This window comes from Nymphaea colorata, chromosome 6 (assembly GCF_008831285.2).
Source record: "Nymphaea colorata isolate Beijing-Zhang1983 chromosome 6, ASM883128v2, whole genome shotgun sequence".
Classification (NCBI taxonomy): domain Eukaryota; kingdom Viridiplantae; phylum Streptophyta; class Magnoliopsida; order Nymphaeales; family Nymphaeaceae; genus Nymphaea; species Nymphaea colorata.
Genome location: NC_045143.1, coordinates 13,366,361 through 13,472,150, shown reverse-complemented (window position 1 = coordinate 13,472,150; position 105,790 = coordinate 13,366,361). Strand labels below are relative to the sequence as shown.

The 105,790-nt window shown below is 38.4% G+C and overlaps 2 protein-coding genes across 7 annotated transcripts; both read left to right on the top strand.

Moving 5' to 3' along the window:
• The first annotated feature begins 19,412 nt into the window (after positions 1-19,412).
• LOC116255804 (cytochrome c-type biogenesis protein CcmE homolog, mitochondrial) lies at positions 19,413-21,200 on the top strand. The gene is made up of 2 exons (XM_031631833.2): positions 19,413-19,630; positions 20,053-21,200. Exon 2 carries the CDS (start codon positions 20,061-20,063, stop codon positions 20,853-20,855), a length of 795 nt encoding a protein of 264 aa, XP_031487693.1. The 5' UTR covers positions 19,413-19,630; positions 20,053-20,060; the 3' UTR covers positions 20,856-21,200.
• A 2,059-nt stretch (positions 21,201-23,259) lies between these two features.
• Positions 23,260-63,662, top strand: LOC116255802 (uncharacterized). Of its 6 annotated transcripts, none has more exons than XR_004172966.2 (15): positions 23,260-23,487; positions 24,386-24,519; positions 25,140-25,244; positions 25,321-25,464; positions 25,611-25,727; positions 27,954-28,058; positions 28,301-28,363; positions 28,450-28,576; positions 37,086-37,168; positions 37,257-37,473; positions 47,500-47,627; positions 56,505-56,582; positions 58,377-58,497; positions 59,130-59,257; positions 59,853-59,944. XR_004172966.2 is itself a non-coding variant. In XM_050078219.1 (15 exons), the coding sequence occupies exons 1-14, from the start codon at positions 23,334-23,336 to the stop codon at positions 59,921-59,923; spliced, it is 1,647 nt and encodes a 548-aa protein (XP_049934176.1). In that variant the 5' UTR covers positions 23,260-23,333; the 3' UTR covers positions 59,924-59,943; positions 63,188-63,662. The 6 variants fall into 6 exon arrangements, 5 of the variants coding, with proteins under 5 accessions (XP_049934176.1, XP_031487686.1, XP_031487690.1 ...); XM_050078219.1 differs by lacking the exon at positions 59,130-59,257 and adding an exon at positions 63,188-63,662 and having other exon boundaries at positions 59,853-59,943; XM_031631826.2 differs by lacking the exons at positions 59,130-59,257; positions 59,853-59,944 and adding an exon at positions 63,188-63,662.
• The last annotated feature ends 42,128 nt before the right edge of the window (positions 63,663-105,790 follow it).

The window sequence follows — 105,790 nt, the reverse complement described above, 5'->3', positions numbered from 1 at the left end:
ACACTTAGAAGGCATCTAGTTTCCAAGTGCAGCATGACTAGAAACATCTTGTTCTAATGTTCTTGGAACCAGCTGCATCTATTCCTATCGGAACAAATGCTTGGTTGTCAACAATCAACATCAAAAGTCATACTAAGGCCTGTCGAACCCTAAAAAGACTAGTCGGGCTAGTCGGTTTGAATTGATCCAAGTCAGTTTACTCATAATATTAACAATTACATATATTAGAGGCCTATGTAAGCCTATATTGCTAGTTTTTGTGATCAGTTTGTGGATATGCTTCATGTATCAAGTATTCAGCTCAAGTCATAGAAAATTGTAAGGGGAAATGAAGAGTACAAAACTTTGCTATTCAAAATTTTTAGAAGTGGAAAGGCAATGCAGGATGCAAACTCAAGTAGAAATAAAGCAATTGTTTCAAAGTTATGCTCCAAAGATGAAACAGCTGTTAATATAGTTTCTTCCATAGGTGCAATAGTAACTCTTGATTCAAATGTCAGTCTCATTTTTAGTTGTTGCTAGAATCTTCCTAGAGACAAGTAAGTTCCTTTTGCCAATGTGAAAAATTCTCTTATTTATGAAAATTTATCTTTTATTTACCCTTAATTGTATGATGCTTCTTTGTTTAATAGTTTAACTAAGAATTTGCATATTCAACCATGATTTGGCACATATATTTCCTTGGTTTCCATACATATGGCTTGATTTTTCTATTTCTTTTTCTCATAGCAATTTTGCTGATTTCAATTGATGGTATTTTATTTGCAGTAAACACATTATATTTGGGAAGCTCTTGCAAGGAAAGGATATTGTTTTGAGGAAAATTGATGCGGCTACAATTCATGGACTATCATTAATAGTTAATTATGGTGAATCATAAGAAGATACCGAAGATGTTGTTGCAACAAATCCTCATTCACATTTTGTTGCTTCCTCTAGATGCTTGAGAGAGATGGTATCTCAAGTAAAATCAAGATTGGTTTATATTTGTAGCAAGTTGGTATTAAACTTGCAAATTAATTATGTAAGATATTGGTTGGACAATATAAATTAATTTCTATTAATAATTTCTCTTATATATATATATATATATGTATGTATATATATAATGCTGCAATTGAAAAGCTCATGCAGATGATAATGCTTCGGACCACATTAGTGGCTGGTTTCAAATATAGCTATTTTTTGAAACAGCTACTTTTGTAGCTAATAAAATATGCAACCGTGCTAAAAAATCTTTTGGCAACAGCCACTCTTGTTGCCAATAAAATATGTAGTTGTGCCCAAAAACTTTTTGGCAACCGCTCAGCCATTGCCCAATGATTTTTGGGCAGAAGACCTATGGCAAGGGTTGCCCTTAGCAATTGCTAGGGTATAGGTCGTTGCCAATAACTATGTTTGTTGTAGTGCTATAATGTGTTGAGAAGTGCTAGGTGAACAAGAGTTCAAGTCTCTTTCTTTACGAAAGCATTGTACTCATCTCTCATATAGCAATCAACCAGTTAGAGTCCTGCATAGCCTGTTTTCATGGGTTGGGTTCATTGTCTTGTTGAGCATGTAAGAGACACACCTATGATAAAGGATGCACAATAACTGTTAAGGTTAAGACTCCGAGCATGTTATCATATGATGAACACATGAAGGAGGAGCTTAGGTATGAGTAGGAGGGTTTTTAGCCATGGTGCATGGTGTTTAGTTCTAACCAGCTCTTGACAGCTGACGGAGCTGATTTGGACAATTATAAGGAGAACTTGATTTTCTTTATTAGTAGAAGGAATGAATGTAGCTGTCATTCTTTTCTTGAAATGGAAACCAAGCCTCATCATACACATCATCCCTGGAGACAAATACTCATCCATTTTCAAGGGACATATAATAGTACACTATTGGTTGTGCGAAATAGCCAAGAAAGACACAATGTTGGGACTTAGAAGCAAGTTTATTTTAATGATGTGCTCTCAGACAAAGAAAGCAAAGGCATCCAACGATTTTTCATAATTATATAATTTGGCTTTGGTTTGATCATGTTTTACTGACAGAAAGGAGTCAATAAAGAGCAATGATAGACTAATGACCAGAACAAGAAGGGAAAGGTACTAGCTAGGTTGACCTAGTAAAAGGTTCAAACAATTGACAAAGAATTAACGAAACTGCCAATTGAACCGATCAAAAAAGTTGATCTACTGAAGGCCTAGACAAAGGGATTGATGTAAACATTGGATATATTAAGGGAAACCTGCACGGTTTTTAATAAATTGACAAGGTCATTCAAGTGCAGATAGGCATTGGAAGTCTCGATCTAATTTTGGTATCTTGCCCATATGTTAGATGAGACCCATGTTGAATGTGATGTTTGAGGTCTTTTATATCTGACATTGGACTTTTCATGGTCTGCATTTGTGTGTGCCAGAATTTCATGCTTCATTTAGTAAAACTTTGGAAGCTCGTTAAATGAACTGTCACTGGAGTTGATCAAATCTTCCTTTATATATTTACCTTCATATTATACTTCATCTTGCTTGCTCTTGAAACTATATATTCTCTCTATACTTAACTGAAATTGATAAAATTATCGCATCTACAGCAACTTCTAATAACCTTAGTGGCTGTAAGAGAGTCTTTAATTTAGGGAATCATTCAAACGTGAGAATTAGTGAGTGCATAACACTAGACCATGGTGAAGCATATGCAAGATGATCACATTCGCGTGTACAGAATTTGTCTTTTTAATGCAGCTTACTTATCTATATCCTATAGATTGATGAACCAAAAACATGAGGAGGAGGAAAAAGTATACAGCAATTATGGGGTCTTTTTTGTAAAATATCATGTCTGTCTATGTGTTTCCTAAAGAATGGTGTTGTATAGCAAAATACTAAAATCATTAATGTTGTTTTGCAGTGGAATTTTGATATTACTACTTAGTTATTATTGTTTGTGATGATGATAGATCCCCATCTTAAGGGTGAAAATATCTTTTTAAATATAACTTTTCAGTTTTTTTTTTTTTTTAACTTTTGTATCATTCAAGGCCTGGTTCGTGAAACCATTTTTCAGGTTTGGGGGAAACACATTTATGTCACTAATGAAGGAATTTGTGGGGCAATCTAAGGGGTCATTTGGCAAATGGATTACTTTGTCTTTGTTCAATGAATTTCACAAAGATTGAAACAAATTCATAAACACTTAAATTTATTGTTTCATGAATCTGCCCCAATTTTTGGGTAGATGCATGATGGATCATTCATACACTCTCTCGTTTTATATATATATATATATATATATATATATATATATATATATATATATATATATATATATATATATATATATATATATATATATATATAGTTGAGATGTGAGAAGAGGTTGTGGGCCGAGATTGACGAACTACTAAAGTCTACGCATAAAGAGGGAAAATATTTGTCCAAATAAGCTTTTCCTTAGACAACCACCCTAGATAACTGAGTAGCGCATGCAAAAAAACAAGAAAAATTTTGAAAGTATGTTATACACGTGTATTTGAATGTAGCAGTTACAGTTGTTGTTGAGGAACGGTTTATTTGTATCTGTATCAAAATGCTTATCCCTATTTACCAATGTTGGCAATGGTGTATACTGACGATAAAAATGTTGCATACAATCATTGGAGTTGTAATACCTCGACCTTGGCCAAGAAACACCAAAAAGTCTTTCGGTTTCTGGAATACCAGAACTATCCTTCCTGTGCGATTCATTTACTGTCAACCTTTGGGTAAGAATCTGTATGGTTAGAAAACGATCGTGATAAGTAAACCTAAGTCATAGATTCACTTGGATTCATGTATTAAATCATGTTGTTTGATCGCGGAACAAGAGATATATAATCCAACTTAGGAAAAACATATTGCCGGAAGAAAGATCATTGATCTTTGTAGCTTAACTTCTAGGCTGTTGGCTTCCAAAGAAGGACAAACAAGGAAAGAAGCATTAGTCAAAAGCCGGGCCTAAGTCCAAATATATATCAAGCAACTCATGAATTTCCTATCAATGTCGTTGAAGCATAGAGAAAGAGGCATTACAGGACTTGGAGGAGTGAGGTGGATGATGAACTGTATTCCCCGTTTGATGGCCATGAAATAAAATCCACAAACTAAAATCGATGGATAAAAATCCACATATAAAACAAAAAATCCAAGAAATAAAATTTCTCCCCTGATTTTTTAACCTGATAGGCAGGAAAGAAAATCTCTGAAAATAAGATCCACAGTTTGATGGATCTCGGAGGCGCTCGTCGATGAGGCACAGCGAATAAAGGAAGATGCTTCCATGCCTTAAGGGGAAAACACGAACGGTTGAAAAGAATTTGATAAAGTATGCTAACAACAATGGGATTGGCCAATAAAAGCTTCATTTATTGATGAACATGCCAATACAAAAGGGCTCCAGATCACAACCTTGAAGAAAAATTATACAAAGAGACAGTTTTACATGATTGGTGCTGCGTCTTTAAGGTTGATTTATTTTCCTTCTTCCTCCATGAGACCCTCCTCCATCTTCTGTCTACGATTTGTGCCTAGTGCAAGAAGGCGAAGAAAGAGAGGAGAGAGGCTGCTGCCAGTGATCCCATGACAGGTGCAACAGCCATTGATCCGCTCGTGGGCGATGGGGCGGGGGCCTCGGCTGCAAGTGCCGAGCTAGCAGTAGTCACAGCGACGATGAGCAAGGCATAAGAGATTTTCCTGATGGTGTTCATGGTGAGAGATGGGAAAATCTTTGCCTTGATGCGCTGTGACTGGTGACTGAGGGATCGATGACACTTGCAATTCTCCGGCAGGGCCTGAGGCTGCAACGGGGGGTGGAAGGGGTTTTATAAGGGAGGGAGGTGAGAAAGATGCGGGCTGATCTCCAGGGGATGATGAACAGAAAGGTGGACCATACGCACGTAACAGAAGCTACAGAACCAGTCAAGAGATCCTATTAAGGTGCGGACTCATGCTACGTGTTAAATATAGTTACAAGTATTGGTATTTTCTAATTTTAAACATTGCTAATTGTGGGGGGCTTGGCAAAGGTTCACTGGAATATTGTTGGAACAAAAACATTACGGGTCTTCCAAATTCTTGCATTTTTGTCATGGATTTGACATGAAACAAGCCAGCTAGAAGTGTGCTTCCTTGTTCATTTGCTTCTATGTGCGTTCATATGAAATATTGCACATGGCCAGGAAATTCGTGCAGGTGGTTGGCTCATATCTACTGTAAGCCGGCACCATCCTCTTTATATCAAATCAACACCAGAGTTTGCTTGCTTTAAATGGCTAGCTGTGTACTGGTAATCATGCCAACTGCCATCTCGTCATTATAATGATTATATATATCTATATATATATATATATATATATATATATATATATATATGAGAAATCAATAAAAACCAATGAAGCCATGGATGAAAACCAGGTGCTAAAAAATTATTTTAAGTAAAAATTATCTTAATATATTATAAAAACTATTTTAATATAAAATATGCTTTGAATGAAGGTTTTTTTTATTAAAAAATATTGACTTTCTATTATCAAAATGTTGATGCTGTAAGAGTCATTCATTTTTGCTTATTATTTTAACACCATTAGAACATAAAAGACTATAAAGTTAATACATATTTTGCATCTACCAATCCATAAAATCATATGGGTAAGGTTAGACTAAAAAAACACTTTAAATATTATATTTAAAGGGTTTGATTTTTTATTTCTAGTCTAAAAAAACACTTTAAATATTATATTTAAAGAGTTTGATTTTTATTTCTGACCTATCGGTCTGGTTTCCACTCAGTATATATATATATATATATAATTTGGGTAAGAGCTAAAAACCAAACTTCTTAAAATTGTGTTAAAAACTGCTTTAAACAAAATGTAAACCTTTTATATATTTATAAAGATTAACTTAATATAACTCATGCTTTATTTCAACACATCTTTGGAAAAAAAAAGATCCTTGTAATATTAACATTTTGATGTTGTGGGAGATATTCATGTTTTTAATTGTTAAAAAACATTTTTTAAGTAAGAAAATAATCAACTTATATGTTTCTCACCAAATCACTTTGAAAATCATATTTGTAAGGTTAGACTGCAAAGAAAATATTTTAATAATTAATTTTTAATGAGTCTGATTTTTATCTTTTCCAATAGGACGCACCAGTGATACGGGTTAACGTTTATTACTTTTATGTTCAGAATTAATTTAAAAGGTTTATGCTACTTTTGTAATTAAAAAATTTTAAATACAAACCTATCCGAAAGATATGGCACGATTTTGCAAACTAATTTCACAACAATATCAAAGAAATAAACCACTACAATGTTTAAAAAACGTTAAAGCATTAAAAAAAATAAAACATAAAAAGAAAGTGATTGTGCTTGATGTCTGCTGATGCGTGATATTAGGCATGAGCATCAGATGCGTGCTTATCACTGATTAAGTTTGGACATTGGGCCCGGCCTTACCGGCCTTACCCAATAAAGAGTGGGGTTTCGGCTGGCTCGACACTCGAAACCCAAGCTCGGGTTCGATACATAATACCTAAAACTTGTGGGCTTGTAAATTAAAAATATATATTTTTAATATAAAATAATATATAAATATAATTAATCATAATAAAAGATTATAATTATATATATAAATCAATAAAATATATATTAAAAAAATTATCGAACCAAGCGGGGCATAGTCGGTCCACTTGAGCCGGTCCGATTACTTATTGAGCTGGCCCGATGTCTTTTCTTTGCGCCTGAGCTTGGGCCCGAGTCTCAAGCCGGGTATCCGGTATTTGACCCGATGCTGTGATGCACATCATCCCAATTCCCCATGATGGATGCGCTCATGGGGAGATGGGCTAGATGCGCACGCATCGTTGGGTTTAGGTTTTCTTTCTCATTCATCTGCTCATATTTGGAATTAGAGCAAGTGGTTCTCACACTTTTCTATCATGCATCTAATTTCATTGTTGCTGCCTCTATCTTGAGAGAGGTCTGAACAGTATTTTAACTTATGATGATGAGTAAGCTGCTTATGTGTAATGTGTTTTTTCTCTCACACTTGTCTCAGATTCTCAATCACTTTGATTGGAAAACCTGAAGTGACACATTTTTTCCCTTGTAAACTTAGGTGGTCATACTCCTTGTTCTTATCAAGCAGAGAATGATCAGGTCTCCAAGAGAGGTCCACCAGATCTTGGTTGGGATCCAATCTTCCAGGTTGTTGGCTTTGAGCCAATGTAAGTACTCAACCCAAATAATTTCCTAAGTATATCTAGTGGCCATGGAACTAAATTGTCATCAAGATGCTGGTTGCTTTTTTTCTAGTTTTCCAATCCTTATGGTTCATATGAATTAAGTCCACAGATAGAGCCAAAGGATGCTGGTGGGTTAAAGGTTTTGCTTAACATGAAAAAATTAATTAAACTGTATCGGTTATAGTATAAAGTCAACAATTAATTAAAGGTTTACATGTCATAGTTTTTTTTTTCATTTGGAAACAAATCGGAAATATGGATTCGATGGGGTAAAACCTGGTTGTTTGATTTTTGAAAAAAATAATCTAGAACACACATTGCCGCTGGTTGGTTTTTATCCTTTTTCTTCCTTCGCTTTCTTCCTTTTCTGAGAGGGTTGCTAATTCTTTGAAGAGCAGACCTTTTGCTAATATATGTAAGTCTCAGCACCATGTCGGGTCATCGGCAGGTACCTAGTCCTCAGCCCAACTCAAGCCCAGGCCTGGAAAAAAGGGCACCGGACCGGCCCGATGATTTATCAGGCTGTCTTAGATGGTCCCGATAAAATTTTTTAATATTTATTTTATTAATTTTTATATCCAATTATAATATTTTATTATGACTAATTTTATATATATATATATATATTATTTTATATTAAAAATATATTTTTTAGTTTAATCTGGTCGGGCCCCGGCTCGGGCCAGGCTCGGGCTCAAGTTTTAATTCTTGGGCCGATCCCAAGCCCAGGTTTTGGTTATCGGGTCGGCCCAAGCCCGACTCATTATCGAGCCAAGCCGGCCCTATGCCCAAGCTTAATCATATGTGATGAACTAGACATCCCCTTTTGGTTAAAGATAGCAGGCACTAAAGTCAATCCCACTAACTTATGAACAGTAGGAAGACAAGAGGCAGGGTGTGCCATGAACAATCCTGGGACTAGATTGCCTCTAGGAATAAACTAGTTGTTACTATCAATAATAATGATACGCGCAGTGCAGTTTTGAGAAACTAAATGTTAATTGGGGAACTCTTGGTATCGAGAATTTTCAGTCTTAGGTATCGAAAACGAAGATTAGTAGCCCAATGTCACTCCCACCACATTCTTCTCATCAATTGTATGCTAAGTACCTCTCTCCCAATAAGTTTGTTGGTTTATAAAGCTTTGTTTGATCTTATCATGCTTTGGAACATGTTATTTGCAAATAAAATCATGATCGCACATAGGTTCACATCACAACTTGATTTTGTCTCCAAATTACATGACTAAAAAATGTGCTACCGAATCTGTTTGTGCCACCAGATTATTTTTGCTATAGCTGTCTTCTAGTCAAAGGCACCAAAAAAAAAAAAGAGAACACCATTTAGTCGGTGTGCATTGGTCTGATTAAATAGCATCCTTTGGGTAAAATCATGATCTTTAGCCCATAAAGTTGTGATACAACAGAAATACTCATGCCCTTGATCTTCCTTGTTACACATTCAAGGATGGATGTGATTCAAGAATTGCCATTTCTTAAAGAAACTTCGAAAATTGCATCCATCAAATTGTGTTGGCTATCCAATGACTTAACTAGATGGTTTTAGATAGGCAACAAACGAGCACAATAAGCTTGGAAAGCACTGTCATTTAGGATAAGCATATCCTTATTCCAAATCCCATATTTGAGTTATGTATTGTTTATTGTGTTCGAGCTTTTCAACAAGTAGCAACTTATATTTGGTTCACATGTGGATCTTACATGGAAGGAGGTTGTTATTTTTAAGTATCACTAATATTTTGTCTTTTAGGCTTTTTAATGTATCACTGTAAACACATTGGGGCAGTCGAAACGGTTCAAGAACCGTTGCTACAAAAAAGAAAAAAAATAGTTTTGCCAATTCGCCACTCCAACGAGTTGAAACAAGGGACCTGTTGGAAATAAAAAATATATATTTAAATTTTTCATTAAAAGTTGTGTAAAATGCCCAACAATGGCACGTATGTATGTCAAAATATTCAATTTGAATCGCATATCCGATCAAAGAAATCGGATATGGAAAAAAAATTAATATCCGATTAAGAACTCCGATCAGATTCAGATTTAATAGATGGCATCCGATCGGATTCAGATATACATAAATATCCAATTGGATTCGGATATGAATTCGGATCGAATTCATTTTTAGACAAATATTCTGTATCTAATGCTATTAAATTTTGAAAATTGGCAAAATCCGGTTCAAAATTTGGATTCGGATATAAATATAAAAATCAGATTTGAATTGGATTCAGATTCTAAAATTAAATTTTGGATTCGGATATGACTTTTCTTTATTCGAATCCGAATATGTAAATATCCGAAAAAGCATATATGACCCGCTGACATCCCTAATGGCACGTCGAGACAAATAGAAATACTAATTTTACTTTTTGTTTGCCTATTATTGTACTAGGATGTTAGTTCTTGCTCTGGGTGGCACTTTGCATTGTAAAAACTTATTCTTGTTCTCTTTGTATCTCTTCTCTCTAGCTTTCTTATCTACCTTTAAGTTGTTCTTTCTTCTCTTCAGGAGAGACTACAAGGTGAATGAATAGTGAAGGACAAGAAGGAGAAGTAGAGACAGGCGGACCAAGAAGAAGAGGACATGGCATGGGGCATGGTTCAATGGGTCATAACGAGAAAGTGGCGAACCTGACCCAATCAGGACCTAAGACTGGATAACCTGGTCAGAACCTCATGGCTCAATGGGCTATTATAACTCAAAAGAGTGGAACCTAACCCAGTCAGGATCTAAGACTGGATAACCTAGGTTAGGGCCAAGCAAATCAACTTCATGGCTCCATAGGTTATATCCCAAAAGAGTTTAGCATAATCCGGTCTGAGATCTATTCTGGACTCAGTATGAGAGATAGAAGAGAAAAACAATGAGAGAGAGAGAGAGAGAGAGGAGTGCCGATAAAATGGGAATATATAACAAAATTTGGGGACAAGAGGTCCCCTAAATACAAAAACAATCCGCAAAGAACAAAATTATGCAAAAAACACAAGCAGGAGGAACAAATAAACAATACAATGCACAGAAAAATAGGAGAGAAGAGGAAAGACGAAACGACACAGTCACCCAACCGCAGTCAGGCGGCGGTGCTTTAACCGAATGGCGAACTAGATATCCCCTTGCACAAGACGAGCCACAGAATCTGGTGAAGAGAATGTGCCCCTGAAGACCATGTTGTTGCGCTCCACCCAAATGCGCCACCAAGCTGAAATGAGCCACGGCCTCCAGACATGACCCCAGGAAGCAGTCAGGTGGGGGGAATGACAAAAGAGGAAGAAAAGACGAATGGATGGTGGGTTTGGAAGATTACTAACAAGGGAAGGCCAAGTAGAAGCAAGGACACTAGAGAAAAAAGGGCAAGAAGTAAAAAGGTGGAGCCGAGACTCAGTCGCAACAAGACATAGGGGACACTGGTTAGCCAAACTGATGTCAAGGCGCTGTAGGTGATCAAAAGTGTTGATATGGCCAGTCAGAAGAAGCCAAACAAAAGCAATGGCTCGAGGAGAAGGGCCAGGAGACCAAAGAGACCGGGGGGGGGAGTGACGCGACAGAGGGACCAAAGGAGGCCAGGTAGCAAGAAGAAAAAGTGAACTCACAGGTAGGTGAAAGGGGCCAGGATGGAGACGTGAACGATGAGAGGTCAGCAAGGCGGAGGAAAAGAGGAAGGACAGAAAGCATGTCGGACCAAAAGTGAGAATGGGAGATGTGAGATATAGAACTATGCCAGACGCTAGGGAAAGGCAGGTCGAATTTTGAACTAATGAATTAGGTGATGGGAGAATGTTCAGTAGCTAACCGCCACCACCAAGAACACAGGGAAGACTCGCAAGCCCGACTAAGGTTGGTAACCCCAGCACCCCCAAGAAGACGCGGAAAGGCAACCACATCTCAATGCGCAAGGCGATCTGAAGGTCGATCACCATCCCAAACAAACTTACGAATAAGCTTATCAAACCTACGCAAGACAGCCATAGGAGGCCGAAAGACAGACAAAGCATGGAGAGGAACTGACGCAAGACAGTGCTTAGCCAAAGTAATCCGACCTGGAAGAGAAAGCAGCTTTCCCTGCCAACACTGAAGGCGATCCGTAAGCTTCTGCTCCACCCCATCCTCAAAAGAAGGAGCAGGAGGCGACAACGTAATCTGAAGCCCCAGATAGTCCATGGGCAGGCAAGTAGCCTTACACCCAAAGCAAGCTTCCGCGAGAAGTACCGTGGCCGGATCCGCGTGAATGAAGGAGAGTTGACACTTGACGGAATTGATAGAAAGACCTGAGATGAGCTCAAAGACCCGAAGGATGAGCCACGTTCTCACAACCTGCTGGCGAGAAGCACTGCCGAACAGGAGAAAATCATCAGCATACTGAAGGGTGGAGAAGGACGGTAAGTGGGGAAGCGAATGGGGTGTGAGGAAGCCAACGACCGTTGCGTGATGGAAAAGCGCAGAAAAGCTCTCAGCAACCAAGTTGAAAAGCAAGGGCGATAACGGGCAACCTTAACGGAGGCCACGCTCGAGACAGAAGAAATCACCACACTTCCCATTGAAGGAAACCGCAAGCTGGGCCCCAGTGACCAGCGACATGATCCACTGCCTAAACGAAGGACTAAACGCAAGACGGGTGAGGAGGTCAGAAAGGAACTCCCAACTAACCGAGTCAAAAGCCTTAGAGATGTCCAACTTCAGGATGAATGAAGGTAGCCGTAGACAGTAAAGGGAGTGAACAACCTCATTGGCTAGGACAACCGCATCCTGCAGACGCCGACCCTTGACGAAAGCAACCTGGAAGAGGTTAATGACTGAAGACATGACAGGCGCAAGCCGCATAGAGAGCAACTTAGCAATAATCTTGTACGGCGTGCCAAGGATGGAGATCGGGCGAAAGTGGGTGACGTCCATAGGGTTAGGGCGCTTAGGCACCAGGACACAGGTAGCCTGATTGAATTCATTGAGGAAAACAGAATTGGAGGCGAACTCATCACAAAACGCAAACACATCCGCGCTACAAACCTCCCAAAAAGTACGAAAAAATTCGACTGGGAAACCATCAATGCCGGGTGCCTTGCCCGAGCCAAGGGCCCAGACCGCGTTCTTGATCTCTTGGTGTTGGAAGGGCCGCTCAAGAGCGATCGCACAAGAGACAGAGAGAGAGAAGATGTGAAAATCCGGCAGCGTGGCACGGAAGCAAAGAGGTTTAGAGTAGAAATCCTTGAAATGAGCGCTCAGGGCTGGGAGGATGTCATCACCAAGAAAAATCCTGCCCCCGATACCCATGAACTGGAGCAACGTCTGACGGCGCCTCTGAGAGGCGGCCAAGTGAAAGAATCTAGAGTTCTGGTCCCCATGCGCGAGCCAACCCAGCCTAGAGCGTTGCTGCCAATGGATAGACTCCCTAATCCGCCACTCTTGGGCAAGACACTGCAGACAAAGGAGACGGGAAGACTGATCCGCAGAAATATTATCAGAGGCTTGAAGGGACATGATCTCCTCATCCCAAACGGCCACTTCCAAAAATTTGCTGCTCCAGAAAATGCGCTTCCAGGCGAGCGCCTCCCTCCTGATGAAGTGCAACTTCCGTGAGAGCCTGAAAGCAACCCACCTACCATTGACTGTACGAGCCCACCAATTAGGGACGGTAGCTACAAAGGATTCATCACGGAGCCACCAAATCTCAAAACGAAACCTGGCGTGCCTGATAGCAGCCCTACCCCGAAGAAGGGAAAAGAGCAGTGGAGCATGATCAGACAGGTGCCTCGGGCCAAGAACCAAGGAGGATGAAGGAAAAGCAGAGAACAACTCAGGCGAGAGGAAGATATGGTCCAACCTACGAAGGATCGGAGGGTTCCTATTATTAGACCAAGTAAACGTACCGTTAGTCGAAGGCACGTCAAAAAGACCAAACTCATCAACGAAAGATCGAAAAGCAGACATAGACAGGCCAGAAGTGACAGGGGAGGAAGAGTCAGCAGGGCTAAGCAAACAGTTGAAGTCTCCTGCCAGAAACCAAGGGGAAGCTGCAAGCTGGCGAACCTGATGCAGCTCAGTCCACAGCTGCCCACGCAAAGCCCCAACACAAGGGCCATAAACCGCAGTAACCAAGACCGGACCATTAGGCCAAAATCCGCTGAGAGAAGCAGAGATAGAGTACCTTCCGACATGCACAACAGCCCCCGTAAGGGGTGGAGACCAAACCAGCAGGATGCCGCCCGCTGCTCCACAAGCTGGAAGGAACCCAAAAGACGGTTGGCGCAACAAAGTACGAACACAAGCGTGAGAGATGACAGACATCTTGGTCTCAACCGCAATAAGCACCGAAGGCCCATGCTGACGGATCCAAGAAGAGAGATACCTACGCCGATAACGGGCACTGAGGCCCCGCACATTCCAACATGCAACTCTCATGGGGAAACCACGTGAAGCGACGAACGTCTGGCCGCCCTGGCGGCACCAGGAGGGAGGACGGAGGCTGCGGAAGCCCCAATCCTACGCAACTCCCGCCGCAACCTGGCCAGGCTGGAGCGGGAGACCGGTGCCACAGCGGCAGCAAAAGAGGAACGCAACAAATCAAGTTGCTCAGGCGGAAGAGAGACCTTAAGAGCGTCAAGCGCATCTGAGAGGGAGATGCCCAACTCAGCATCCAACAAGGGGGCAACAGGTGGCAACCTATCGGGCAGGGAGTGACGACCCACAGGACTCGTGGTGGGGCCAGACAACTGAACAGGGGAGGACGATGGGGTAGAGGTGAACTCAGACTCAGACCGCAGGGCAGGGGAAAAAGAGCCAACATAAGGGATGCGGGAGAGGGCAGGGCTAACTGGTGGGAGAGGCAGGTAGGTGAGGTTTAGAGGCGAGCAGCGACTGAGTCTAGGGAGCAGAAAATGTAGGGAAGGCCAGTAAGAACTAAAGCTACTGTCAAAAGAAACAGAAAAAACCCAAGGCAGATAGGCAAAGGAGGAGGTCCTGGGTGTAAGAGGGGGCATAGGGGGGCCAGTAACCAAGGTAAAGAGCAACGTACAGGCAACGGAGGGAGAACGACTGACTGGGGGTGCCAAGACTCCAGAGGCCAAGACAACGCAGGCCGCAGTCGGACGAGAGCGAGCAACAACAACAGCCTCAAGGGGAAGACCCTCTGCCGACGGGCGGGCAACTGAAAGAGACGGTGCGGACGACCAGACGTCGCCAAGGTCAGACTGAGCAGCGACCAGCAACGGGTCGGGGCAGCCCGAGGTGGACTCGCGTGGAGCCCCAGCTCGCAAAGCAGGAAAAGGAAAGGGCGAGCAGGGTACCTCAGAGGAGCGTGGCAGAGAGCAGGCTAGACTCCTTCGCTGAGGAGAGGCTGGCGCCCGCGGTGAGGGAAGCAAGGGCGGAAGCTGAGAAGGCGGCAGCTCTACCACCGAAGAGCACTGGTGCGGCGGATCACCTGGCCTGAAAACCTGCGGAACCTGTACCGAAAAAGGAGGACCCCGCGTTCCAGGACAAGTAGGCCCAGGTCAAGGAAGTCTGATAGAGCCAAAGAACATAGAGCTCTCGCCCAAAGAAAGTGACCGCTGAACAACTTGAGGAGGAACCTGGACCTAGAAGGAAGCAGTGACAGCTGCAAAACCATGCCGTCGAGCAAAAAGGCGACGATCATTCTGACGAGCAGGAAAGCGACATCGAGAACACGTGACGGCCTGGCGGCCGTTCAAGGAAGCACACCTCTGACACCACCACTGGCCCCATCTGACGATGATAGAAGCAGCAGACCGGAGAAGGTGACGAAGCCTGGAAGCACACCGAGAAGAGGGGACACACCACGGTGAGGGGGCTGGCCTACCAACGGAGACCACCTTGGGGAGCCTCGGCCGCAAGGAATAGTCGCCCATCTGCAGAAGGAGAAAACAACAACGCGCTGGTAGGAGGAAGGCCTGGAGGAGCCCGCGAGCATCTTTCAGCTGAAGTGTGCCGGCGAAAACGCAATTGAAGATAGTAGACTGCCAACTGAAAGACAATGCCTGCGCTTGACGAACCCCCTCAGGCGAGCAAAGAAAACTGGAGAGACCGAGAGAGGAGTGAAGGAAATGAGGGAGACTGGAGAGACCGAGAGAGGGAGAAGAGGATGTCAGAAATGAGAGAGTAAGTGGGTGGAAAAGTTTTCTTGATAGCCGTAAATGAGGGGAATCCACGGCAATTCATAAAGATGAGCTCAGCAATAACCTCACTTTCCCTCCAAAAATGGAAAAGAATAAAAAATGGGTTATGATGGTTTTCTTACTGGTGGGTTTGAGATTGTGTAGTCTTTGCCCGCTTTTTAAGGAAAAAAACTCTATTAAAAATCCTAAAGAAGAACTCAAGCTCTACTTGGCCTATATTTTTTAAAAGATTGACTGCTTCCCACCAATAAGAATGTCAATTATATTCAAATCTGATATGCCTTTTACTGTATCCAATTTTTTGTAGATATACATGAAAAAAGTTTCATACAGTATTTGAATCTGACTTCTAAATTTAAATTCTGAATCTAATCTGCATCCGGGTTTTATATTTGAAATCTGATTGGCTGATAAACATGAAAAAGAAAGAACTAATAAATTCAGAATTTAGATTTGCAATTCAATATTATTTCAAGTCCAGTAGTGGCCCAGGATGAATACGAGGTCTAGGTCTGGTCCAAGTAGAAGTTATTAATTGTTAATATTTTATCATTACTTCCTTGTCTCTCCGTGTCCAAATTCACACCGTGTGAATGCAAAATTTCCCTATTCGAAATATCTCTTGGATCAACAAAAGGAAATTGGGAAAAAAAAAAGTGATAATTTAAAAGAGTGATCAGGACCAGCAACTGTTGAAGAGCTATGGTAGCAGCTTAGAGCAGTTGACAAATTTTTGGAACACAGTTTGTAATTTAAACCGTCATCATTGTATATGAAACGCATTCTTTCTTTGTTTCATCTCATATCATTGAGACATACCCATGGCTGCAGCTAAAACCCATAACTCCTATTGCTATGTGCTCTTATCTTGCTTTTTTCAACATGTTCAGTCAAAGGAGGAGGAAACGGAACCTCGGTCTAAATCACAAGGTGGTAGACATCGGTCGCTTTACAGAATTTGGGAAAAGGCAATGGTGGCCACGGCAGGAAGAGGAGCAGCTGATGGATTCTGAGATCAAGTGTGCTTGGAAAGCCTTGCGCAAATTACGGATGTGCTTATAAATGCACCTGCTCGGATAAAGCTGGATGCAGTCCCTTCATCTTTTCGTGAGTGAATAAAATTGATCATCTCATACATGAAGAATCAAATAGATACGAAGTTCTTCGTGAGTAGAGAGATGACAGGTAATCATTTTAGCTTGGCAAGGAAGAAGGAGGCCGGTGAAGGAGGAAGGAGAGGCGACGGAAAGTGTAGATAAATCGATTTGCCATGCACCACCAATGCTATCTCCATTTATCGAATCACGCCATTGATGGATCATAAACATATTGTGGCATAAACAGGAACGTTGGTATCTGGAGCTTTCACTAGTAGAACCAGCAAAGCATCAAAGTGATGAAACTCACCATTTTACGCGTATGGATATAGCTCTACAGGATTCCCATGAAAGAAATAAGCAAAGGGATTGGAAAATTTTATGAATCCACAACTGGAAAATGGCCCTATAATAAATGCATATTCCAGCATTTGAACGTTATCATAACACTTAGTTCTTTTAAGTTGTTTCTAAAGAGCAGCATCTTTTCACAGCCATAATGTTATTGTAGGTTAGAATGGGTTCGTCAGGAAAATCAACAAAACTACCATGTCACATGGGCGCTTCTAAATGGCTGCCACACCTGTGTTCATGCTGGAGCTGGTCTTGGTGCTTCTCTACATAGCACATCTGGTTCGGTCAGTCGAACTGGACCAAAACTAACCATTTTAAATGTCAACATAACTAAACTATCTCTAATACAAAAAGCTTTTATACGTAAATATAGATAAAATAAGGTTACTAAACAGTCAAAAACTATGTAACAAATTATTTATATACATATATACACATACATAGATACAACCCCACTGTCCCCACACCTAAAGTTTGTCGAAAAATTACCACATCTGCACCCACAACCCGCATCCATGTGACATAGCTAAACTGAACTTCTCAAAATCTCAAGCCTCGAGTTTTTCCCTTTTCTTTGGTCCATTACCATGTTCTTTGGTCCATTACCATGATAATATAATCAGATCTATACACTTTCTTCTTGACTCTGCTAAATCTCATTGGCTTTAGGTACCCTAAAAATTGTAACTAAACAACAGAAAAAGATAACCCTTTCGGTAGCAAACCAAGAAAATCTTTCTTCTTGGTTTTCTACTTATCAAGTTTCCATAAATCTTATTTGGTATTTTCTTGAAAAGTGCAGTGTTTGATAAACCTTGAAAATTTATAAAATAAATTTGACTTCCCTTGTTTTTTCCATTTGGATGTATCGCTGAAATTTTGAAAACTCCCTCTGGCTCTCGGCGCGCGTGTGTGTGTAACCATTATCTCAATGAAATCTTTACTGAAAAGGTTGTTTCATATTTTCAGGTATTGCATTGACTGGTGAACGACTTTGTCCCCAGCAACTTACAAACACGAAGGCTCTATGATCTTTCAATTGCATGGGGACAAAAAAGGATTGAGATTAATGAAAAAATGTATGGCTTGGAAGAATAAAGAGTTCTATATATTTATGAACAAACAAAGGGAGCTAAGATGCATCAGAGATTCAGAATCAGTAACATGTTGCACATAGAAAAAGCCAAGATGAGCATGTATTCGTACATAAATTCAAGCTGTCCGGAGTCAACTAGTTCTTTCACAATTTCCTGCACCATGGGGCTCTGGTTTCTCCACCATCGCTGAAAAAATGCCTGCGTTGCTCAAAAGGGTCAGTTTTAAGCAATGCATGCCTGCCCGGCCTCGAACGCGTATCCGCTTTAATGTTTAGCTAAACACCTAAACAGAAGCTGAAGCAATAAAAGTATCCCAAACGAACGAGGGTGAAAAGGAGACAAATGCAGGGAAGTTCCATTGCTTGCTCTACATATATGAACTTCTGATTCTTTATCAGCTAATAAAGCAGAGATAACTGAGTCCAGGACGTTCTGTACGCATGCTCCCTGCACCCCGTAGGGCAGAAACAAAACCAGAAATGCCAAACACCGAATTAATCAAGAGAAAGAGAGAGACGTGGACAAAGGCAGAGAGTGAGAGAGACAGTGGCGACCTCCTTCGTCCTTCCTGCAGCCCTGCTCTCTCCCGTCTCACTCTTTCATTCTCTGTCTCCCGTTCTTTGTCTCTCGTCCCTCCCTCGCACTCTCTTCTTGTAGCCTGCGTTTTTTCCTTCCAAAACTGGGTTTCGTGGGTTGGATCCGGGTAAAAGTAAACTAAATTTAAATCCACATACTACATCCGCCAAACTAAAAAATATTAATCTTTTCAAATTTTTTTTTTGGCCACAGCCCAAGCAGGGGTCCCTGATGAGCATGAAGCAGACGGTCGAATCCAACCAGACAATGACAATTAAGTTGGCTGAGCTTGAACTACCAACAAAAACTTTAGACCACCTCTGCCTAACCTATACTTAAGCCATATTTTTTACTACTTTTGAACCTCTGTCTACTTCGGTTCACCCAAACACAACAAAACATTTGGAAAGAAACTAGTATCATATAAAATCTCTAAGGCCATACTCTTATGCCTCTATGAGTTATTTCAAGGTTTTGGATGGACCCCTTAACCGGTAAGCTCAATTAAGTCGGGGGAGCTCCATAATATTTTTTTAATATATATTTAATTAATTTTTATATAAAATTATAATATTTTATTACAATTAATTGTATTTATATAATATTTTATATCAAAAATATATATATTTTAATTTAATCAGACCGAACTCCAGCCCCAAATTTAAGTGTGAATTAGTATCGAACTCGAGTTTAAGTGTCGGACTTACCCGAGAGACCGACCTCTTCTTATGGGTTATGGGGCTAGCCCAATGCTCAGAACTAAGTAAATACTTAAACATTTACATAGTAAAACGAAATAAGAGCCCTAAAACGAAATAAGAGTCCACCGTGAGCGCCCGCGCCGCCTCCGAAAGTAGGCTTCTTTTCATACAATTTTTTAGAGAAACTCTAACGCGATTAAAGTCGCGTCTCAAACATCTCTCCCCTGTCTGCTGTCCTTGAGCCATCGCAGGAGGCGGCGGTTAAGGTAGGGAGGCTCTGCAGCCTCGCGACATTTCCAAATAGGTGGGCGGTGGCGCCAAGGACGCCTTCCTTGGTGTGCTAATCTGCCGGGAAGAAGCGTTCCTCCTCATTGCAGGTAGATGTGTAGAAGCCCCAAAAATTTCTGGACTAGATCGGTTTTCCTTTTCGTTTCCCTTTCCCTATGCGCGGTTTTTATTAAGATTAGGGTTTAGTTTTGCTTTCCCCCGCTTTGCCGATTTTGTGTGTCAATTCCTTCCGGAATTTAGAAAAGAATTCTGATTTTGGCGAATTTCTTTAAGCATCTCCATCAATCTTGTTTAGTGGTCGATGCTTAAATTTTGACCCATGCTGGTTGTAGTAGATTAGTTAGCAGTTTCGGGTTCTAGAAAGCATCTTTTGTTGCTGGAAGCCTTCATCGAAGTCATTAAAGCTGTTGGATAGTCGATCCTTGAAAATTTTGTTCTCGTTTTCCTTTTTCCCTTTTGATAAATTCCCATTGCTCTGGTGGTTTCCTTATGTGATCCATATTGGAATTAGGTACGGTTATGGCTTCTAAGGCTTCTTTTCGCTTCGCTTCTCGGTTATTCAGTCGGTCGCGTTTCCGTCTTCCGCCTCATCATCAAATCGAAACGGCAGTATTGGATTGGTCTCGTCCGTGGACAGCGGCTCCCTTGTTTGATTCTTTCCATTTGTCCAGGAATTCTGCATGTTCGAGAAATGGCGCTCGGTTCCTGGCCACCCTTCGTCGCCAACCAGCTCGTCCCCGGACGGTGGACATCGGGGCCAGAGCTAGGCAGCTCCAGAACCGCCGGTTGTGGACCTATGCTCTTACTTTCAGCGGCATTGCTGGATTTGTCATAATAGTCCTCAACAATTTCCAAGATCAGATGATGTTTTATTTGACTCCCACAGATGCTTTGGATAGATTTTCTCTGAATCCTTCGAAGAACAAGTTCAGGCTTGGGGGTTTGGTGCTGGAAGGGAGTGTGGTTCAACCGGCAGAATCGCCTGAAATGCAATTTGTGATTACCGATCTCGTGACGGATATTTTGGTTAGGTATCAAGGCTCACTACCTGATCTTTTCAGAGAGGGTCACTCAGCTGTTGTTGAGGGCTTCATCCGCCCTTTTGATGCAGAGAATAGAGAGGTGGTGCCGTCGAACAAGCCTGCATTAGAGAAAGCAAGAAAAGGCGATTGTTACTTTGATGCTATAGAGGTTCTAGCCAAACATGATGAGAAGTACATGCCAAAGGAAGTGGCTGCTGCAATTGAAAGAAACAAGGCTGCATTGGAGGCAGCTCATTCTGGATTATCAGATGCTCAACAAAAAGCAATATAATTTAACTACTGAGCTGTGTCGCTCTGACATTTTTGGTCCCATTGTATCCACGTTTCCTTTTTGTATTATTCTTAAATAATTGGAGTTTTACGCAAGTGATTCCACAAAGTAAATCGGATTTAGAAGCTCAAGCAGCATTTGAAGCTGCCTTTGAGTTTTTTACCTTTTTGTATTGAGATGACTTTTGCCTCTACAAGTCGACTTTCTGAACTTTTCTTGTTTCATGAGCACCATACTCTTCTGATTTTGTGTATTATATTAAAAAACCATGCTGAATTATTGGTTGGATGCTAAATGAAGCCAGTGAATAATGAATTTACTTAAAGGATGTGAATTGTAGGATTCTACCTTGTGTGTGGGTTCTAATATTGTGAACCCACTTATCTGCATGCTTGATGCAAGCAAACCAAGACATTTTTTATTGCTTAAATTATTTATATTCTTTGTAATGTGTGATTTTCTGTCTTGTTTTATCTCATGCTGTTAGAGAGAGAGAGAGAGAGAGAGAGGGGGGGTGTGTGTGTGTGAGAGAGAGAGAGAGAGAGAGGGTGGGGGTGTGTGTGTGTGTGAGAGAGAGAGAGAGAGAGAAAGAGAGATCCTATTTGTGGATTATGTAAACATATGAAAAGTGAGAGCACATTCGAATATACCTTTTTCTATGTTGGAAAGCTAATACATGTTGAACAAGAAGACCTCTAACTAATGTTAAATCTATTAAATATTTGAGTTGAACAATATGGTTAAAAGTATTCAGGTTGATTTCATTGATTGAACAAGAAGAGAGTGTTTATGTACCTTTCAAATGCTTATGTGATTGCTAACATTTTTTACAAGAGAATTCTAGATGATTTTTATGTAAAGACATAAAACTAAGTTTTAACATGTTACGATGGTAAAACCTTTTGAAGAAAACCTCTAACTAATGTTAAATTTATTAAAAAATCTATTAAATATTTGAGTTATGATAGATAAACCAATTATAGAAATCCACATAACTAAAGATTAAAAAACTATTTAAAAAAAACCCATAAATAGTAGAAGCAATCTGACCATCTCATCGTCAAGTTCACTGATGCTTTGAATTGTGTGAATTGCAAGAAGGTCCTCTTGCAGTTATATGCCCAACGATTTTCTCATCTAAGGTTATGCCCAACGATTTTCTCATCTAAGGTTACAGGTTGAACGCCCTAATCGGAGCCTCATCATAGAAGCAAACCCATAAATCTATATTTCTTCTTCCTCTCCTTCATCAACAGTGGTGGTTGCTACTGCATTGACACTCGGTTGGAGGTGCCACTGGTGAACGCGCTGCGCAGACAAAAAGCTGATCAAGGATGTCGTTCCGCTGCAAAGAACCCAACAACATCATCCTTGAAAACCACATTTTGAGAATTCAGCATTTTGGCTTTCATTAACTTTTGACCCCTCCATCAAATTAGGAAGCACTTCACCAGACCTTGCAGACATCCCTAACAAGATATAGAAAAAATCATTTTAATGGTTTCCTGGCCTGAATGGGTGCCTCTGTTATATTCTAGTGAGGCAATATGATTTTTTGCACGACGCCCTCTTGTAACAGCCTGGAAATGACATGACTTCCTATCACCTTCAATCAGCCACTTTGCTCTGGACTTGGTACGCCGTACTTCCTCTTCTTTTCCTCTTCTTCAATCAAGGAAGCAGTCAATTCTTCCCGCAGCACCTTTTCATACTTGACGAAAGAAGTATCTCCTGCTTCCATTTTGAGAATCATCTAAATTCTAGTAGAGGCATCCAGACCATGCATCTTATGTCCAAATTAGAGGTGATCCTTCCTCATAAACAAGATTGCTCGGCCTGAAAGTTGGTGCAACCAAAAATATTTCCCTCATGGCCAATATCCAAGGCTTCATTCAATACACAAGGGTATTTACGACTATCCATGTGTCACTTAATGTTTTCTATCACCCTTCAATGGGCTATACACCATTGTCGAGCTCGAGCTTGACTCAAACTTAAGTTGAGCTCCATAGAATTGGCTTGAGCTTGACTCGACAATACAATGTTGAGCTCAAGCCTGACTTGTTTAACTTCTTTTACTAGTTTTTGTTAAACCTATCTCGTTTGCTTTAACTCATTAACTCATTTCACTACTCGTTTAACTATTTTCTCAATATATTTCAACATTCGTTTTGTAGTCGAGCCAAGTGGAATCTCAAGTGGAATCTGACAAGTTGAGTTCTTACAACTCAAACTCGGCTTATTCTACAACCCTAATTTCATGTTTGAGATGGTGATTTATTTGTTAATTACTTTCTCGACTGAGCAGTAACGAGTAAATTCTCAAACACTGAGCGCTTTTGGTAATACATCCTAATGTCGCGCAGCTTTCTGTAACTTTTCATTAGTTTATAACCGGGGGATACGTATCGAAAGCGTCCCGCCCGCCGTGGGAGGGACCCGATCCCTGTAGTGGTGGTTTCTGGGGGATGGTCGACCATGGAGTTCAATGGTCGACCCTCTAGCATTGAATCTGCTGTGCATTTCATGATGCCGGCTTTTGCTGGGAGGAGGAACCGCTGTCGAGTAAGCAGCAGGCGCTGGGTTCTGATCCCTCCGGCTTCTAATTTGTCGGCATCGTTCGTTCTACACAGTGAGCCTCTTCTTGCATTTTTTTTTTCCTGTATTCTTTTTCCTTCACGTTCGCTTGGAAACCGTGCGAACCTTCACCCTCTCCCCGTGAGCAAGTTAACAATGCGGATGTTTTCGACGTTTCTGCGACGGTGGGTGTTGTGTGAGGTCTGCGACTAGCGAATACCATGCTGGGCATTTACGATCCTTTTGATCCTAATTCAGTTTGTCTTCATTTTCTCTAGCATTATTTCCTGTGCGATTGGACAAATATTTCTTGCTTGGTGTGAGTTGGATCGTCTTTAAAGTGTGCTTGGATCCAGCTAGTTCTGGAAATCCAGCAGGATGTTTTGAATCAATTTCCATTTTCTTTTTATGCTATTTTCTTTCTTCTTCTTCCAGCACATTACTGAATACAAATTCGAGGCTTCATGTATCCTACATATCCTACATACTGTACATGAATTGAGGATCCACTAATTCACAAAAACTGGAGAAGAAATTCCAATATATATGAAACAATGACTAAGAACTCCTGAAAATAGTTAATGTAAATAACACTCTTTCTCTTAGGGTCGCTTCTTGAAAATGATTTAGTGTTTATTAATGGATTTTGTTGTTTTTAATCCTTCTCCATCATTTTTTCCGATTGGAGAGAGTAGCTTTTCCTTGCAGTGGTATATTTGCTATTTAATTAATCCTTGGACACCAGTCAGAAATAAAACGAATTGCAAATGCTTCAGGTACCCATTTGCATATATGATTATTAGGCATGTAAATGTTCCCGTTGATCTTGTTTTTGTGGGGGGAAGGGCCAAGATCTCTCTTTCTCTTGCTCACTTGAATTTGTAATTAAGGTTTCATGTTTTTAGTCTTCTATGTTTCTAAATGTTAGGCTCTTTGCTGGTGATTTAACACAGAGAAAATTATGATATGCAAGATTCCATGTGGATGTAAAGTGATGGTTCACAGGCCAAGATATTGCTTGCTAGTAACGGCAACAAGTAAGAATCACGGACTAACACAAAAGGACCTTGATGGTCAAACTGTCGCTGTGAGTACCTATTTATCATCTTAATTTCACCTGTTTTTCATGCTTTGCGAATGGTTGTAACTTGTAAGAATCAATGAATTTTTTTTTTGCCAGTTTGTTTTTTTCCCTGGTTTTCCCCCTAAATTTCTGGATTTTGCTTATATATATATATATATATGTATAAACAATACCACCTAAATTCAAGTCAACATGGTAACATGTTTATGATTATTAATTTAGTATAAATCATGTTTTAATTCAAGTTATTTTCATTAAACATATTGATCTTTCTATTACCAAAATTTTTAGTGTTCTATACACCATTGATTTTTTGAAACCAAAAAATGATTGACTTGATTTGAGTTTCATATTGGATGACTGTTAGAACTGATTATGAGAGAAGCTCCAATCTACGGCCCAAAAACAGTGTATGTTAGTGACAGTGTTAAATATGCATTATGCAGTTAAATTGTTCAAACCTATGACCTAAGTAATATGTCTGATTGTTAATGATAATACTGAAAGGATGATTTTTGACTCAACTTTTCATCACGTCATCTTTTTTACATCTCTCAATTTTACTAAACGGATAAATTGTGTTGACTTTTTTTTTTTTTTTTTCATTTCATGTCCATTTGCAGATACTGGGGCTAGGTGCTTCTGGAAAGGCAGCTGCTGAACTTGCACTTGCAAGAGGAGCATCTGTCCTTGCTATTGATAGAAATGAGAATCTGCTTCCACTGGAAGTATGGCTATTAGCTGTTTGAAATTTTGAAATTTTGGGTTCCAAATTTTCTTATTAATGCTAGAAGTTACTTTCAGGTTGATCCTTTGTTTCAAAAATATACACGCTTGCGAACAGTTCTTGCACCTTCCGGTGCAGACTTCCTGAAGGATGCCGATAGAGTGGTGGTCTCACCTGGGGTTCCTCTTGAGACCTATGGCTTAGCAGGATTGCTAGAATCTGTATGACTTCCCATGTTCCAAAGCTGCTGTATATATTTTTATCCCTTTCTTTTTTTCCATTCTAATGACTTATGACTGTCAATAATGAATTCATTGCCATTGTCAATACTGCTCACTTGCATACCATTGTCAATACTGCATTTCAGGGAAAGGAAGTAATGTCTGAACTGGACTTTGCAGCTGAGGTTTTGCACAAAGAAACTGCAGTTTTAGCGATTTCTGGAACTAATGGAAAATCAACAGTGACTAGCTATGCTAGTCAGGTATGTGAATGCTCGCCCTTTCTTGTTATTGAGTGTGTTTAAGTTTCTTAGTTGTTCTACAGGCCTTATTGGTTGCCTTGAATTCTTTGTCCTCCTCTATGATCCTTATAAGCTATGTCGGTAAGAGTGGAGCCTAGATATTTAGTAGCACCTATAGCCTAGGCATGTCTTGACATTTTAAGCTATATGAAAGAAAAAGAAACCGAATGATTGCGGTGCTAAATATTATATTCAACAAGCAAATTGAACCATTCCCATGTAAACATGGTCCATCAATCAATCAATAATGAATAACATAATCATATTTGATGATGACAAAATATTTCTAAGATCAATGTTTGTCATTGTTTTCATAGAGCTGGAGCATACAAAATATATTAATGTCCTCAAAATGCTCATTAGTTGTCAACTATAAAAAGAGAAGGAACTTAAATTTTCAACATATTGGTCAGATGTTCCCTTGTTTTTTCTTCATGATGATGGTGCACTTTATTAAAATGTTGGTCCACCATCTTTCTAGCTGCTAGTTTTCTATCTTCATCCTCATTCAGAGTCTGGAATAACCTGGTCAATGTCATCTAAAGTGGCATCAATTTGTTCACCTATCCGAAGCAGTGGAGGAGGACATGATTACAAGAAGTTGCTAAAGAGGATACTAACAACCTCCTACATGCAATTTGGAAATTTGTCAATCCACCAGAAATTATACGTTTACATGATGAATTCAATGTGTTTACAAATGCTTATTGGGGAGGTGAATCCCAATAATCGACACCCTACTACTCATTTTTTGTGTATTCCTAAGTTCATTTCTAATTTCGTGGAGATGCAAGAAGCAATAGAAGGTCTCTTTGTCATTTACAAAAGCAGAATATCAAGCTATGGCCTCAACTGTTATGCAGATTATCCGGTTAAGGGATCTAGTCGATGATATAGGAGTCAATCTTGAAGGCCCTCCCAAGCTATGCTGTGATAACAGAAGTGCTCTTTATATTGCCAGTTTATTGTACATTCCATGAGATGAGAAAGCACGTTGACATGGATTGTCGTTTTGTGCAGGAAAAAAATTCTAAAGGAAACAATTGAGTTACGTTATGTTCCATTAGAATATCAACCAGCTGATTTCTTCACCAAAGGGCTTGGATCTGCTTTTTCTACTTTTCTTCTTAGCAAAATTTTGGTGACTTCACCCTAAGTTTGAGGGGGTTGTTAGGAATTAGTTTTTTATCATCTTTTTTATGTCTTCATTTTTCTTCTTTTTTGTACTTTCTCATTTTATTTTTGTACTTTTTATTGCTGAGAGTTGTCAGTTGAGAGAGTTGTTGGACTCTCTAACCGCTGGATTTCTAGATGCTGAAGATTCTGGTGGCTCCTCATTTTGTATATTTAAGGTCCTAAACGGTCCTCTCCTATGTATGCTTCTTTGAAGCCTCCTGTTGAGTGTGTGAATGACAATTTTTTGTGCCTTAGACCTCAAGCTCCTGTTGATTTAGTATGAAAAGAGCTCTCTTGACAGAGTGTTTTGTGTATGAGATATAAATTTGTATCTATATCTGGTTTTCTTGCAATGTCATGCTTCTTAACCTTAGTTGGCGTCTGTTCACTTCTTTTGAGTGTGCCAAGGGCAGACATGCATAGAGTCAGTTTTATCTTTTGAGATAAGTTCTCAATATGGTTGGCCTTATTTGAGCAAATCTTGGTTATGGATGGGTAAATCAGTGAAGTTGGTTTTATGCCTAAACTGAATGAAATTGGTCTTTTGGAGTCAACAGGGGAAAACCTATCTGTGTTTGTGGAGGAGTTAGGGCCTCAGCTTTAGAACTTTTATTTCTAATCACCAAGCCCTAAAATCTTTACTAGTACTTATCAATAATTAGCAGCACCAACTTAGGAATATAGTGGAAAGTGGAAACATCTAGGTGGACAGTTGATCCCATGCTGTGTTCTCCATGAGTTCTACTAACACAGTGTAGACACAGTCAGTAGGAGCCATTTGATTCTCCTCTATGGTTAACGACGGTCCTGAGTATGATAGATTTCTGATTTCAGGAGGAGTAAGAGAGAACTATGATTGAAATCTGGTATAGTCTAATTTCAGTCCCAGTGTATACATGGAAACAGTTGCTCGGAGACTTGTTTCTGTAAACAGAACGTATATTCATAGAATAACTTATTTCTCTTGATCATCCTCAACTTCAAACTCACTTGGGTTTATCTTGAAGACAGCTACTTCAGCATTCTGGCATCAAGGCTTTTGTTGGAGGAAATTTTGGAAATCCACTTTCAAAGGCTGCTTTACAGTGTATGGGATCTGGTGAATCCCAATTCCAGGTAAGTTGAATTATCTTCACACTCACTTTTATCCTTACACATAAGGCCTTAGTTTTTCAGATTTTTGGTATATAACAATTATCTCCAGAATATTGGTAAGAAGCTTAATGACTTGTAGACATTGACCATAGTTGACCTGGTAACCATTCTTTGGATGTGGTATAATCTATAATGATAAATGAAACCACTATTTAATTATTTCTTTTATAATTTTAGCCTTACATAATTACCCCGATACTTAGGTTGCAGTTGTGGAGGTGAGCAGCTATCAGTTGGAGATTCCGAATAAGTACTTGCATCCCTCTGTATGTGATGACCGAATCTGAAGCAAGTTTCTTTCCCTTTCTTATCGTGATTTTATCATTCAGCTTACCTTTTCTGTGGAATCCAGGTGGCAGTCATATTAAATCTCACTCCTGATCACTTAGAGAGACACAAGACTATGTGGAATTATGCCTATACAAAATGCCGATTATTCTGTCATATGACTGATTGCGATCTTGCTGTTCTTCCAGCTGGTATGAAGATACCTATAGATCAACGTAATACATGGTTTTGCAGTTAATTTCTGTTGGTCTGTGTGATTCATACAAGATTTGGTTAATTTCTGTTGGTCTGTGTGATTCATACAAGATTTGGTTTTCATTTTGTTTTATTATTGTAAATTGATAATTTACCTATATGTTGTCCATGTCTGGTCATGCAATAAGATGGAATAGACCTGCTAATATTCTCAAGGTGCCTGCTGCAGTATGTGAGAAGCTATTCCCTCCTAGAACAAAAGGATCAAAACCCTCCATGCCCCATGAAGGGTTTACACTTTACAGGCTGTACTTTTCCGGTTAGCCGTTAGATCAGACACCCATATTCCAGGGCCATACAAACCTATTACATGAAATGCACCAAACTCAAAGCAAGCCATCCCAGACAAAAATAAATGAAGCCCAAAGTTCTTGCCTTCTTGGGCAAATCCAAAGAAGGTTTTCCGGTACATTCATTACAAAATATTTCTAGATCCCAATACACCAAGTGCCAGGTAATTTTCAAGAAACACAAGCTAGATGTCTGAAGAAATAAATCTTATGGGCTAAAAATAGATGAAGAGGAAAAGGGATGTGAGGTCAAAGGTAAACAAGAAACTGTATCAGTCGAAACATGTTGTACATGACTACATGTGATAGAAGTACAAACAATATGACAAAAGATGAAAATTCAGGCCTTTGGTGAAAGACTTAAAGCTTGATTACACAAGAAACTGAGTTGACAAAAGCTAAGATGATACCAATCATGAGACTCAATATGTGTACATGATTATAAAAAAAATTTGTGATCCCTTGGCATTGTTAAACTCATCTCATATATGTTCACCAAGATCTTGAAGCATGAGATTTATGCATGACAGTAATGAACTTTAAAAAAATTTGAAACAACAATTCTCCTGCAAGGCTACAACTCTAGAATTTGCAGCATTATCCATAATAACTGTAAAAAATTTGCAGACCTAACTTCTTGTACAACATTATCAAAAATATTGCACAAAATATCAACAGTCTTAGGTACATTAGATATATCAAGTGATTTTAAGAATATAGTACCTTTAGGGCAATGAACTAGAAAGTTCAGAAGTATTCTTAAGTCTTAACCTTGTATTGGTCCGTCATCTTCCATAATGCTGCCGCCTGTTTCATTCTAGCTCAATTTCAATTTTTCACAATATTTTATTACTTTTTTTGCTATTGCATCAGGAATTTTGCCTCTTAGCTGATGATATGAAGACATTTTAAATCCAGACTCTATAGAAGTATCACATTTTCCATAGCCTGGAAATGAAATGAATTAGTTGCATTGAAGGGAATACATGCATTGTAAAAACCATCTCCCAACTTCTATATATGCTTGTTCTATCATATCTTTTGAGGCTATAGCAGCACAGATGTTGCGCTGAGCACTTGGAGCAATATATGAAGGAAAAAAAACTTTTGATAAATCCAATACTATACTTGCACTACTACTCTACCACGATGACCATGCCTACTAGTTGGCACACTTCTTCTCTTCCTGCTAGAAATTTTACTCTTCATGCAGGATGCCTTTCCCTTTGGCTCTCGAGCTAGCCACATTTAATCTTAGGCCAGCATCAACATCCTCACCCTCTTTAATGCATTCATCTCCATCCTCGACTTCCTATGGTTCGCCATAGCCCCTATCTACCTCATTTATTTATTTTTGAATCCTCTTTTTCTATAAAACCTTAAGCATATCCAAACATTGCCGAGCTCAGCCTGACCCGGCCTGGCTTAATTGTCATATGGGCCCGGTGGGCCCAATTGGATAATTGCTGGACCTGTTTGCCTAGCCCATTACTAATCGAGCCTATGAGCCGAGCCGGGCCTGGGCTTTATTGGGTGTGAGGCCATACCCACTGCCTAGTACTTGGCCCGTTAATGTTTTTTTATTTATTTTATTTATTTTTTTACAAACCAAACTAGGCCAATTTATTGTTTATTCAATCCATGCCCCTTATATGACAGCTCTCCAAGGGCGGCCATTCTCACACCATCAGTAAAGGACTAAAGACTTTAGTATAAAGTTGCCAGCCCTGATTCATTGAACAATGTGTTAATGTTTTCACTTTTATAAAAACGGTCTAAAGAAAGACTAAAGAAGAAAGACTAAAGAAAGGCTCACCTTTTATCCTGTACTGAAAAATAATGAGAGTGTCAACCAAAAAATTGTTATAGAAAGTGGGCTGCTGTTTAAGAATTGAACAATGAAAAATGAAAAAAAAAAAAAATTATTTGGCCCAATAGGCATCATTGTTGCGAATGTAGTTCCTGGACCCAGCCTGTTAACTTCTTGGACTTGGGCCAGGCTCTGCCCAACAAATATCGGCCCGTTGGGCCCGCTGTTATGCTTGGGTCTGGCCTATTTGGGCCAGATACTCCACTGGTCCGTGTGGTACTTGGACACACAAATGGTTGCAATAGCTTATATGGACTACCATTGCATGAAGCCACATTATCGTGTGTCTTTGTAAAATAGTGCTGCATTCTATTAATCCTTCTAGAAAATATATTGTCACAATAGTTGAATTTTTAATCCATCATTCTCATTTGCCTTTCACCCGAATGAACCCAACGCATAGCTAGTATTTTTCCAATGGCTTGGCACTAGGTCATTGGCATCTGTTGTCTGATGCTATACACTATCTGTTGCTGGAAGCAAGACGAAAGAGAGGAGAAGAGGTTGAGAGAGAGAGAGAGTTCTATTCATTGTCTCAATAGTCTGCCTATTCTCACGTTAAATGAGAATTAGGGTAAGACAACAAATGACAAGATTAGTCTACTACTAGAACATTTATTTGTAAAGAGTTGTTCCTAAAACTCTTAAATATTAAAAAAACCACCTAACACAAATATTATTCAACACTCCCCTCAAGCTGGAGCATAGATGTAAGATGTTAATCATGCTCAACTTGTCACACCATCTAGAAAACTCTGAAATAGGCAAGGCTTTAGTGAAGATATCAACGACTTGATTTTCAGAGGCTTCATCTATAGTGGAGATCATTCCCTCTTGAACCATATCACGAATGTAATGACAATCTACTTCAATGTGTTTTGCCCTCTCATGAAATACAAGATTATTGACAATACAGGTGGCAGCCCTGTTATTTTGTGGTTTTTCCATGAATTGGCTTAATTTGCTCATAGCAAAGCTAATATCTGGTCGAGTTATTGTCACATAAAGAAGCTTACCAATCAACGAACTGTAGGCTTGTGAAGCTATCTCTTCCGAGGTCATCATCATATAGATGTACTCTTGGGTTCATAGGAAGAGTTGTAGGTTTAGCTCCTAGCATCCATGTGTCTTGTAAAAGATCAAGAACATACTTCCTTTGTGGTAACACCACACCTTCCTTACTACGAGCAACTTCAATGCCAAGGAAGAACCGCAGCTGGCCAAGATCTTTGGTAACAAAGTGTTTTTGTAGAAATTTCTTTGTCTGAGCTACCTCCTGTTCACATTCACCTATCAAAACAATGTCATCAACATACACCACTAGCACAACTATACCTCTCGATCATTTCTTGATAAACAACGAATGGTCTAGTTGAGACCTCTTAAAGACACATTCTAGCACAACTTCTGAGAATTTGTGAAACCAAGCACGAGGACTTTGTTTCAAGCCATATATTTCTTTTCTCAACCTGCACACCTTACTACACTCCCCCTGACGTTCAAAGCCAGGAGGCTGGTGCATTTAAACCGTCTCATCAAGTTCCCCATACAAGAAAGCATTTTTGACATCCAACTAATATAAGGGTCAATCATAATGTACAACAATTGACACAATAAGACGTATGGTGCCCATCTTGGCCACAGGAGAAAAAGTCTCAAAGAAATCGACACCAAAAGTTTGAGTATAACCTTTTGCGACAAGACGAGCTTTGTATCGTTCCACTGAACCATTAGATAAATACTTTATGGTAAAAACCCATTTGGAGCCCACGACATCACACCTAGAAGGGGATCAACCAATTCCCATGTCCCACGTTGCAGTAGTGTCTCCATCTCATCCTGCATAGCTTGTCGCCATTTGGGTCAAGTAATGCTTGGAGGTAACTAGAAGGAATTGAATGCACTGACAAGGATGACACAAGCTGCTGTTAGTAGAAGCAAATCGAGATATAAGATGCAGAGTACACTGTCGTTTGCCTTTGTGCAAGGCAATCAGTAAGTCCAACGATATTCTAGAAGCATCCTGTGGAGGAGGAGCAGTGAGGTCAGGTATACTTACATCCTGAGAAGCAACTAGTTGGCAGTCATGAGTAGAACTGTAGAAGCACGTCGACGGGTGTATACCCGTGGGGGATCATGAAATCTGTTGACACTAGGGGGTGAATCGGTAGCACACAGAATATACTGCAAGGGAACTGGTGGTATAGGTAAAGGAATAGACATCAACTTGTCTGATAGTGATGGAGTAGACTTGAAATAAGGACATGACTAAAAAATGTAACATCTGCACTGATGTACTGCTTATGAGTATGAGAGTCAAAACAGATATAACCATTTTGGTGTTTTGGATAACCAATGAAAATACATTTAATCGATTGTACACCAAGTTTGTCCCTATTAGTACCAAGGATGTGAACAAAACAAGTACACCCAAAGACTTTGGGTGGAAGGGAAAACAAGGGTCTATCTGGATAGATCACTTGAGTAGGAATTTGATTGCCAATGGACGAGGACGAAAAACGGTTAATTAGGTAACATGAAGTGAGTATGACATCACCCCAAAACTGGGTTGGAACACAACTATGTATCATGAGAGTACGAGCCATATCTAGTAGCTGACGATGTTTACGTTCAACAATACCGTTTTGTTGAGAAGTGTGGGGACAAGTAAATTGAAGGCAAATTCCATATTTGGTATAAAATTGCAACAATGTATTGGATTTGAACTCACAAGCATTATCAGTGCGAATGTTTTTGACAATGGAACCAAACTGAGTCTTTATTTCAATAATGAAATTTTAAAGAATACAAATAACTTCAAACCTCTCTTTTAACAAGAACACCCAACTAAGACGAGAAAAATCGTCAACAGTAACAAGGTAATACCTAAACTTGGCCCCGCTTACAACCCGGCTCGGCCCCCAAAAATCAACACGAATGAGATCAAAAACTGCATGACTCGACGGACTAATACTGAAAGAAAAATTACTTCTAGTGTGTTTGCCCAATTGACAGGCCTCACACTGGAATCACTCATATAAGTAAATATTAGGGAGGACACCACAAAGCTTGGATAATGAAGGATGGCCGAGTCGGAGATGCCACTGATACGGGGTAGGCTTAGATGGAGCCATAAATGCCACACCCTCTATTGGTTTCGACCAAAGGTAAACTCCTTTGCGCTCATGGCCACCACCAATCGTCTTCCCATTTTGCAAGTCCTGAAAAATACATGAACCAGGATCAAATATGGCTCTACATTGCAAATCCTTTGTCAACTGAGTAACAGACAAAAGGTTAGTAGGAAATTCTGGAGTGTATAAAACATTGGAAAGAGATATAGAATTCGAGAGTTTCACATCCCAAACTCTTATAATAGGAGAAAGTTTCCCATTGGCAAGTCTAACATGTTGAGGTTGTGCAAAACGATGCAATAAGGTAAATGAGTGAGGCTGACTGTAGAAATGTTTCGAAGCCTCAAAATCAATAATCCACACAATACCTGGTTCATGGGAAGTACTACCAACAGACAAAGAAGAATCGACCACAACCGAGGATGCAGTAACAGGCGTCGAGGCAGGGAGAGATCGCTGAGCCATAAGCTGATCATACTCTACCTTGCTCATAATCACCGTGGAGCTATCAGTAGTCGTCAAGGAACTATCAGGAGTCTCTCCAAGTGATGTAGTAGCTCAAGCAAACCCTACAGGAATTTGAGAAGTGAATCTCCTTCTACCACCTGAGGTACTGAATCCTCTTCCATGGAAACTAGGAGCTGGATGACCATGTTTGTCTCAACATCTATCTTCTAAATGTCCTAATTTGTCACAGTATGTACACTGAAATCTCCCTCTCCCCCCTACACCACGACCTGAGCCTCTTCGCGTTGTACCATGTCTACGTCCTCCAGACACGGCTAAGGCAGCAGCAAGAGACTCACTTTGGGGCTGAGAGAGAGATATAGCCAATCTACTCAGTCTATTATATGCCTTAGCAAGATCTGGAATTTTTGCGCTAGTAAGCATTTGAACTTTAGCTACCTCATATTTAGGGGACAAACCAGCCAAGAACTTTGTCACCATTGTCTACTCAAAATGAGTCTTGTAACGTGCCGACATGGAGGTCGAAGAGCCTTCAATTGTTCATACGCTGCTTTAACTGAAGCAAAGTATTGAGATAATTCCAAGTCACCTTGCTGTAGTTTGAGTAACTCCTTCTCAACTTGTAAAATTTTTGAATCTGTTTCAAAAAAGTCCACATGTGTTTAGCAATTGTATAGTAAGTATAGTAAGTAAGAGTAGGACCGACATCAGACTACACACTGTTCATAATCCACGACATAACAATACTATTATCTTCTTTCCATGTGGTATACTTTCCTGTTTTAACATTTGGTTCATCTTCTTTAATGATATGGTCTTTCTAATGTCCTACTACAGACATCATGAACATACGCGACTAAATTTTATAGTTGTGACCATCTAATTTCACAGTCGAACCATAGAAGAATGGATTCCCAACAACTTTGTATTCAGTATGAGACTCGATCTTAGGGCTGTCTGTCATATTAGATTGCTGTTCCAGATCCATCTTGAGACACAAACAACTGAACCACACAATCTGACTATAATATGCAGCAGTAAGTAGAATATGCAGCAGCCTTGAGCAGCAAGTAGAACACGTAACAGTAAGCAGAATATGTAGTAGTAGTGAGCAGTAAGTAGAACACGTAGCAGTAGTCAAAGCAGTAAACAATAGATAAGAAGCTTTCTGCTGAAAATAAAATTTCACTTTATAATGTAGAAAACTGGTTCACGGCAGACAAGAAGCAGGTCATCGTAGGTATCTTTTCCATGCCTTGTTTAACTCCACATGTATCAGTCCTAACATCCACGCCACGCCACAACTTTAAGACTGATAATATATTCCACAGACATGATAAAAAATCACTTTTAACACTTACTGCTGTTCCCACGCTTAGCAGAAGTTACCAACGACAAGGAGGAAGACTCTGCTGTTTCCACGCTTAGCAGAAGTTACTAGCGACAGTGAAGAATACTTTGTTGTTCCCACGTTTATCAGATTTTGCAACCACGTCCACTTCAACGAGGCATCGACCTAGGGTTTTCATCTTTTGTTAAGAAAACCCTAGATTGAGCCCCAATACGCATGATCCACAAGTTTGACCCACAAAATCCCCAACGATAACAGAAGAAGAGGAAGAAGATGGGTAAGATGGCGAGGGAGAGAAATAGGTGTCAGTCCCAAGAAGGGTTGGGCTCTGATACCATGTTGCTGGAAGCAAGATGAGAGAGAGGAGAAGAGGTTGAGAGCGAGAGAGAGACAGAGAGAGAAAGTTCTATTCGTTGTCTCAATAGTCTGCCCTATTCTCACGTTAAATGAGAATTAGGGTAAGATAACAAATTACAAGATTAGTCTACTACTAGAACATTTATTTGTAAAGAGTTGTTCCTGAAACTCTTAAATATTCAAAAAACCACCTAACACAAATATTATTCAACACTATCGATGTCAGATTTGGCTTTAATAGTGATGACAACAGTTGACTGCATACCTTCTGTTTTAGCATGTTTTGAGATCATGCTAAAGTTCAAATTTACTTAAAGGAGTTTTTGATAAACTTTACTCTTAGCATGATTCTGTTTTCTTCTTAAAGTCATGCTTATTATATCATGAATTATATTTGTTCGAAGAAATTTAAGCCTAATTTGAGAAGAAATATCCTTGATATATAAGGAACTTTTGTATACAAAGAATACTGGAGAAACAAAGTGAGAAAATAATGTGGCTTGTGAATTCCTTTTAATATTTTTCAAGTACTCATTTCGCTTAATTTGAATCATAATTGTCAGTCTTGGCAATATTTTCAATAATATAAAAGTTGATTACTTCTGAATTGTAGAAAGATGTATAAAAGAAGGTTTCAGTGAAATTTCTTTGGTTGAAACGTATAATAACAAGGAGAAAACATTTGTAGAATATGAGGAACAAGCAAATAACATGAACATAAGCCGGATGATGGACTGGGGAGGCCTATGACAGAAAGGAAACTCTGAAGCTATCATGACAGTATCATGATATTTTGGAACTGTTATAGTATCTTATGAATAGTTTATCTTTCAATGACAGTATCAAAAAATTATTGTTCTCTAACTTTTCTCCTTTCATTGTCCAAATCAACATATATAGCCTTCTAAATTACATTTAGAGGTACCTTTCCCAATGTTTCACACATTATTTGCTCTTATTGATTTCTTTAAATAGATAATCAACTATTAGTGGAGGCTTTTCGTCATGGGCTAAACCATTGCACTCTTACTTGGATAGGAGACCTTCCTGGTCTCAAGGCAAGTTAATAATATCTGTGCTTGTAGTTTTTAGTTGAAAGTTTCCGGAGTTCTTAATTGTCATTGTATTATTTTCAAGCTAATGCAGATGGTGATGGATAAGAAGGTTGCCTATATAGAACTTCCAACCACAGGCCTAAGTGCAGAACTGAAATTGGACTCCCTTAATACAGTGGGTAACCATAACTTCCAGAATGCAGCAGTCGCTACATTCTGTGTACTTGGACTGAATATGGGAATTGAAGTAAATTCAATAAATGAAGCTATTGGGAAATTATCCCCTCTTCCCCATCGGATGCAAATAGGTGAATATCTATTCCTTCTTCCTGCCTTCTTTTTTCGTGTTTGTGTGAATAGGCTCTTTGCAAATCCAAGAGTGTGCTAATGTGTTATTCATGAAGAAACTGAGGAGAATGATATATACTTTATCATCAGTGAAAGAAACTTTGGTTAATGTGAGTCTCCTTAATTGATCTTCAGATATGTTTCTTAAGATATATTTGAAAATTCTCATTTTAGAGCTCATCCATGGAAATTGCTAATTAATTAGCTAGTTACTGAAGTTGCTTGTTTTTTCCTTTGATGGTTGGAGGCCCTACGTATGCATCACTCTGGTTTATGTCATAATGTTTTAGCTCATTGTCTCTTCCACTGGTGAAATAGATCAGGTTACATGCAAGCATTAGCTGATGCAAGCAAGCCAATACATGTGCCACTAGGCCCATTTCAAACTTGCCCCTAGATGTTCAATAGAGCCATCCAACTGTTAAGATTTATGTAATTTCAGGTTATCTTTCTAGTTTTTTTCTAAATTTTTTATTTTTCTTTTTCTGTAATTTTTCCTTTTACTTTTTTCTTTTGTATTTGCTCTATTCTTTTTGAGCTGAGTCATTCTTAGCTGAGAGAGTCATTGGAACTTGGAATCTAGCCATTGGATGTTTAGTTCCTCCCTCTTTCTATTTAATGGACCTTGTGGCCCCCTTGTATGTCAAGCTTCTTGTAATCTATTTGTTATCACATTAATAATAATTTTTTTGGTGCCTTAGCACACTGTTTTTCCTTGTGAGTGCTCTCTTCTGTTAAATGTAGATTTGTATCTATATATGCAATGAATTGTCCCTTATGTCATTTGTGGGAAAGATCAAGAGCTTGATGTCTATATTTTGTTTCCTATATGGTATCAGAGCTTGGCTCTATACGGTCTGTTCTTATCGCAAGTTGTGGATTTTTCCTTGGAAAATTGAGTTCCCTACTACTGTAAATCTCTGGCTGTTTACCAACTGTTTGCTGACATACCTTTGAGGATCTTCATCAGTTCTATGGGTGCTGTAGCTTGTGTGGATTGTCTGCTTAGCAAGTTACAATCCCTCTTTCCAGTGTTTTATGTTTCTTCCTAGAACCGGAGTTTATTTTTTCAAATTGGAAAACAAGGAATATCTTTCTCTCCAACCATTCCTCAAACATTCTTATATGAATTATGTGACTTGGGCTTCTACTATGAAGCACCACATGGGAGGTGAAGGTCTTTTGGGGTTTTATAGATGGTTCGGAAAATCGAGCCAAAATTTCTGTCTTATCATGCCTATTGATGGTAAAGTTAAAGAACTAGATGGCACAAAAAAAGAGAGTTCTCGGTAAATAGCCTAAGATCATGGGGTTCATTTCTTTAAGTTCGCTAGTTTCCTTGTGTTTTTTATGTTTTTCTAGTGGACTGAAATTGTAAAGTGGCTGCTCCCTTCCCTTGACCTAATCATATATTGCATATGATCAAGAATAATGAAGATTAACATGTTTTCTCTCTCTTCAATACTCTCTCACAACATAGAACCGATCCTAGGGTTTTGCTGGTCCTAGGGTTTCACGCCATATTCTTCCCCTCTCCATCTTCTTCCTTTCCCTCCAGCCAAGGGTTTTACTCCTAGGACTTATGCTGCTTGCTTAGAGGAAGACTAGAATGCTTGTTTGAAAGGGCTAATCATGTTTATCATGTAGAGACATGATTAGCACCCTGATGTGGCCGTCGAACCTATCAGAGTTGCTGGATCAGATCAGGTGATCCTAGAGCAGATCAGATCAGTTGTCATCAACCATATGAAGTCGTTGGATTAGGTGTCGTCATTTCAACTTTGTCTGTTGCTTCCATCCTTGTTAGCCACGGCCCACCAGCAAGCTCTTCTCGATCCTAGGTGGTGGAAGGCAATTGAAGAAGAAATGGAGGCACTGGTTTCTAGAAGAACTAGCTGTTTATTCTGGATGGAACGTATATCAGCTTGATGTTAAAAATGTCTTTCTCTATGAGAACTGTTGACGGGTTTTGTTGTTCGGGTCCGGATCCGTACCCGATCCGGTTTGTCCTAATTAGGACTACTTTTACCTTTGTAAACCCTAATCTTTGTGTTAATGAAGTGTTGAAGAGAGAGAGTGTCTGGAGGCTAGTGGGCACCAGACCTCCTCACCCGTGGTTTTTCTTCCCTCGAGTTGAGGGTTTTCCACGTTACATCTGTGTGCTTTCTTCTACTCTCGTGCACATTTTGTTTCTACATGGTATCAGAGCCGTCGGACTTGGAGAAAACAAAATCTGTTTTTTCTATGGTTGTGAAGTTCCAACCCTGACTGCCGCCGCCGCTACCACCGTCGCCGTCGCTACCACCACCGCCGCCGCTGCCCTTGCTGCGCCGCCGCTGTCGCCGCACCGTGACCGTGACCACCGCCGCTGTCGCCGCACCGTGGCCGCGTGACTGCCTCCGTCACTGCCCCGCCGTGGCTGTGACCGCTGCTGTGTCGCTGGTGTCGTGACTGCCGACGCCAACGTCTCTGCTAACGCCTCTGCCGACGCCGACGTCCGACCACCGACGCCGACGTCCGACGCTGTCGCCTCTTCTCGGCGCGCGCTGCCAAGCGCCGCCCTCTGCTTCCGCCGCGTCCTGCTGCTTCCGTTGCTCCCACCGCTTCCGCTGTTGATCCCCGACTGCGTCATCTCACCTCTTCTCTAGGTTACTGCTGCTGTGTGTGTTCTTTGGCAGCCACTTCTACCTGGTGATCATGGCTGACTCGTCTTCTTCTTCAGTCAACACTACTCTACCTGATGTTGTGTCTGCGCGGACTGATCATGTACCGGTTCAGGTTACCACCATTCAACTTACCAAGGAGAACTATTCCCGATGGTCTGCTGCGATTACCATGGGGATTGCTGGGCGAGGACGCATTGCCTATGTGAATGGGAGAAAGGTTGAACCTGCTGCAGATGGTCTGGCTTGGGATACATGGTTTCTTGAAGACAACCAGGTCAAAACCTGGATTGTCAATTCAGTGTCCCCGGATATCCAACCCCTCATTCTTCGTAAGAAGACTGCAAGGGATATGTGGATTATTTTGGAGCAGATATATGGCCAAAAGAAAAGGAAAGTTCGTGTGTATCAACTTATGAAGGATGTGTATTCCCTGCGACAAGGTGCTCTCTCGGTTGCAGACTTTTATGCAGCATTAAAATCTAAGTGGGAGGACCTTGACTATCACTCTGATATTCCATGGAGGTGTCCTCACGACTAGATGCAGTACATGACTGATAAATGGGAAAACAGGGTATTCCTTTTCTTATCCGGACTGAATGATGACTTTGAAAATATAAGGAGTCAGATTCTTAACTCTGACGAATCATTTAGTATTGAAGATGTCTATTCCCGTGTTGAAGCTGAAGAACAGAGAAGGCTGCTCTCTAGTGGACGAAAGGGGGAAGAACAGTCTGCCTATGTTAGTCGTGCCCCTGTGGGAACTCCTCGTTCTTCCCGGAAATGTACACATTGCAAAAAACTTGGTCATACTAGGGATTTTTGTTGGGACCTGTATCCAGAGAAGAAGGATAGTAGGGGGAGGTCTTCGAGTGGGAAGAAGCCTGTATCGTCTGCAACAAGTCTGAGTGATGGGAAAGGTTCTATTTCTGCAGAGCAGATTCGTGAGCTACGAGCATATTTGAGCAAGATTGATGTTGGTCAGGCAGATACACCAGATGAGGTGAAGATCAATCAGGCATTGGCTGTTTCAGGGGGAGAAGGTACTTCTTATATGGGTGAATGGATTGTTGACAGTGGTGCCACTCATCACATGACTGGCAACCCCAAGCTTTTCCATGACTACAAGCTATCCTCGGGAAAGGAACGTGTGTCCCTTGCCGAAGGTTCCTTTACTTCTGTGGCAGGGAAAGGGAGTCTTTCCTTGTTAAATAATTTTTTAGTTCATGATGCCTTACATGTTCCTCATCTTCCCTTAAATTTGTTATCTGTTAGTAAGATTACCAAGGAACTGAAGTGTGAGCTTATATTTTCTGAAAAACGTTGTGTTTTGCAGGACTTGGTGACAGGGAAGAGGATTGGGATTGGTTTGGTGTCTGATGGGCTGTATCGGCTTCCTATACGCGTTGTCACAGCTCTTATGTCAGCAGTCAGCAGAACAGAGAAGAAGGAGGAAGAGTGTCGTCAGTTATTTTTGTTTTGGCATGAACGCCTTGGTCATCTCCCATTTGGGATTTTGAAACATTTGTTCCCTGAACTATGTTCTAGTTTAAACATTTCCATGTTATCATGTGATGTGTGTCAGTTTGCGAAGCATGTTAGAGCTTCTTATCCAATTTCAAATAGTCGTTCTAATAAAGCTTTCTCCTTGGTTCATTCTGATGTGTGGGGGCCTTCGGGCATTCATTCTCGTGGTGGTTTTCAATACTTTATAACTTTTATAGATGATTATTCAAGGTGTACCTTTGTGTATTTGTTGAAAGATCGTAGTGAGGTGCCTCACATTATTGAAACTTTCATCCTCCTAGTGGAGAACCAGTATGGAAATTCTGTCAAGACTTTTCGGTCTGATAATGCTCGTGAATATCTGTGTCTCACTGTTGAAGAATTCTTTCGAAAGAGGGGGATTGTTCATGAGACATCCTGTAGTTATACCCCCCTCAAAATGGGGTTGCTGAGAGGAAAAATCGTCAGTTGCTCAATGTCACCCGAGCCATACTGTTCCAAAGAAATCTCCCAAAATACTATTGGGGTGATGCAATCCTTACTAGTGTCTACTTGATTAATCGCATGCCTAGTCGTGTGCTAAAGGGTCGTACTCCCTACTCTATGCTTCCAGGGAGTAGTCAACCTTTTCATCTTCCTCCTCGAGTCTTTGGATGTGTGTGTTTCATACATAACCACAGCCCCAATGTGAAAAAACTTGATCCCAAATCTATTAAGGGCATCTTTCTTGGGTATTCTTCCACTCAAAAAGGTTATAAATGTCTAGATCCCACCACTGGTCGTCTTCACATTACCAAAGATGTCGCATTCTTGGAACATGTCTCCTATTTTGGTGAGAATTCTCTTCAGGGGGAGAAATTAATGTCTAAGGAAGAGTATTCTCCCACACAGGAAATTCAGTTTACAGACTTTATGGATTACAGGCGTGAAGAGAATCCTGTTGCCAAGGTGCTTGGCAAAGATGAAGAGGGGACGACTACTGATGTACATGAACAGGCGAAGGAGGGAGAGCATCCTATGGTGACAGAACAAGAGGGTAATCGTATGTTTGGGCAGGTGTATTCCAAGAGAAGAGCTTGTACTGACAAGGTGATTGATGATGAGGAGGTTACACCGAATCCCAATCCTACTTCTTCCTTGGATGATCCAAGTCGTGTTCAGAAGCAAGATGTTGGAAGAGAAATTCAGACTGGAAAAGAAAAGGAGGATCTTCCTATTGCCCTGAGAAAGGGGGTCAGGTCATGTACCCAGCACCCTATTGGTAACTTCGTATCTTACTCTAGATTGAGCACTGACTATAAATGTTTTGTATCCTCCTTGGCTGTGGTTGTGATTCCCAGGAATGCTACAGAGGCTCAGGGTGACACTAAGTGGTCTCATGCAATGAAAGAAGAGATGGAAGCTTTAGACAGAAATCAGACATGGGAGGTGGTTGATATTCCTGAAGCAGCCCACTTGGTTGGGTCGAAGTGGGTCTACACTGTTAAGTACAAACCAGATGGGAACATTGAGAGGTACAAAGCACGATTGGTGGCCAAGGGGTTCAGTCAGAAATATGGGATCGACTACTTAGAGACGTTTGCTCCTGTTGCAAAGATGAAGACTGTTAGAGTTATTATTTCATTGGCGGTGCTGAAGGGTTGGGAGATGTGCCAACTTGATGTGAAAAATGCCTTTCTCAATGGAGATCTCGAAGAGGAAGTGTACATGTGCATGCCACCAGGTTTTGAGAAGCCTGGAAAATGCTGTAAATTGAAGAAAGCTTTGTATGGGCTGAAACAGTCTCCCCGAGCATGGTTTGAACGGCTCAGACTTGTTATGAAGAAACATGGCTACAAACAAGGAAATGGAGATCATACCCTGTTTGTAAAGAGAAGAGAGAGTAAAGTTACTCTACTATTGGTTTATGTTGATGATATGATTGTTACAGGTGATGATAAGGAAGAGATAGCAAGATCAAAGGGTTTACTATCTACTGAATTCGATCTAAAAGATCTTGGTAAGCTAAAGTATTTTCTGGGTATTGAAATTGCTAGATCAGGTACAACTCTTGTACTTAGTCAAAGGAAGTATACCCTGGATCTACTAAAGGAGACAGGAAAACTGGGATGCAGACCAGCCTCTACTCCTATAGATGCTGGGCATAAACTTGGTAGCAAAGATGGAGAACTATTGTGTGAAGAAGCTAAAGGGAGATATCAACGTCTAGTTGGCAAACTGATTTATCTCACTCTGACTAGACCTGATATCACATTTGCTGTAAATGTGATGAGCCAGTTCATGCATGCACCTACAGATATGCACTTGAAGGCTGTAGATAGAATTCTGTGCTACTTGAAAAAGAATCCCGGAAAGGGACTTCTATATGTGGAACAAAGGTCTATTGAAGTTGAAGGGTATTCTGATGCAGACTGGGCAGATTGTGTTGACATCAGAAGATCTACTTCAGGATACTGCGTCTACTTGGGGGGAAATTTAGTTGTTTGGAGAAGCAAGAGACAAGATGTGTGTTCCCGCTCGAGTGCAGAGGCTGAATATAGGGCTGTGGCTACTGGGGTATCAGAATTGTTATGGCTGAAGATCTTACTGACAGATATTGGAATAGAGATTGAAGGGCCTATGAGGATGTATTGTGATAACAAGTCTGCAATTAACTTGGCTAACAACCCGGTTCTTCATGATCGAACAAAGCATGTGGAGATCGACCGTCACTTCATCAGAGAAAGAATTGATGCTAAGGAATTAATGCTACCATACATGAAGTCTGAAGACCAAACTGCTGATGTCCTAACCAAGGCCTTAAGTGTAACTCCATTTGAGAGAAATGTATCCAAGTTGGGCATGTTTGATATGTATGCCCAACTTGAGGGGGAGTGTTGACGGGTTTTGTTGTTCGGGTCCGGATCCGTACCCGATCCGGTTTGTCCTAATTAGGACTACTTTTACCTCTGTAAACCCTAATCTTTGTGTTAATGAAGTGTTGAAGAGAGAGAGTGTCTGGAGGCTAGTGGGCACCAGACCTCCTCACCCGTGGTTTTTCTTCCCTCGAGTTGAGGGTTTTCCACGTTACATCTGTGTGCTTTCTTCTACTCTCGTGCACATTTTGTTTCTACAAGAACCTTTCTAAAACAATATATATGTAGCGGTCTCCTGGCTTTGAGCGACAGGGAGTGTTCCAAGGTGTGCCTATTGAAAAAGGCGATTTATGTTCTCAAACAAAGTTCATGGGCCTGGTTTCACAAGCTCTCAGAGGTAATGACTAGTTTTGGTTTTCTACGATTTATTTCAGATCACTCTTTGTTCGTTAAGAAGAGTGAAAGAGGTATTGTCGCAATGGTTGTGTATGTGGATGATATCATTCTGACAGGTGATAATGAACAATATATTACAGAAACTAAGAAGTATTTTGAAAAGCACTTTGTTACCAATGACCTTTGTCCTTTAGATACTTCTTGGGAATTGAAGCATCAATAAACAAAGAGGGAGCTATTCTTTTTCAGAGAAAGTATGTAGTTGATTTATTGCAGGAAACATACATGCTTGGAACAACGCCCACGAGCATTCCAATGAATTCCAAAGTTCATCTTCATGATGATGAACTAGAACCTGTGGTCAATACATCCAACATGTCTTTGATTGGGAAGCTTCTACATGTGACTGTTACTAGACTAGATATATCCTTGGCCTGTTTATGGACAAACAGAGGTGAGTTCATTGGGAAGCAGCCCTGATGGTATTGAGGTTTCTAAATTCATTCCAAGGAAGGGTCTTATTCCGAAAGGGAACTTCTCTAGATATAAAGCATAGTCACAAATACCATTTTAGAGTTTTAAATGGCAAGTTTTTTCTTGGGTATAATACGTTAAGCTTGAAAAAAACTGGAAAAAAGAGAAAAATACAACAAATTTTAAAATTTTTTAAAAAAGCTAAAAATGGTGGAAAAATCAAATAAGTGAGAAACTAATCACACAAACATCAAAAATTAAGTAGATTTGCAACAAATAAAAAAAACTGTTTGGCATTAAAAAAAAGAAAAAGAAAAAAATGAAAAAACCGTTTTTTCATTTTTAACGTTTTTTTTAAATGCATTTTTTAAAAGTTTTAAACAACAATTTAATTTATCTCGCGTTTTTTTTTTGTGACACTGATATAAAAGCATATTCTGATGCTGACTATGCAGGTTCTGTTGATGATAGGGAATTTAATTTACTATTGGATGCTATGTGTTTGTTGGGAGAAATCTTATGTCATGGTAGAGTCAGAATAAAACGTTAGTGCTAGGTCTAGTGTTGAATCATAATATCAAGTTATGGCTCAACTGCTGTAGAGATGACGTGGATAAGATCTATGTTGGATGGTCTTGGTGTTCAAATAAAACTACCAATGGAGATGATGTGTGATAATAAGGCAGCTATGCATATTGCTAATATTTTTGTTTTTCATGAAAGGACGAAACATATCGAAGTAGACTGTCATTACATTCGTGGTCTTGTGCGTCCAAAGCTATATCAACCATTTCATGTTACTTTAGAAGAACAAGTTACAAACATGTTTGCCAAACCTCTCTGAATTGAAAATTTTACTAATGATGTAACAAGCTGAGCATGATGGATATCTATGCTCCAGCTTGAGGGGAAGTGTTGGAAAATAAGTTTTAGTTGGTGAGGTGGTTAGTAGCAATTTCTAGAAGTTAGTCATGTTCTTATGTTTTATTATTTTTAGTTCAGGCCATTTTTAATAATTTCTGTTTTATGCCTGGACTGATTTTGTAATCTAGTGGCTGCTACCTTAATCTCATTTAACATTAGGTTAATGTGAAATCATTCTCTCTTTTTCTCTCTCAGTGGTGTTCAACAAGATATGTATGTGTCTAGAAAAATTTGAAATCAGCCAGCTACCTCTATGGCAGATGGTCTTCTTTTTTTTCTTTTTTCTTTTTTGGGTAACTTTGTGACATGCATTCCATGGCTAAAAACTCTGCTCCATCAACTGTCATCGTGCAATGTACCATTTGCAATAATCAGAAAATATGAAAAACCATCTGGCCATAGAGGTTGGCGGCCTGATTACAATTCTTATGTATATAACTCACATTTGTACTTCAGTAAGGTCCATGTACCCATATCATTGTATCTGTACCTAAAATGGACACTTGGGAACTTTTTAGCTCAAAGCTGATCCAAGCTACTTAATTTTACTTGATTTAATTTTTTGAACTCAATTTTCATTCTGTTTTTAGAGTTATTGTTCATTAACATATAATGTTTTTATTTATCACTTGTGTACTTAAATGTTTCTTTCATTTTTGTTTTTTTTGTGTTATTTTGCTTGTATACATATATATATATCCTGCCGTATCCCTGTACCCACATTTTCTAAAGTTACCGTGTCTATACCAGTATCTCTGTACCCGTACCTGAATCGTACCCATATCCATTTGACGTAGATATATATCTATATGGACACACATACATACAAAGTATACTTAGTATTTGCAATCCAAACTATTGTTCTAACAGCCATGAGATCCTGCGCAAACAACAAGCCATGCTTTATAGTATTTTCTACATGTTCAACAGGTCCTTCTCAATTCCTCCAACTCATCAACTCTTGTCTCATCCCAGGAAGAATAATTTCAAATTATTTCCTCTGGTTTTCATTTCTTGTTCGAAGATTCCTTATCAAATAATTCATCATCTATCTGGAGAAAAGACTAAAGCATTAATTTGTTGCATGTATGCTTTTGGTCATTTCCTTCCTTGAACACATATTTATTAACTCTTAAATTTTTGTTCGATGGAATTGTTCCCATGACAGTTCACATTGACAATGAAGGAAAAATATGGGTTAATGATAGCAAGGCAACAAATGTGGAAGCTACATATGCTGGATTGGTTGGTATGAAAGAATTCAAGTCAGTTGTTCTTCTTGGGGGCATCGCAAAGGTGAAATACTTCTTTTGCTACCACCTAACAAAGTTCTTTCGGAATGACCTAAAAAATGGTGATTGTTAGATTTGATGACCATCTGTTGGCTTTTAGCACTGAGATGCATCATAGTTAACAAATAGCTAGTGCCAAATTATTTCTCTTTGATTAGGCTTCTGCTAAGAGATCTGTGATTAAACCAAGAGCAGTCCTTGTATTTTGAAAGAATCATGAAATGAATTGTTATCATCCTATATGATGGCAATAATGTTACATGATGTTTCTTTACAATTATAAATTTTGGAACTAGAGCTCTATTTTTGTTCTTTAGACTTCTCTTGAAGCTTTTGCAATAATGAATTGGTTGGAAGTCTCGGGAGTTGTTCTTTTTCCCATAAATTCCTGTATCCAGCTTGCAGAAAAATGTGCCTTGTCAAGTTTCATGACCTTTCAAAGTTAGAGTCGGGCACAATCGTCTTAGTCACAAACTCACAATGAACTAATAAAGAAAGAAGTGTCACAAAGAACAATACTTGAATGAAACCCTTGAGAGACTTGAGATAAATAAACAAATTGTATTATAGCAGGAAAGCAGCATGAAAATTTACTTTAGTAAAATTCTGTACATAAAGGATACTATTTATACAAGAATGAGAGCAAGAGAGAGGAGTTGAGTAGTACTCAGGAGCTTGCTATTGGATGCCCCAATGGCTAGTTCAGCTAATTGTCGAACTAGCCATTGCGACCTTCAGCAACTAGTTTGACAGCCACCAATAGGCAGGAAAAAGATTAAAAAAAGCAAAAGAAAAGGAAGTGCAACTTATAGTGTATAAACCATACATAGGTATGTACACAAAATTACACAGCACACATGCACGCATACATATATATGTATATCATTTAACAATCCCTGTCTAACTTTACGGTGTAATGGCTGCCAGTTTGCCAAGCAAGAACAAAAAATTTAGGTGATAGGTGTGCCTTAGTGAAAACGAGTTGCATCCGATACTCTTGGACACATGAGATAGCTGAATATGGCCTTCAAAAAATTGTTCACCAATATAGAGACAGTACATCTTAATGTGCTATGTTGGCTCATGAAAGGTATATTTGCTAGCAATGTAGGTAACATTTTTGTTATAATAGTTAAGCTTTGAGAACTTGGATTTCTTAGCTCCTATATCTTCTAGAAGAGCTTTACTGCACACAAGTTCTGTTGTATATTTTGCTATAGCTTTGTATTTTGTCTATGTGGATGAGAACACCACATTTTTGCTGCTTCGTACATCACCATGAAATCAAGGAGTCACTTAAAAAGCACACAGAACCTAATAGTTGAGCAAAAAAAGTTAAGAGATAGGATGAACATTAACCCTTGGTTGAACACTGCACTTTGCTTGTGGCTGCTGAAATTGGTCATTTATTTCACTGCATGGCTAATCTCAAGTCGAGCAGCAAGTTAAAGCCATAATTAGCTGATGCTATGGCATTGGAATGTTGAACACTTTCCAACTTCTGCTCTCATTTTTGTGTTTATTAGTTCCGAGGTATTAACATGCTTGTTGTAGAAGACAAACAAAGGAAGAACAGTGATGTAACATGGAAAAACCCCTCAACTAGAGGAAAAAAAACCACGTAAGAGGAGGTCTAGTGCCCACTAGTAGCCAGACACACTCTCTCTAAGAATTCCTTCACACACAGAAATTAGAGTTTACACAGGTTAAGTAGGGCCATAACAGTAACACACTGGATCGGTCCAGATCCAGACCCAGATACGCGACCCAAATACAACATATGTCAACGCTCCCTCTCAAGTTGGGCATACATATCAAACATGCCCAACTTGGATACATTTTTCTCAATCTGAGTCACATGTAAGACTTTAGTCAGAACATCAGCAGTTTGGACTTCATATTTCATATATGGTAGAATAAACTCTCTAGCATCAATTCTCTCTCGGATGAAATGACAGTCAATCTCGGCATGCTTTGTTCAGTCATGTAACATAGGATTGTTGGCAAGATTAATTGCAGACTTGTTATGTTATCACAGTACATCTTCATAGGTCCTTCAGTCTCTATCCCAATATCTGTCAATAATACTTTCAGCCACAATAATTCTGACACTCCAGTAGCAACAACCCTATATTCAACCTCTTCACTTGAGCGAGAACAAACATCTTGTCTCTTGCTCCTCCAAACAACAAGATTTCCACCCAAGTAGACGCAGTACCCTAAAATAGATCTTCTAGTATCAACAGAGCCTACCCAGTCTGCATCTGAATACCCTTCAATCTCAATCGGCCCTTATTTCACATATAGAAGCCCCTTGTCAGGATTCCTCTTCAAGTAACACAAAATTCTGTCGACAGCCTTCAAGTGAGTATCTGTAGGCGCGTGCATGAACTGACTCATCACATTTATAACAAAGGTGATATCAGGTCTAGTCAGAGTGAGGTAGATCAATCTTCCAACCAGACATTGATACTTCCCCTTAGCTTCTTCACAAAGACGTTCTCCATCCTTAATACTGAGTTTGTGTCCAGCATCCAGAGGAGTAAAAGCCGGCTTACACCCTAGTTTTCCTATCTCCTTCAGTAAATCCAGGGTATACTTCATTTGATTTAGCACAAGGGTCGTACCTGATTTGGCAATTTCAATACCAAGAAAATATCTTAGTTTGCCAAGGTCCTTGAGATCAAATTCAACAGCCAGTAAACCCTTTAATCTTGTTATCTCATCTTTATCATCACTTGTAACAATCATATCATCAACATAGACGAACAAGAGAGTAACCTTACTCTCCTTCCTCCTTACAAACAAAGTATGATATCCGTTTCCTTGATTATAGCCACGTTGTCTCATTACAAGTCTAAGACGTTCAAACCATGCTCGGGGAGACTCTTGAGCCCATACAAAGCCTTCTTCAGTTTACATCATTTTCCCGGTTTCTCATATCCTGGGGGCATACACATATACGCTTCTTTTTCAAGATCTTCATTGAGAAAAACATTCTTAACGTCGAGTTGGCACATCTTCCACTCCTTCAACACTACTAGAGAAATAATAACTCTAATAGTCTTCGTCTTCGCAACATGAGCAAATGTCTCCAAGTAGTCAATCCCATATTTCTGACTAAACCCCTTGGCAACCAGGCGAGCTTTGTACCTCTCAACATTCCCATCTGGTTTGTACTTAATGGTATAGACCCACTTGGATCCAATCAGATGAGCCGCTTCAGGGATCTCTACCACTTCCCATGTCCAGTTTCTGCTCAAGGCTTCCATCTCTTCTTGCATAGCATGAGTCCACTTGGGATCACTCTGAGCCTCTGTAACAGTCCTGGGAATCACAGCCATAGAAAGAAATGATACAAAACATTTGTAATCTGTCCTCAGTCTAGAATATGACACAAAGTTACCAATAGGGTGTTGAGTACATGACCTGACATGATTTCTCAGGGCAATGAGAAGCTCCTCATTTTCAATTTCTGTCTGAACAGTTTCTGTCTGAATGTCTTCCTCAACAGGTTTCTTCTGAGCATGACTTGGGTCATCCAGGGAAGGAGTACGATTGGAACTAGGAGCAGAATTCTCACCATCAGTCACCTTATCTGTACAAACTTTTCGCCTAGAGAACACCTTTCCAAACAAGCGATTACATTCCTCTTCCGTCCCAGTGGAACACCCTTCATTCCTCTTATGTTCAAGCACCTCAACAACTGGTGGACTCTCTTCTCGCTTGTACTTCAAGAAATCTGTAAATTGAATTTCTTGACTCGGAGAATACTCTTCCCCTGACATAGACTTCTCTCCCTGAAGAGGATTCTCACCAAAATAAGAGACATGTTCCAAGAATGTGACATCCTTGGTAACGTAAACACGACCATGGTACGATCAAGACATTTATACCCCTTTTGAGTAGAAGGATGCCCAACAAATATTCCCTTAATTGACATTGGATCAAGTTTTTTAACATTAATTGACTTTGGATCAAGTTTTTTAACAGTTGGGCTGTGATAATGAATGAAGCAAACACATCCAAAGACACGAGGGGGGAGATGAAAGGGTTGACGATCCTCTGGAAGCATAGAGTGGGGGGTCCGCCCATTTAACACACGACTAGGCATGCAGTTAATCAAGTATGCACTAGTAAGAACAACATCTCCCCAATAATGTTTTGGAAGATTCCTTTGAAAGAAGAGGGCTCTGGTGACATTAAGCAGCTGACGATTTTTCCTCTCAGCGACCCCATTTTGAGGAGGGGTATAGCTGCAAGTTGTCTCATGAACAATCCCTCTTTTTTGAAGGAAATCCTGAACAGCTTGACACACATACTCACGAGCATTATCAGATCGAAAGGTCTTAACAGAACCACCGTATTGGTTCACCACAAGAAGAATGAAGGTCTGTATGACATGAAGCACTTCGCTACGATCTTTCAACAGGTAAACAAAGGTACTCCTTGAGTAATCATCTATAAATGTTATAAAATACTGAAAACCACAACGGGTATGAATTCCTGAAGGCCCCCACACATCAGAATGGATCAAGGAAAAAACTTCATTAGCACGACTATTGGAAACAGGGTATGAAGCCCTAACATGTTTAGCAAACTGACATACATTACAAGATATCATAGATATGTCCAAAGTAGAACATAACTCAGGCAATAACTGTTTCAAAACTCCAAAGGCAGATGTCCAAGGCGTTCATGTCAATACAAAAATAACTGAAGACAATCTTCTCTCTTCTTTGCAGTCCTGCTAACTGCTGTCAGATAAAAGAACATGTAATCCTATGTAATCTTGCTGACAGATAAAAGATTCAAGGGACAAACCAGATAAAAGAATATGAGTTCACAATTCAACTCCTATGTAATCTTGCTAACAGATAAAAGATTCAAGGGAGGATGAGGAACATGTAAGGCACCATGTACTAAAAATTTGTTTAACAAAGAAAGACTCCATTTTCCTGCCACAGAGGTAAATGAACCATCGGCAAGAGAAACACGTTCCTTTCCAGAAGATAGCTTATACTTATAAAAGGGCTTAGAATTGCCAGTCATGTGGCACCACTGTCAACAATCTATTCTCCCATACAAGAATTACCTTTTTCACCAGAAATGACCAGAGCATGGTTAACCTTCACATCATCTAACACTTCGGCTTGACCAACATCGATCTGACTTAGAGAAGCACAGAGCTCACGAATTTGTTCAGTTGAGATAGAGCTTTTCCCTCCACTAGAGTTGGTAGCATCAAAAATAGATTTCTTCCCACTAGAAGGTCTCCCTCGACTATTCTTCTTTTTTGGATGGAGGTCCCAACAAAAGTCCATTGTATGACCAGTCTTCTTGCAGTGAGTGCACTTGCGAGGAGGTCGAGCAACTTCTACAGGACCACGGCTAACAAGGGCAGACTTCTCATTATACGAGATGTGATCTCCCGTTTTTCCAGTAGTAACAAGGCGTCTTTGCTCTTCAGCCTCTACACGGGCGTAAACATCTTCAATACTAGGCAGTCCGTCAGAATTAAGGATTTGACTTCTTATACCTTCAAAGTCATCATTCAACCCTGCTAAAAATAGGAACACCCTATTCCTCCATTCCTTGGCTAAATGACGCACTTGATCTTGGGGACAATCCCAAGTGTCATCTGAATAGTAGTCAAGTTCCTCCCACTTAGATTTCAAGGCTGCATAGAAATCTGCCACAGAGTGTTCACCTTGCCATTGAGAATAGACATCCTTCATCAACTGATACACTCGAACTTCTTTCTTCTTTTGGCCATACATCAGCTAAAGTATAACCCACATATCTCTCGCAGTCCTCTTACGAAGGATGAGAGGTTGAATATATGAGGATACAGAATTGACAATCCAAGTTTTTACTTGGTTGTCCTCAAGAAACCAAGTCTCCCAGGCAACACTAGTCTCAATAGGTTCAACCTTCCTTCCATTTACATAAGCAATTCGACCTCGACCAACAATCTCCATAGTGATGGTAGCAGACCATTGAAGGTAATTTTCCTTGGTGAGGCGAATGGTAGTAACTTGAATGGGGACATTTTCAGTTCTAGAGGCCCCAACATCAGCCTGGTCTATATTGACAGTAGAAGAAGTTGATTCTTATTCTGCCATTATCAAAGATCAACACAACAGCAAGAGACGAAAGCACACGACAGTAACCGAATAGTAGTTGTGCAGGGGACGATAGTAACAAGGAAAAAACAATGCACATGCTGTAGAAGAACCTGGCGTAAAGCAAGACAACGGTCATGCAGAGTAAGTGAAGTGGCGGCAGACAAGCATAGCAGTGGCGGAGGGCAGCAGCGGCATAGTGATGAAGACTGAAGACCTTCAGACGAGCGAAGGAGCTCATGGTTGACGCATGAGTCCAAAGCAGAGTGGAGCAACAGCAGGCGACTAAAAAAAAAACGACAAACGAGGAAAAAACTTCAACAGTTGGCGTGAGCGAAGGCACCAGAACTTCACGGTAGGTTCCAACGGACAGCCTGTGGAGACCAGACATGGAGTGGAGGAATAGGGTGTTCCTAAATACTGAATACAAAGTTGTTGGGAACACCCTAGTCCAACAGACATACTCTCTCTAAGAATTCATTCACACACAGAATTTAGGGTTTCCATAACAGTAACACACTGGATCGGGTCCAGATCCAGACAGGTGTCCCAAATACAACATATGTCAACACTTGTGATTCTGACCTGCAACCTGTTTCATTTAAAGCAAAATCTAATTTGGTAACTGGCAACTTCTATCTTGAAGAAATGTCTCATCTAACATCTCAAAACTCTCCTTAAGCATTTGGGCAATTTGATTCACTCCATCTTTTTCCTTGTATCATCATATTTACATATAGCAACCAAAGTTTTATTTTTTTACCTAGTTTCTTTAACAAACATAGCAGTTTCATGGACACATGTTTTATATCGAAGAAAAAAAGTGCTTTACTGAACTTGTCATACCAAGACTTTGGAGCTTGTTTTAAGCCATAAAGTTCTTTTTGAGTTTCAAAACTTTCTATTGTTTAGTAATATACTTTGGGGGAGTATAAATGTCACTCACTTTCCTAAGATCACCAATAAGAAACACATTTTTTGCAATACGTGATAAATTGAACTTTTTTCGAAAGGAGGTTATGACCACTAGGGTTCCAATATTAGTCATTCTCGTTACGAGAGCAAAGTCTCGTCATAATCTATTTTATATTCCTGTGAATGCCCTTGTGCTACAAATATAATCTTACATCTCTGTAATCTTTATAGTGACCTGTCACTCTTCATTTCTGCATCTCATGGTTTTTTTGCATTTAGGTAGAAATTGAATGTTTAAAGTGTCTGCTTTCAGAGGAGCATGTATTTCTTTTCCTGCTCTTGTTAGAGATGCAGATTTAGAGGCAGAAGAGAAAATAGAGGAAGAAGCCACAATTCAAGCTTCACCATCTTCTACAGGTGGTATGCCAGCTGCCTGTTTCGGAACATCCGGTAGGCTTCTTAAGGTATAGTAGAATAAGTGATGTGGCATGATCCAGATTATGCTCTAAACAGGTCGAAGTGCTCATTTGCCTTGGGATAGCATCATAAGCTTCCTTCACCAATAGGGTAGGTCAAGAAGACAATATTAGCAGCTGCTATAGAAGCTGAGAGACTTCTACAGGGAGATACAAACTCGAGATCAGGTGAGCAGAGACTGAGATGCTGAGATCTCTAGGTTTTCACCCCGACACTAGAGGCATCTCAGCAGGAGGTTGAGAGACTGTAGAGAGAGCCAGTGGAGGCTAGAGAAATTGAGCAGCATGCTGTAGCAGAGCCATGGAATAGGCTATGTTTTATGGAGCTCTGGTTATCGCACAACAAGAGTATAGTATATTAATAGGTTAAATATTTATTTTATTTTTATTTCTTTTCTATGGTATTTATTTTTCTGTATTGTTTTTTTGGCTTTTTATTTTGGTCAAGCTATCCTTGACCATGGTTGACTTGCCAGTTTGGCTCCTCCGCACAGCTTCATTTGGAGGGTCCAGCCGACAGCTAGATCAACCCCTTGCTGGCTGTACACATGGGGACTTGGGAGTATCTTCTCTTGTTTTTCTTGTTCTTCCCTAAGCATTTTATTAATTGAATTATTGTTTTCTTTACTTGTGCATTTTTTGACTTAGTGCATATTTCTTGAGTGTTCTTGGTGATTCAATTCTAGTATGATTTTCTTCTATTTATTTGGACTGTTTTTTGTGCCTATTTGTGGACATTTTTACAGCTGACATCATGCAATCTTGGATTAGAAAAGTCATGTCAGGAAGTTTTGTTGGTGCATGAGGAAGTATTTCTTAAAGGCCATTGAAATTATACGGCCAGGCAGAAGGTCAGCCTATGGATGTGGGTGCATTTCCAATTCATGCTCTTGGATTGATGTGCATGTCCCACTGTTGATTTGGACCAAGACTCCAACCAGAGGGTGTTATACTGTAAATATCCCTTTGGGGAATTTTGGCACTTTTTTTTTGTATGGGTTTGGTATTCACCCCTGTAATAGGCTAAATTGTAATGATATTGAAAGGAAGGGACAAATTTCAGCAGCAGTTTAATAGAGTTTTATGATCTACACTTATGCCTCGATATGTATTCTAGTGCCCTGACATGCAAAAAATTTTGTAGAACCTAGGACTTGCACAAACTTCCAACTTGACATAGTTTTCAATCTTCTAATTTTTTTTTTGAAATTTTCACTTATATGGCTTTTCAATAGGTTTCTTGGGGAGAACAAGAGATTGTGATATTTATCTATGATTCTGCTGAATTTATCATCTTTGTTGCATGAACAGATTTACATGTTAATGATTCTGATTTTGATGCTTAGACTGTTTGTCTAATGTTAGCAAAATGCTGAGAACAATGGCTCCAGTGGTTTTGAAAAGCTGGCAGAGCCTCTTAAATGCCACAAGGCTGTAATCACGGTAAGTTATGAAGCCTTACATGTTATATAGATGCTTCTTGAATATCTCTGCAATAAGAACTTTTCTTCATTGCATACATTTTACTTCTCACTTGCTTACCCAATTATGTACACGTGTCACTATTCTAGGGGCCTTTCTGGCTCCATTACAACATCTGGAATACCATGGTGGCTTCAACAAGGAATTTCAGAAACTTATAAATTTCACATTGTGAAAAGATGATGGTTCGCTTGAGAAGCAACTATCCATGTGCCTCTTGTAAAATTGCTTAACCAATTCATCTTGGTAAGATATGTGAAAGTTAATTTTCTGTGTCTGCTGATGACTTGGTATGCGAACACGCTGACACACTTGCTCAAGCACACATGACAACAGACACACATATGCACATGGGCAGCCACGTGTTGGATGGTGGTTGTTACTTAGAGAATATCTGAACATGATTGTCATTTTATATATTTATATATATGTATATATGTGTGTGTATAGAGAGAGAGAGAGACAGAAATTGAAATCAGCCGGCTAGGTGCCCTTTATTTTTTATTTTTTTATTTTGTGTTGCTCAAAACCATCACAAAAGGAGCATTCGATCACTAAAAACCATGCCCAAGCAATTATTTTCTTTTATATTTGCTGCTTCTTTCTGGTTTAGCCTCTGTCCAAACTGCTAGCTGTTGGTTATCCCTAGTGGCTAGCAATCTCATTGTTGAAACTTGAAGCTAGTTCAACAGCCAGGGGTTCCACCTTCTCTTTGATAATGTTTTTATAAGAATTGTCTCTTCTGAAATATTTTTGCTTTTACGTGTATGTAGTGCCCTTCTATCTTACGAGATTACTAAGTTCCGGTTTGTGCTTTAATGCACTGTTTTTTACAGATATTAATTGAGACTATCTTAGTCCTTGATTTGTCAGGTTGTGGCTTTATTTATAGCAGTTCCTTTGAACAGCAGTGCTTATAGGGGTTTTCAGTTTTGCATTTCCTGTAATACTTTTGAGCTTTTTTAGAGTTTGACCTGATGCATGTGATCTACATGATCTTTGAGTAGGAGCAACTTTATTTGAAGCACTTCAATATGGTCCACCACTTCTATATATTTTCTCGGAATTCAGCTTTTTTTATGAGAATACATCATTGCCACTGGAACTTGTGAATTTGAATGATTATGTACTAGGAGCCCCTAGGTCTGCCTTAAGTTTTTTCTTTTTGTTCAACTAGCTTTACATATTTAGTAGAAAATGAAGTGTGGGTTGTGTCATGGTTGCATGTACATATTAATTTTCTAACTTAAAAGTTCATCAGTCTACCATGTAGCAAAATTTCTTGACTTGGAAAATCATATTTGATGTTAAAAGTACACTCAGCTGTCGTCTAGAAAATGTAACTTGCACCTGTGGTTTGCATAGTTGTTGGGAGTTAAGTAGAAGTTTCAAATGACAAGGATGTTAAAAGTACACTGAGCTGTCGTCTATAAAATGTAACTTGCACCTGTGGTTTTTGCATAGTTGATGGGAGTTAAGTAGAAGTTCCAAATGACAAGGTACATACAAACTTCCTGCTGAAATGATAGATGTCTGCTAAACTGAAGAGATATGCCTAAGGAAGCTGATTTGCAAAACTACTTTATGAAACATCAGAAACTAGACATGTGTGAGTAATGAGTATGTTTCCTAAATCTATGCACGCAGGATGCATGAATGTGTTGTTAAACATCTACATGTATATGTATGAAATTATATTTCTGGAATAAGTTTCTAAAATACTAACATGCTTCTGATGGCTACAATTGATGGCAGTTCGGAGCTTCTGGGGAAATGATTTGGAAGGCACTGCTGAGTGCTGGGCTTTCTATTCCTTGTACTACAGTTAAATGTCTGGTAGATGCTGTGAGTCTTGCACGGGACATTGCTAAATCTGGTATGTGAATTTTCCATGGTTGGGGTTGGACACATTCAGGCTTTCTGCTGCATATCTGCTAGCTTGCTTAATTTTTCGTGTATAATTTCTGATGTCCCATTCCTATGGCTAAATCATGTCTTCGACTGGAGTATATGTAAAAAGCAGCACTCAAAGTCATAAAACAACGCTCAATAATTGACTTGTTAAACCACTTTCAAGGAGCTTGAGCAACACACAAGTACACCAAGCACAATATCACACAAAGTAGAAATGCACTAGAGAACACAGGTGAAAAAAATGTCTTTGTCAAGGGAAACCTATCCCAAAAGAGGGGAGGTTCCCTTCATTGAAACATGTTTATAATCCATATGACTTGATTTGTGGATCTGGGTCCTTAATGGATCCAGGTCTCAATTCAAAGGTGTTTCAGTCTTTAATGCCACAGTCATATATTAGAAAGGGAGATCAGTCCAGTGTTGGAACTGCTTCATCCGCATGTCCATAAAAAGATGTCATTGATCTGGGTCATGTTATTAATAGCATATTGTAATTTATCAATTTATGCTTGTACCTGAATGCACCCTAATGTCTTACGATCATACCCATATAGCAGTCAATGGAATTTGTGGTTTGATTTGCTCCTTTCACAGTTGAGGGGCAGCCCTTTTCTTCCATGTGGCCTTCTCTTCTGTGAAGGATCTGTGGTGTCAAAAACTAACAAGTATGAGAGCCAAGTTCCATGATTGGCTGTTGAGCTTTCTCTGGAAGGAATGACCAGGTAGGTCAAGGTTTCTTCATCCAAGTTAAAGTTTTCCCTCATATCAGCCTAAACTTCTCTATTTTTTTTCTTTTGTATATTTATTTTTTTTTCTTCTTTTAAAGGTTATTCTTTGTTGCTCCAGATCTGAGATAGAAATCAGATCTAACATACTCTTTGCCAAATCAGATCTAACTTCTCCTTCTTTGTATCTGACATCATTTTTTTCTGAATCAGATCAAATGTTCCCGATTTCAGATCTGACATCCTTTAAATCTGAATTAGATCTGACATTCTTTCTTAAATCTTCATGGCCAACATCAGTTTTTAATTTCTTTTCAGATCTCACGTCCTTTTCAAAGTATTCTGTGTTTACAAGTCTCAAACCTGCCATATTCTTTTTAGTTCTGAATTCTTCTGCAGATCTGATGTCTTCCATTTTTCTGCCATAGTCTGGAATCCCTTTCTGAAAGGTGACCTCAATTGTGTATGTCAAAAATCTGCAGTATCTTTGTTGAAAAAAAAAAAAGATTATTCTTGGTTGCATGCATTACTTCTACTCTATGTCACATGGATTCTTCAAAAAAGGACCCACACTGACATCAAGATGATGCAGGTGTGGATGCGGACATGGTTGCAGCTCCATCATGCAAACTGATGCAGTCAGCACGCTTGTGGTGCCGTTGACCTCATCCACCCATTTTTTGGCAAGAAATTCCTTTCCCTTGTTTTCTCCTCTCTTTTTCAGTCTTCTTGGGTCACGCACATGCCTGAAGGATGACAGGCCTGTTGTCCTTTTAAGGTCTGCCACTATTGAAAAATTATTCACCATAAAATTTCAAAAATGGACCAAAATGTCCTTTTAATAAAATTTTCAGCGAAAAAATATAGTATATAACATTTTATATATTTATATATATATATATATTTATATAATTATATATATATGTATACTTTTGCCATAACCACACCCAATTTTTTTCTGAAAATATTCACACCACACCTGCATCCGCTTCCGCACCACCACCTGCAACCTGCACCCATGTGACAGAACTTCCACTCTGTCATAGGAAGTGCTTATAACCATTCCGTGATGGAATTTTCTGCTATTCAGCTGTGCGATAGATTGGTTCAGACATGTGGTCAGGTCTGACATACTAGAATGGTGTTTCTTAAGAGAGTGTTTCGGTTACTGGAGAAAGACTCTATGAGCAGTATGGAGTGCATGAATAAGATGAAAACTGTCAGGCCAGCTTTTGCTAGTATTGGGTGCATAGTGAATGACATAGACATGGTGGAACAAACTTTGAGTGGATTGGGGTCCCATCACAATATGATTGTCACTTCACTGTTGTGCTTGCTCAATCTTCTGATGTTCAAAGAGCTATGAACCAAGCTGATTTAGTACAAGATGACTTTGAAAGGATTTTCTGAAGTGACTCCGTCACAATCAATCACAGTCTCCCTAGTAGTAACCTGGGAGACATATGGGCAAGGACAAGGAAGATTTAATTCTCATGAAAGAGGAGTGTAACATTTTGAACCAAACCACCAGATGAAGTTAGATGCAAGAGGAGGAAGAGAGAAATAGACCGCACGTGCAAGAAAGAGAGAGAAGAAAGAGGGTAGCAACCTTGACGTCTGCCTCTAGTTATCATTATATACTAATCACAATTTAGGATAGAAAACCAAATACACAAAACAACATTAAGAATTACAAGTATGCCACTGCCCATGATGTATGGGCGTGTGAATCAAATGGGTCAGGTCTGGGTGACCCGATCCATATCGTACAATCTTAGCAGCCCCCCTTAAGTAGTGCATGGGGCTGGATCATGCACAACTTGTTCTTCAATTCCCAAAAATGGTGCCCTGTGAGTCCCTTGGTAAAAAGATCAACCACTTGTTGAGATGTGGCCATATAAGTGGGAACAATCTCGTCTTCCACAACCTTTTGACGAATGAAGTGTTGATCAATTTCTATATGCTTAGTACGATTATGTAGAACATGATTGGAGACAATCTTGATCGCACTTTGGTTGTCACAAAATAAAGATGATTGAGCAATGGGAAGGGAGAGTTTTCCAAGCAGATGGCGTAACCATGAAACTTCAGCTGTGCCTGCAGCCATTGCCTTGTATTCTACCTCAGTGCTAGATCTGGCTACTGCACGTTGTTTCTTGCTACTCCAACAAATAAGGTTGGAATCAAGGAAGAGACAATAATCGAAAACTGATCGTCTATCGTCTAGATCACCTACCAAATCTGCATCAGTGTAGGTGAAAACATTGTGGCCATGCAAAGCAGTTGACTGTTTTGTGTAAACGAGTCCATTCTCAAGAGTAGCCTTAAGATAACGCAAAATGCGTTTGGTAGCATCCATATGCCCCTCTGTGGGTGCGTGCATAACTGAGATACTTGATTCACTGCATATACTATGTCTGGGCGTGTAAAAGTGAGATATGGCAGCATGCCAACTATACTCCGATAGAAACTAGGATTTGAGTATGCATCACTCCCGTCCGAGGCATTCAATTTTGTGCTGAGAACACTAGAAGTATTTATGGGCTTGCAATTTGTCATACCTACTCTATCCAAAATATCAAGAGTATATTTATGTTGCGTAAGGGTTAATGTGTCACCTTTTCTATCAAGCTCAACTCCCAACAAATACCGTAGTTCATCGAGATCCTTCATCTTGAATTCTTGTTGCAATACCTTCTTAACATGAGATATATGACATGAAGAATTTCCAGTAAGAACTATGTCATCTACATATATGAGTAGCCAAGTGGTAATTTCACTTGAATGATAGATAAATAAGGAATGATCAAGTGAACTTCTGAGAAAACTAGCCTGTTGTATATGAAGAGAAAATCTATCGAACCATGAGTGAGATGCTTGCTTAAGCCCATACAGTGATTTTTGTAATTTGCACACCCATTTGGCTGGATCATTGGTAGCATAACCTGGAGGTTGTTTCATGTATACTTCTTCCTTTAGAAAGCCATGAAGAAAAACATCTTTTACATCCAACTGATATAATTCCATCCATATGAGACGACAAGAGAGATGATAACCCAGATCGTTCCCATCTTGATGACTGGATTGAAAGTCTCAACATAATCTTCTCCGTACTGCTGAGTGAAGCCTCTAGCCACAAGTCGAGCTTTATATCTATCAATGCTTCCATCAGGTTTATACTTGAGTTTGTAAACTCATTTTGAGCCAACTACATTCTTACCATCTGGACGAGGAACAATCTCTCAAGTTTGACATTCATTTAAGGTGCATTTTTTGGCATCAAGGACGAATATGTTGGCTTGAATTACTTGTTTGGCATCATGTCAGTAATCTAATTCTTGTAATGACTGGCCAAATTCTCTGCGGAAGAGGCAAAAGGATAAAAAAATAATGAAGATGAACATTTGTGGTTTTCAAGAAATCAGTGTTAAAGGCCCATAAGCTAAGTCACATGGGTACGTGTACGGTTTGGGTATAGGTACGGAGATACGTGTACGGACACGATAACTTTAAAAAATGTGGGTACAGGGGTACGGCAAAATATATGTATGTATATATGCAAAATAACACAAAAAAATCAAAATAAAAACAACATTTCAATAAACAAGTGATATGGGTAAAAAACATTATATGTTAATGAACAATAACTCTAAGAATAGAATGAAAAGTAAGGAAATTAAGCAGTTCGGATCTAAAAGTATCCAAGTGTTCTAAGTACTTATTTTGGGTACGGGTACGGCGACATGGGTAGGTAGAGCTTATTAAAGTACCCATGTGACTTAGCCCATAAGCCAGTGCTTTTAATGTGAACTTCGATGATGTGGTTCCTACTATAATTCCTTGAATGTATAAAATCACCAATGATCCTTTTTTTGTTTTCTAGTGAGATCGATTTTACCTCTTTTATTATTTGTGAAATATTTGCAGGTGATGCAATTGTGCTTAGTCCAGGTTGTGCAAGCTTTGATGAATTTGAGAACTTTGAACATAGAGGGAAAGTCTTTGAAGAGTTGGCCATGCAGTCCCGTTGACTTTTTTCATCCTGTGGCCTCATAAAAGGTCTAGTAGAACCGGAGGTAATTCTACGTCAACGAGGTATGATAGGGTTGATATCTCTCTCTTCCTAAATGTACAACAAAATCTGATCCATACATTTGCAGTGGATGGACAGCTTCTTTTCTTTGATAATTTCATTGTTTGCTTTTTCGGCCGCCATTTTCTCCATCTCAATCTCTTTTTTCAACTTGTACGGGACATTGTAATCCTTTAAAAGGAAGCATAAAATTTGAGAGGGTAAAAAGGAGAATGTCCATCTGTAACAATTAAATCGTATTGTATATCTTTTTGGACCATTGCTATGTCGGTCGGTCTGTAACAATTGCACTTTTCATCTAAATTTCATTGGGCGAATCTATAACTTGGTAGGGGGGGAAGAGAGATGCATATATATATATATATATATATATATATATATATATTAACAAACGTGGAATGAGATTGAGGATCCGTGATTGCAGAACTGTCAATACGATCACAAATGTTGTGGTCAAGACTACGCTTCTACCTTAGTAATATTTGAGACATGGTTCAAAATAACATGTCTTTGGGAGAGATCTGAACCGAAAATCTAGCTGAAGCTTCAGACACAAAGTTTGGTGCAATGTAGTCATCCATTGGCAGCCTAATCAGGATCATATTGTTCTTTTCATGCCAAGGCCTGTATCTAGTACGGTCATGAAGTGCTGAGCTACTGATTATGCATAATCAAGATTGTTCAATGGCATTCATTTAAGCGTGGAAATTTGGTTTTTAAGGACCTAAATTTCTCGAGGTGTTTGATGCAATGGTTGGAGTGGGGGTTTAGTAGGCGGTCGGTTCTTGTTTAAAATTCATGTGACATTGACTCTCTTTAGTGTAAATGGAGGCATGGTTACACAATTTGAAGCATATGAAGGCACCACTTCAAGACATTGAAAGCGACTTGAACGTTATGAAAATAAAAGAAAAATGGTGGGTGTGGGTGTGTGTGTGGGTGTGGGCTCCAGCCTTCACTGGGGGCAGTGGGGTTTCCTCCTACACAAATATATTAATGTGAGTGGACCTAGGATTTGTATTGAGATCCGACCCCCTTTATCGTGTATACCAACTTGTGAACCATCTTATATCTACTAGCTATATTATTGTCACTTGAGTGCCTCCATCCTGGAGATTTTTGGAATCCGGCTGCAACTTTTCTTTTATGGCTTTCGAGTGCACTTCAGCTAAACCATCTCAGATTATTTTCTGAATAGGCTGTACCATATTTAGATCCGGCGTCTCCCAAGTTTGGGACTCAAAGATTTGAGAACATGGTCATTGCTTTCATAACACTGCCGGAGAAAGAAGCACATTTCTGTTTGTTGAAGGCACAAAAACCACAATGATTTACACGGGTAAAAAGTGTTGTAGCCATAAATAGTCAGTGAATTGAGTTGAATGCAATGCAGTCAAATTCATTCAAACCAAGGAGCATTCAAACCAAGGAACATTCGACCTTAGCGATTTCAAATTTTCCGAACATCTAAAGAATAATGTAGTATGTGAATTTACGTGACATCTACAAGTGCAACGTTTCAAAAGGGTTTCAAAAATCATGAAATAATGAATGATTTCTTCTTTGCACTTGCGCTTTTCTTACCTTGATGCAATCCTAAAAACTACATATATGCATGTATGCTAGAAAACGAACTCATCTAGAATAGAGGCATCCTAACGACTATGAATCGATGTAAATTGATGAGAATCTGCTAGATATGCAAGAATAAGCGTACACACGTGATGACATGTGGCAATCACACATAAAGTTCAAAGGGGTAGGCCTGACCTACTTGTTATGAAATTGCTGACATGGAGCACAACAAAAACATAATTTTGAAAATCAGATAGAAAGCTATCAAATGACCCAAAATTTTCGTAGAACATGGCAAGAACCCACTAGAAAAACCTGAAAAATATGCCCAAGTCGTAGAATACGAAAATCTCTCTTAGACTGAAAGTCATGGATCAGGTATGTATGCTAAATTTTAGGGTTTTCTACAAAAACAGAAAAGAGAACATATGATCCAACTGTGGACTTTGGGGGAGACAAAAGTCCTACTTAAGAAGTTGAATTTGACTTGAAAATATGCATAGGTACACTTTGCACATTGACTAAATGAACCACGTGATAGATTGGAAATATTCACTCTTATGTTGGGAGTTAGGGGGTAAGCAAGCTACAACAGAAATTATGTTACACGAAAACAGGACACACTATCCTATTCCAGGGTGATGAAAAGCTAACCAATGCCTTATTTTTACTTCAAAAAACATGGACAGGTATGCCACATGGGTAATACTTTAATGGAGCAGGACCCATACTATACCGGTCCATATGCCGTGGGTATGTCCCAGGTACAGTAGAAAAGGGTACAAGTTCATTTTTGTCCAAAAAATAGGATTTTCCTTTTTTTTAGTATGTTTGTTACTTTTATACTTTGTTGATTAGTTTTTTCTCTTTATAATTGATAGATTTTGAATCATGACTATATTCTTTTGTTTGTTTGAACTCTTATTATTTTGTCACACACACACACACACACACACACACACACACACACACACACACACAGAGAGAGAGAGAGAGAGAGAGAGAGAGAGAGAGAGAGAGAGAGAGTTGTACCCTCATACCCAAGTTTTTTGAAAACAAAGATGTGAAAGTCTTCACACTGGAAAAGGGGTTTTTCAAATGAAAAAGTGAAAAGAGAAGATAATGAAACATGAGGTTGCAAACCTTATTGCAGAAACCACAAATTGCAAACAGTCACAGGGTTCAGCAGAATGTAGTTCTAAATGCAACAGCTCAAGACCTAAGATAGGAAACTTGAAAATTGAGCTGCACACCGACCTGAAATGCTTAGACACATCAAAGAAGAATGAAAAAACATGTCCTATAACCAAAGCCATAGAGTTCCCAAGTTGCTCGACTTTTAGGACTCAAAATTTGCAACCTATAAGTTGCAGAAAAACAGTCCATGTGAATTGGTGAAACGGAGGGCCAAAACAACTTTTAATGAATTCTGGTTAGGAAGATGCAGTTTTTCAAAATTCAACCAAGCTCTAGGTACTGTAGAAGCAAAATTTTAGAGCTAAGATGGGTTTGGATGACCTACAATAAAAGTTACACAAAAGCAAACCCTAGCAACAATCTAATCTTGACCAAAATAAATAAAAATATGACCCTAACGTCCACTTATAAAAGAAATCCTAATAACATCCGTGCTGTGACAAAGAAACAAAGCAAAACACACGCAGCATGCTTATAGATGCGTTGGAAACATTAAGAAAGTAAAATGAACATATAATGTATGATCATGGGCATAAACAATGCGTGAAGATAAATGAAATACAATAAACTAAACAAAACAACATGAGAGTGAGGAAGAGATGAGTGAGATGACCAAGGCTTGAATTCCTAGTCTAGATCTCATCCTAGGACAGATAGGAAGGAAAACATAAAAGGAAGTAAACAAAGATGGAGAGCTGCCTCTTTTTCTCCTTTCAACGAATCAACCAGAGCCTCTTATGATCACCAGAAACCCTACTTCAATCTCCAACAAAGCTCTACTAGAGGCAGCTATTTGAACTCTTCCCTAAAACTCCAAATGTTGAAAGAAGAAGAGAAGAATGTCAATAGAAAAGAAGTGACTCTCAGGAAAGGGTGGTTGAGAAAAGAAGGGGAAGAAGAAGAACGAGAACCTGAAAATAGGCAAAACTGAAGGGAGAATTTCTTGAAGAAGAAGAAACCCAAAAGAGAACAAGGAGGAGATAGAGATGGCAGTATGTCCCCACTTCTCCTCTATCTATAGGGGAAATTGAGGTCATTTTGAACCTTTGAGAAGGAGGCCAGGAGGGAGGCAGCAGCATAAGTAGGGGTGGGCGCCGGGTCGAGCCGCTGGCAGGGGCCCGTACCCGGCTCTGTATGGGCCTGGGCCCGATGGGTGGGCCTAGATCGGCCCAATTAATTTTTAAAATTATTGTTTATTATTAATAATGTATATATTTTATATTTTAAAAATAGTTTTTTGTTATAATCAGGCCAGACCAGGCCAGGCCGGGCCTGGGCTTGAGTTGCAGGTATCGGGCCCAGGCCCGGGACCAACGGGTTGGACATCGGGCCGGCCTGATGCCCACCCTAAGCATAAGGAGCCTCTCGGGGTTTGCTAAAAAGATGAAACCTTAAGATGTGTGGTTCAGGTTGTTCTAAGGTTGTATGTCATAATTTGGTTGATTCACACATAGATTTTATGCACAAATCATGGATTTTAGGCCTCAAATTTGATCTAGAAGAGGGTGGTAACACTTTCTAGTATTTCAAAAGCAGGGGAAATGCTAAAGTCAATGGCATCTAGGCTCTAGGGGCTATGTGGTTAGGGCTGCACAGGAGCTGAGTCAAGCTTGAGTTGGGCCAGCTTGAGCTCGACTCGACTCAAAAAGCTTGAGCTCAACTCAACTTAGAAACCTTGAGCTCGACTCAACTCAGAAAACTTGAGCTCGACTCGAGTTCGAGCTGAGCTCGATAGAACAAGCTGAAGCTCAACTCGACAGTACAACATCAAACTCAAATTTGACTTGTTTAACTCATTTATGTTAAACATGTTTTTTTTTTTTTTTTAACTCGTTTAATTTGATTAGCTCGTCTAGTTGCTACTTATTTAACTATTTTATCATTATAATTCAACATGTATTATATAGTCGAGCTAACTCAAGTTTAAACGAGTAAGTTCTTACAATTCAAACTCAACTTGTATAATATTTTGAGCATACACTTGAACTCAAGCTTGACTCGTTTATAAATGAGTCGAGTTTGATTCAAGTTCAGATGAGTGAGCACAAGTCACGCTCGAGTTAGCTTGACGTGTTGTGCAGCCCTATAGGGGGCATAACCCTATGCATTCAGACCTAGAACTTGGAAATTGATTGAAGATTAAAATTGAAGTATGGATTCTGAATGGAAAACATATCATGAACTACAGATAAAGGATTAGATTTGCAGTCTGGATGAGATATAAAGCAGTTGGATATGGAATAGGCAGTGGGCCATAGATTTGGATTTGGATTGAATATTTGAACATGAGAATTGATTTGTGATAGGAGGTGTGCCCGAGCTCAGCCAGCTCGAACTCCGCTGGATCTCGATTTGAGCTTTATGAGCTGAGCTCAAGCTTGACTCATTTAAGCGAGTTTGAGCTTGAGTTCGACTCGTTTAAGCTTGTGCCTCTTAATATACATTTTATGCTTTTCAAGTGACCATTGTATGATGAACTTTGTTATCTTTCAACAAAATGATGCAACATGGGAGGATCCCTCCCTATTTATTACCAATAAAAGGGGTAACTATAAAGGGCTAAAACCCTAGCTCTAGATAAAATAATTATAAAAAACCATAGGAAAACCAATAAAGAGCACATATATGCACCAAATCTCTGGATTCTCTCCATGGCTTGTTTAATGAGTTGATTTCGAGTTGAGTTTATCCCAGCAAGTTCGAATCAAGCCCAAGATGGCTCGATTAATTGAACATCCCTACCCATTGGGCTGAAGTTGGCTTGGACCAAGTTCATTTTTCTGGATCTAGTTTGGTCTGGTTAACTGGGACTGATTTTAGATTAGCTTTGGTAGGCCCAAGCCTCCTTAGCTAAAATTAGATTGAGTTGAAGACTATACTTATCTCATACACCCTAGAAATAATATAATTGCTATTTAAGTAGAGCTGAAAATGAGCTTGGTTGAGTTCCAAACTATCTAAAGTTGACTGGGTTCAAGGGTTTTCCTAGAGATCAAAGACAAAATAATAAAATAGTCTTAGGCTTGATCTTGTAGATTAAGATCTAATAAGTTTGGGGCAGTTGTTTACATGCATTTTTTTTAAATCTAACATATAACCGTTCATATGAGAAATGTTAAAAAATGTATTCGCCTTTGTATTTCTTGTGGACATTTATAGGAGATGGGACCTGATCTGTCTTACGATATCATTCTTTATATTGTGCTAGGAATTCACCATAGGCTTGTGATGTAAAATAGTAAATGGGTTTTCAAAATTTGGGGATTTCAGTATTTCTGGATCTGTTCAAATGATGTTTGGCATTCCTGTGCCCATCCAAACTTCACTCTTTTCCTTAAGAGGTGATTGAATGGCTTGAATCTGATGGCCAAGTTGGGTATAAACTTTTTTATTGATTTCAGCCTTGCAATCTGCATAGCTCTTTTAGATTCATTGGTGGAGCATATTTATAATTGCATTGGCTTTGTGGGATCCATTTCAATTTTTTTTTTGCTGACCATAAATCATAAGAGCTTGTTGGATTCCACTTCAAACATGCACTTTTGTGGATTTAGTCTGATTTTGTATTGCAAAAGGTCAACTACTTGAGCTAGGGTATCAATGTGAGTTTCTCTTATCTTTGACTTGATCAATAGATCCTCAACATACACATTCATAAATTTGTGCATTTTATCATGAAATATGAGTGTCATAGCCCTTTGGTATGTTGCTCCCAATGCTTTTTAATCTGAAAGACATTATTGTATATAGAAGGTGCCCCAAAGGATTGCAAATGATGTTTTAGGTTGATCTTGTGAGGATAGCTTGATCTAATTATATTTAGTATATAAGTTTATGAAAGAGGACATTGTATGACCTGATGTGCTACATACCAACAAGTCAATTTTTGGTAATGCATAGTCATGTTTGGGAGTAACTTTTTTAAGATCTTTGCTAATCATTTGGGGTAGTCAATTGCCTAGATAAACCATGCCTTAAATAGATGTTGTAGACCTACCTTGACTTGTCCCTCAAATCAATGGTCTAATTTCTTCAGTTTTTATTTATTGACTTGCATTTTGACATCAATGGCAAATGATACTCTACTGGTTTGAGGACAAGACCTGGCATGTCCTTGTAGGTCCATGAAACCAGTAGTTAGTGTTCTTGAAGAATCATTTGCCAAATAATGTCCTTGCTTATCCTTGATGCATTTCATTTTAGCTTAAACATCTTTTTCATTGTAAATGTGGTGTTGTGTTTGAGAAAATGTTGAAAATTTGATGTTTCAAACTTTTGAAAAAGTTCTTGAAGAATCATTGTAAAATATTGTGATTTGAGAAAAACTTGAATTGAGAAATCTTTACAAATACCATTTGGAAAGCTTTAGAGGTCACTTCTAAAGTCACTTTAGTGTTCTCTTAAGACTTTAAGTAAGTTTGAGATTTTGCTTTAATTCGGTTATTACTTAGTTAGAACTCAATCTCATCTTACTTAAGTTCTTTGGAGAGGTGCTTGTGATCATAAGTGATATTAAATGAATATGAATGCATGAATACATTGATCCTATATGATTAGAAAAGAATAATTCATTTCTACCATAATATTCATCTAAAAGCATTCATACTCCAACATACATCGAAGATTTTTGTTTTTATAATTATCATAGATAACTTTATAAAGAAAAAAAAAATTTTGAAAACAGATTGGGGTTGTAGACCATCAAGCATGATTCCAATATTAGGTCATTACTTGAATTTTGGTCTCGATGAAGTCAACAAATAAAAAGTTAAAACCTTAGATCTTTGAAGATGAAAAAGATGAAATACTCACATAGAAAGAAAGAGAGAGAGAGAGAAAGAGATGCCCATATACATGTACATACTATCACGCATACACATATATGAAAGTTTATAAAAATAAGGATATTGATTCAAAGAGAAAGAGAGATTTTAAAGGGAAAAAAAAGAAGATAAATATAACTATATATATATATATATATATATATATATATATATATATATATATATATATATATATATATATATATATATATATATATATATATAAAAGAAATTTGTAGGAAAAGACATTTAAATTGAAGAGAGAAACAAAAGATTCTAGAGAGAGAAAATATAACACATATATGTATATACATTCATCTGTATATAAAGAACATCATGATGTGCACATATGCACATATAATATGTATATATATATATGCGTCTTCATGAGATTAAAAATCAAGAAATAACTTAAAATATCCGACTTCAAGTTTTATGTAGGCCGGAAATGAACTCGGGCTCATGCAAGAGCCTAAGCTAAGTCTCCAAAGCCACATTAAAGAGGTTCATGTTTTCGAAAATCTTTTGAAAGTATGATCTCAAATATTTTATATATAACATAAAATATTATTATTTGGTTTATTATAAGGGGATATATTTCTTCCATCGTTGAGTATAGAAGAAAATTAAGCTGCATAATAAGACACTCATTAGGGTCCCTAATTGGGTAATTAAAGGAGAAACTAAACGCAAGAATGACATGACAATGCATATTAACATGTAGATATTCACGAGTGTTTTTTCAGGTTGGACAAATCCAACATAAAAATTAACATAATAATAGAGAAGAATCCCAAACCACACCCTTATCCTTGCCATGCATTCACATATAGATAGGAAAAATTAATTGACTATGCATGAACAATATTTCAAAACAAAGCAACATTCAAGAAAACTGAGAATATATTTTAATCATAAAATGAAATATTTCATCTCATCTTTTCATGCTCCCTATGCACACTCAAGAATAGTTTCTTGACTCCAAAAAGGAGATTTGAGAGCTATCTCATATGAACATGGGGGGATGAAGAAGAAAGAAAATATGGAAAAGAAATGGAATGAGATATTGGTCACATACCTCTAATGAGAATGATTTAGAAGATGAATTCTTACTTCGAAAGATCTTAGAGCAATCGCTGGTGACTAGGGATATAGCCGGATAGGCAGTGCCTCTCGTCTACTGGTTTACTTGAGATGTCGAGGAGAGACAACAACAGGGTGGACAACATTGCTCGGGCGCCTGACTACTTCCTATCACGTCAGTCGCAACCAATGGACAACAGCAACTACTAGGCACTAGAGTTCCCCCCACAGAGCTCGAATTTGGACGTGCTTAGGCTCGTCGTAGTCGTGAGATCTTCAGGTACATCAAGGAGCTAACAAGAGAGTAAATTGGTGATGTGTCTAGGCAGCAGGGGACAAGGAATAGGGACTGTTCCCATGGTAGTCGTCAGTTCTGCTTACTGAGCCTATCGAAGAATAGGGATAGTTTCACACCTTTATAGATTTCTACTCCCTACTCGGATTTACGCATTCTATGGCTCGTTGGAACCATGTGGGAGTGAAAAAGATGAAGAGCTTACTCTTGCAATTACAACAATGGGATCCAAAGATATGGTTTGTTGAACAGTGGTGTGTTTTGCTGTAAAAGGGACAACAATCACAGAAACAGGCGGCCGAACAACTTGCTATTCCGGCTGACTCCAACCACTTCTCCTATCGATCTCCTGTCCGATGGAACCGTAATGCACCGGCAGTGTAGTGTGTGCAATATCATGGTGATTGGTTGCTGGAGGAGACAGCGCCACACATATGATCAGCCGCTGGAGGTGGAACTCTATGCCTCGTGCGAACAGGGGAAGAGTTCTGTAGTAAGCCGATCAACAGCTGGAGATTTGACTCTGACTGGTAGCAGTCATGGCACCGGTCGATCTTGGGCTCATTGGAACCATAGGAGTCCAAGGAGCCGGTCTGAGCACTTGGGGAGCGAATGACCGCTAGAGTAAACAACAACGAATGCTTGATCAGGCTTGCCAGGAAATCACTTCGCCATAAAACAGGGAGTTGTTTTGAGCTTAACTGCAGGGTCGTTTCGTGCTCAAATCGACCAAGGATTGCTCAGAGATTTGTAAATTTCACAAGACGATCAAAAACTTGCTTATTTCTTCGTCGATGAGGGTTTAAATAGAAGAGGTGAGACTTGCTCGCGTGCTACCGATTGTTGGAAAGGGTGGACATGGTGCCGACCGATAAGATGATTGTTGCAGCTTGCCGGTCATCCCTGCCTTCCATCGGGAACCTCCACAGCTGCCAGGTGGTCACCCTGCTGCTGCACGCTTGCCCAACCACCTCACCTACAGGCGTGCTACAACCTGATTGTATTTCGTTGGAACTCTGCCCCCTTCTTGAAGATACCGTGTTGCAGCCCGCTGGTGTACTAAATCCTCAATTGGGAATCCACAATGCCACCCAGTGCCTGCCTGATTTCTTGTGCAGTCTGCCGTTCAACTACGTTGGTTGCTCTTACATTGCAAGTTTAACCCTAGTTGTTCTCAAATCTTGATTGATAATAAAATAAAAATGGCCAGTGTAATCGTTATGTTTTACGGCTGGGAAGAATCCAAAATGAGTAGTAGATTGACGGTAGAAGACACAAATATTTGTCATTGATTGGAAAATGAACACAAGAGAACTGGACGTAGAATTTCTTGAGGTGAAGAGCGTTAACAGGATCGACAAGTTCCAACCCATCAGCATCAATCAGTCGATATGAATTATAGAGCAAGACTTCCTTTTTAACATATGAACCTTCACAGTTCGGTGCCCACTTACCCTGTGGTCATTCTCTAAGATACACCACAGTTCGTAGGACTAAGTAATTCGCTTTGAACTATCTCTCGATAACTGACTTGGCAAACTGTTTAATCACCCATAACAATATGCTTCAGTGTGCTCAGCCGCTTTTAGCCCATTTTCATCTAGCAAATCGAGCTGCATTAGCCTTTTCTATTGATATTAACTTAAACAAAGCTCTATGAGAGAAGCAAACTTCAAAGCAGGCTTCAGCACATGTAATGGTAGAACCACTTCCATTCCGTAGACTAACTTAGCTCGAGTAGCTTTTGTTAGAATTCTCATAGTGGTGCAATATGCCCATAAAGCATTATGTAGCTTTTCATGCCAGTCACTTTTAGTGTCCACTGTTCGCTCCAAGATGCGGATCAGGATCTTGTTGGTGACCTCTGCTTGCCCATTACATTGAGGGTAATAAGGAACTAAAAAATGATGCATGATATAGTATTTACTGCACAACTACCTCATCTTTTCATTTTTGAAATGAGTCTCATTGTCAGATATGATAACATGAGGGATTCCAAATCCGTAAAGAAGATTTTTGTGAATGAATGACACCACTTGATGCCCTTCTGTTGTTTTGAGTGTGACGACTTATACTCACTTGGTAAAATACTCTGTTGCAATAAGAAAATGTTTATGGGCATTAGAAGTTGCAGGAGATATTGGTCTGACTACGTCAAATGCCCACACTAAAAATGACCAAGGATATATCACAAAATGCAAGTGAGAGGCGTGCAGTAGTAGACCAATAATATCTCACTCAAATTATCTACTTGGTGATGGTTTGGTAACCAACATGGCCCCCACAGTCTCCTCGATGTGACTCTTCGATGAATTCCTTCGCCTCGTCTTCATCAAGGCACCAAGAGTATTCAGTACTAAATTCATACTTGTATAGCACTCCTGCAAGAATAAAGTACTTCACTGACATACATTGAATTGCTTTCTGTTCATTTTTGGGTATTCTAGTTGGGAATTCTCCACTTTTAGTGTACCTTTTGATGTCATGATGCCAAGGCATATTCCCTTCTCGGATATGATGAACATGCTTCATCGTTTCAAAAGCAGGGTGTTCTAACCTTCCAATCTCAAAAGAACGATTTGTTTCATTGGTTCAAAAGGAAATAGTGGATCCCAGACTCGCAAGGCCATCCGCAATAGAGTTGTCTTCTCTTTTTATATAACTTAGTTGTACTTCTTCAAACTGATGGATCAAGGAGGTGGCAATATCTTGATATGACACCAACTTTTTGTCTTTGACTTGTCATTCTCCATTCACTTGATTTATGATAAGCTAAGAGCCACCGAAGGCATGCATCATTTTTACATGAAAACTCAGTAAATAACAAAGTTCTTGTAAGAGGGTTTCATATTCAGTCATGTTATGGGTACATGGAAAGTCGAGTTTCAAGGAGTATGAGATCATTTCATCTTTCGGAGTGATAAGTAGGATGCCTATACCTGCTCCCTTCACATTCCTGGATCTATCAAAGAACATTTTCCATACTGGGACCGTTTCCAATCTTAGTACATGTTTGTCCGAAAACTCATCGTTAGTTTTGATATCTTCGTATTGGAGAAAGTCTGCTAACTTATCCACAATTGCTTGTTATTTGATTAACTTTTGGGACACATATTCAAGATCACATTACATCAATATAACTTTCCATTTGGTGAAACATCTATTAAGGTAGGGTTGTTCTAAGATGTACTTAAGAGGATTTAGCTTGGAGAGTATCTTGACCTTGCAAGCTAATAAATAATGTCTCAACTTCTGACACATCCAAACCAATGGTAGACAAGTTTTTTTCATTGGAGAGTACTTCTTTTCGTACTAGACAAAAGTTTTGCTAATGTAATAAATTGTATGCTCGATACAACTTCCTTCCTCATATTATGCGAAAAAGATGGCACATGCTGACTCATTCACTATGATATAAAACAACAATGGTCTGACCAACACTGGGGATTTTAAAGTTGGTGGATTTAGAAGGTATTTCTTGATCATTTCAAAAAACTGTTGGCATTCAAAGCCCCATTCAAACTTGACACATTTTCTCAGCAATTGGTTGAATGGTTCGCATCGCATGGCTACATTGAAAATGAATCGTCTGTTGGACTGGATTCGCTCTTGCAAACTTCACAGTTCCTTGATATTGGTAGGTGGTAGCATATCAATGATTATTTTAGCTTTGGTAAGATCTATCTCAATCCCTCTCATATTGACCATGAAACCCAAAAGTTTACCCAATTCAACTCCAAATACACATTTTTGAGGATTCAAATGATGCTTGTACAGTAAGAGTCCCTTGAACACTTGGGTGAAGTTTTGAATGTGATCTTCTTTTATCTTGAATTTGATCAATATGTCATCGATATATGCATCCATGATTTTGTGCATCTGGTCATGTAAGATAGCGGTCGTGGCTCATTGACAAGTTGCTCCAATATTCTTTAACCCAAACGGCATCACCGTATAACAAAAAATGCCCTAGGGTGTAGTAAAAGTGGTCTTAGGTTGATCCTTGACTGCTAATTTGATTTGGTTATATCATGAATATCGATCCATGAAAGAGAACAAGGCATCATCTACGGTATTGTCTACCAATAAAACAATGTTTGGAAGTGGATAATTTTCTTTCGGTGTGACTTTCTTCAAATCTTGAAAGTCAATGCACAATCTGAATTTGTAATTTTTCTCGTGGACTAGCACGATATTAGTCAATCATTCAGGGTAATCGATGACACGAATGAGTTTGACCTTTAGTAGGTCCTTTAATTCTTCTTTTATGGGCCCTTCTAGTTGATGATCAAACTTGCGCAACTTTTTCTTAAGTAGCTTGCAATAGGACTTAGGTAGACAATGTTCAACTAACTGGGGTCTAATCCTGACATAACTTCATAAGTCCATGCGAAAGCTTGTTGGTGGCTTATAAGAAAGTCCAATTTTTTTTTTGTCTAGTGACAAACTGGTGCCAATTTGAAGGATTTTAGGATTCTCACTGGTTCCAATGTTAATCTCTTCAACTAGATCATTAAGTAAGGACAAGGGATGTTCTTGTTTCTGAATCTAAGCGAATTTTGGTAATTCTGACTCGGGTATTGTCATAAGTTGTATTTCACCGACTGCTTATTTGATAAATGCTTTTTGGGATGACTTCTGAGGAAAAAGAAGAAACTGTGATATGTTGAGCTTTGACATCCTGTAAAGAGGAGGAGAAGGAGAAAATTAAATGCAATTAAGATTGATAACAAAAGATTGCTTGCATTGCATATCAAAAGTTCTTAGTTCATGGAGGGGGTCCTCTCATGAGACCAGACAAATAGAAGTTTAAGATAACAAAATTCATGGGAGGATTTGAAATGAAGGTGAATACTATCAGCCCACGAGATCTTCTTCAAATTTCCTTATGATATCCCAATCCTCTAGTGTCCAACTGAAAATAGATATTGATCGGTTGTAAGATGCTATCTTCATTCTTTTTGAGGCCAGTTAATGGATGGTAACAACCTTTCAGGAGTAACTGAAATCCCTTAAGGTTTCTCACGAAATAAGTATACAAGAGATGTTTTCGATAACTTGAACAACTGCTTGAAATAGTACAGACACTCCCAGATGATTCGCCTATCTCCATATTCTGCATCTATTCTTCCAAAGGCCTTTCCTTCACTGTTCTTATGTTGGGTATGTCCACTGAATCAATTGGTCTTGTGAGCATTAGTTGTACTAACCTCTCGATCGGATCCTCAACATGTACAGTGATGACCGATAGATCAAAATTCTATTTGAGACATTGATGAAGGGTTGATGAGATTCATCGTACTTCATGGATCCAAGGCCGTCCCAAGAGTAAGTTATAGGATAGTGGTACATCCACCACATGAAATGTAATGTAGGCAGTATATTCATGTTGAGAGTACTTTATTCATGCTTCGGCTGTCGTAAGATCTTGGTATCATTAGAGCGATACTTATCTTCACGATATTCCAAAACTTGGCCGTGAAATCAGGACAAATATTTAAACCACTTCCTCTGTCAATCAATACATGTAGTACAGTCATCTTATTAATTTGGATGACGATGTAAAGAGTATCGTCGTGATAATATCCCCATTTTGAAATATTTTTTTTTTGAAAAGGTAATCGACTGGTCTTTAGAGGCTTGAATCCAGTCTTTCTCAACCATTCGTACTTCCAAAGGGATGACATTATCCAAGTTTAATGGGTCCTCATCTGAGGAGTTACTTGATGATTCATCGTCATTGCCTCGTAGGATAAAAGTTTTTAGAATTATGAGAAGTTTTCTGGGTCAACTTTATGTCGTGCCATTCATCATAGCAATAAAATCTGGAGGTTTCTTACCTTGATTTGTCATCATGACTTTGTGTGAACTGCTTCTATCACAAGGTCGGATGTGATCCTCTAGATGATATGGGAGTGGAATGCGTATGGTGATCATGGCTACTGCTGCCTTCCTGTGATTAGGAAAATGATTCCTTAATACCTTAGGGATGCTATCATCATCAACCTTGAGATCTTTGTTGATAAAATCTTCGATAATGTTTTTGAGAACAAAATAATCCTCAGTGTCATGACCATAGACACGATGAAACTTACATAGTTTTTTTTATTACTTCCCATCATTTTCGGATGCTCTGATATTTTCTTGGCAAGATGATAGTTCCCTTGGTGAGGAGGTATTCCAGGATCTTCTCGCGAGACTGACTAAGAGGAGTGAATTTCTGGTCATAACTCCAGCTTGGGTGTTTGTTTTTCCTTTCTCCATTTCTCTTGGATAGCTGTGTGTTCTTTGTGGTTGTCTTCTTTTTCATGCTTGTTACTATTGCCATTGTCTTTTCGAATGCCGGTATTTGCTATGAAGTGTGTAGGCCACTGTGTCCTCCCTCCTTTCTTACCATCTTCTTTGTATTTAGGAGTAATGATTCCATCAAAATCGCCTTCCTCAATTCTTTCCTCTATTGAATCTGCTTGTTCAATTAACTTAGCAAAGGTCTTGATCGGAGCATTGTGGATGAGACTCTTCAAGGGTTAGGCGAGATTTTTCTTGATGAGTGACAGTGCTTGCATTTCAAAAATAGTCTCTTTCATCTTGTTACATTGGATTCCCCATGTTTGGATGAATTCTCAAGTTTTTTCTCCTTGTTTCTGATGGAGACTGCAAATGGTATTGAAGGTTGGAGCCATGGAAGCATTTTGTTGAAATCTTTTGACAAACATGTTAATCAATCTGTCAAATTCTTTCAGTTCGACTGGGTTGACATTTTCTTTGTACCATTGTGTGGCCATGCCTTCAAGACTTCTTGAAAAATAGCAAAATAAAACTCTGCTATTTGCCTGAATTTTATACCAATCATTGAGGAAGGTTAAAAGATGAACGTGTGGGTAGGTGGTTCCATCATATTTGACCAACTCCTTGGGCAAGCCTTTCACTTCTTTATCTCCATCAATGCCCAAGTAGTAATCCTCACATGAGTACAAGTGTTTTCCTTTTCCCCTAAGTTCAAGATTGTTCATTCATTTCTCCATTTCATGAAACTTGCGCTTAGTCAGGCTTTGATCATCACTTGATTCGATTAATTCTGGCTTTGTCTTTTTCTTTTTGCCCTTGATCTCTTTTACTTTCTCTTCAGAACTCTCACTGTTGGAGTTATTATTGATGATGTACTTCTTTGTCTTTTTTTGGTTGGCTTTCTCTTTCTTTTAGGTTTTTCTTTTGAACTTTTGGTGGTGATACGGCTAGGTAAACTGTTTTCCTCTATAATTTCTTTTCTTTTCTTGCTTTCCTTTGTTGTCCTTTTATTTTTGAGAGGAAGCAGTTTGAGTTTTTCCTTCTTACTAGTGGCTAAATCTGAACCCAAATGGTCTTCATTTCCATCTATAGGAAAAGATTTATTGTTTTTCTTCTTTCTCTTTTGCTTGACAGATTTTTCAGTTTTTGGTTTTGAAGTAACCATCAAGGCCTTTTGTTCTTATTGCCCCCTTATGAATTGCTCCATGAACAATCAGAACATATGGTAGCTTTCTGGTTCAATTGCTGAAAAGCCAAGTGTCTCTGGCATTGGCTCAGAAGATGAAGCATAATTCTGAGGAGCCTGCTTAGGTTGTGCTCTGGTCTCAACCATCTTGTTGGCATTTAAGTATTCACCTTGTGAGACACAAAAAAGAAGAGTCTTTGGAAGAAAATGATGACAAAATGAAGGTACATATCGCATTAAGAGTTCTAAAAGTTACATCCAAAGAAAACACTAACAAAGGTGGCAATGACTGAAGATGAAATAAGGAGTACAAAGTTGACAACATTAACTTTTAAGAAAGGATGGATGGCGGTTAGTTGGCATCCCACCACTCGGCATATTCTTTCTTTACCACTGGGCCTGTGAACCAAGTATATGATATTTGCACCTTCCACTCTTGTTGAGCTACTACAAACAATGCCGCCCATTGAGAAGAAGCGCCAATTGGTGTATGTACAGAAACAATTCTTTGCCTCTGAGTGAATTGTCTCATGCATTTGTCAGCACAATAATCAACTATTATGTAAGGTCCCAAGAATGTGGTATGCCTATGATAATAATGATGGTGAGTGTATTGGGGCAGACTATGACGACGATCAAAACAGTCCAAATGATCTCTTCTTCATTCAACTTCTCGATCAAACAACGAGCATTACTCTAAGACTGTCAATGCTCCATCAATGTTCCTGAATAGACTGGCTTGGGGGCCCGCGTGTTTAGGGAACCATGATTGTAAGACATATGTGCACCCTTCTATGAAGTCAGCATCACCAATGGTGAAGTAGGTGAGTCTTCGGTAAAGAAAAACTAAGACTGTCATTGCTACTGACAAGTGTGGGGTCCCACTATATCACCGTATCCAAAAAAGCTGGGTAATATGCACATCTAGGAGGTCACTTCCATCGGTAAAAAGGGTTACTCCTACTATGCAACACATCATACAATGTTTAATTCTTCTTATGGCTTTTTGAGATAAGGTGGAAGGTTCAACATAGGCTCCAATTTTTTCATACAAAATTTTCAGGTTGATGCTTTTGCTCTCGTGGTTTTATACTAGGGGCAAACTTTTTTGTCCAGTATAGTGAGCTATATGGTCATTTGCATTAACCTTAGTCAGGTTCATGAGGAACTGTTTCTACAATGGTTCATTTGTGTTACAAGTTGGGGTGAAAAGCTCTAATATTTGGGCAAATTTATCTAATAATATTGTCATTTCTCTCCATGAAAACCAAAAAGAGGAGGTCCTTGGGTTCCAACGCTCAGCAATTGCATACACCAAATTTTCATGCACTGATTGCATTCCTCCTGATGCCACTGTCTCTAACCCACATTCTTCAAAGTAGGAAGGAAACATCCGAGAGATGATGGAATGCCAAGACTGATACCATTTGAGAGCCAAAAGTTTAGACTCAAGGGAGATATAAGTAGACCGTTCGGGCCCTTCCTTCAAAATGATATAATCATAAGGGAATTGACACCACGTTGAAAAGAATACAACTCAAGTAATGACGCTGAAGGGTAGAGATTAAATTAGCAAAAAAGATTGATTAGGTTGGAAAGACAATATGAAGTAGAGGTATATGAGGTTGTAAATCATCACATAAAGTTTTATGCACATCAACATCTATCATGTGAAATAATTTTGTAGAAAAATGGGTATAGGGACCTAATTAAGATTATTTTGTATCATGATAATCTAATGTCAAGTTATGTGTATATACTTTAGTTGAATGACTTAGTACTAGCATAAATACTTCCTTAGGTAAATAAGGATAGAGTTCATCAACTTCTTGTTGATGACTTGTCGATATACACAAATTACCACTCATGGTACTAACAAGGAGGCTTTTCTACCCAAGGTGTGGTCCAGTTATAAGGCTTAGTCTTGTGCTACCACCTAAGACCAAACCCAACAACATAATGACCGAGACAAATAGGTATGAGAAGTTTTGAAATATACAAAATCGGTTGTCTTTAATGCAATGTTGCCTAAGATGATGATTAAAATAAATAGAAGAGCAAAGATAATCATAGCCAAACGATGATGGGTTCCATCATGGTCACCATCTGTTTGCATCCTAAAAAATTTATTGGTTTTTGGAGTGCTCCAGAAAAATGAGTTTCTGTTTTGAAAATGAGAGAAAAAGACCTGCCCATCGGTACGAAAATCAACTGTTCCCAGCGCCTTTACCGGAGATAATCAATCCAAGGGCTATGCTTATCCTTGATGTATTTCGTTTTGGTTTAAACATCTTCTTCATTCTAAATGCGGTGTTGTATTTGAGAAAATGTTGAAGATTTGATGTTTCAAACTTTTGAAAAAGTTCTTGAACAATCATTGTAAAAACATTTTGATTTGAGAAAAACTTGAATTGAGAAATCTTTATAAATACCATTCGAAAATCTTTGGACATCACTTCTGAAGTCACATTATTGTTCTCTTATGACTTTAAGTAGATTTGAGATTTTACTCTAATTTGGTTACTACTTAGTTAGAACTCAATCTCATCTTGTTTAAGTTCTTTGGAGATGTGCATGTAATCATAAGTGATATTAAATGAGTGTGAATGCATTGATCGTATATGATTAGAAGAGAATAATTTATTCCTACCATAACATTTATCTAAAAGCATTCATACCGTAACATATATCTAAGATTTTTGTTTTTATAATTATCATAAATATTGTTATAAAGAAAGAAAAGTTTTTGAAAATATATTGTGCTTGTAGACCATCAAACATGATTCTAATATTGGATCATTACTTGAATTTGGTCTTGATGAAGTTGACAAATAAGAAGTTAAAACCTTAGATCTTTGAAAAAAAGTATCCGAAAAAATGGAAAAGATGAAATACTCCCATCAAAAGAGAGAGAGAGAGATAGAGAGAAAGAGATGCCCATATATGTGTATATACTATCATATATATACATATATGAAAGTTTATAAAAAAAATATAACATATATATATATATATATACATTCATGTGTATATGAAAATTTGTAAAATAAAATGTGGAAACATAGAGAGAGAAGGATAAAGAATATCATCATGTGCACATGCGTCTTCATGAGATTAAAAATCAAGAAATAACTTAAAATGTCCTACTTCAAGTTTTATATAGGATGGAGAGAAACTCGGGCTCATGCAAGAGCCTAAGCTAAGTGTCCAAAGCCACATTAAAGAGAGTTATTGTTTTCGAAAATCTTTTGAAAAGCATGATTTCTAACTATTTTATATATTAACATAAAATATTATTATTTGCTTTGTTACAAGGGATATATTTCTTCCACCGGTGGGTATGAAAGAAAATCAAGCTACATAATAAGGCACTCATTAGAGTTCCTAGTGATTAAAAGAGAAACTGAACACAAGAATACCATGACAATCCATATTAACATGTACATATTCGTGAGGGTTTTTTTTATGAATAAATCTCAACCCCATAAATTAACATAACATTAGAGAAGAATTTCAAACCACACCCTCATTCTCGCCATGCATTCTTATATAAATAAAAAAAATTAATCGACTATACATGAACAATATCTCAAAACAAAGCAACATTCAAGAAAAGAGAGAACATGTTTTAATCATAACATGAAATAACATATCATCTTTTCATACTCCCAGTGCACTCAAGAATAGTTTCTTGACTCCAAAAAGGAGATTTGAGAGCTAACTCATATGGACATGGGGAAATGAAGAAGAAATAAAATAAGAAAAAGAAATGGAATGAGATATTGGTCACATACCTCTAATGAGAATGATTTAGAAGAGGAATTCTTACTTCAAAAGATCTTAGAGCGGTCGCCGGTGACTAGGGATGTAGCCGGAAAGGCAACGCCTCTCATCCGCTGGTTTACCTGAGATGCCAAGGAGAGATAGCAATACCGCTCGGGAGCCTGACTGCTTCCTGTCGCATCTGCCATAGCCGATGGACAGCAGCAGCTACCAGGGGTTGGAGTTCCACCCATAGAGCTCGAATTTGGATGCGCTTAGGCTCGTTGGAGTCATGAGATCTTCAAGTACATTATAGAGCCAACAAGACAGTGAATCGGTGAAGGGTCTAGGTGGCAGGGGATGCATAATAGGGACTGTTCCTACGGCAGTTGCCGATTCTGCTTACTGAGCCTATCGAAGGTTAGGGGCAGCTTCATAGCTCTATAGATTTTTGCTTCCTATTCAGATTTGCACGTTCTATGGTTCGTTTGAACCAAGCAGAAGTGAGGAAGATGATGAGTCTACTTTTATGGTTACCCAACCATGGAATCCAAAGATATTGTTTGTTGAATAGAGGTATGTTTTGCTGTAATAGGGACAACAGGCACAGAAATAGGCGGCTAGAAAACTTGCTATTCCGGCTGACTCCAGCCACTTCTCCGGTCAATCTCTGATCCAATGGATAAACGTAATGTATCGGTGGTGCAATCTGTGCAATATCATAGTGATTGGTCACTGGAAGAAATAGCGCTAGCCAGATGATCAGCCACTGGACTCTCTACCTCGTGTGAACAGGGGAAGGGTTCTGCATAAAGCAGATCAATGGTAGGAGATTTGACTATTCTGGCCAGTAGGAGGCACGACACCAATCGATCTTGGGCTCGTCGGAACCGTAGGAGACTGGGGAGTCGGTCTAAGCACTTGGGAAGTGAATGACTACTAGAGTAAACAATGGCAGATGCTTGATCAAGCTTGTTGGGAAATCACTTCACTAGGAAACAGGGAGTTGTTTCAAGCTTAAGTACAGGGTGGATTCGTGCTCAAATCGACCAAGGATTGCTCAGAGATTTGTAAGTTTTACAAGACGATCGAAAACTTGCTTAGTTTTTCACCGATGAGGGTTTAAATAAAGAGGCAAGAGTTGTTTGCGTGCTACCAATCATTGAAGAGGGGGGACATGGTGCCGCCTGATAAGATGATTGCAGCAGCTTGCTGGTCGTCCCTCCTTCTGTCGGGAACCTCCATAGCCACCCGATGGTTGCCCTGCTGATGTACGCCTGCTCAGCCAGCTCACCAGCAGACCTGCTCTCCAGCAGACCTGCTCTCCAGTGGCATGCCAGCCTGACTATATTTTGTTGGAACTCTGCCCCCTTCCTAAAGATACCATGCTGCACCCCGCTGGTAGACTGAATCCTCTGTCGGGAATCTACAACGCCACCTGGTGCTTGCCTGATTTCTCGCGCAGTCCGCTGGTTGACTTAGCCCTCCGTTGGGAACCCACAACGCCGCTTGGTGGTCACCTGATTTCTCATGCAGTCCGTCGAAACTTGCAGTGGTGGTGGTCGGAAGCTGCTGTGCACCTCCTCTCCTCGTGCGTGGGGGTTGAATCGATTTAGTCGACCACTATGGCTGTTGTCTCGGCCATCTCACCAAGTTACACACAAAAACCAGTGAGACAAGTTTAACACGTCAGATCTTGGTTGAGACTAGACCCGTTAACACAAATCGAATCCAAAAGAAATGCAGGTCCAGAGGTTCTGGATTTAAATGTCGCGTTTAAGGTGAAGTTTCAAATTTGCATATGGGTAAAAAGACCAGGGTTGAAAGATTTATTTTGGAATGAACAATTGCTAATTTGTTCTGGGTCTAGGTTTTAAATCCAAAGAAAATACAGTTTTTTTTTTTTGAAAAATTTGGGGTGAGAACAAAGTGTCGTTCTTGACTATCTCCTACATATGCCATGATTGTCTCTACTTCTCTGGTCCAACGGACACATTAGTGTATAGTTGATGGAATTGTATTAGCCTAATGAATCTATGGTTGGCCTAATAGCATATTGAAGGAGGGTTTTATGTCCACAACATAGAATATGATCTCAAATTTGATTTCTGCATTGTCCACTTCTGAACATATACAACCTAGGCAAGGTTGTCCATGTCCATCATATCTATGCATAGTGAATGCTACAGGAGAATAATTTGATTCTCCTATTCCCAACGCTTAGGCTATTTATAGCAAACAAATATTTAGACTTGTTTCTTCATCAATCAATATATGAGTGATGGTGATATCTAGTGTCCTTATCAGAATGTGGGGGACATCATTATGCATGGTGCCTTCATTGGGAAGATCCTCATTTGTGAAGAATATGAGACTGTTTTGATACAATCCACGTAGCCATTTACCACCCCCATTTGAACTGATTTTTTTCTCTTCAAAATGACAAAAGAATTAGGCTAGTTGAAGAGTAATTGCAGAGGTTCAAAATCAAATACCTCTTCCAATGGTTGAATATCTTCTAGAGGAGTGGGATTGGCATGGGTGCTTGTTTTCCCTTGTGCTTTCCTGCTTCCATATCTTTCTTGATATATTTGTCATTTTCAAAACTTTCATAGAAGTCTTCAAGCTTCTCTTGTTCTTACCTTTAAGTTGAACAACATTAAGCTTCTTTTCAACTTCTATATTTTGATTTTCAAAGATTGTTCCTTTTTCTTTTATCCTTGGGGGTCTTTTCATCTTCTTCACCATTAGTTTCTATAGCAATATTGTAACACCCCAAATGTTTAGTCTCATATTGAAGATTGTGAGGGATCTTCAAGGGTTTATAAAAGAGGGTTATTGAATATATGATTGTCCTGGTTCCTAGCCTTTTTAGGGTCGTAACTGAAACTGCTAGGGGGCGGGTTGGGCTGCGTCGAATCAAGGACCCGAGTCCAGAAAGGGGTCGGGTTGTTATGGTGGTATCAAAGTCGGTTCAGCACCCAGACCTAGGGTCCCACATGCGCAGACATGTGTGCCTTAAGGGGGGTGGATTCTAATGCCCCAAAAAAATTTAGTCTCGTATTGAAGATTGTAAGGGATCTTCATGGACTTATAAAGGGAGCCATGAAAGAAATGATTGTCCTGGTTCCTAGTCTTTTTTGGGTCTGGAACAGAAATTGCTAGGGGGTGGGTTGGGATCTGCTGAAGCAGGGGCCCAAGCCTAGGAGTGGGTCAGGTTGTTAGAGTGGTATCAGAGTCGGTTCAATACTCGAACCTAGGGTCCCACACATGCAAACGCGTGTGTCTTAAGGGGGTGGATTGTAGCACCCCAAATGTCTAGTCCTGTATTGAAGATTGTGAGGGATTTTCAATGGCTTATAAAAGAGGGTTATTGAATAGATGGTTGTCCTTCTTTCTAGCCTTTTTAGGGTCGGAACCGAAACTATTAGGAGGTGGGTTGGGATCTGCCGAACCAGGGGCCCGAGCCCAGAAACGGGTTGGGTTGTTACAAATATTGTCAGAAGTTCCACTACTACTGGATGAAGGTTCTTTATTGTTCTTCGTTTTCATTTTCTTGTTAGATTTCGCTTGTTCCTTTTTAAATTTTAGCATGAATTTAACAAACCTCTTGTGTTCATCTTTTTATAGAGCAAGAACTTTTATAGCAAAAGTAGAACTTGAAGACGATTCTTCATTCTTATTCTCAGGATTCACTTGTTGTTCAGCTTTCATTTTTGTTCTTTTCATTTTTTGATTAATGGTTTCCACCATAAACGAGATGGTCACTTGGTTTCCACCATAATGGATAATTGGAAATAGATATATGCTTTGATTTGACATGTATAATTGGAATGAGCAACATTGTTTGTGATGACTCAATTGATTATAATGTGTTGGTTAGACTCTTACATCTAGCTGAGAATAACATATGAGTTGATATCTCTACACCATTTAGCATAGTCGAGAACTATGGCTGAACTAAGGACAAGATAGATGTTGAGCTAGGGTGTATGTTCCATGACCACTCCAAAGTGTCCAGCTCATGTTCCACGTTGACTCCTTCTAATTAGATTTCATGAGTTTGCTTTTGTTGCCGTGAAAATTGATGAAGACATCGCTTTGGATGATATTTCACTGTGAAATATGACCCTAGAAGTAGGCAACCCTTGTCTGTGTTGTAAGTAGATTGTAATATGATGGCATCTTTGTCAAAAAAAATCCAAGATGATGTTTTCGTCATCTACTTATTCCATCTTTGCACGGTAATTCTCTATGTTGAACAATCTTTTGTTAAAACCCTGGAAATGGCTAAATCGTCGCCCAATGTCTTTGTGGGACCAAGATTGTAAGGTGAAGACACATCCTTCAGTGTAATCTATATTCCCATCTAAAAATTTTAATAGTCCTTTGTAAAAGAATCCCAGTACTGCCATTGCTACTAATTGGCTATAAACTTTGATGTGTTCCATTTTCTGAAAAGAAGAGCAATTCAAAAGTCCATGCTCCATTCTTAGTTGTGGAAGAAGATAACTCCAACTATACAAGTCGAAATCAATTTTTTGTATTTATCTACAATGTTTTCAGAGAGTGTGGTTGCATCAACATATTGATAAAGCTCTTTACCAAGACTTTCTGGCAGAATGCATTGGTATCCACCTTTTTCTAGAAGTGGCCAACTCCTTTTTCCAGTGAGTTTGTGAATCACCTCTAAGATTTTGACTTGTTTTTGATTGACGAGGAATTAACTCTTGATTAGTCCTCTGGAATCACCTTCATGCGCTGGAAGTTTCATAATATTGGAAAAACCATCCAAGGTGATAGCCATCTCACCTCATGGAAACCAAAATGTACTAATATTGATTGGTCCAATATTGACTCAAAAAGAGTTTGTCATTGGGTTCAAATATGATCTTGAAAAAAGATATCATCCACTTCATTAAGCAATGATTTAGAAATTGAAGATAGGAAGCTGTAATGCACGTTTAGGACTCTTGCCTATATGCATTTTCTTAGAAAATAGTTTGGGAAACTTAATAGATCCAAAATTGCTGGTATACCATGACTGTGGTATTGTTTCCGAGGTTGTCTATAGTTTGAAGACTCCATTTTTTCTTGTTCACTCATCGATATACTGGGGACTATTTTCCGTTTCGATACTAATGGAGGGACTTTTTCAGTCTAATTGGGTAAGACTATATCTTAGACTAGCTTGACAACATGAGAACCGAGACGTAATAGGTAGAGAGATGACTTTTGAAAAATTGAAATAAAATTAGATGACTTTATCACATACATTCCTAAGAGATAGACTTGAAAGGTTATAGAGCACACATTGGTCTCATACAAAACTTAAATTAATGGATAGGATTGATTTTAGAACTGAGGAAGCATGATCTCTCTTCAATTGGTCCTAGATATAAACAATATGCATGATGCCAGCAGGTATGGTCATGAAGAGTTTTCATGCATTCGATATCTAACATTTTGAGAAATAATTTGTACTTGAGAAATTTTAGCCGAATAATATTGGGTCTTACCATGATCGGGTCTTACCATGATCGCCATCTATTTGCATCCTTCCCATGAATGGGTTTGAAAGATTTTGATAGAAAGGGATTTGCCATTGGTACAAATTCCGACCATTCATGCACCTTTAATAGGGATAGTTGACAAGGTTTAAACACTTCTCAAATTGTACAAGTCATTTTGATTGATGATCTTATATGATTGTACATAAATTGTATTGCATTGTGTGATGTTTGATTTTGGCAATCAAAAGCTTGATTTTTTTTGAGAGATTGAGTTGGAAATCTGGATGAATTCTTTTGAATTCTGACAATCTTGATCATTAACGATTGGAAACTGAGCATTGTTTAAAAATTGATTTGATTTGGGACTATTGATTTGACCTTGAAATTAGCTTTGATAGATTTGAAAAATTGGAGTTGAAATTGGAAATTTGAATTGCAAATAGTTGAAGGTTTAAATTCCAAGCCAATTGGATTGAGGATCGTTAAAGGTCAAATTGCAGATTTTGGAATCCATATTGGAGGACTTGATTTTTGGGATTTTGAGGTGAAATTCTCTTTAGAAAATTTTGGATTTGTGTGGCTTGAAAACTTCAAGTTTAAATCATTTATGGAATTAAATTGAGTATTTTTTGCCTTGAGAAAAGCAAGGAACCCAAATCTTGGCTCATTATTTCTTTGTGATAGTGAATTGGTGTGTTTTGTATGGTGAGTGAGACATGCTTTCATTATGCTTACGAAAGTAAACTATATGCTTTTCATCCATGCTTCATTCGCTCATCTCTCCATGTATAAACTAGTTTGATTTCATGCATGGAGATATAGACATTGGCTGGTATTGGGAGATAGGAAACATTAGAAGACTTCTAGGTTCATTTTGATATTAAGAATGTGCTCTAGAGCATAGTCCATGAGCTTGACTTGACTTTAAAAATCGAAGTATTGAATTTGAGGATTTGAAATCCATATTTCAAAGGATAAGAATTGAGAAGTTTAGGAGTCAAAAGATTTTAGCCAATTTGGCATATCAAGCTATTGAAGTTTTGCTTTGATCTTGAAGAACATGAATTTTGAAAGACAATATTTGATCAACTTGACAAGCCCTAATTTGCTGGTTTTAGGGTCTGGTCCCAGCCTGCCTTAGCTGAAATATTAACGTTAGTTTTTAGTTGGAAATCGGCCTATTTCTCCACTAGAAATGAACTGCTATTCTGTAAAATGACAGAAAATTTATCTTGCTCAAAATCAAATTTTTGATACATTGATGTGTTGGAAAACCTAGGGGTCAAGCCTAAGTGATTGGCCGACCATTTTTTGCTTTCTTTTAGAAGTCCAGTTTTACATTTTTAAAATCTAAATTTTAGACTTCTTTTGATGGCTTTAGAACTTTAGGAAGAGATAAATTTATCTTTTTATGAGGTTGATTTTTTTGAAACTTCATTTTGAAGAGATCCAGCCCTTCAATGTGCTGGCGGATTTGGACAGCCACATCCAACTTTGGGGCACCTGATTTGAGGTCTGAAAATTAAAATTTTTAGTTGTTGTTTGATAAATATATGGGCTGGTTTAGTTGGAAGAAAGAGAGAAGAAACTGGATTTGTCTCTTAGTTTCCAATTTTGACTATCGACTAGGTTTATTCCTCTTCTTTTTGAACAAGAGAAAGTTCCTATTGAAAGAACTGGTAATCAAGTTAGATTAGGCATTGGATCTCAATAAAATATGGTGAGCAAAGTTTTTGGAAATTGCATGAATTTCTGAAAATTTCATAAATATATTTTGAACAAATAATGGCTTATTTAAAAACAAGTTCATTACAATTGATTCAGACTCTTACAAGCTGAACTACACAATTTGAGTGAGATCGATCCTTAATGGGCTGGAATAGATAGGCTATTAGGATAGGGTTGAAACATTGGAATGTTGACGTCATTCATTCAGCTCTCTACTCTCTCTCATGTGTTGTATTCATCGCAACGAGACGTTAAATTAAAAGAATATAGAAAGGCAAGATAGTGAAGCACCACATAGTCGAGCCATTAATTATTCTTCCTACTTCTGGGATATCTCACTGTGGATTCTCTCCTTGGTTTAGGACTTTAAAAATATGATTTTTGAGTTCATATTTGGGTCAGTTGAGAAAATCATTGTTTTTTTGCCAAAAAACAGATTTAGATAGGGTTTTTTATTAAAACCCAATCTGACATTAGAATGCAACATGTACATTTTATGTGGATAACCCGACTAAACATCATTCTCAGCCTTTAATTAAATAAGGAAAACCCCTTCCAATGTTTGCCCATTGATATATGTTTAGAATATAGAAATAGAATGGAACGAGAATTAGTTTAGGGTACCCACCTTGTTCGGGTGAATAGGGCTGGACTTGATTTCCTTAGTTAGAAATCTTAAACTAAGACCATAATGAAAAGGCTAGGCTTAAGAAGCCCAAGTGTAGGAAGTAGAAAGGTTTGATTTCTCACTGGATTGGAATTATTATGGCTGGTTCATGCTGTCTAGAACTCGAAATCCTAAGCTAGAACTCAAAAATCGGGTTCAAGCTTAGTAAATCAAGCCAAAGGAGGCGATCCTCAAGGCTGCTGACCGTTTTTTTTTTCTTGGCTGATACAAGAATTGCTGAGCTGATGTGTCAGCTCAGCTTTTCTATCTTTCAAGTTGGGCAGCAGCTTCGCCCAGCAAATCAGCTCATCTTCATCAACTCAAGCTTGGGCGACTTTAGTTCATCTCTCTCAACCTTGGACGATCAGCTGCGTCTCCTCATGCTCAGCCTAGTAGCTCAGCTCTTAAGAAGCTCTCCTTCAAACAGGTTCAGCAGCTTCCAAACTTGGCACAGCAGGTGCCTCTCTCTCAAGCTCGCTTCAGCAGCTTCCCAACAGCTCAGCTCGTTTCAGCAGCTCTGCCTCTTTTTCAAGTTGCTCCTCCTTTAGTTCGGGAGCTCTCAGCTGAGCTCTTGAAGGACTTCAGATCAGCTCCTTTCCGAGTCCAGTTCTCTCTCTCTCTCTCTCTTGGACGGCATCTCTCATTCAAGCTCAACTTAGTAGCTTAGCTTGGACGCTCAGCCCTCTCTCTCTGCTCATACAGCTCTCTCTCTCTCTCTCTCTCGTATCAGCCAAGTAGAGAAGAAGAAGAAGAAAGGAGGACAATTGACAGCTTGAGACCTCCACCCTTTTGCAGAATTTGCTAAGCTTGAACCCGATTCTTGGGTTGTAGCTTAGACTCTTCTGGTCCTAGGCAGTGAGAACCAGCCACCTCCCTTCCAATCCAGCAAGAAATCAAGTCTTTTCTACTGCCTATGCTTGGATTTCTTAAGCCTAGCTTTTTCATTGTGGTTTTTGTTTAAGATCTCCAATTAAGGAAGCCAAGTCCAGCTCTATTCCCTTCCAGGTCACCCGAATAAGGTGGATACTCTAAACTAATCCTTGTTTCATATATATATCTTTCTATCTTATATGCATGGATGAAGGAATGAGAAGACGTGGGGGTGGATTATTCCTATATGATTCAAAGCTGGGAATGATGTCCAGCCGGGTTATCCATGTAAAATATACATCAGATTGCAATGCATGCATCTATTCGGGTTCTGATAAAAAGAACTGTCTAACCTATTTTTCGGCAAAGAAAACAAGGTTTTTTCAACTGATCCACCCATGGACTCAAAATCTGTTTTTAAAAGTCCTAAACTAAAGAAAGAATCCACGGTGAGATAGACCAAGAACAGGATGAGAGATACATGGCTTGATTATGTGGTGCTCCTCTATTTTATCTTTTTGTTTTCTTTCCATGTGTCTTTTTTGTGATGAATGCAATACGTGAGAGTTAAAGGGGAGAGACAAATGAATGACAATTATATTCTAATGTCGTAATCCTATCATTGCAACCTATCTATATCAGTCCATTAAGGATCGAACTCATTCATACAATGAGTATAATTTGCCTTACAAGCAGCTAAAGCAAATACAATGAGTGTAATTTCTGAAATTTTCAGAAATTTCTACAATATACATAATTTTGCTTGCCATATTTGGTTGTGAAACAATGCCTAATCACGTGTTATAGCAATCCTATGAATAAGACCTCTCTCTTATTAAAAAACACAAAGAACTTATTTTACAAATAGTCAAAATCGGCAACTATGAGAGGAAACCATATTTTATTCTCTTTTTCCTATTAAAACCAGTCCATATGTTTATCAAATGACGTCTGGGATTTCAAAATTCAGACCCCAAATCAGCCATCCCCAAGTTGGGAGGTGGCTGCTCAAGTCTGCTGGTTTATCAAGGAACCAAATCTGTTCCAAACTAAAAGTTTTAAAAATCAAATTACAAATAGATGTGTTTATCTCTTCCTATGACTTAAAATTGTTATAAAAAAAAGCTTGAAATTTCAGATTTTAATTATTCAAAACTGTACTTTTTCTGCTTCAAAAGGGAGCTAGGATCAGCCGTCCAATCATTTAGGATCGACCTCTAAGTTTTCTAACATATCGATGCTTCAAATTTGATTTTAAGCAAGATCAAGTTTCTGTAATCTTACAGAAAGAAATGTTCATTTCTAACATAGAAATGAGCTATTTTTCAATTAAATATGACATCAAAAGTTCAGCAATAAAGGATTGAAACTAGACCCCAGAACTGGCAAGCTAAAGCTCACCAAGATAGCAGGATTTTCCAAGACCACAATCGGCCCTCAATGACTTGTTTTATACATAAGTCAAGTTGATTAAAAAAAATCCTTTTAAACTCTTAAACCCCTCAATTCTTCTCCTTTGAAATAAAGGATTTTAAAATCTCAATATCAACAAAGTTATTTTTATTTTAAGATCAAGCTCATGGACTATGCTCTAGAGCACATTCTTGGTTTCAATATCAAGATTAAAACCAGAAGTTGTCCAACATTTTCAGTTTTTCAAAACCAGCCAATATTTATATTTACATCTCCATGGTGAGATCCAAATTAGTTTACGCATGGAAAGATGAGAGAGTGAAGGATGGATGATGACATATTTGTTTTTGCAAACATGCATTCACTCACTATAAAAGTACACTAATTCACTAATCGTCAAGATATAAGTGAACCAAATTGGAGTTGCTATGGTGACCAAATGATATTGCAAGAAAGACTTGGGTTCCTCACCTATCTCAAAGCAAAAACACTCAATTCAATCCTAAAAATTATTTGAAAACAATTTAGAAAACTTGAAGTTTTCATTCCATTCAAATCCAAAATTTTGCAAAGAATTTCATCTTCAGATCCCCAAATCAAGTTTCTCCAAAATGGACTCCAAATTCCACAATTTGCCTTTCAACCTTCATTTCAAACTCCGGCAAAATAATACTGCAACCCCATCTATCATTAAAAAAAACAATTCGAAGTCCTAAATCTATCAATCTCAATTCAATTGGTTTAGAACTTAAAGCTTCAATTTCAACATTGTCTAACTAAAGTTGCCCAAACCTACCCCAAAATCAAATTTTGGGAATCAAATCAATACGCAATTTCAATCATTTTCTTCAATAAAAAACAATTCAAAAGAGCTCACCCAAATCTTCAATCTTCAAAATTCTCAAAATTCAAAAAAGTTCATCCAAATCTCCAATAAAAACTAATAGTTAATCCAAATCTCTATCGAAATCACTTTCTCAAACAAAATCAAAATGGTCAAAATGGAAGACTAAACAAATTTAGTTCAAAATGACGTTTCAAATCCAATCCATGCATAGACATCATCAATTAAAATAACATACGATTTGATAAATATTTAGACCTTGATTCAATTACTCCTATTGAAGATTGTAGGAATGGCTAGAACATCGTACCAATGGGTGAATCCATTTCTCAAAATTCATCAAATCAAAACAAATTCTATTGCAGCTTCACATGGCTCCCGTTCATGGGAGGAGTATGAACAATCATCTTTTATAAAATACACAGATGTCACTTTATGATATGATCTTAACAAATAAGGCATACATGGAGGTAGGAAAGGATGGTTATGACCACATATGAAGGTGTGCATGACATATTTTGCATTGTCAAACTCTTTCAGGAGCATTCTTGCCAGGCAACTAAGTCTTGTATATGTCTTAGGCTTCTAGTTGAATTCTTCCAACCTTGCATACAAATGTATGAATGTCTTTCTCACAAGGATGCCATGTGCATGTTTATCCCAAGAGAACTTTCTATCTCCAAAACCAAGTTTTAGAGCATAAGAATTGTTAAAGTTTGTATGTGCCATCCTCACTAACAAAATGCATTCATTTTGCCACAATACAAGAGTAGTTGTATCATCAGTGTGATCAACTATTGCACTCTAACAACTAGAAGAAATATGTCTTTCATGTTCATCTTTATTATGGATGCATTTTTTGCATTGTGAGTCCTTCAAAAAGAATACTTAGTTGTAAATCCAATGAAGATTACACACCAATAATAAATTTACCAATCTCTAATATAGTTAAGAAAAAAGTTGAAGCACTATGGAATGGGGTGTAAGATGGATGAATTCCACAAGTTGAACTTTATTAAAATAATGAAATAAAGTGCTTAACAAAGATATAGTCAATTTTCACTCAAGTGCACACTTAAAGTTACACTCAAACAATGAAGACAAAACCTAAAGCATGTGAAACTTATGAACTAAAGGTGTTGGAGAACACCACACCAGTGCTATGCAATTATGTGCACCCAGAATTATGAACACAGGTGTTAAATTTATGAACCCTGAAAGGACACAACGACACATGAAATTGACACCTATATCATATACATATATACATAACACAAAATGCATGAATCAATGGCACCTAGCTACCATATGATACTTCTCATTGCCATATATAACTTACAATGCCAATAAGACCAAATAAAATAAAATAATAAAATAAAACTCAGTTAGCTTAAGATCAACTTTCTAAAATGCAGCTTGTATTTGTTAGTGAACTTGAGGGGAATTTCGCCACATTTTAAGAAACTGATCTTATCGACTATGTCAACTTCAGCTTGTTAAATGAAAATCCCAAAACTAACTACCACACGTTGGGAAGTTTCAGACTCAAACGCAACCATGACGCTCAACTTTAATGTGGGAATTAATGAAAACTAGCTGGAATTTATGGCTGCTTCACTAGATTCTTGCAAAGAATAAATGACACCCTAGCTGCAATATCTGATCGATGAAAATAAGCAACTTAATGAAATGCAATGTATCAACTATGAAAAGTATAATTAGATAGATGCAGCGACACTATAATGTAGAGTATAAACGTGTTAAGCGTTATTGAAGAATTTTTCCAACGTTAAGAATTATTGAAGAAATTAACATTGGAGGTCCATCCATCCAAGAAGGGATTGGCCTTCGGTCTTCCATCGGTCCAGTATAACATTGGAGACGTTGGAGGTTCATCCATCTAAAATGGAAATTACCTTGTGCCTATTTCAGAAGTTTTCTTTACTGATTTTTTAGATTCAGTAAGAGTGGCAACCACCCTCTAGTAAGGAAACCCATATTTGAACGTTGTAACATGGTATCAGAGCTTTAAAGCAATGACAAGAAAAGGAAGCAAGGAGTGGTGGCACTCATGTCCGAGGCGATTCCATGCATCCACTTTGTCTCCGGTGATGTCAAATCCTTTTTCAGATATCATTCGAATAATCCTGGAAATATTCTTTTGTCTTAACTTTTCACTAAAGAAAATTATAGTACTTGGAGTAGGGCCAGGACAATGGCCTCCTCTGCAAAAAAATAACTTGGGTTTTATTGATGGTTCTATTACTGAGCCAAAGAGGGATGATCCAAATCACCCTCTTTGGGTTCAATGCAACTACATGTTAGTCTTGTGGATTATGAACTCCATAAGCAAGGAGATTGCTAGTAGTGCCACTTATGCCAAGACTGCTAGGGGGGATATGATACTCAAAGCCAAGCTCCTCATATCTATCATTTACAAAGCACTATATCTCGACTTCAGCAGCAAACGATGTCCGTCGCCTCATATTTTACCAAAAAAAATGTGGGATGAGTTAAGTTCCTATTCAATAGTGTCTGAGTGCTCATGTGGAGCAATGAAGCTATATTCCGACCAGCTTGAAAGAGAGAAGGAAATCCAATTTTGATGGGACTTAATGACTCCTACAATGCCATTAGGGGCCAAACATTATTGTTAGACACACTTCCAAATGTTCAAAAGGTCTATGCTCTCATTCTTCAAGAAGAGAAGCAATGATAGGCTCGATTTTCTGGTACATCTAGTGATGGTTCTTCCCCTTTGGCTATCACTCAAGGCGACAAGTATATGGCTCGTGAGACCAAATACCAAAGAAGCAAGACCCATCTGTTCTTACTGCAGGGAAGTGGGACATGTAAAAGATACATGCTTCAAACTTATTGGGTATCCTCGGGGACACCTTTTATATGACCCCGGTTCCAACCACCAGCCATGGCTGCCACGGTTATTTCAAAACATGAAGCAACTGGTCTTCAATCAATTTAATTATTAATTCAGGAGCAAGTAGGCATATTTGTGTCAATCCTTCTATTATGTAAGATTTAAAACCGTGTGATATGTTCCGGTTACTCTCCTAAATGAAAAAGAATATTTCATGTTCTCGTATTGGTAATGTTGTTTTATTCCCCTTTGAAATCGATAATGTGTTAAGTGTTCCATCTTTCAAGGTGAATCTTCTAATGGTTAATGAACTTACCAAATCATTGAAATTGCTTGGTTACCTTTTTCCCTAAATACTATGTTGTGCAGAACCGGGTACATCTGATGGTTCTTTACATCCTTTGGCAAGACCCATTCATAGGAGAGTCCACTTGTTTTGCAGCTTCTACACAAGAACTTTGGCATAGGAGATTTGGACATTTTTCTCTTTCACATATGAAATTAGTTGGTGATTTATCTCAACCTAGATTTTAATTAAATAAAGACTACTTGTGTGGTTCTTTCCATCATGCAAAACAAACTTGTTTGAAATTTGATTTAAGTGAAAACTCTACTTCTAGATCTTTCAGTTTGATACATTGTGATATATGGGGGTCGTATGTCCAAGCTAAATCAAGTCTTTATGTTTCAATAATGGAACCAAATTTTTCCCTAAGAAATGATAATTTTCCTTAATGAACAAGGCGCCACTCATCAACATAGTTGTGTGATGACACCACAACAAAACAGTGTGGTAGAACATAAGCATAGACATTTACTTGATGTTGTTATAGCCATCCGGTTTGAGTCCATTTTAACTATACATTTTTTGGAGAGAATGTATACTAACCACAACATATTAGTTAAAGTATGCCTTCGCCAAATGTGAATGGAGAACTCCTAGAGCTTACAAATGTACTTTTATTGGTTACCCAAATGGTCAAAAGACCTATAAGGTATATGACTTAAGACAGCCATAAAATTTTTACTACTCAAGAATTATTTTTTAAAAAACATGTCTTCCATTTTTAAAACCAAAAGGAAAAGAAAAATCAAATTGCTTTACCTATGTTTTTTACCGAAGAAGATGAAGATTATGATCCAAGTCAAGGGACCGGTCCAAGATCACATCCAGACCCTTCAAGATCAGATCTAAGCTCTCCACTAGAACCATACCAACCTGGTTTAGAACGTGTGGACTTAGATGAAACACCACCTTAACATGGGAATTCTCTAAATGAACAATCCTATCTCTCACAACAGTCCACCTATGTTGGCATAGAAAGTACCCAGTGAGAAGAACCGAATCCAAACCCCACACCATGAGAAGTAGTTAGGAGATCTGATCGTGTTAGAAAACCAGCAACCTGGTTGAAAGATTTTTGTTGTTCCACTATTTCTTCACCTTCATCCAACAACGTACTCACACCTGGATGCAAAACAAGGTACAAGATAACAAATCTCAAAGTTTACCTCTTTTCAACGTTTTTCTAGTATAGTCACAAAGGTTTTCTCAAGTCTCCTGTTGCTAAGAATGAACCAGAAAATTTTATTGAAGCAATCAAGCATAAAGAAGGGAGAGATGCCATGTATGCTGAAATACTAGCACTACAAGAGAACAAAACTTGGACAATCACCACCTCTTCAAAAGGAATTAAACCCAATGGATGTAAATAGATACACAAAATAAAGTACAGATCACATGAACATATAGAGTGCTACAAGGCTCAGATAGTGGCAAAGGATACTATCAGCAGGAGGGTCATGGCTACAATGAGGCATTCACGCCAGTTGCCAAAATGGTAATGGCATGAACTTTTTGCAGTTGCTGCTAATTGTGGAACTTATGTCAGATGGACATGAATAACACATTCCTACATGGTGATATACAAGAAGAGGTGTACATGCTAGCACCACCAGGATGCATTCAACAGGAAGAGAGACAAGTATGTAAACTTCACAAATCATTTTATGGCTTGAAGCAATCTTTTGAAAAAATCGTTCGACAAGCTCACTATGGCTTTCAAAGCAGTTGGTTTCATCCAATCCAAAGCAGATCACTCCTTGTTTACATACAAACAAGGAAAATACTTTTCTTGCTATTTTAGTATAGGTTGGTAATTTGATAATTGCAGTAAATTCAGATAGTTCAATTGCCAATCTCTTCAAAAGGTATCTACTTAACTAAAAAAAATATGCCTTGGATATCATTCATGAGACAGGTGTCCTTGGAGCCAAACCAGATTAATTCTCAATGGAACAAAGACATGGATCAGATGTGGAGCAGGGGGAGCTGATTAAAGACCCCACACTATATCGCCGGTTGGAAGGAAGATTGGTCTACCTCAATATCATATGTCCAGATATACAATTTATGGTACATGTCTTAAGCCGATTCATGCAACAGCCCCGGGTCCCACATCTTAGTGTTTTTTGTGACTCAGATTGGGCCACATGTCAAGAGGCCCGATGATCTATCACAGGCTATTGCGTTCTTCTTGGATCTGTGCCCATCTCTTGGAAGACAAAAAAGGTACAAACTGTATCCCGTTCTTGTGCCAAAGCATAATACAGATCAATGACAAACGTGGTACGCGAGATCACTTGGTTAAGGAACTTTTTATGTGACTTAGAAGTAACTCAAGATCAACCAGTCACAGTTTTCTGTGACAATTTGCGATGAACCGAGTCTTTCACAAATGGTCGTTGTATTTTTCACTTGTATATATTGCCTTGTGTAAGTTTTCTTGGAAAGATCTTGAAAAAGAGAAAATTGTTCCTCGCCTTGTACTCTCTCCATCTTTTTTCTTCCTTCACTGCTTGGTCTGCAACAAAATCCATGTTATGCAATTTATGCAAAAATCAAATATATGGACAACAAAAAGAACAAGTCACAAAGTAGACATGTAGCTTGCTACTACCCTGAACTAGGTACTGCAAAAATAAAATAAACAATAGAAATAATATCAGAAAACTTAATGAGGTTCCAACACAAACCTAACTCAAAATCATGCATTAAATGTATTCTAAACATGCTACATGTCTAAAAACATCTACACGGCATACTTGAAATTTGAAGGACAAATAAAAATCAACATCCACTACTGAATCTATTAGACTCCACTGTCGACACAAAAATACTTAAACAGTCCATCTACCAATAAATCAAAGCAAGATTCGGTCTCCGGACTCACACATGGAACCACAAAATAATAAAATCCATTCATTAGCAATTGAACCAACCAAAAATCAGAAATTAGTTCTACTTTCTACGTTAACCGCCATGGGACAAAATGGATGCTGCCTGTGGCATGAAGATGTTGCCGATACTTCTTCTTCATCGTCTCTGACATGTACGTGTAATATACAAAAACTTCCAGATATAATACACATTTTAAGGTAAGCATCTAGTCTATAAAAGGGAAAATTCAGAAATGAATTTTTCTTGTTTTAGGATACCTCATAAGATTCTCAAAGTTGTTCAAAACCTCCTAAAAATATTGTTTATATTGATATATTATATCAGGCATAATTTTGAACTATAATTTAGCTATAAAGTCTTCAATGTAGGAGTGTTCAGATCTTGATTCAACTATGGATCCATTATTTGAATTGTTTAGGCTTTTGGAATTGGATTTGAATCTGGTTTTGCCCTGACTTCACTCCAAAATATCAAAATCACTATATTTTCTCCAATATACCTCTGGAACGAATACAATTGGAGACATCAATTCTTAACATTAAAACAATCCAAAAACATCAGAATAAACATTAATTTCATGGATGAATGCATGAAAAATATAATAAAAAGATAGTACATTTTATGCATCATCAATTTATCATCATTTGCTACGTTGAATGTGCAGGTTCGTATATGGAAGGGTAAATAGGTTCAACAAGTCTTTCACATGTTCTTTTGCTATTTGAAATCATTTTTCTTTTTCTTTTTTGAGCTAGCTTGATAATATATTAGGGAAAAAAGCTGAGGAAAGAGGAGAATAGCTTAAAATAACAAAATTGGCCAAAAGCATTAAGATGGATGAGTACGATTTTATTAGCAGAGATTTTTGGAGAGGGAAGCACTTATCAAGGATATAAGCCAGTAATCCTACAACTGGTGTATTTTATTTATCATTCATCTTATGTGGATCCTACTCCAGCATGATTAAGATATATCCACATTCACGTCTAATTTACTATTCATATTTTCTTTCTTAGATTAATAAGGTCATATTCTTTAACAAATTATTAATAATATGCAACTGAGGTTGTTTCCTTATTACACAATATTTTAGTAGCTAATTTGCAAATAGGAACATTTGCTTTCTCTTGCAATATAACCTCATGGAAGTATGCTGCAGAAATATTATGGTTGATTTTGATACTTCTTCGAGCAATAGATTGAGCCCTCCACCAGCATGGAATAGGACATTCATAAATGTGAACTATGTTAACACTCCATTCTTAATTTTTGCATGGTTTTGTAGATAGTTTGGGTTGTCTTTTTTGAATTTAATTATCTAGATATATTAAGGTAGACGAGACAAATTTATTTATTTGAAAATTGTAGACATTTATTTTTATTTTTCTACTCAAACACAAGGGAGGATTGTGGAGTGGTTTGCTTGAACCTGTTTCATGCATAATCTAGCATATTATAATGATTGTTTCTTGGATCAGTTTAGGACTCCTCATGCTCAATTAATTTTTAACTTCATAAGATTTGGCAGAACTTAACCCACTTTTCATGACTAAAATATGAATTCCATTGGCCTTATATTTTACCAAATATCAACAAAATACATAGACATGTTTTATTTTCTGTGATATCTATTTGCAGAAAAATAGATGAACCTTGAGTTGAAAATATAGTTTTTGTTGAATTTAACATCCAGAACACTGCTAAATAAGATGCATCCCAAGCTGAAATAACACAAGTACCAGCTCGTCCTGGACCATCATAGGGGATATATATATATATATATATATATATATATATATATAGAGAGAGAGAGAGAGGGAGGGAGAGAGAAATTGGTAGATACCAGACCATTTGAGTAAGGGGTAAAGACCTACTAAATTCATGTTAACAAGTGTTTTAAGCAAAATGTGAATCTTCTAATGTGTTAATACTAATTTAGTATAAATTAAGCTTTAGTTCAAGTCATTTTTGAAAAAAAAATGGATCTTTTACTATCAAAATGTTGATGTTATAAGAGACATTCATTTTATTATTAGTAAAAAACATTAAGTAATAAAACGACTAACTTAATGTTTGTATATCACCAAATCACTCTTAAAATCATATCTATAAGGTTAGACTGCAAAAAAAAAATATTTTAATAATTAATTTGAATGGTTCTGGTTTTTACCAACTCATATATATATATATATATATATATATATATATATATATTTATTTATTTTTATTTATATATTTAAATATTTATGTATATGAGTTGAAAGCAGATGACAACTTTTATGCCGGGTGGCCTTTTTTAAAATTTTGTTTCACTGAAAAGCATCGCAAAAGGTGCATTTGCAGCAATATTGCGTGGTTCAATTTTCAGTGACAAAATGTACCTTTTGCTACAGTTTTTAGCACTACAAAAAAAGACCATTCGGCCAAAAGTAGCCAAATGCTTCCAATTTTTCTACACACAAACACAAGCAGGCATATATATATATATATATAACACAGACACACACCCTGAAGATAGAGTTTTTATTCACTGGTTAGAATATGTTAGAAAATAAAGCCTTTTCTATCATGTGAAAATGTGACTAAATCTAGCGCATTATATTTTTCTGACATTTTTTTCGGTGTTTGCAAACAACGTACAAAAGATTTCATGACCATTTGGCTATTTTTATCATTATACATTTAGCTCTATGTCTGTTGTATTTTTATTCTTTTCTATGTGGGTTATATCTTTCTTCTATATAACTCTAATGCAATAGGTATTAGCATTAGAATTTTTTTTTCTAGCTAACAATTTCGTTTGCAGAATATTAGAAGGTCGAGAATCTGTTGTTTATTTTTCTGATTCTCAAATTGTACTAAGTGAGTTGTGTTAGCCGTGATTGTTAATTTGTTACTTCTTTTTCCCTATAGTTAGGTTTATTTTTACTACATTTTAAGAGAACTCCCTCTATGTAGATTTTCAAAGCTACTAGACTTCGTCACAAATTATAATGTTCTATTTTTGAATTTTCAGTTGCAGTTATTTTGAAGCTTAAATTTTACAGTGAAATGACTATTTTGACATTTTTTCATGGTTCGAAAACTTATTGTAGCTAACCTGACAAACTGGGTTAGGTCATGGGCCTTTGCCTAGTCACAGCCTTATTCAAACATAATTTGGAAATTACTATTGATTAATCTAGATATTTAGTTTTTCTAGAAAAGCTTAACCGAAAAACAAAATAGAAACGGAAAATGAGGGATAAATTGGTAAAAGTCATTTCTGCAGGTTTTGACTGGAGTTTTCATAAGTTGAGATAAGGCGGCCTAGATCAATAGCTCACGGACGATAATCCATTGAGAAACAACAGAATTCTGTTGAAATTCTGTTGAAATTCAGTTGAACCAAGCTCCAAAGGTATTTGAGAGTGAAATGACTTAGAGTCAGCAAAGTAGATAGGTTAGTTAATTTTTAAAAATAGAGTTAAGCTTTGCCATGGAAGTTTTAACTAGAATTGAGCTGACGGCAAGTAGATCTAAGTGTGATGAACCTAAACTTGTTCTTAGCTTGTAGGAGTTGAACCACTTGATTGATTCATAATTGAGCATAGGTATAAAAAATGGATTGGCCTGATGGAAGTGACCTCCAAAGACTATGGAAACTGAATTGCACTGAGTTTGGAGCAAATGAACTGAAATTGAATAGGATTGGGTTGGTCTAAGCATGATGAATCTTCCTAAGCTCTGTATTGGTTAAAGGTTAAAGGTACAAACATGGGAGTGGAGGTTGCCTAGTGACAGAGTTCAAGTCCGTTGGAACTAAGCGCAATTATACTTTATGAACAAATAAAGTTAAACTAAATGGATCATGAACAACCTGCTTGGATCTCAGTTCAAGTTGCAGATGAGGAGTTAAGTCAATAGATTATTTTTGGAAAAACTGGCTCCACATGGCTCGATAGAGTTGCCATGAGCGCATGTAAGCAATGAATGATACCTTTCCTACGTAAGTTGAGCTCAAAACAAGCCTCATTAATGAGGTACCCCTAACTGATTGCTCTCTTTTGGGGGGTAACATGGTAAAATGGACCAAATTACGGTTTTCCTAATTCTAAGGTTGACGTACAAGGATCAAATGAGACTATTTAGTTCTATGCCGAAGGTCCAAGACCACATAGGCTGGAAATTGGTTGAGAAATGTCAGAAATGGTTTCAAAATAGGGCAGGTTGAGGGTAAAATTTAAAAATAGAGAAGTGGAAAATTTGATATATTTACAACGTTCTTCTTAAGAGTTGTATGTATATTGTCAGCCACATAATAATGTCTATAAAGAAATGTTGTCAGTTGATTGGCAATGGCTCTTCTCTTTGTCCTTGTACAACTTGTGCAACCATCAAACCTATTGAAAATGGATCATATATTTTTTGTCGCATTTTGTTAGCGATGATGAACATTTGACCTATACCTGCACCATTTTTGCTGCAATTGCATTATCCCCATATGTCAACACCACTTGTGGGTGCACATCATTAATTGCCTCAAAATTGTGAAAGCAGCCAACTAAAACTTTTTATTGTCTAGTCATACAAAGCTTCATTTCCAAATATGCAACTTTGAGCATGATGGCTTAAGCTTACAATTTATGCAAAAGGCCAGTGGTTAGTGTTAATTTTACTGTTGTGGTGTCAAATCGAAGAACATTATTGAAACACTCACAATGCCCAGGATTAAGCATATACAAAACGAATGTTCATTACATATTTATTGTCATCCAATTGAAGGGAACTGTAAAATCTAGTCCATGTTTGACTTCTTATACATATAGCCTCTTATGGTTACCATCACAATACTTTCACTCTTTCATTATGAGTCATTGTCTTAGTTGGATGACATGAAAATGGTCATATTCTTGCACCCATCATTTAACTTGCTAATGGATTTTTGTTCCAACTTGGTGCAATACCAAAATTAGATGTTGATCTTTCAATCGTGGCATAGGCTTGCAATACCTACAAATGCAACTCCAACACACAACAATAGCAAGATAAATGATGAGATGCTTGTGTTCCCTTGTGAACACCCTAAGAAAAA

Bases quoted from the DNA above. Each gene is read 5' to 3' on its own strand.
- LOC116255802 (XM_031631826.2), top strand. From the start codon at position 23,334: ATGGAGTTCAATGGTCGACCCTCTAGCATTGAATCTGCTGTGCATTTC. The intron at 23,488-24,385 runs GTGAGCCTCTTC...GATTTAACACAG, and splicing joins GGCATCGTTCGTTCTACACA to AGAAAATTATGATATGCAAG. The intron at 47,628-56,504 runs GTGAAATACTTC...GTCTAATGTTAG, and splicing joins TTCTTGGGGGCATCGCAAAG to CAAAATGCTGAGAACAATGG.
- LOC116255804 (XM_031631833.2), top strand. From the start codon at position 20,061: ATGGCTTCTAAGGCTTCTTTTCGCTTCGCTTCTCGGTTATTCAGTCGG.